Source organism: Lipophrys pholis (assembly GCF_963383615.2).
Source record: "Lipophrys pholis genome assembly, chromosome: 17".
Classification (NCBI taxonomy): domain Eukaryota; kingdom Metazoa; phylum Chordata; class Actinopteri; order Blenniiformes; family Blenniidae; genus Lipophrys; species Lipophrys pholis.
The window spans coordinates 20210256-20354434 of NC_137643.1; the positions used below are offsets into that span (position 1 = coordinate 20210256).

The 144179-nt window shown below is 43.4% G+C and overlaps 6 protein-coding genes across 9 annotated transcripts in view; 3 read left to right on the forward strand and 3 right to left on the reverse strand.

The window, feature by feature from the left end:
• Positions 1 to 5184, reverse strand: part of LOC308122964 (NACHT, LRR and PYD domains-containing protein 12-like) — a gene marked incomplete at both ends in the record, with an annotated part of 12994 nt that extends 7810 nt beyond the window's left edge. The window contains 5 exons of the mRNA XM_080485147.1: positions 1 to 504; positions 628 to 830; positions 1001 to 1105; positions 1700 to 1774; positions 5138 to 5184. The exon at positions 1 to 504 is cut by the window's left edge and continues 1282 nt beyond it. Coding sequence (XP_080341273.1) covers positions 1 to 504; positions 628 to 830; positions 1001 to 1105; positions 1700 to 1774; positions 5138 to 5184 — 934 coding nt within the window. The remainder of the gene's footprint in view (positions 505 to 627; positions 831 to 1000; positions 1106 to 1699; positions 1775 to 5137) is intronic.
• A 17416-nt stretch (positions 5185 to 22600) lies between these two features.
• On the reverse strand, positions 22601 to 38822 carry LOC308123281 (homeobox-containing protein 1). 3 transcript variants are annotated; one of them, XM_080485692.1, is made up of 11 exons: positions 38615 to 38811; positions 35969 to 36181; positions 33408 to 33822; positions 33070 to 33155; positions 28862 to 28972; positions 26915 to 27145; positions 26410 to 26566; positions 24889 to 24971; positions 24278 to 24373; positions 24060 to 24178; positions 22601 to 22861 (listed from the first exon to the last, which is right to left on the reverse strand). In XM_080485692.1, exons 2-11 carry the CDS (start codon positions 36048 to 36050, stop codon positions 22730 to 22732), a joined length of 1512 nt encoding a protein of 503 aa, XP_080341818.1. In that variant the 5' UTR covers positions 36051 to 36181; positions 38615 to 38811; the 3' UTR covers positions 22601 to 22729. The 3 variants fall into 3 exon arrangements, with proteins under 3 accessions (XP_080341818.1, XP_080341819.1, XP_080341820.1); XM_080485693.1 differs by lacking the exon at positions 26915 to 27145 and having other exon boundaries at positions 38615 to 38822; XM_080485694.1 differs by lacking the exons at positions 26915 to 27145; positions 38615 to 38811 and having other exon boundaries at positions 35969 to 36270.
• A 2456-nt stretch (positions 38823 to 41278) lies between these two features.
• On the forward strand, positions 41279 to 42940 carry LOC308122965 (gap junction beta-4 protein-like; the record flags this gene model as incomplete). Its single annotated transcript, XM_080485148.1, has 2 exons — positions 41279 to 41814; positions 42658 to 42940. The coding sequence occupies 2 exons, from the start codon at positions 41279 to 41281 to the stop codon at positions 42938 to 42940; spliced, it is 819 nt and encodes a 272-aa protein (XP_080341274.1).
• Positions 42941 to 45999: 3059 nt separating this feature from the next.
• Positions 46000 to 46725, forward strand: LOC308122966 (gap junction beta-3 protein-like; the record flags this gene model as incomplete). The annotated part of the gene is made up of 1 exon (XM_080485149.1): positions 46000 to 46725. The coding sequence occupies one exon, from the start codon at positions 46000 to 46002 to the stop codon at positions 46723 to 46725; it is 726 nt and encodes a 241-aa protein (XP_080341275.1).
• Positions 46726 to 47761: 1036 nt separating this feature from the next.
• On the forward strand, positions 47762 to 61087 carry LOC308123340 (keratinocyte-associated protein 3-like). Of its 2 annotated transcripts, XM_080485771.1 has the most exons (6): positions 47762 to 47852; positions 48817 to 49013; positions 51378 to 51437; positions 56368 to 56559; positions 59333 to 59479; positions 59963 to 61087. In XM_080485771.1, exons 1-6 carry the CDS (start codon positions 47840 to 47842, stop codon positions 60356 to 60358), a joined length of 1005 nt encoding a protein of 334 aa, XP_080341897.1. In that variant the 5' UTR covers positions 47762 to 47839; the 3' UTR covers positions 60359 to 61087. The 2 variants fall into 2 exon arrangements, with proteins under 2 accessions (XP_080341897.1, XP_080341898.1); XM_080485772.1 differs by lacking the exon at positions 51378 to 51437.
• A 1604-nt stretch (positions 61088 to 62691) lies between these two features.
• LOC308122391 (hippocalcin-like protein 1) lies at positions 62692 to 108615 on the reverse strand. Its single transcript, XM_080484171.1, has 5 exons — positions 108122 to 108615; positions 76983 to 77154; positions 73356 to 73637; positions 67626 to 67731; positions 62692 to 65842 (listed from the first exon to the last, which is right to left on the reverse strand). Exons 2-5 carry the CDS (start codon positions 77076 to 77078, stop codon positions 65745 to 65747), a joined length of 582 nt encoding a protein of 193 aa, XP_080340297.1. The 5' UTR covers positions 77079 to 77154; positions 108122 to 108615; the 3' UTR covers positions 62692 to 65744.
• Positions 108616 to 144179: the final 35564 nt, after the last annotated feature.

Sequence of the window (144179 nt, forward strand, 5' to 3'; positions counted from 1 at the left end):
GCAACCTACAGACGGCCAGCTCCTCTGCCGTCACCTTCTGTAACGCTGGATGGAAAACTTGGAGCAGCATGAGAAGACTGTACGGCTGCTCTCTGATCAGGTTCAGCTCCCTGAAGGAGAGCACCACCAGCACACTGACGTCCTGGTTCTCCAGGCCCTCGGCCCAGTCCAGAGTGAACTTGTGGACCGAGAAGGTTTTCCCACTGCCGGCCACGCCGCTGGTCAGAACCACTCGGATGTGTCTGTGCTGCTCAGCTGAGGCTCTGAAGATGTCCTGACACCTGATGGCAGTGTCATGGTGGCTCCCCTTCCTGGAAGCTGTCTCCAGCTGCATCAGCTCTGGTTCCCTCCGAAGCTCCTCACTGTGTCCCTCTGTGATGTGGAGCTCAGTGTAGATCCTGTTGAGGAGGGTTCCTCCTCCTGGTTCATCACTTCCTTCACTCACACGTTCGCACCTGCTCCTCAGACTCTTCTTATGTTCCTCTAGAACCTTCTGCAGACCATCTGCTCAAAGAAAACAACAACAACAATCAGACTGACCACAAACAACCAGCTTCCGCGTCTCTACAATACAACAAGTCCAGCGAAGACAGACGAGTCCCTCAGCAGACACGTGTCCATTCTTACTCTGTGCAGCTCTGCTTCTGGATCTTTCTGCACACTGAGGACAGCAGGAGGCTCCTGATGAAGAACCCTGGTCCCACTGTGAGCTTCTGCACTGTCTGCAGACCTGGTGTCCACAGCTCCACCAGACTAAATCCTTCAGGACGTCCCGACACCGAGGAGAGCTGGACAGCTGCTGCACCTCATCATCACTCCTCTTCCTCTTTCTGTGGACACAAAGCAACATTTACTCTGAGCAACACAACACAAAGCAAATACACCAAGGTCCAGCTTCAACTCTCACACTGCTTCAAAATACTGGAAGTGAATCTTAAAGTGAACACAACTTCCTTCACTCTGGTCTTTGAGCAAATAAAAGGAAAACAAAGTTTCTTACTTTGTGGCTGAAGGTGCAGGTTCACCACTGAAGTTTGGTGGACGTTCTTTAGACCAGTCACTCTTCAAAGACAACGTGCTGGATCCTGAAGACCCTGCTGAGTGTCTATACACAAACACACACACACACACACACACACACACACACACACACACACACACACACACACACACACACCATGAGGAGAATCCCAGCCTTTACCTAGATGTGTGATGATACTGAATCAATCAGGACTCTGGTTCCTAGAGAAGGAAGCAGCGAGCCGCTTTCAGAGGACTTGGTGTAACAATAAACCAGTTGGAAGATTCATGGATTAGTCACAGTGAGACACTTCATGCTGTGTCAGCAGGTTTTACATCTTATCATGGAGACGTGCAGCAGTGAGGTAACATCTCTCCCGGATCCTCTCCCTGTATAGACTGCCAGCAGTCAGCCAGTCTGGGACGGAGCCTCTCTCGGCAACCAGCCTGCCGCAAACTGCCAGCTGAGCTCCACATCAGCTCAGTCACAGTGAGACACTTCTTCACACTGGCATTGAATCACAAGGTGGCGTGTTCAATGTACTTTGCCAGCTTTCTCAAATGTATATCAAACATCACAGAGTATCACCATTCTTAAGCTTATATCACATTAAACAGTTTAAACTGATCAATTAGCAGATCCATTCTAAATACGCACTGGAATTGATGAATTTCTTACTTTATGTCTGAAGGTCCAGGTTCAGCACGGAACGTTATTGGAAGATCTTTGGACCGATTACTCTTCAGCGACAACCTGAGAGTGAAATGAGAAGATTCGGAAACTGTGGACAGTTTTAAAGGTTCACCAAGTTCATCAGAATCCCAGCGGTTTTAAAGAGATGAATCAAGACAGAGGTCACACCCACACGGCCCAATAAGGAGTTTCACACCAGGGCCCAGTTGTTCCAAACTCGGTTATCGTTTAAGGATAGGTTGTACCGTGGACGTAACTTTGATATAAGTCAATTTGATAGTTTTATTATGATAGTTTTATAGACGAGATAAAAAACACTGCGCTGCCGTCCACCACAATGTCATTTTTGGGAAAGGAAATGCTGAAGACACGATGTGGAGGAACTGAGACTTGAAAGTGGGCGGAGCCTTGGGCGGAGAGGCATCAGGGACGCTAAATGATAATGATAATGGCTTGCATTTCTATCGCACTTTTATCAAGGTGTCTCAAAGCGCATTCACACCAGACCCACTGACAGAGGCGTGGTTGCCATTTCACGTCAACGGCCCCCGGGAGGAAATGTGGGTAAAGTGCCTTGCCCAGGGACACAACGACAATGACTTGGACAGAACCGCCAACCCTCCGGTTATTGGACGACCGACTCTACTGCTAAGCCATGATCGCCCCAGATCGCTAAACAGTGACATTAACCTCACTGTTAACTTTGACGGCGAAGTTAGTTGACGGGATGACTAACCATGGTTTAAACAACACATATTTAACAGTCGGTCAGCTTATGGCGAGTTAAGGATGTAACCGGCGTTTAGGGCTTAACCAGTGGTTAAAATATCCGAGTTTTGAACAATTGCTTAAAAATGTGCGGAATGAAAACTTTATCAGCAAAATCATCAAAGGTTGTGATACTGGTCGTAGGTAGAAAGTGCACCACAGCAGCTCCATCAAGACGCTTGACATCAACTGAGTCATGAGCCCTTTGGCTGATGGGACCCAGCATGTTCAGCAGATCCAATTTCTTCCCACAGTTTACCACCATCAGAGATAGAAGGGGGAAATAGATGGTTCTCATGGCTGAACAATGTGCTCATATCACTTTCCCTATGTTGAATTACAATGCAGTGATGAGAGAATGAGGCAACATCATTCTTCAGTAAGGATATCTTTTCGACTTGTTCGGTCTTGACTTTTGATCTTGGACAGCGGAACAGAGGGAAAGAATTCTTCTTTATGAGCTTCTGAATGGAGCAGTCACATCTTTGCAGTACTTTGTACTAGGGATGTCCCGATCACACGTTTTTGCCGATTTTTCAGAACTGAGTATCGGCCGATATCGATACTTTCCCGATCCGATACTTACATTGCTATTGCAAAGATACTCAATAGTCTATTTTGGGTGCATCTAAGATGTCTGAAGCTAAAAGCACTATTGGCAGATGCTTTGTTTCGCTAGAGATTATTGTAAAACTCACTTATTGAATCAGAATTCTTCTCAGAATGACTCAAGAACTTATTTAAACTTTATTCAGTCATAACAACAACAAAAAACAACCAATTACACTCTGCAGTCTTGTATCTCTCATTTATGTTAACTTAAACAACTTCACCTGGATTTTGTGGCAAATAAATCACTATTAACATGGCTCAACACAAGGCTTCAGGGCATGTAGTACACATGCCACGCCTTTAGGGGTGCTGTGACTCACCACCACAACATACCACTTAGAAATTTAGAAGTAGACTCCTGCAGAAAAAAACACATAAACCACTATATATAAGTCTAGTTTTATAGATCTATGGCCCTGCTCCGCCTGCTTTCTAGTTTCTGCAGCTCGGCCGGAGCCTGTAGTCCGTGATTGTTGTGTTATTAGGTGAAGTTGCGAAAGTCAGTTTAGGGCAGGTCGCAAACGGGGCCCGCTTTCCGGCAGCTGACGTGAAACTTTTTTTTTATTTATTTTTTTTATTTAGATCGGCGGGGGGATCGGCTGGATTTGCTGATTCCCGATCACTCACAAATCACCAATATCGGCCCCAATCCGATCGGTAGACATTGGATCGGGACATCCCTACTTTGTACATCCCGCTCTCATTTATTTTGTAGCCCTTTTCTAATTTTTGCTTGCTACACTTGACATAGTAAGATTTGTGCCATGCACCCTGATTTATGACAAGTCCTTCTGCTGTCATTTCATCTCCAAAGTGCAGAACCACTGGCAAAGCCTCGAGCTCTCTGAATTCCTTGATGCTCTCCAAGAAGGGACTGTACGGTTCTGACTTGTCTCTGCCGCCATGTGCCTTGAGTGGACATTTCAGAGGCTTTGCAGATTTTTGTTGACAAATAAGACATAACTTCGAGTCCATCTTTTTTGTATATCTGAAAGTGCATTAAATTGCACTTAATCGATGAAGAGTGTTTGCACATTTAATAAAACCAACTCATTTAATAAGATTGACATTTCAAGATATGAAGATACACTTTGATAGGTGACAAATTACTGTTTCTCTGGATAGTTCAGCTCCCCCAAGGGTTGTTGTAGTCTTCATATAGGCAACAACATCCACTTTATATGAATACAGCTACAACGGATGGCTTGGAATTCAAACTATTTGGCTTACCTTCGAATGGGCAACTGTGTTTACAAGATACGGGACAGTGATGCCATGTGATTGTGTCCTAATTCACTTCACTGTGTCGCATCCTTCCACGTGTTTCATGTTCTTGTAGAGTAGATCATTTTCTGTGCACCACAAGGTGTTTGTCACAACCCCGACAGGATGAGCGGACTGTGACCTGGATTGATGACCTCTGACTCAGCAGAGTCAGGACTTCTCATTTGCACTTAAGTTTGCACCACAACTTTGAATCATCTGCTAAGAGCACTGCTGCTGTTACTTTTCAATTATGTTGTGAAATGTTGAGTGAAACAAAGAGAAAAACTAATACCAAAGACAATCTGAAATTTGAATTATCAAACTGGAAAAATGATGAAACTTTTGCTAACTTAATTTGTAACCGTATGCAACAATTCTCCATCTGGAACCTTTCTAAAATCTGTTGATGTATTCTTCACCCCCGGAAATGTATATTTTGACACAGAGATCATGACAATACACGGCTTGGAGGTCAATTTATGGATAGATTAAGATTTTTGTTGGTGGCCATTTTGAAATCCAATATGGCGGCCATAGCCTATTAGGGGGAGGTGGTTCCTATCAAAAATCAATAGTTGGGACCGAGGCCAGTATGTAAAAATAAAAAAATTGGTGCTTTTGTCCAGCATGTCCACATCCAGCTGCTTAATCTGCCTGACTAGTACATTCAAAGAGCTTCCAGACATGACATTTGATCCGTCACTGCATCTTTTCTTCCGTTTGGTGTTTTGGTGGATTTTGTACGTGGACTCTGCAGGAGCAGCTGATGTCTCTTACCTGTCCACATTCTCTGTGCTGAGCTCCTCTTCATCCACATCAGACATGTTGAGTCAGACTGAGAGAGAAAGTAGCAACAAGAATCCTCACAAACCTGTCCAACACACACACACACACACACACACACACACACACACACACACACACACACACACACACACACACACACACACACACACACACACACACACACACACACACACACACACACACACACCACAGTGGATTTCATTTCTCATTTAATCACTGCACAGCAGCACAGAACTACCAGTAATGCCACTGTATTACCAGTGGGGGAGTCAGAGAGCAAAATGTATGTAAAATTCTGAGAAAATTGCTTATCCTGGGAACAAAATCTTTGAATAAGCTATTTCTGAGGTATCAGGGAGGCACTAGGAAATGCTCGTGACAGGAATATGATGAGAACTAGAAAAAAATGTTCTTGCTTCGAGAAGTTGTTCCCACTTAGTAGTATTTAAAAGAAGTCAACCACTCACGCATGAGGAGGAAGTAGAGAGGAAGGAGAACTCAGCCAACTGTTAGCAAAACTTCAAATAGATTTTATTTTGAAACGCAACAACATTGTAAAAATATTAGTCTTACTTAATGTCATATTAAAAAGTATATTCGGAATCCAAACATACATTATTTGAATTAACTTCGAACAAGTTTTTTTTTTAGCTTTTTAGGAGAGTTCATGGAGATGTGCTTCGTGCTTTTATTTTGAAATCAGATAGCGGCCATATACTATATTTATGTATGTTGACAGCAGCAGAAGGCTTCACTTGACCAATGCATTTTTGAAACTCAGGGTGGGGTACAACCAGGCAGTAACGAGCCCAAATATGCAACGACATGAAGAAAAGCAGCCTGAAACCTTCACAGAACCAAAGACAAACAATCACATCAACTTACCAGAAAAGGATAAAACCGATTTTAACAATTATAAGTACTTAGGTTTGATACTTTCACTATCATAATGACTCATCGGCTCTCAGTGAGAAAATATAGATAAAGCAAACCAAACATGTAAAAATCAGAGCGAATGTGCAACATAAAGCATGAAATCAATCACATCCGTCTCGTTTAAGTGACAGTAAAATGCGCGTGACGCAATAAGACGTTGAGGCTCATTAAAACTCACTTATTTCTTGTTCCTCCTGTCGAGTCACGATGGTGCGGAGATCCGTGGGGGACAGCAAATATTTTGTAGTGAAAACGGTGGTTTATACATCACGTGACGCAGGACATTATTTTTTTTTTTTGTATAAAAAGTGGGAGACGCAGTTCTCCGGAGCGCACAGACACACTGGGAGCGGTCCTGGAAGGGTTGCCAGGTCTGACGCAAAATCAAGCCACAGCTCACAACAGACGCACACAGTTTGTTATGTGTGTCCATGATTCCTGAGTGAGTCATCATTTAACCCTTTGTAATGCACTGTGATCACTTTTTAAATGTTTTTCAATACTCATAAGTTTAGAACAATCTGAAAATAAAATTATCCCCCCATGTCTTTAAAAATCCTCCACAGTCCTGTCTCTTCCTCATCATCGCTGAAAACTTCGGACCTGGCAAACCTGTGGTCTCGTGTCAACACATCGTGTGTGTGTCGATTATATTTATTATTAAAAAATAAATACATTTATTTAATTCATTCATGTGTTAAAAAAACAAAGCATATCCATCCATCCATCCACAAAGAAAAAGTCAAACATACTTAAAAGAAATAATAAATTGTGACTGTCATAGAAATACATGCAGGGGCGACTGGTCATTAGGGGCGGGGCTAATAATCAGTGTGTGGGGACTCTACTTCCTGGTTGTTGGTCTCCTCTTGCTGCTTCAGGCTGTTTCCCCCTGATCCACGCCCATGGTGCATTAGTGTCACTCGCCCCTCCCTCACCATGCAGTGTGTATTGCATTAGTGTCGCTCGCCCCACTCTCACCATGTAGTGTGTATTGCATTAGTGTCGCTCGCCCCTCTCTCACCATGCAGTGTGTATTACATTAGTGTCGCTCGCCCCTCTCTCACCATGCAGTGTGTATTGCATTAGTGTCGCTCACCCCTCCCTCACCATGCAGTGTGTATTGCATTAGTGTCGCTCGCCCCACTCTCACCATGTAGTGTGTATTGCATTAGTGTCGCTCGCCCCTCTCTCACCATGCAGTGCGTATTGCGTTAGTGTCGCTCACCCCTCCCTCACCATGCAGTGCGTATTGCATTAGTGTCGCTCGCCCCTCTCTCACCATGCACTGTGTATTGCATTAGCATCGCTCGCCCCTCCCTCACCATGCAGTGTGTATTACATTAATGTTGCTCGCCCCTCCCTCACCATGCAGTGTGTATTGCATTAGCGTCGCTCGCCCCTCCCCCACCATGCAGTGTGTATTGCATTAGTGTCGCTCGCCCCTCCCTCACCATGCAGTGTGTATTGCATTAGCATCGCTCGCCCCTCCCTCACCATGCAGTGTGTATTACATTAATGTTGCTCGCCCCTCCCTCACCATGTAGTGTGTATTGCATTAGTGTCGCTCGCCCCTCTCTCACCATGCAGTGCGTATTGCGTTAGTGTCGCTCACCCCTCCCTCACCATGCAGTGCGTATTGCATTAGTGTCGCTCGCCCCTCTCTCACCATGCACTGTGTATTGCATTAGCATCGCTCGCCCCTCCCTCACCATGCAGTGTGTATTACATTAATGTTGCTCGCCCCTCCCTCACCATGCAGTGTGTATTGCATTAGCGTCGCTCGCCCCTCCCCCACCATGCAGTGTGTATTGCATTAGTGTCGCTCGCCCCTCCCTCACCATGCAGTGTGTATTGCATTAGCATCGCTCGCCCCTCCCTCACCATGCAGTGTGTATTACATTAATGTTGCTCGCCCCTCCCTCACCATGCAGTGTGTATTGCATTAGCGTCGCTCGCCCCTCCCCCACCATGCAGTGTGTATTGCATTAGTGTCGCTCGCCCCTCCCTCACCATGCAGTGTGTATTGCATTAGTGTCGCTCGCCCCTCCCTCACCATGCACTGTGTATTGCATTAGTGTCGCTCGCCCCTCCCTCACCATGCAGTGTGTATTGCAGGCAGTGTTTATGCTCATGCTGTGGCTGTACGTTCCTTCTGATCATGTGATTGTCATGCCGAGTGGGCCTCGCAGCCCCGAGTCCCACCAACAAGGTCATTTGGAAGCTGGGAGCTGATTGGCTGGCGCTGATTTAGGCTCTGCTTCACTGAGACAGAGCGAGTCATCACAAATGCCGACTTGTGAGCAGCGAGAGCGAACAAACAGTTAAGAATCAAAATGAATTATTGACTAGTTTGAAACTCTCACTTTATAAATGAACTTTATTGACTAAAGTGCTTTTCACAGATAAAGATCACAAAGTGTTCTACATAAAACGGGAGCAATAAAAACAAAACGTAAGCGTTTCATAAAATACATCGTGAAAGTAGAAAAGCCCTTCAACCAAAGGCTTTCTGAATTTAAAAAAAAAAAAGAAGTGTTTTTTTTTTTAAAAGAGTAGGTGGAGTCCAGCGTGTGGAGGGACAGGGGCAAGTCGTTCCATAGTGGAGGGGCTACAGCCTGAAAGGAAAGCCACTTGTTACTGCAGGAATTTAAAGGTACCCGGCGGTACACTGAGTGAGGTGATGAGCAAGAGCTTGTGAGAATCTAAAATATGTTTATTTACCCGGTGGTCTCGGGGGAGGATCCATGAAACGTCACCCGAACAAATGAACATAAAATAAAAAAGGACAATAAATATTAAATGAAAGTAAATAAGTTAACATAGATTAGTACAAGTTCAATAATGACATTGCGAAGAACAAATAGAAAATGATAATGAAAGCTGAAAAGATTATTTTTTTATAAAAAAAAGAACTATAATATTGAAACAAGTGAATAAATCAACACAAGATAATCAGAAAACCAGCTAAACTAAATCCAAGTTGGGAGAAGAACCCAGATTAAAACTATCAAACACCAACTGCGATCCTCAATTAGAACCAAAGTCAAACTAGAGACAAAAAAAGTCGAACAATATAACCTTTTAAATTCTAATCCAACAACGGAATCTTCCATATATGTACATTTTACTGGTTCCATTTATTTTTTTACTTCGAAGTCATGAAAATATTTCACCACTTCCAATTCTACTGCCATAACTCTCACGACAGAAAGGTGAAGAATTGTTTGAAATCTTTGATGGTGATGAACTTTTAACGTTTTCATTTGTGAAGTTTAGACCCCAACTGATGAAACCGAGTCTGTTAAACCGTTTCGACAAACAAAGACGACTCGACCAATAGAAATGCTCCGTTTCAGGCCAGGCGTACCCGGCAAAGTTTCAAGTGAAAACGCAGCGTTCTTGTTTACGCAGCAATATTTTGAGAATGATGTAATAAGCACGCCGGGCCACTAGTCGGTGCTGTTGGTTTGCTCTTGGCAGCACAGTGCTACGACTCACCGAAAGAGAGCAACGCCATGTGGCACCATATAGTCTACCTGTCGTTTCAAGCACACAATTTACCCGGTCGGGGTGTTATTTAACTCCAACTGGGAAATTAGTGGTGCTATAACTATAATAATCTATAAGAACGTATTTACTATGTAAAATACATCCACCCCCATATTCTGTACATGTCCACACTTATAGGCACCGTGTGCATATTTTTCTATTATATTGTATTTTTAATCTGCTTTTTTTTTTTTAGTTCCTGCTATGTGTGCTTCTTTCTCTGTACTATCCTGCTGTACCACTGCAAATTTCTCCACATGCGAGATAAATAAAGGGATATCTTATCTTATCTTATCTTAATAGGTCTTGTCTCACCCGCCTCTATGTCGCGGCTGAGCTCGTGCCTCTGAGAGGGAACATCACCAAACATGGAGCCATAAGAATGAATCAAACCCGGCCGGATCAGAATCAGAACAAGTTGGAAAGCAACACGTTTTGTAATGCAACTGAATTTTCGAACTTTCCCTGGAGCCAAAACCACCGCGAAGCGCTCCTCCGCAAGGCGGTGCTGAACTGGACAGCTCCTGCACGTCCGCACTCAAACTGAGCGGCAGCGTTCAGCACCAGAGCCACTGGACAGCTCCTGCACGTCCGCACTCAAACTGAGCGGCGGCGTTCAGCACCAGAGCCACTGGACAGCTCCCGAGGCTCCGCCAACACGTCATCCTGGCCTGAGCCGCTCCAGCCATGTGACCAACTCGCGCTCACGGTGCGTTCAGGCGACACAACAGAACCGTCATCACCAAACCTTAACATTGCATCAATAAAACAACTGCAGAGATGCTATAGTATTTTTATTTATTAATTTTTTTTCTTTATCAATCACAGTTCCCAGAGAAGGAAGCAGGAAGCTGCTTTCAGAGGACTCGGTGTGACAATAAACTGGCTGGAGGATTCATGGCTCAGTCACATGTTATCGAGACGTGTAACAGTGAGGTAACACCTCTCCCGGCTCTTTTAGTGTCTGTAGTTCCAATGGTGGAGCTCGACGTTGGAGCTGCAGGTTTGGATCGGATGTGTCCAGTGCACTGGTTATGTTGGTGTCCGAATCAATGGACTTCTACAAGCACGTGTTACATTAAAGTCTCTCCGTTCTTACTATATCATCATGTTGTGGTCGCAGGTTCAAAAGAACAGTGGCGACACGGGGAACAAACAGAAAAACATCAACACATCGGACAACATCCCAAAATTTAAAGACGTATATTGTGTTGTTTTTTTTCAATGTTTATCAGGATATAATTAAAATCAGATGAAATCTCAGAAGAGTGGATCCAGAATCAAAAACATTTGTTTCCAGTAAACCTGGCTTTCAGTGGGGGTTGAATCATTTTACGTGCAGCTGAAATTATATTGAATTACAACATGCAAACTGCCGTGTGAGCCAAGAAACTAACACACACACACACACACACACACACACACACACACACACACACACACACACACACACACACACACACACACACACACACACACACACACACACACACACACACACACACACACACACACACACACACACACACACACACACACACACACACACACACACACACAGCAGAGTTGCTGAGAGGTGTAAAAGCGGTCTAAGCTGTTGATCCTGTTTGCCGCTTTAAAGAAAAATGTTTCCAGGAAGTCGCCCTTTTCAATCTCCTGCTCCGGAGGAAGCCGGCGGAGATGCGGCGCCTTATCTGCGGCGGGGCAGAGTGGCGCTCTCCGGAGCTCGGCGCAGTCAGGTGCTTCATCTCGTGCGCCCTCTGCCAGTAAGCCTAAACCCCCCCTGTGGAGCGGCGGGAACGCCAAATCCAGCGGGGGGGAAGGTGTGCGAGAGTCGACCGGGAGGTTAAACTCCACAAACGGCAGGAAAACGCGACACGGCGAGTCCAAGAAGGACGACATATCTAGAGATCAGGCCGGGGGTTTGGTCTCGATGAGGCGTCTGACGACACAGTTTTGTTGTCAAAGCTTCGCCGTGTGACTCGACAGGAACAAACACGGTTCCACTGACATGAGGGAATGAACTGCAGAAAGCAGCGGCTGCTGTGAAAGCCGGTCGGTCTGCAGCCCAGGCTTCTTCTGCAAGGCCCAATGTGATCGGTGATTTTTTTATTTTGGGAACTAAAACATACTGTTTTGTAGGATTTCAAGGTCAGTGATTTTTGCATAAACCAGGACAGGATTGAAAACACAAGTACCGACTGAGGCCCCATTTACACTCACAGGCCCAACTATAGAACGCAACTTTTTCACAACGGTACCAAAGGTGGAACTTTTCGAGAAGAAGAATCTTACTTTGTTAAAAGTCCTTGGGGATATTTCTTCACTGAGAACATGCAAACTCCACACAAAAAAGCCCTACGCTGTATTTGAACCCACAGCCTTCTCGCTGTGAGGCGAGAGTTCAAACCACTGCACCACTGTCTTCACAGAAAATAAACTTTTCTGATATGCTGCCAAGGCGTATGCGCTCCGCTTCTGTGGTAAACAATTCTAGATGTAGATGGACAACAACAACAACAACGTTTTCCTCCAGAGTGTCATGACTCCCAGTCCAGATTCTCATGGTACTTGGTAGTTTTATTTTGACAGGTCACCATAATAACAATCCAACTAGGTAGCTTTATTTTGACGGTCACCATAACAACAATTCAACTTGGTAGTTTTATTTTGACAGTCACCATAATAACAATCCAACTTGGTGGTCTGTCCATTAGAATGTCCGTGTTCGCACACTGTTAATGTTTATAGCGTGTTGTTCATGTGTCTGTGGTTTCATTACAGACACAAGCAACGGCACCCACTAGTGGTCCACCATGAAAACTACATTGTTTTCAGTATTTCATCCATTTCTATGTAAATAGATATCGAAACGTTGCCATCTAAACGCCAACCTTTTCTAAAATGAAAATGCTAAACTGATGCCTTTCCACTTGAAACAGTGACGTTTACGCGACAACAAATACGAGTGTATCCGCAGAACTTTCTTCACTCTACAGGGGGTCCGTTTACCGACACCGGTGGTCAGATTCACTGTATCCGTGAAGTTTTTAGCCCGGCTCCCAAACGTGGAAAGATTCTTTCACGGTCGCGATTTCTTATTGCAGAGGCTGCTGGAGGCGACGGTTGCTGCGCATGTCACCTCCTTGGTAAATATTTCCTTCTGCTCATGCGCCTGCGAACAAACATGGCCGACCCGTAGTGGTTTGACTCGCGGTTCATATTCTAGTTTTATCGTCCATATCAGTAGTTTTAGAGATGAGACTCTCCCCCGATAGCATCCGATTCCTCATCAGTCCACACGACTGTCGGTTCTCTGGATTCGGTTCACGTTTATAGCGTTTTGTTCTGTGCACACACGTCTGTGTGGTTACTTTACAAAAAACAGAGACGGCGCCCTCCTGTGGCCCGGCAGACTAACGACATCGTTGTCAGTTTGGAAACGTAACACTTTTTTTTGTTTAACAGATCAGGTGTTGTCACGTGAAACGTTGTCGTGTAAACCGGCGCCCAAGAAGCGACGGAAGCTTTGCGCCTTCACTTGAGATCGTTGGCCCGCGGCTGAGTGGGGGAAACACGGCGAAGCGCTGTTAGCAGAGGGAGCGCTCCTAATCAGATGAAACAAAGTTTATAAATAAGCGTGTCGCAGTCGTCCGCGGCGCGTTTGAACCGCTGACGGCTGCGGTTTCAGAAACCAGAGGTTGCCTTTCTTTCAACATGAAAGCTTCCTTTTGATAGAAACAGCAAAGTGCAGAGGAAAAGTTAAAGAGGATGGAGAGGAAGAGAGAAAGAAGTAGCTCGCGAAGAGGAGAATCCTCTGAAGAGGGACTGTTTTTCTTTTTGTTTGTTTGTTGTATGTGGACGCACTTATGTTCATTTGAGAGGTTGCTGCTGAGAGAAACTCTGAATTATGGAACGAATAAGTCAAGGCGAGGAGTGAAGGAAGAAGTGGTGTGTGTGTGTGTGGGGGGGGGGGGGGGGGGGGGGGGGGGGGGGGGATGGTGAGATTGCGACAAGTCCTTTGTGGAAATCCTTATCTGGGTGGGAGAGAGGGGGACCGAGGCCCTGACAGATTCAGGGCACGGCGTGTCAGTGTGTACTTTCAAGTGTGTGTGTGTGTGTGTGTGTGTGTGTGTTTTCACTGTGCGAAATGGGGCAGAGTACAAAAGGTACTCATCCACTCCCGTGTCAGCCCTTCAAGGGCAAATGACCGACTTGACAATAGCCGGCGTCTTCGTTGAGCATGCTTCAGGAAAGGGAAATCAGGAACCAGCTGAATTTTCACTGCGGCGTTCACAGGAATCCAGCAGACGGAAGGTAACCTTTCCTTTCCTTTCCTGCCTCTATCGCCTCCTTCCCACTTTATTTCTCACCTCCTTTCTTTTCCGCCGCACAAAAGGACGCCTCGCTAAACGGCGAGCCTCGCGATGAGACAGGATTTAATCGGACGAGAAGGCGAGGGTTGCTGTTTAATAGGCCGCCAAAGGGTGGAGGAATAAACATTGGGGCTCTTTCTTTGAACAAAACGCTTTGCAGCGGCCCACGCCGCCTCCTACGTTCGCCATCAGCACGTAACTCTTTACTGTCCGCGGATACCGAGCGAAAAAAAACACCGGCAAAATTGAATGCCGCACTCTTTTCGTGCCACTTTTTGTCACCAAGTGCAACTAATGCAGTGTTGTAAAGTACCACGGAGGTGTTGCTTCAGTCGACAACGAATGAATCAGCTTAAATCAAAACAAAAGTCAACATGAAGTGAAACAATGAAACCCAGAACAGTCAGCCGAAACGATGGCGTGATTTCTTACGTGTTTGTTTTTCATTCTGTCTTGGAATTAAGGTTTACCCTCGTTCTCTCTCCTCCAATCCCCCATTTATACGACGCCTTTTTTTTTTTTTTTTTACGAAAACGCATCCTTTGTTTTTTTTTTTTAACATTTTCAGTTCAGAAAAGTTTGCAAGACGGTTGTGAAAACGATGTAGTTCCCATGATGGGCCACTAGGCGGTGTTTGTTTGTTTGTTTTTGTAATGAAACCACAAACGCATGCGGAGAATAACACGCTATAAACTTTAACACTGGAGAGAACGCAGACGTTCTCGTGGACAGACGACCCAAGTTGGATTGCTATAACGGCGACTGTCAAAATAAAAGTACCAAGTCCAGGAGGAACATGGACTGGAAGTCGTGACACTCTGGAGGAAGTATTTACTACAACCGTGATGCGCCTGTGGAGTGGCAGACATTTAGAAAAGTTTTCCCTTCTTTCATGGAGATGGAGCATTTTTTTTGAAAAGTTGTGTTTCCCCCGGTTTCCATGGAAACAGATCATTTTTTAATAAAGTTCCGCGTTGGGAGCTGTTTTCAAAAACTTGTGTTTTTCCAGTGGCGCCCGAGCACCGTTGCGGTGTATACGGAAACCCAAAAAGCAATAAAAGTTTTCTGCTTTCACTTAAACGAGGCTTTTGATAAAGATCCAACGGAGAAAAGGCTGATGGAGGTCGGTTGAACGAATCTGAGTCAGTTTTGTATCGTCAGCTCATTCTGGTCTGGAATTGCGTCGGGGATACGCTTTGGCACGTTTCTTGGAACGGACAATTCAACAATGTTTTCCCTGTAAAAAGAAAAAAAGTTCTTGTGGTGTTTTGTCATCTGCATTTGCGCGGCCAATGAGTTTTCTGCAATGACGCAACTTAGTGAAAGCAGAGCGAAAACCAAAAAAACTTCACACAGACTTTGTTTCTCTTTTTTTTTTTTTTTTGTTTAAGCTGAATCCCTCCAGACGCATGAGGTCTTTATAAGTCCTGGACTTCAGCTGTGTGGTTGTTGAGGCGGTGGTTCAGCCAGGAAGACCGTCTGCGGTCGTAGTTAAAGCCTCAACAAAGTAAAGAAACGTTCAATTTTCAAAGAGTTCGAAAAATACAAAATAAAAGAAACAATGGGTAACAACGTTAAGTTCTTCTCGCCGGCAACAAAGTGGCAAAGCATCCCTCCTAATAGGAGGTAATTCAGTTTCAAACTACGGTCTGCAGTGCCGATGGGAATACTAATACTAATAATACATTTTATTTATGATGCACTTTACGTACGAACAATCTCAAAGTGCTACAGGAAATATGTAAAAGAATAGTAACAAAAAACATTCAAATTAAGAGAAAACTTTTTTAAAATAGTTTTTTTTTTTTAAACAGCTGTAGTTTGTGCGGCCCTCAGGGAGGGGGCTCCAGACAGAACAGTTATTGCAAATTATTCACCTAATGCCACCCCCCCCCCCCCCCCCGGTTCCAAAAAGCTTTAAGGCCTCGTTTACACGACGACGCTCTCCACTAATCATGGAAATCTTTCGTTGCGATTCGCGGGTTCAATGACGCTACAACGATGACGCTACAACGATGACGCTACAAAGAAGACGCGCACCTCGTTGAAGACGGCGCCCAAGGTGGAACTTTTTGAAAACACTACAACTCCGTCTCCACGGAACCTTGACAAAATGCAACTTTTTGGAAATACTCCTACTCCGTCTCCTTGAAAAGTGCGGGGGGAAACACAACTTTTTGAAAACGCTCCATCTCCATGGAAACTGGTGGAAACGCAGCTACTCCACATACTCACTAGGACTATAGTAAGATATTCGTGAATTATAGTAATTATGGTAATTAATGATAATTTTATTTTTTTATCATGAGCAGGTCAATGTGCATGAGTGTGTGTGTGTGTGTGTGGGGGGGGGTATGAGTAATATTTGTAATGTGTGATAAGGCGCTTTATTTTAGGGATAAACATAGTGGTGTTTTTTTTTTAACAAATGTACTGTTTTTTAATGTATGTTTTCTCGTGCGTCTCACATGTATTATAGTACTTATGTATATTGGTTCTGCTGCGTGGTTTCATTACAACAACAAACAACGGCCCCCACTAGTGGCCCGGCGTGATAACTACATTGTTTTTCGTGACAAACTTTGCTGTTCCCGTGTGAACGGACATCATTTTCCAAATGTTGCCATGGAAACATAAAACTTCCCTGAGACACGACCTGAAAAACGATGCGTTTTGACGTGAAACGTTGCGTGAACGGGGCCTGAATAAGCCTCGTTGGGACGAAAACACCCGGCCAGAGTGAAAACACACACAGGATGCATGAACAGTATTCCTGTTTGTAACCCGCAGTAAAAAAAATAAAAATAAAATTTTACATGCCTGCTCCTGCAGATGGTTCCGCCTGTACAGCAACATCATTTTCCACCAGACAACAAGGAAAGACAAACCAATCAGACTTGCAAATTTCCTGGTGTGATTTCTGGCGCCTGCCGACACCTTTCATATCCTGCGAATGCAGTTTGGAGGGGGCGAGAGGGAATCTGAATCTGCGATGATCTTTTTGCGGCATGTATAAGTCAAACGAGAGATCAACATCAACACCTTCTCAGTAGAATAAAAAAAATAAATAAAAAAACAACCAGGAAGGCTTTTTGAGCTGTTGGCAGTGCCCATGAATTTACTGTGGACAATGTCTCCCTCATGTGGTCACCTGAAGAATTAACAGCTGTTCAATGAAGAATACCGACTTATGCGTCTAATGTACAACGAAATTTATCACCTTTTTTTTTTTAACCCATTCATGAGGAACAGTATTCAAATCATCACAGAAAATTAAGCTTCAACAGAAGAACGGACAAAATTAGAGCTGAACGCATCTCTTATTGTGAAAAACTGGCAAATATAAGTTTGAAACTGCAAACTGGAGCGGCAGGTGCTGGTCAGAGGTTTACAAGGTTGGGGAAATCAACTGAAACTGGGTTCAGATGGAGCAGGTGGAGCAGGTGGAGATCTATTTGTGAGATCTCGTTCTTTCATCCTTTCACTTAACTGGTGTTTTAAACAGATAAAAACACCTTCACATTTTCCCATATATATATATATATATATATATGGGAAAATGTGAAGGTGTTTTTATCTGTTTAAAACACCAGTTAAGTGAAAGGATGAAAGAACGAGATCTCACAAATAGATCTCCATAAATCACTTTTAAAGCATTAACTGACAAAATAGTCTTAATAACTTTTGAATTCATACTTTAAGGTTTTTATTTGTGGTGGCGCGGAGGAAACGTGATGAAAATGTTGATATTTTAATATTATATTAATATCTCCACTCAGTTCTCAGTGTTTGGGTTTTTTTTTGTTGGGGGGGGGGGGGGGGGGTGAGTTGGAGCCCCCTGCTGGCCGCTTTTGAACCACACGCCTTATATTTGACACCAACGATTCTAGACTGAGCCATAATGCACATTTTTGTGGTCTTTCCAAAGTAAAAGCAGGAGCGCATTTCAAAAAAATCTGAAGAGCTACTGCAGTCTTGTGTGCCTTTTAGGTTTTTTTTTTTTTTTTGAGGTTGTGAATTTTCAAACAAGAGGACCTTTCAGCGCTTTGTAAACACTCTGGGTGAGACGTTTCCCGCCGGGAAATTTCCTCGAGCTATTTGAAGACGTAGAGAACAAGTTTATTCAGGACGACCCTGAAAGAACTCGTACTACTTTCCATTTGCCTCCGAGCTTCACATTTCAAGCTTTCTTTGTGTTGGAGACTAAAAAGAAAGAAAAAGAAAAAAAAAAGAACTTCAGGCGAGCGTTTCTGAACTGGCGGCGGCTTTTTAGCAACATCAACACAACTGTTCTATTGACGGCGCAGCTATTTTAAAGACGAGCCACTCTGCTGCAGCGTGGCGATAAAATCTTCCCGTGAATGAATTGTGACGTCATGTTTTTATTTCTAGAACAATCCCGTTGGACATATTTGGACTGGGAATTCCAAGCCCTGTAAAATCCAGATTTCACTTTAAATAAGATGTTTTATGGACTTTAGTGAACAGAAACGTTTGACCCTTTGAAACTGAGACAATTTCTGGACTTGACCTGGAAAAAAAGAAAATAGTTTTTTGTATTTGCGCTTGAAGGGTCGGAGTACTCGTGTTCGAACAGTGATTGACGAAACTTCTCCAAGCGGCGTTTTGGCGATTCGGCTGGTCGGTGGAGTTTAAGTTTTGGTGAAAATGGTTTGTAGATTCAAATATAGCAAAATGGTTTATAGATTCTAATAGTGGAGCGTCGACACACAAGAGGCTCCCAGCTGGTCGACCAAACAGCTAAACTTAAACATTTCAAAGAAAAGACTGGTAAACAATATAAAGTATATAATATATAACTGGCCTCAAAGCCATGTTGTCACACCCAGAATGCATCAGTGATAGGAGAAATTTTACTAAAAGTGGCTTCATGTTGGGATTAACGGAATTTCCAGACTATAAACTGCTACGTTTCACACGGTTTGAACCCTGCAGCTCCTTTTTGGATTTTTCCGGTTTAACAAGCTTCATGCAGCAGATACATGGGTGATGCGTTCAGGTGCATCACGTAACTCCGGCCTTTTTCTCTTTTAAATTGGTGGGTGTGGCTTATATTCAGTTACGCTCAATCCAAAAACCCCGGAAAGTACGGTATAGTCCATTTTTGGTAGTAACTTATAGGTGTAGTGAAAAATACACATCTTCATTGCGCAGTGGCTGTAGAATAGAAATACTGTTAAGTTTATATTTAAAGGTTATCGTGTCACTATTTGACCGGTTCAGCCAAAGATGAATATTAGGTGACCTGAAAAGTCTTTAGCAACCTTGTCCTAGAAGGATAGATGCTCCTGTAAAACTCGAGTGTCTCGTTGGAATATTTCCATTAGTACATGTATATTTTCGGCATTTTACTCCGGATGCCAGGATGGACGGCAACACAATCTGACCATCAGCGAGACAAACTAACAACACAAGAAGACAAAGCTTCTTGCTGAGAACTTTTGCAGCACGGCAGGTTTGAAGAAGTATTTCTTGAAACCATTCAACAGGTCATGTCCTCGGATGTTGGGCGATTGATGAGCGACACTTTACCAGATACAGAATTCCCACCTCGTTGAAAATCAAGGGAAAACGACATTATTTTTCCATTTTTGTTTCAGTAAGGTTTTGCGTTGAATCGAAAAAAAAACCCAACAATGTCTGTTTAAACAGAAATGATGTAGCTACTGTGTAGGGCCACTAGAGGGTGCTGTTTTGCAAACATTTACAGGAGCGAGTTCAGACATTCATGAACGGACCAAGTTCTCCCAGGAGAAAAGTCACCGGCAGTCATGATCTCTTACGATAAATTAAAAAGCGAAAAGGAAAAAATAAAAAAAATCCCTTTCTGATGATTCAAAGAACAAAATCCTTCCACCAGCTCAACACTTCAGTTGCCATTTCAACACTTTAAATCTCTCAAAAGAAAAATGGAGACGCAGTCCACAGCTTGTGTACACTTTTATTATGGTTTTCCCTTGTCGGATAGAAGCGGAGAGGAGCAGAATAACCAGAGAACTTTGAGGTGAGTATACATTAGCAACGCAGGGCGGAGCCCCCCCTGCTGTCAGAAATGCTACATTACACTGTCCGTATCATAAACAGTCACAAAAACCGGCCGCCGTGGAAAGGGTTTCCGACCGTCACATTCATGACACAGTTATCGTGAGGTAAGCGGGAGTTGGCTAGTGTTGTACTGCGCAAATAAAAGGTCTATTACGCACCGATCATCTGGAGCAGCGCGACCGTGGAATCCTGGAGCTTCTTCACTACCTTGGCATAGCTTTGGCATTAGGAGGTAACGATGTGGCGCCCGCCCTGACGGCGGCGTTTGAGAACTTTGTTCATCACATGAACGTCGAGGAGGTAACTCCCGCGGCCTCGGGCCACCGAGTACAAGCGACTAAGGTTCTGCCTGCTATTCATAGTTCAACAAGTAACAGTGTCTATAGGCTGCTAAGTTACCTTGAAGGAAAGACGGTATATATTTATCTGATGGCTTATGTACACGTTGAGGTCCGGAAGGAGGTACAGTCGTTGACGGCCCCCCCGCTTTGACAGTCCGTTTACATCTGGCGTTAAAGTGCGTCCCCACAGTCCCCCGGTGGGACGTGAAGGCTTCGTCGAGCTCTTTCAACATCCTGCGTTTTGTTTCCCACGAGGAAGGGAAGGATGGAAGACGGTCGACCGGCGCTAGGCTGCCATCCGGCCGAACCACCGAGCAAATTGTAAAAATTTTAAAGAAAACATTGAATTTGTATTTTTTTAAACAAATTTCTCAAAACCCGAGCCGAGACTCCGATAACGCCGTCATTAAAGCTAGCTACCTCATTGCTAGCAAACTAGTTTGTATCAAAACACCTGCAGGAGCCACCATTTTGTTTATCCGCGCTTTAGACTGGCCATAGGTGCAGTTCCTACGTTAGCCCACCAGGTGGTGCACGGACCAGTGTGAATAAAGGAAGTGAAGCTGCAGGTTAATGAGGACGGAGTGTGTGAAAGTTGTTAGACGGTCGGAGCGGAACGTCGGGTCCGATGCAAAGTTTATCGTGTTGTTTTGCTGAATAGACGATAAAAACGCCGACAGGGAAAACGGAAAAATAATAAACGACTCGGTGCAAACATTAGATGTTTCTCCATTTGTTTGTTGGAAAACGAGTCAAACACACGACATTTGTTATTTTGCATCAGAGGGTTTCATTAAAATTGACTTCATGTTGAAATTGTCGTCATTTTCTATGGTAGCCGTTTCAAACACGTCGTACATTGTGCGACACGACAAAGACAAACTTTGAAGTTTGAATTTAAAAGGTCATCGTGGCACTATTTTACCGGCCCGGTCCAAACAAGACGATATCGGAATGCTTGCGGCTCCTGGACTAAAATGTTTGTTTACATTCGTCACAAACGGGATAATGACCTTTTTAGATCTGGATGAACGGACAGAAACAACCAGAGAGAATCTGGCGCTGGCGCCATTACCGCCTTAAAAATCTAAAGTGCAACTTTTATGTGAGGGAAATCAAGCTCCCGATAGCGTTTGTAAAAACCCTGGTGGTTGAACCTTGAAACTGCAGACTGTGAGGACGACGCGCTTTAAAGCCAGGTGTAAATCCACCGCGGGGGGGCGATTAGAGTGAGATTCACTTTCAGTCACACAAACTCACATAAGCTTTAGCTTATTCCCATATTTAGAAATGGTGCTTGAGGCATTAGAGCCCACATATTTCTGATCACATTCCTTTTTAGCGTTCTTTCAAACGATTTGAAAAAAAAAAAATTAAAAATTAAAAAATAAAAAACCGTATAGCTTTAGTGGCTGAGATCAGAGACGATGGTAGATTACAAACGATGAAGAAACAGCAGCAGGAAGTAGAACAGAGAGGATTATATAGTCAGAGGCTTGTTTGGCGAATATAAAAAGGTATAAATAACAGATTCTGTTTTGGTTTTAACACCGTTACGATGAGGAAGAAACGAAGTGCACATAAAGACACGGGGAGAATCCTGGTGCGACTCCTCGCAGTCGTTAATCCGTGATTTCTCTTTTTTTTGGGGGGGTGGGGTGGAGGGGGGTGGATTACCTGAGATTCCGGTCGTCCCTCAGGGCTTTTACAGATCCTGCGGCCTCCGTTGATCCATCGACTGATTTCATCAATCGACTGACTTGAGGTTGGAGTCTTACGAAACCAGAGATCCGCCACTTGTTTTGTTCTTTTTTTTTTAAATCCCGTCACCCAGACACACCTGACCTGCAGGTTTCGGCACATTCAGTCACACAGACGCCCTTTTGGAAAACGAAACGACGAAGCGAAAAGAAGGCATGGAAGCAAAGGAAGCAGGAAACGCGTAGCTTCGAAGGGGCGAGGTATCGTTTACATAATCCTCCCTCGAAAAAGGAACTCAGGCTTTGTAATACCATCTTGGAATGCACTATATAATGATATATATATTTATATATATATACTGTATATTGCCGTTAATATAAGCGGGATTACGGTTGATAAATAGAGCGGCCTCTTTACCACCTGAGGCCCTCGGCGAACTTCAGCGCCGTCCTCCCGTTGATGTTTGGGGGCGTCGCAGCTTTTGAAAAGCCTCACACGGAGCGGGGGGCTTTTCTTTTTTTTTTTCTCTCTCTCTCTTTTTTCTATTTCATTAGAATAAAAGCTCAACTGGACCGACCGAGCTCCGCCGGTCACTCTTCGTCCGCCGTCTCCCGTTTCGTGAGGTCGTCTTTCTGTTCGGGGGCCTGAGGGGCGGGGCTCGGCGGCGGCGCCATCTCGGACGGATCCTGCTGGTCAGCGGTCCGCTGGGGCGGCGCGTCTTCCTGTTGGGAAAGACGAGTGTTAGAAACGCAGCAGGATCTCACTGGTCACAAAGAATTCATTCGTTCATTTTTGCTCCTGCTGGGCTAAAAAAAAAAAAAAAAAAAAAGCACAGCAGCGACTCGGTAACGTTTTCAGAAACACTTTCAGAAAAGTCTTCCATGGTAGCGTTGTGAAAACGATGCTCGTTTCCATGGAAACGGCAGAGAAGCTGAAAACGATGTAGTTCGGATGCAATGAAACCACACGCCTGCTCATAGGGAACGATAAGCTGGAAAGATTAACGACGGCGAGGTCACACCAAGTTGGATTGTTATTACAGCGACTGTCCACAAGGGACGGGAACTTCCACATTTCAAGCGTGACGAAACGGGACCAATTTTCGGTACTTTTGCGTGTGTTAATGTGGTAATAAATGTTCATTTGTTTCATAATAAAATATACATTTTTCAATATAACATTTATTTCTCAATATATAAACTGTGACAAACATCAAAACAACCTCTAACTGCTCATATTGTAACGTCGCAGTTATTTCACAAAAGAACCACCGAGTGCTAAACCAGGAGTTTCCTCAGGTGAGATGTTTTCCCGCCGCCGGCGTCGCACTACCAACACTGAAGACGTCATCACACACTGTGTGCTGCGACGCTGCGTTCAAGTCCAGATCGGAAGACCGCCGACCCGTCCACTCTCACAGTCACAAGATGCGTTGAGGTACCGTTTGATTTTATGTGACTCGGTAGTCCCGACGGAATTCGGTCCCCAACCATACTGTCAAAATAAAAGTACCAAGTCCAGGAGAATTGGACTGAAGAGTCGTGACAGTGTCCATCAACGACTTGGAGCACCTTTGTCATTTAAACGGAGCGTTCTTTAGAAAAGTGCACGAAGGTGACAATCTCTGAGGAGTTTTATTGACAATCAAAATTGTTTTAAAAATCATTTCACTTCATTTAAAACCCTGAAGGAAACGAGCGGCAAAGTCACTAAAACAGACATCGTTTTCAAAAAGATCTCCGCGCAAACACGAAGCTTTTCTGAAATGGAAGCGTAGAAATGATGCGTTTTCACTTGAACGGTTGCGTAAACGGAGGGAGTATTTTCCAACATCGACAAAAGCCGCTTTGTCCGCCAAACAAAAGAAAAGCTGCTTTTCCGGCGGAGGGCCCACAGGCGCCCCCTGCAGGTTGCACTTACTTGCTCCGAGAATCGATGATTCACCTGATCTGCAAACTCCTGCATTTCGCCCTCCTCGCCGTTGGAGTGGCAGCTCGGACTCGGCACCTCGATCCCGTGGCTCTCCAGAATGGCAGCTTCTGGTTGTGTTGCAGTTAAAGACGCAGTTGCGTGTGAAACGTTCACCTGAGAGCGGCGGCGGGCGAACCGCCGGCCGTCGTCTTGTGACGGGGACTCACCTATATTCGCTCTCCTCTTCATCTCCTTCCGGCGGTTGGCGAACCAGTTATAGACCTTCAGCGCCGTCACGCGTTCAAACTCGGACAGTTTGCAGCCTGAGGGACAAAACGACATGTTAATGTGTTAAAAAACCAACATTAGACATTGTTTAATCGTTTTTATTTATTTGTTCATCGCTTGTTGCTCGTATTTTATTCATTTATACAAATTTGGTACTGCCGCTGTTCAGCAGAAACGCTAAACTGAAAGTCCCCCCCCCCCCAAAAAAATTTGCAAACTACTACAAAATAAAATCAAGAACTTAAGGTACATAATACTTTGGCAAATTCTTAGGGTGTTGGACGTTATGCCATCTTTTTCTCTCAACATGTTTTGTTTTGTTGGTTATCTGTCCACTAGAATGTCCCTGTTCTCCCATTGTTGACGTTTTGAGTGTTTTGTTCTCTGTGCACGTGTGTCTGTGATTTTCTTTTACAAAACCCACCAACAGCAGGTTTTTAACATTTCCGTGTATCGTTTTCGAAACGTCGCCGCGCAAATTATTTTTTTTTTTTAAACATGAACCCAAAGACAAAGAAAAACTGCAAATAGCGAGAGCGCGGGGATGTACCTGGCTTCTGGATGACGGAGTTGCAGGCGTTGGCGATCTCCTCCCGCTTCGCCTCGTCGGGATACTGATTCTCCATGAAGAAACTGCGCGGGGCACACACACACACACACACACACACCGAGTGAAATCACAGCGGCGCTGCATTTAATATCGTGCGACAGCGCAGCGCTGGCGGCGCCCCCTCGTTTTACACCTCATCAACTTTTTACTCTTCGTGTTGAACCGAGACGAAGTCGAGGACCGCATTTATTTATAAAGTCGTTCAGATCAACGGCTGCATCACGACGGATCCTTCCGCCTTTGCAAGCCGTTTTGTTTTGCTTATAAGCATGAAGATTTTTAGGGTGGAACAAGGTGGAGATCCCAGTCGCCGCCGTTTCCTCATCTTTCCCCTCTGAATCGCCGTTTACTGACGTCTTGCCATTTTTTTTTTTTTTTTCATCCCCCTAAAGGTGAAAAAGAGTCGTCATCTTGCATTACAAAAGACAGAGGGATCAATTTCCCAAAGCCCCACACACACACACACACACACACTTCACCTCTACTGTACCGTCCTTGGGTGTAAACTAGCTCGTGAGGATCAGCACTGCAGTAGAATTGCGTAATCCGCGGGGCCACTTGCTGGTGAGTGTGGTCCTCTTACTACGAGTGCCCAGACTGCACCCGACACTTACAGCAATCGTGTAATAGACGAATCAATGCTCTCGGAGTGGGGAAGACTGGGTCTCTGTCTGGGTTACTGACAACTGTGAATAACGGAGACCAATGAAGCTTTGGCGAATTGGACAAGAAGAAGAAAAAAAATCCAGACGTGTCATTCAAGGGGGATTAACCAATCAAGCTCTGAGGTTGCTGCCGCGGGTAGTAATGGGTTAAGACCTACAGCGGCGCTGCATTCCAGCTACGGCGATTAAAATGCCGACTTGTGCCAACGTGCGAGACCCCAGAAGAATTCGAGAAGCGCCGTGCAGACCGCGGGCGAGTTCATGATCTGCTCTTTTTATAGTTCAATGCAACACCTTCAACGGGTGTCTGACCGACGACAAACATCCCAGCGTTGATTTTAAACTAGCGTGTTCACGGTTTGTGGCGAGCGGCGATCCTGTGGGACCGAAGGGTGGAGCTATTGTTTCCCCGACAAACTCACCGTACCCATCGAAGAAGATTTATTGAAATGCAGTAGCTTGTGTTTCCTAGTTAGTCCCAGGAGGATACGGACCGGGAGTCACGACACTCTGGAGGAAAACACTGTTGTCATCGTCCAGCTACATCGCAGAAGAACTATTTTCTATGGCGGAGGGACACATGAGCAGCAGTGTTTCAGAACAGTCATGTGTTCTGCCATTTCCACCTCGACGGAGAGTTCCACCTTGAGAGTCGTTCTTAAAAAGTGGCGTTTTGAAAGGGCTCTGAGTGCCGTAACCAGTGCGTCACCAAAAAAAACCAAATAAATAAATAAAACACCACTTCCTCCCATTTGGCTCCACGTGGCCTGAAGGGAGGATTAAAATCTGAACTCACCTCTCCATGATTGATTGGCACTCCTTCCTCCAGGTGAACCTGCTTCCTCTGCGGAGCCTCAGCGGGCCGCCCACTATCCCCGTTCTGTCGCCCGCCATGATCCCGGCCCTCCAGTCGGGCTCCTCCTTCACCAGGGAGCGCATCGACAGCGTGGCGCCTGATCGGGAGGCGACAAAGATACCGCATCGATACCGATCCAACGACAGTTGCGCCTACTGAAGCTGATAACGACTCATTTAATCAATCTTTTACGGCCGCGTTGTGATCAGAGATGTGGAGCATTTTGATATTTAACAAACAAATTGACAGAAACCCTTAAAAAAAAACAAAAAAAAAACGACAAGATTCTTCTACTGCGACAAAGCCCACATTATGCTGAAAGAGCCAACGAAACCAGCGAAAAGTAGAACAAGTACTGGAGACGATACCCTCTCAGCCATTTGAGAGTTGAAATGGCCGCCGCAGACGCTCGGCTCGTCTCCACCGGCGGCGGGGCAAGATTTACCTGGCTGGGCGTGGGCGGCGGCCGCGGCGGCGGTGTACCACGGCAGCAGGTGCATCAGCAGCTCTCTCTGCCTGCTCCAGGACGGGTTGGGGTTGAGGTTGGTGTTGGGGTTGGGGAGGATGTTGGGGAGGCTGCCGCCGCCGCTCGCCCCTGCTACCACCGCGTCTCTGTCCCCGCCCCTCGCCCGGGCCAAGGGGCTCACGCTGTGCTGGCTTTCACTCCACCTCAGCCCTTCAGTCGGGACAAAACCAATAGTCAGGCGGCGCCACGGCTGCAGACCGATCGCGCTTTTTACATCCGAGTTTGTGCGACACACTCCTGTAGACCTGCTGGGGTTTTTTTCTTCTTTTCTAAGAAATGTCTTCATCTTTGCCAATTTGTGCGACTGCTTCTCTGGGGATCCCTGACGGGGCAGGTCCACAGGAGCCGATGGAAGAAGCAAAGCGCCGTGGCCACTTTGGATCGGAAAACATGGCGGGAGAATTGTTAGTATCGCCGTCAACAGCCAGTTTGTTAGCCATGGAGGAATGAAAACCAGCACCAGAGGACCTCCGGCAGCAGCTAAAGCAAAGCTTGAATAGGGAGGAGGGGGGCGGGGGGGTGGGGGGTAGTCGGACAGGATTGTGACAGAGGGAGAGAGCGGCGATGGCGGCTGGTCCATCAGACGCCCGTTTTATCTCATGCAAGAAAACACCATTTCTGACACGAGGGTCGTCACGGTTTGAAGAGAATCACTGAGCTGCTCACGTCTCGAGCAGCTCCTCATTTTTTATTATTATTTTTTTTTTGATCAAACGTCTCTTCTTCCGAGGACGCAGAGAGGACATCTCCGCCCCGCGCAGGCAAACCGCACTCACGCCGCTAAAGTTTCATTTCCTAACCAGAAGCCTTAACGCCATTGATTAGAATCTCCTGTAACGGGACTGCCTCCGTCCTCCGTCCTCCGTCTTTGCTCTGAAATTTATAGATTGGACTGGCGTCCTTGTCCGACCCCGCTGCGAGTTAGCGTGAGGAGTTAGGTGCAGCTTCACCATGCGGGAGGGAGAGGAGGGATCAAGAGAAGAGGGATGGGGATGGGAGTGGGCAAGCAGTGGTTCACAGTTAAACACAAGACATACTCTCCCCCTTCAGCACCAGCCTCCTCCCATCTAATCTCTACTCTGTCATCGTTAACCCCACATTCGACCCGCGGCTGCTGATCTGCCCTTTCGCCTAATTATTCCCTCCGCACCGAACATCAGCCATTTACATCCTTTGCTCCGTGCCAGACAGTTTCCCTCCTCCTACGCCGGGTGAACACGAAAGGTTAAAAAAACAAACCAAAAAAAACTCATGCAGTTCAGAAACAATTTAAAAAGCAAAGTCGATATTTATTCTTAGAGGTAAAAAAAAAATAAAAAAAAATAAACTATGATGATCGCTGATTCTCCGAGAGCTTGGCCAGATGGAAATGTGAAACTGAGGTGTCATAATAAAACAAGAAAAAAACTAAAACAAAAAACCTCATGCACTTCAGAAAAAGATCGAAAATCAAAGTCCAGGTTTTCGTTTTTCCACTGAGAAATTCATTCTTTAATTTTTTTCTTTTTACAAAGTGGAAACGTCCGTCCACCGACATGCCGGCACATCTGCATCGCGGGCGGTTTAATGAAACGATTCAGAAACACGGTTCGGTTATCATCAGTATTAGACTTTGCAGAGGCAGAGCAGCCTGCAGCTCTACGACGCCAACGTTTGAAGTACGGAGGCAAATGAGGGACGGACAGACGTCGCTACTTTGAATTAAAAAAAAAATATCTCAACTTTAATTTTTCAACAGTTTTTTCTGAAGCACATGAGTTTTTGTTTTTTTTAACCTCCAAGCTTTTCTTGTCTTCAGAGGCCCTAATACTCTCCGTAGGTGTGAAGCGTCGCTGGGACGCTGGACGCCGCTGCTCGCCGCCTCACCTGGGTTGTTCCTCTCCAGCAGGTACCAGCGGTAGAAGGCTCTGCGCTTGGAGTCGCTCATCTCCAGGCCCTGCTGCAGCAGCCACTGCGAGATGTAGCTCTGGCTGATGCCTGCGTGCGGGAGGGAGGGAGGGAGGGAGGGAGGACATGTTTGCTTCAGACACGGTACAGCAGAACGCGCCCATTGATTGACGCCGCGATCCAGCACCGGGACGAAAATAAATAAATAAAATAAACTCCTGTTAAGCTAATGAAGCCGCCCGAAAAAACAGGGATACTTGAATTAAAGAGGTGTGATTTAGCGGGGAACATCTTGGAGAGGAGCGACAGGAACTGGCCGGTGTTGGTGGAGCGCGGCCCTCCTCTCTTAGTGCCTTCCCGATAAAAACATAAATATTAACTAGCGCATTGTCACATCTGTTATCGGCGCCAGTCCATTAGCGCGCCGTGTTTGGAAAACACGTCAGGCGGAGGGGCGTTAATTCCCCATTACTCAGGGAGTAAAAGGGTTGTGCCGCGCTGCCATCTGCGAATGTCAAGTCGCCACGTTGGCGTGAGAGCGTTCGTCTGCCAGCGGAGCTTCATGAATCATTTCAGTTCATTTTCTTTGGAGGAGGAAACCACCCGTCAGCTTCTCGCTGCTCTTTTAGGACCGTTTCCTATGACCTCCATCTTGGTTTGTAGTTGAACGTGTCGCCGCGGCGCAGCAGGTTACTGGGTAGTTATCGATTTTATTGGGAAACGGGGCAACTACACTGACCTGAGCGTAGCAGCAGGGGTATCAACCACTGAAGCCAAAGTTCTACTCCATCGGCACAGGATACGCTAAAGTTATGCGTTGTCATGACGGCCCTCGACTACGTCATGGGACCACAAGGGCTGTGATTGGTCCGTTACTACATGATCAAACCACGAGGGCTGTGGTTGGTCCGTTCTACATGATCAAACCACGAGGGCTGTGATTGGTACGATTCTACATTATCAAACCATGAGGGCTGTGGTTGGTCCGTTCTACATTATCAAACCACGAGGGCTGTGATTGGTCCGTTCTACTACATGATCAAACCACGAGGGCTGTGATTGGTCGGCTCATGTGCGTCTGCCGTTGAGTTAAAATTTGCAGCGTCACCGTCAAACTTTGTGCCAAATTGCCCGTTAGGAATAGAAAATAGACACTACGAATGAGTGTCGACGACTGATTCTTCTACGCCCCCTAGAGTTATGGTGGTGAACTACTCCTTGGCTCATATAACCTGAATGCAGAACTTCCAGAGTGAAGAGATGGTGTAAAGGCTACACACTGCAGTTTATATAAAGTAGACGCAGCAAAATATATCAGCCTTTACAAGAGTATCCAGTATCTTCTCACAAACTACATAAATCAGGAGGTTTTTTTTTTTAATTTTCAAGTGTGGGAGGACGGTCCCGCCCCCTCTATTACACACCATGCTGTGTCTCAGAGTAGGTAATAATTGACTGGTACACAGCATGGTACAGACTGGATGGACTTCCTGATGTTTGTCATATTATAATATATCTGTCTGAGGGCTGCTGGGGCCAATAAAATCTACCTCTTGCTTTTAATTCTAAACATCGGGGAAGCTTTTATACATTCTTAGCAACTGTTCGGCTTCAGTTTGATCATTTCAATTATTCGCCATTAAACTTGATTGGGAGGCGAAGTGAATATTCACTAGTTTCAGGCCCCATTTAAGTGAATAATGCATTGTTGTTTTTTGCATTTTCATTTCAGACGAGACGTTCTGAAAACCCAAAACGCTCCACCCTGGGAGGTTTTCCGACGACCTTGGCTTTTCGTTTCTGCAACTGACGGGAGGAAGTGATGCGAGGCCAAGTTATCAAGAGGAAGTGGAAGAAAGGCTGCGCCTCACAGAATAATTCCTGCAACTGGCTGATGCTGCGCAACGCTGAAACTCCAGCAGTGTTCACAACTGCCGTGGCTTCCTGGTCCAGACAGAAGCTGAGAAAAAAATAAATAAAAAAAAGAACTATCTTGCCTGAACTGAATTTCTACTGTAAAGTTAAACTAACTCACCTGAAACTTCCACAACTGCAACACTAACTCGTGTAGAATTATGCCTATTTTTTTTTTTAAACAAAACGCAGCCAGGAGCTCCCCCATTAGGCACATCAATCACTCAGAGGACTTGGCAAATCTGAACTCCATCGTCGCCGCGTTCACACTCCCATCTGACTTTAATCGTTTTCAACGTGCCAAAGAAAACTTTGTTTCTCACACTTGATCTGCTTACAGCAAACAGTCCGGCAGCAAAACCTGAAACAGAATCCTGAGAGTTTCCTTCAGCTTCTTAGTCCATCTCTTTAAATCTGAAAACGTCTTTGAGTTGAGTTTTACGTGAGCGGCTGGTTCAGAAACAAACTCTGTCATATCGGTATTTCCACACCTTCGAGGGCGAATACCGTGGTGTACTGTGTACAAGTTACTGCATCTTTAGAAGTGTTTTTTTTTGTTCTCTGGTTCCAGTGAAGACTAAATCTTTCATCACATCCATTTCCCTTAATATTCTGTCACAATATGTTTCGCAGTGGAATTTTTTTTAATCAGTTTTGTAGCTTTAGAGTTGTTGGAAATGTTTAAAGCCAATTTTCATTAACAGTTTTTTGTTGGGTTTTTTTAACGGCACACATGGTGAACTGCCATTATACAGTGATTCTACTGCACAGTTTTTAATTTTTATCATAAAACCCTCAAATTAATTTTTTTATTCAATTCAGGTGTTTGTTTTAATTTCATTTAAATGACATTCTATTTTTATAAAGCAATTATTTAAAGGTTTTATTCAAATTTGATTTCAGTTTCATTCTATTTAAAAGGTTTTCACACTTATTTTATTATTTTTTTCATGAAAATAGAATGTAAAATACTTTATTGATCCCAGAAGGAAATTCTTTTGTCGCTCCACACCGAATATAATAGAATAAATGCAATAGAATGATGAAATATCAAATAAGTCAGGATCAAAATAATCTGTGAGACTATTTATTGTGATTTATTCAGATATTCTTATACAACTGGAATCATTTGTGTCGTTTCAGCTTCAATCGGTGTCCAGTCTGTAGTTTCAACTTTGCAAGATTTATTGATTTATTTTATCATAAAATCTGAACCTTTTCAGCAACGAACGAGAAGCGCGACAAATTTAGAAAAATCACATTTTCCAGAGCATTTTCATTTAACCTTCACACGACCATGAGTGAAACAAAACGCAGCACATGAGTTATGGGTTGAAGGCCAGATTAAAACCTGATTTAATCTTTAGTGGGTCAGAACGACGACGTTTTCAAGCAAAAGGAGAATGAATGCTTCACTGAAAAGTTAATATTTAATCAATAATATCCTTTCTCCTGGGACTTGGTAGCTTTACAGTTGAAAGTCACCTGGAATACCAATCCACCCTCGACGAATCGTTAATGTTTTATAACGTGTTGCCCTCGGCACCAATTAGTGGCCTGTCATGCTTACTACGTGGTTTTCGGCATTTCTGTGTAAACGAGACAAAATGTTTCGAAACTCTTAAGTTGCAGAACATCAATATATATAGTACAGAGAGACATAATCAGTCTTTCTTTTTTTTACATTGTGTCTGCTACTCCTGTTAAAACACTACAGCTTCAATAAGTACAGAAAAGTACGAGTTCATTTAGTAGAAAAACACCAAATCAACTTATTCTTCATTATTTTCACAGCTTACAATGTTACGTGTACGTTTGTGTGCAAAGTTCCATCAGCAAAGACGGCACAGAACTATGAATGTTGAAAATAGTTTAAAATGTATTTAATCTGGAAAGAGATCCTGGGTTTGTAACAAATCATTTTATCTTGTTTTTTTTCAGCTTATTTACACACCAATCGTTTTCAAAAGGACGCTTAACTCTAAAAGGGATTTAAATTCTTTTTTTTTTTTTGCTAAAATCGGGAAAAGAATTGCTAAAATCATAAGAAATTAAAAAAAATTGCAAAAAACCACCTAAAAAAAATGTAAATCCTAAAATGGCTCTCTAATAGGAGGAGTCAAAATTGTTAAAAAAAAATAAAAACGCTGGAAAAGTGTAAAATGCTAAAATCAAGTCCAAAAACAGCTGAAAATGTACTGAAAGGTTTCTCATCTTCAATAGTAATTAAAACTTCATAAATGCGACGTAAATAACAAAAACTGTCTCCGTACCTGTAACTTGTCCCACGATTGCCTGCGAGATCCGCCGGTTGTTCAGGAACGTTTTGATCTCCTCCTTCACCAGGTTGCTGTCTCTCCTGGAAAAAAAAAAAAAAGAAAAGTAAGCAGTCCCACCTCGTCGTCACACGCAGCGCCCCCTGCAGGGTGGTTAACGACCCCGCTCGCCGCTGCTTCTCTTTTTCCGCGGCGTCCCCGAACGCCTGACCTGAATTAACTGTGGGAGGATTCTGGAGGATAAGCGGCGGCTCTGGGGACGTCTGCCGCCATTATGGGACGTTCTAATCGTCTCTCCTCACTAATTCACCCTCATCCATTCACGCCGTTCTCACCTCATGTACTCCTCCACCTTCTCCTCCAGGTCCCACTCCTCCTCGCCCATCATGTCGTAGCTGAAGGAGCGCTGCACGGCCACGCTGGGCGGGTAGAGCGGCGGCGGCGAAGCCTCGTAGCTGTTGCTGGGCGACAGCGCCGCCCCGTCCAGACCCGAGGTCTGCGTGGTGGCGGAGGCGAGGGAGAGCGAGGAGGTGGAGGACGAGGACGAGGACGGGGCGGCGGCGGTGGCGGCGGGCGCGGTGGCGGACGGCGGCGGGTGGGGCTCGCGGGGCTCCGGGTCCAGCCTCTCCAGGGACTCCAGGGCGTGGATGATCTGCGGCTTGGTCATGCCCGAGAGGCGCAGGCGCTGCAGGAGGTCGATCTGCTCGATGGTGTAGCGCGGCTCCGCCTCGCAGCGCTCCATCCTGGCGTCTGCGCAGAGCGGGCGGAAGGGATTAAATGTTGGAAATGCCCCATTTATACGCCGCGGGTTCATTTCTCGCCGGCACCACAACACTTTAAGCAAAAGTGTTACCAAGACACGCGCTGCTAAATTTATCCGCGCGCGGGAACAAACTTAAATTTAGAGGCATGGTGGCGGCTTTTTCAGAACCTGCAGACAAACTGATGGAGAATGAAAGGATTATTAATAGATTAAAAAGACCGATAATAAAAAAAGACTTTCAAATGCTGCGCTTCCACTTTCATCTGGGAACCCGACTGCGACGATAACAACTAACTGGGAGTTTAAAACCAAAAAAAAAACACTAGGATGGGTTTATAGACGTGCACTTAGGAAAAGACTGCATTCTCCTCTGAAGAGCCCCTGGGTCACTCAAAACGTTGGCAACCTTTCAAACGCTTGGCACGGACACTTGGGGCTAACCTTGCTCTATTTGCTCAGGGTGGAATTAAAAGTAAGATCAGCCTGGCAGACGTAACCTGACATCAGGTGCCTCCGATCCATCCATTGATTAACTCCTGCAGGTCTGCAGCGAGCCGCAACGCCACTCGCACCAAGCGCTTTCCCCGCGGGAGTCGCTCTCGCCATGACGCGCCACCGGTTACGTCAAGCTAACTTGTCTCGCGACAGACTCAAGGTGCTTTTCCACGAGTAACTACTCAGCCCTTCTCGACTCGGCCTCGGTTGTTTTCTATTGCAATATAGTAGGACATATATTTTTAGATGTTTATTGATAATATTACAAAATGTGACTTATTACGATCGTGCTTCACCGTCTGGTGTTTCGGTTTCACTGGCGCCCCTGTTAACTGGTGACCTGCCACCAGCCGTTAGCAGCAGCTGATGTTAAAATAAGACAAACAAATGATACTTTAATGAAAATGCGATTAAACAGCGTTCGCCAGGAAGAGCTTTGGGTTTTGGTCAGGTTTTTAACATCAGCTGTGAAAAGGGGATGCTGGAAGAAGCCGGTCACTAGTTAACAGAGATACCAGTTAATCTGAAACACCGTGGAGCTCCTGAATCCGCAGGTCGCCATTTCTGAGCGTCTATTTCTGTTTGGGAGCATTTTCGTTGTAATCAGTGTTAAAAAAAAAAAAAAAAGGACACTTCCCTGACTCATCTGTGTCGTGACGCACCGGCCAATCAACGGCTGCCGTCTGCCGACGCCACATTGTCTACTCGCCTTGGAACCACAGCTGTGCAGGTTCCCACGAAAGTACCTGGTAGTGGTGCTCACACGTAGTGTAAAAGTCAATAGCGAGTACTGTTCAGTCGAGTACGGAACTATTCGGAATTAGTGGAAAAGCGTCAATATGCTCTGTTCACACGTCGATTTCAAGTGAAGACGCAAAACTTCTGTTGTGCATTTTGGTCCGTTTCCATGACAACGGTGTTCGGAGCCACTGAAAAGGCAACTTTTTGAAAACAACCGGGCTGCGTTGCCGTGTAGACAGTAGAAAATCTGCACAAGGAGATGAACAAAAACAACGTCATCCTCCGTGGTGTCATGACTCCAAGTCAATGATCTCCTGGGACTTGGTAGTTTTATTTTGACAGTCACCGTAATAACTTGGTCGTCTGCCTGTATGAATATCTGTGGACTCGCCATTGTTAATGTTTGTAGCGTAACGTTCTCAAACAACCAATGGCGCCAACTCAAAAACTGCTTTCAGTGTTCCGTTTTCAGAACGTTACCATGTAAACACAAAACTTTCCTGAAACAAAAACACAATAAAAGGTCCAAAACCAGCTGCAGTCGCCCAGCAGCGGATAAAGTCTTCACAGCGAACAAAATGATCCAAAACATTTCTCATTGAGGGAAATCAAGAATCTAAGAATCGTCTGTGACCTTGAAGAATTAAAAAATCTGCACGCTTGTATGTTTTAGTCCTCTTTAACCAGGACAGGTGAGATTCGGCTGGAGTTACAAAACATCATTACAAAAAAAAAAAAAAAGTCCCAACCAACAGGAATCAAGTGCCTTTAAAAGTTCACGGTTTAACCGGATAAACAAGACAAAGTGAACTTGTTCGGTTCTTGCCGGTCCGCTGATCATGGAGGGGGGATGAGTGGGGGGGAGGAAGTGAACCGCTGTGTCCGCGGTTCTCTTACCTGACGGCGGGGGCGACATGGACAGGCGCCCCGGGAGTGGCTCGGTGCGCGGGGTCGCGGCGGGGACACACCACTGCCGCATGGCCCGGCGGCGGAGTTCAGCTCGGCGGATGCCTCTACCTCTACCGGGCGTTGGGAGGAGGGGGGGGTCGGACCGGGGGGTCGGGGAGGCTCGCAGCGGCGGGTCACGGTCAATCCGCCTCCGGTAACATGCTGGCGGACACACGGGAGCTGGTGAGTCGCGGTGCTAACGGAAGCTAACAGCTGCCCCGGAGCTCCGCGTCGAGAGCCGCTCTGCTGTCCCGTTAGCGCCGAGACACCGGCCGGAAGCACGCCTGCAGACTGTCACAATAAAACCACCTCTGGCACTTTGACAACACTCAACCAAAACTTTGAAAAGAAAGAAAGCTTTTTAAATCATATATCATTAGTAAGTATAAGAAAGAAGAGCAGCAATTTTACCAAGGACAGCAATAACATAAAATATATCCATACTTAATCAACATAATAAAAAGGTATCTATTGTGATTGATAATATTAATTTTAAATATTGCCTCACTATATTTTGTATTTAAAATGTAATTGATGAAATTTAAATAGTATATTATTGATATCAATATTGGCTATCGACTGGTTTAATGGCACTATATTGGGACATAAGGACCTACCTAATAATAAATATAAGGTCAAATTAATATTGATTTCATCAGGTTTTAATTCTTCATCATGCAGTGGATAGGGCTCTCGCGTTACAGAAAGATGGTTGTGGGTTCAAATACTGAGTGCAGTTTGCAGCATTAGGTTATATATGGCACGGGGCCCCACAGCCAAAAAACATGCATGTGAGATTAATTGGTGACCCTAAATTGCCCTCAGATGTGAAGGTGAGTGTGTGTGGGTGTCCTGTGATAGACTGGAGACCTATCCAGGTGTATCCTGCCCTCCACAATAGTTAGCTGGGATGAGCTCCAGTGCCCTTTGACCCTGAGCAGGCTAAAGCAGCATCGAAAATGAATGCCTGGACGGATGGATGGACTGTATGACCTTAGATCAGCGGTCTCCAACCTCGGTCCTCGAGAGCCCCTGTCCTACATGTTTTAGTTCTCACCCTGCTTCAGCACACCTGAATCTAATGATGATGTCATCACCAAGGTTGTGAAAAAACCCAATAACGAGCATTTCATTGCAATCAGGTGTGTTGCAACTGAAACGAGAGCTCAAACATGCAGGACCGGGGCTCTTGTGGACCGAGGTTGGAGACCTCTGCCTTAGATCAACAGGATGTTTCTATGTACTGCATGCTAAATTCAAATCCACTCTGCTTTATCCTGTGCAGTGTCAGGGTGCTGGAGCAAATCCCAGCTACTTATACACGAGGGCAGGATACACCCTGGACAGGTCACCAGTCCATCATAGGACAAATACAGAGAGACAGACAACCACACACACAATCACATTCACATGTCGAGGCAATTTAAGGCCAATTCATATTCCATAAGAAGAAGAAGAAAGTTCGGCAGTTCCAGTTTGCGCATGACTATCAGTCATATTTAAATCATATTTAGCTTGTAACCTCACTACTGCACGAGTGCCGCAGCTTGTTAAAATGTCAGAGTGCAGGCTTACGTGATGCACCTGAACACATCACGAACAGCTGTCAGCTCCTGTAGTTAAAACCGGACCAACATTGCACTCGGACAAAAACTCTCTTTTATTACTGAAACAGTTCAGAGAAATGTATTTCTGAAAGCACTGGAGGCCAGAAATAAACTGTTCAGTGGAAAAGTTAAAACGCGGCTTCACAGACACAGTGTGGCTGCTGTGAGGGGGCGTGGCCCACGAGTTCGACAGCTTCTCATTGGAGTATGAACAGTTTGATGTCACTGATGAATTTTCTTCATGTTCTCAGTAGTCAAAAAAGGGAGTATGCAGGGGCCTTCAGAGTCACCAAGTAACCTCACATGCATGTTTTTGGACTGGGGGAGGAACCCGGAGTACCCTGAAGATTTCTGCACCATGTGGTAACAAAATGCAAACCCAACACCCAATATATTATAAGTATATTGACGCGAGAGCGTTGACCACTGCACCGGTGTGCCTATATTCTTCCAATACAACATGCACAACATATTAAAATGGTTTAAACAATCATTAGACTTAAAATGAATACCTGTGTTGAACATATTAAAAGATCTAGATTCTAACTCACCTTACAATGTTACTCTGTAGCAAGACTGGCGTTTATTCTGAAGGACACCGGAAACGACTCCATTAAATTCGCTTACTTTGACGGAACAGTCTGTCTTTTTCTCGGCTAACAACTTTGAACAAAAACTTAGTGAAACGTCACGTTGACAGCAGTTAATGGGAGCTGCGGTACAAAGGAAATCCACGATTCAGAGCGGAAACGAGCAAACTTATGCTTTTTGCTAACGAGTTAGCAGGATTTGAGGCTAAGGTAACCGCTGTTTCGGATTGACCGGTTCCCGTCTTAACTGGTGACCGACTTCCTCTGGCGTCTGGAACGAACAGAGCAGACGGACAGGCGCTAACGCAAGTCGGCCACCAGTTAAGAGGGGGACCAGTTAGACCGAAACAGCGGTGGCTAAAAGTAGCGCGTTGTCCCAGCCGAGGAGCGTCTCTTACCTCCCGGAGGGGGTGAAAGTGTGGACGGTGGGGTGGGCGCGGTGTCGGTTCCACCTCACCCCGGGAAGGGGCTCCTCTCTGCCGGGGAAGCTAACGAGTCGAGGAGGGCGCGCGGTGCGGGGCCATGCTGTCTTTCGGGGAATGTCTTATGCAGATGTTTGGAGTGTGTCTCAGTTTGTGACCCCCGCTCACCCGACAAACCTGTCAAGTTAACCACAGAAACATCGCTTCCGTTTAAAAAGAAATAAATATATAAGCTAGCTGCACGAAGGATAACTGTGAAAAGAAATGCAGCATCTATTATGCTCAGAAATTAGACAGGCAACATCAACTCCACATGAGTGATTTTTACAAGCATTGATGATTTTTTTTTTTCCCCTCAATGAAAAATACTGACTCCTTTCATTTTGGTGAACCAGACAGGAAATGTCAAACATCAGCAGGGCTGTCTGCAAGATAGTGTAACTGCAGCACAAAATGAGGTGAAACAAATATTAATTTTAATTAATATTTTTACTTAACAGGGGAATGCAGCTAGTTTGATTCCGACTTGAAGCTAAATAATATTAGTGTTGCAGTACTCTTGATTTGGTCTCCGCGCCTTAATTTTATTTTAACTTGAACTTGTACTCATCTCTGCAATTTTGTACTCCAGCTTGATGCGCCGGTCTGAATAGTACTGCGTCAGTGTTCTCTTGGTTTTACGCAGACCTCTCACGCTCCACCGCTGCAGACGCGGGCGCAACTTTTACCTAAGTAGTCTCAGAAGTGAATAGCAACTGCCGGGTTATCTAATAGAGACAAATCTGATTATCTGGCTTCAGACAGACAAGCACGGCGAATATTTAAACCACATTAGACAGTCTGTGGTCGAAACCCAAAGGAATACTTGATTTCTTGGCCGGTGTGGTTGTCTACCTTCCCAGTCATGGTATCATCGTCCATTGTATAGACTAAAGGCTGGCCGGCCGGCCGGCCTCCTTCCTGGTGTGGGTCGATTCATCAGCAGGGCCTTCAGGCGGAACCAGCACACTGAGGGCGTATAATGGAGAGTGAAATGATTGTAACACATGATGCTCCCCTCTATGTGGAGGTGATTTTTCACATACCTGCTCAATCTGTGACATCTAGGAGGCAGTTTGCTTAAACTGATGAATGTAAAGAATCTTTTTCACAGACTTCAGGAAGATGGGTTTTTGGATCTGCAACCTACAATACTTATTACTTCTCTAACAAATCAGCTAATGTCAGTTTTACTGACTCTACCACCCACTAGATTTATAAATTCTGACGTTAAATGAAAAAAAAGATAGTTAATGTGTCCACTTGTTGTGAACCTGAAATAAGGGCATGCTCTACTTCTACTCATGGGTATTTTATTTTTTAAATAGAAATTCTCATAATCAATAAAATAAAGTTCTAAATACTCAGCCTTGATCTGCAATTTGATTACTGCAATATGAGTGGTTTTATCCACATATCAAAAAGTTTTTTTTTTGTTTTGTTTTGTTTTTAAACTGTGCATCAGTATTTCTCAGATATTCCTAAAGACTTGGACCCACGTTTACACAACTACAGTTTCAAGAAAAAATGCAAAACTGTCATTGCTTTTTAGGTTTCTGTTTACGTGACAACGGCGCTCACATTTTGTGAACGCCTTCCATGGTGAAACTTTTCGGAAAATTCTCCGTCGTCATGAAAACGGGCGAAAACGACACTTTTTTGAAACGCTGTGGCTCAGTGTCCGTGTAGACGGCGAAAATGTTGCTGCTGCGCATACCTAGTTAGTAGTTCTTCTGCACATCGGCGAGTGACTGTGGGTTAACAATAATGGTGGAAACCAGAGTGTCGTGACTCGTGAATCCCAGCCCATGTTCTCCTGGGAGTCGGTATTTTTATAGTGCAGTCACTCGCGATCCAACTTTATCTGTCCATATAAATGTCCCTGTACTCGTCATAGTCAGTGTTTAAAGCGTGTTTTTCTCTGTGAGCATGTGTGCGTTGGTTTCATTACAAAAACCAACCAATAGCGCCAACTTGTGGCCTGTCATGCCACTACATTGTTTTTAGCTTTTCCGTGTAAACGGACATTGTGTACTCACAGTCAAATACAAACTGTGACATGATTTTAGTGACCAACCACCAAAGTCTCTGAGATATTTGTCATATTTTTCTTAACGATATATCTTCAGAAAGTTCACACACTGACTGTAATACATTTCATTACACAGACAGACAGTATGTCAGCGTAACTTGTAACTTTTGCTGGCAGAAGCAAATAACCAAGATCCAATAATCAACACAGGCTATAATGCTACCAACATCTTAATGCAATTGTCCGGGTCAAATCTTTTTGAAATATCTCTGAATGGGGCTGTAGTCAAGTTGAATAGTATCTATCAATGACTCGTTTTCACTTTGTTACTCAAAGTGTTTGCTATCAATATTTCGCAGTCAGTCAGTGAGTGCTAAAGAATGAGTCTCTGTTTGCTTTGTGTGGTATCCTCCCTCCCCTCTAACTCGGGCACCCGAAAGGTAGCAACGTTAAAAGAGCCTTGGTGCTTGACACGCCCAGTTTAGAAAGCATCTGAGCGGCAGCAGCAGCAGCGTGTGGGCAACATTCTCCAGGATATTCCAAAAGAGGTCCAGTCCTGAAACCACGACATGAACTGGGCCTTCCTGGAGGGCCTCCTCAGTGGGGTGAACAAGTATTCCACGGCGTTCGGTCGCGTCTGGCTCGCCATCGTGTTCATCTTCAGACTCTTGGTGTTTTTGGTGGCCTGCGAAAAGGTCTGGGGCGACGAGCAAAAGGACTTCGACTGCAACACTCGCCAGCCCGGCTGCCATAACGTCTGCTACGACTACTACTACCCGGTCTCCTACACGCGACTCTGGGCCATCCAGCTGATCTTCGTCACCTGCCCGTCGCTCCTCGTCACCCTCCACGTGTCCTACAGGAAGGACCGGGAGCGCAAGCACCGGCTGAAGCACGGGGAGGGCTGCGTTCCTCTGTACGACGACACGGGGAAGAAACGGGGGGGTCTCTGGTGGACCTACTTCCTCAGCCTGCTGTTCAAGATGGCGGTGGATGGTGTTTTCGTCTTCCTGCTGTTCTACATCTACGAGGCCACCTTCTTCCCGCCAGTGGTGAAATGCAGAGAAGAGCCTTGTCCCAATGTGGTGGACTGCTACATTGCAAGGTAAGAGATATAGTCAAGGGGTGCGTCCTAATAGTCCCTCCTATCTCCTTTCCTATCCACTTTTCCTTAACACCTGAAGTAGTTAAGTGGCGGCCATGATAAGAAGCGTTGGTTCTTAAGCTAAGGAAAGGAGGCTCAATGCTTCCTTTATAACCTCCTTTAGCCGAGGAAACACTGATGCATCCTTTACCAAAGGAGACCAGATCACGCTGCCCCACAATTCCTCGCTTCGACAACATTTAAAGGGACCCGCTCATCCGAGCGTTCAGGGAAACTCAGGATGACTGAAAAGGGAGCAGATCATGTAAGTTACCAAAGCAATAATCTGCCTTGAACAACTTGAAATAATCTAAAACACAGATCCCAACTAGGAATGTTAGTGGATGTTGTAAAACAAAGACAGTAAAGTTTTTGTGCAGCCGTTTCTCCGTTTGATTGGTTATTTATTCACCAGGCAGCCGTTTCACTTTGGTTCCTCTTTTCCTTTGATTTACATTCAAACCTTGTGATATTTGAGATTATATCAATGGTTAGAGTCACAGAAGAAAGTTGAAGAAATTTGCTTTTTGTCGTCCATTTTCAGAAATCTGTTGTTTTTTTCACCACAGCAGACGTCACTAACCTGCGCCGCCATCAGATTATTATTATTACGCCACCTAGTGGAAGTGCAGTCTGATTGTCAAAACAGCGTGATCGCCTTTCCACTAACTCCTTTAGGAAGCCTCCTAACTCCTTTCCTTTACCCCGTGACGTCATCCATGGAAGCACCCCTGGTCTAAATGTGGAAATATCCGGGAGTCACTGTCTTATATTAAACATTTTTGTTTCCTTCGTGTTTCTCAGACCCACGGAGAAGAGAATATTCACCGTCTTCATGGTGGCGACCAGCTTCGTGTGCATCGTCCTCACGCTTTGCGAAGTCTTCTACTTGTGTGGGAAGAGGTTCTGGGAGAGCTGCAGAAGAGGCGACTCTCCTCGCTTTGTTAGGGAAAACTCCTTCTTGATGACCACAACCAACATGAGTGAGAAAGGAACCAACAAGGAAGTCGCGCTGGAAAAGGCTAAAGTCTGTGACAATGACCTTCTACAAAGTTCAGCTCCAGCGTACAGCGTCGTCGTCTCGTAGGAGACAGAGATTACTTTGCGGTCAGAGAATTCCAACAATAATCTGCAAAGTCGTAGAAAACGCTGTTTACAAAAGGGAACGTGCTCGCTGTGACACTTTTAATAAAGATTTGATCTAAGAGGGGTGACGTTGCTTTCTTTTCTTTCGTTCAAGGATCTGAGGTGAGGACAAAATGAATAAAGACGTATAATTTCAAAAATATACAACATGTTTATATAACTCTATAAGGTTTTCTTGACCATTTTGCAGACTGTGGAGAAGCATCAAGTGTAATGAACCAATGGAAACCTTGACAGTGAACTATAACAGTGATGAAGAAAAGCACAAAGACCAGAATAAATCCCACGCCTACATTAAGACAACACTCACCCTGCATTCCTCCTATATCATAATAACAGTGATTGAGTGTGTCGAATCAAACCAAACTTGATTAATATAGCGGTTTTTGTACAATAAATTTAAAAAAACATAACAGAAACCACCTTTTCTTGTCCATATACATGCGTTAAAAAGTACAAACTAACTGAAACACAGTACGAATGAAACACAAGGCTGAATATTATTATGAAAGAGAAAATAATGAAATTCTACAGCAGTTAAAAGGAAACATTTAATTAAAAACCTTATTAAAGAGGAAGGTCTTGAGCCTACTTTTAAAAACATGAACCTTCTCTGCAACCTCATCAGAGGTTCTTATATTAACGGCGATTACAGGACCTGGGGGTTCACGGTGGTTCATAAGATTAAAGGGAAGACAAGAAGGCGCAAGATCATTACGCCTTTTAAAAACCATTGACATAACTTTAAAATCAATCTCAAATGACACAGGGAGCCAATGCAATGCCTTTTAAACCGGTGTAATGTAACACCCCGCTTTCTGGTCCTCGTCAACACACAAGCAGCTGAGTTCTGGAGAAGCTGAAGGTGTGTCCCCTGATGACATCAGCAAGGGGAAGCACGGACAAATTAAAAAGGATTGGGTCTGACATTGAGCATGGCAGTGTCTTGATACAGTCCTAACTGTAAGCTTTAGTAAATAGAAAATCTGGCCTTAAAAGTAGAGACTGTGTCAGCTTCCCCGGCTGAAACTGGGAGCTGCTTTCACATGAGGGCAGCCTGAAAGCTGAAAGCTCCGCCTCCCATTCTACTCGGATATAAAGTTGGATCTAATACAATCCATTTAGTTCCTGAAGTGCAGACCTGTCAAGAACAGTATCAGAAAACTGAAGTGTACCAATGAGGCGGTGGCTGCAGCACATTCTTACCTGAGTGAATGAATAAGCAATATCTCTTCTTATCTATTTCTCCATATCTCCTTTAGGCTTAATGATGCTTCCACCAGCCCACAAAGGACATCTCCACATCACAGTTGCACAATGTAACTGATAAGAAACGTGGTAATCAGAGTAGACAAACACATTAAAAAGCAATGTATTCAAGTCTATGTTAGCCTATCACCTTTACTAATCCAGACAAACTCCTTGGTAAATTCCTCGGTCCATCAACTTGAATGCGGTTGTTTTCTTCGTTCTTGTTGTTTTCATCATATTGATATCACAATTAGGTATTTTCTACATTTCTGTGCCTTAAACCTCTGAAACATGTTTCAGGTTCAGTCTAGTCTTTCAAAAGCTTCCATTTTTATCAAAGTTCCCACTTTGGTGTCTGGGAGTTGGTATGATTTAGGTGGGAGTGGTCGTGTCCAACAGAATTCGGTTTCACTGTAATGTTTTAGAAAATCATAGATTCGGGAAAAAAAACAACCTTGTTTCCCACTGGTCTTGGTGGTGTTTAGTTGTAGTTTTTCAATTCCACAAACTGCCTGGTTGGTACATAACTGTCAACATTTACACACAAATCAGTCAATCAATTAAATTAATTAATTTATAATCATTCAAAATATTCAATATGCATGAAGCCCTTTACAACATTCAAGGTGACCAAAGGGCTTTTCAGTAAAATGAGTAAGAAAGGAATTAAAAAAGAGAAGAGTAAAAACATACACTATATCAACAATAAAATAAAATAAAATAAAATAAAATAAAATAAAATGTCACCACATTACCGAGCCAGTCTGAATTAATACGATTTGCGCCTGGATTTAAAGATGCCAAAGTCGGTAATGGTGCAGTCTCAATAATCACAGGTTTTGATTAACAAAGCTGCAGGTTGAGGATCTAACACTGGACAATAGATGCAAGCAAATTCCAGTCAAATGTAGATTTGTATCTGATCATGATCACCATGTTTAATCTGTAACTCCATAAACTATATGACATAGTATCATGGCCTAAGTACTAATCACATACAGATTATATTACTTGTATGAGAACATTTCTATAAAATTGACACAAAATGATCTAAAACTCACCTTCAAAATCTGCTTAAACAAAATGAATTATATTACAGCATTTTCTTTGTTTAATAGAATTCAGTATCTCCCGAATAAGGATCCAGTTGTTGGTTTTGTTTTGTTTAAATCTCTGAACTTCTTCCACCAACAGCAAGATTTTAGATAATAAGACCATGAATTATGAATTCCTTTATGATCTCCACTGATACATAAATTCCTTGAGGATTATTCTTTTCAGGAGACCTTTTCCCTGCTTTGGTTTACCTGAATTATAACTATTTCCAATAAGAAAGTGTTTTTTCATACGTAAGTCATATGTAAAGAAAACTTTTGAGAGGCTGTTAAAAGTGGCCACACCTCCAGATTCCAGTTGATTCTTTCGCCCAGCCAATGGGTTGGGGTTAAGGCAGAGAAAAGGCTGAACAAATATAACTGATGAACCAGAGTACGTCTGTTTCCAAGATCAGGATGGACTGAGTGGAAGAGCAGGTAAGTTTTTTTGACATTTCTTGGAATTGTTTATGTTTGGCCAATTATTGAATGAAGGTAGAAAATATCGCTTTATTCAACTGTTTGGTCTGGTTTGTTTATCTAAACTGAATGATTGCATAACTCTACTTCTCATTGTGTTCTTGCTCAGCAGCTTTCACAGTCCGAGATTAAAAAAAAAATTATAAAAAAAAAAGACTGAATCCAAGACAAAGTCATGGATTGGAACTTCCTGCAGGGTCTCCTCAGCGGAGTCAATAAGTACTCCACTGCCTTCGGACGGATCTGGCTCACGGTGGTCTTCGTCTTCAGGGTGTTGGTCTTCGTCGTGGCAGCCGAGCGCGTCTGGAGCGACGACCAGGGACACTTCGAATGCAACACCCGCCAGCCCGGCTGCACCAACATCTGTTACGACTACTTCTTCCCCATCTCCCACATCCGCCTCTGGGCCCTCCAGCTCATCTTCGTCACCTGCCCTTCCCTCATGGTGGTGCTGCACGTGGCCTACAGGGAAGACAGGGAACGCAAGCACCGGGCAAAGCACGGCGGCGACGCTCGGCTTTACGACGACCCGGGCCAGAAGCACGGCGGCCTGTGGTGGACCTACCTGACCAGCCTCTTCGTGAAGACGGGCTGTGAGGTCACCTTCCTGTACCTGCTCCACTACGTCTACCACAGTTTCAGACTGCCCAGGAGGGTCCGGTGTGACGTCAGCCCCTGTCCAAACCTCGTGGACTGCTTCATATCCCGGCCCACCGAGAAAACCGTATTCACCTACTTCATGGTGGGGGCTTCGGTTCTGTGTATCATACTCAGCGGCTGTGAGATTCTCTATCTGATTGCTCGACGGGTCGTGAAGCTCAAGTACCGGGGCGCCGTCCGAACCGCTTTCAGAAAAACCGGGTCGGACTCTGGTGGCTGCAGATCCTCTCTTATGGCTTAATGAGCCTTAAATTAGTTTCATCTGAGGTTTTAGGCAGACGACACATCGTACAAATCAAGTGTCTTCATGGCCGTTATCAACAAGAGAAGAAATAATTACCGAGACACGTCTCAAGACATCACTGAATATCTGTGTCTACAATATAAGAGCTGTTTGATTGCAACTTTTGCCCCATCTGTATCAAATACTGAAATAACTTACGATTAAATAAATACTGGTAAATGTCTTGTGGTCATTGTCGATTATTGAAGGGAAAACCTGAAGCCTGCTTCTTCACTACCTTCAATTCTCCACTTGGTGGCAGCAATGTTATACCACTAAATGTTCAGAATCCTTCAGAAAACACTATTATTCCCCTAGCGTTTGACTATTTTGTGCCTGTTTCATTTTAAGCTATTAAAAATTGACCGTTGCTACCATTTTCAAATTGATTCGGCTGTTTTTTAAGTATTGTTTACCAATCTTACGGAGTTCTCTTTTTTTTCTGACTTTGTGAAATCCATGGTCTGCTGTAAAATATACTTTAGATAATTATACAACTTTGCATCCATTTTTTCAACACAAATTTTTGACGTGGTTAGGTTTTGCAGTGTTTTTCCCGTCCGTAAATCTCTTCATCATTCACATAGCCATTGATTTTCGATTAAAGCATGAAAGTTAACTAAAGATGCCTGAAAAAGTATGTGTGTGTGTGTGTGTGTGTATGTGGGGGGGCATATTTAAAGAGAAGACAGGGAGGTGCCTCCGTGTGCACCTGTCGTATTTGGGGATAAATAACATATTTACTTTCAAAATAAAAGCTCGCAATGCTTTTTTCATACAATTAATAACGGAAGGGATGTGAATGTGGAGTCATCAGGTTATTTCTACAACAATCGTGTGCCTAAATATCGTCTTTTGTGTGGTTATTGGGACAACTAAATGATACTTTCATAGCTGAATCCTCATATTGTCTTTTTATTGTGAAGGGGAAACCCCAGCAGGTGTCACAGTCTGTGTGTTTTGCTTGTTTGACAGGATTGTGGTGCTCAGTTGGAAGAGAGAGACAGATACTGACCGTCTGATTCCTCATGACCTGCTCCTGGCATCCAGGACGAATGGTGACCTGACAGAAATGGCCAGATCAGGTAACGAATCATGTCTGAGCAGAATTCCAGAACCTTTCACAGTGTCTGTGTTGGTGTGGGTGTGGTGAGACAGTCAGGACTTTCTTTTTTTTAGTGAAGACAGCTTTGGAATTGCTTTGTCAATCTCATGTCATATTTCTAATCGTCTGAGGAGAAATGTCTCATCAAACTGAGCCACACTGCCTTCAAAGTGCTGAATACTTCCTGCCAGGCATGATGGTTTTTTTATTTGATTTGATTGATCTCGACCTGCAACTGTGTTTTGATCATCTTCTACTGCAGCAGTCAAACCAGAAAGTCAGTTCTGCAGCTTTGTGTTGTAGGTCAAAGGGTTTCCCCCCCCCCTCCTCCACCCAGTTCATACACAGTCATGTGAGGTTAATTAATGGACCTGCTTCACTCATTCATTCATTCTACAACACATCCACTTCTTTAAAACATCTACACACAATTACCAATAATCACGAAACGGAAACGGGCTGTTTTCTGGTTTTTTTCTGACGAAATGAGTTATTTAGTGTTGTTGGTGAATATTTAATGGATGTGTTTCTTGTTATTCAAGCAGAAAAAGTGAAATTCCGGTTGCACCAGGTATTTTGTTTGACATATTCCAAGCAGGCTATCGTTTACCTTTTGACTCCTGGGATCTTATTCCACCTAGCCAACGCCCATCTTTCCTGAAGGGTCAGTTTGGCCCATTAGTCTTTGCAGTAAAGACTAATATATAAAATTGAAGATGGTGAAAAGAATGTACAAACTAGTCTAGTATTTTACTAGATGGAAGGAAGTTGTTCAACTTGCACCCGAGCTATGAGCCCAGCAGATGATCATTAACTCAGGTGACCTCTCTGCTGTGGGTTTGACCTGGCGTCCATGTCTCTGATCAATACTCCCGGGGGGGGGGGGGGGGTCTGTCTCCTCTTTCCTAACATGCTCCTCTGCTCTCTGTTCTCCTCTTCCTCAGGACTGTGTTGCGCCAGCCTTGAGGAACCCAAGGCCTTGATGAAGATGGGCCTCAGCGTGCTGCTGGTCGGTCATGTTAACTTCCTCCTGGCGGCGCTGGTGCATGGCGTTGTGCTCAGGCACATCAACCTCCACAAGCAGGCCCGGAGCTTGGAGTACGCCATCTCCAACGTGATCGCCCTCACGTCCGGCCTGCTGGTGAGCCATAGTGTTGGTGACTGAAATACACTGGATTGCTATTCTGGGTAACTCTTTACTCTAAGGCCCCGTCCACACGAGCCAAAACAACGTTTTTTTGTCCTTGGCGTCCACCCTCCAAAAAACCCCCATGGGGTTAGGGGAAGTGGGTAGGAAGGGAGATAGGAGGGACTATTCGGATGCACATGTTGACTCCTGCTGATAGACTTCCATATATAACTCTGAGTTCTATAGGTCTATGATCCTGCTCCTCCTCCTGCTAGTATCAGCTTCTGTAGCGCCACCTGGAGCATGTCGTCCGCCATTGTTGTGGTTATTAGGTGACATCGCGGACCGCGGTGGCGAGGACGGAGGCAATGAAATCATTCTTTTTCTACAGATGATCGTCTTTGCCGTCCACACCTCACAGCCGAGCCGGAGTTTTAGAATTTTCCCACTCTGTGACCCGTGTTTAAAAATTTTTTTTTTTTATAAATGAATATATATTTTGGCTCCTAAAACGGCGCTTCGTGTGGATGATCGGCCAAAAACGATGCGTTTACTTGAAACCGCGTTCTCATGTGAACGACCCCTCAAACTACCAAGTCCCGGGAGAATTAGCTCTGGGAACCATGACACTCTGGAGGCCGCCATGTTTGTTATTGTCCGTCTACTCATACATGAGCTTGTTTGTCTTGCCTTCGGGAGATTCGTGGTGCAGTCGGACAGATCGTTTCCAAATCTGAAAAACTCTGTCTATTCAGATCCATAACAGACTTAAATAAGTCCTTGAAGTGATGCGCTTCCTCTTTTCAGCTTCATCCTCACCATCCCTGAGAGTTTGATTTCTTAGGTTCTCGAAAATACTTAGTGTTTTCTCTTTATGCCTAAACTTACTGTGTTTTTAATGGTGACACGTAAGTATAATAATTCACACGGATCTCGTCTGCAGTCGATAAATTTATCAGAGTATTTATACAGACCGGAGAAATCCACCATTTTTTTATTTTATTTTTTTTACTGCAGCCCTCATCTCCCTCGTGTACCTGAGACTTCCGTTGGCTAATTTTGGCAATAAGCCGGCTGAAGACTGCTGAGACTTTCCAAATATTATTGAAGCAAATGGATCACACTAGGCTTTTAATGCTGAGAATATTTGCCCTGTGGATCACGGCTTCAGGAAGAGCAAAGAGTTCAGAGTTTCATGTTAAAACATAACATTTCCAGTATAATTTCCCCGAAGATAAATACTGGGATGGCAGTTGATTGACGTCAGGCCCGTGGAGGACAGAACATGTTTTACCTGAAAGATGTTTCCAGGTGACAGATTGTGTTTCAGAGATAAAGAACAGAATTGCAAGTGATGATTGGAGAGAATCGATCATATAAAATTCTACTCTAAATGCCTGTGACTCTGTACTCTGTGCTTGAGGTACTTTTTTCCTGAGACTCTGCCAGCTGGCTTTACAGTTTGTTCCGCCTAGTGAATCTTTCTCTTACATCTCGGGTCTCGTTTACACGACAACGTTTCATTTGAAAAAACGGATCATTTTTGTGTCTTCGTGACTGAAAAGTCTTTTTTTGGTTTACGCAGTAAGATTTAAAAAATAGATGTAGTTGGCATGTACGACCACAAGTTGGTGCTGTTAGTTGTTTTTGTAATGGCCGAGTCCGTGTTAACGGCGGAAAACACAACTTTAATGACAAAGTAGATGCCAATGGACAATAACAACAATGTTTTCCTCCAGAGTGTCTTGACTCCCAGTCCATATTCTCCCGGGACTTGATAGTTTTATTTTGAAAGTCGCCATAATAACAATCCAACTTGGTGGTCTGTCCACTAGAATGTCCGTGTTCTCCCATTGTTAATGTTTAGAGCTCGTTGTTCTCTGATGCATGTGTTTGTACTTTCATTACAAAAACAACCAACGGCACCCACAAGTGGCCCAACATGAAAACTACATCATTTCTAGTGTTTCTGTCATCTCCGTGTAAACAGACATCGTTTTCAAAACCTCGCTGTGTAAATGCAAAACGTTTATGAAACGAAAACGAAAAAAAATTATGTGTTTTCACAGGAAACGTCGTCCTGCCAACAGTCTGATCACTCCAAATACAAAACATGTACAAGTTCTGTTGAGTGATGGTTTAGTACCTTGGGAGTCACAAAAATAACACCAAGTACTTAAAGGCCTGTTCTGAAGTGTTTGTAGTGAAAACAGAGCCGCGGTGTTGACTGAAACCAAGTCTTGACATTTTCTCTTTGTAGCTCATGTTTCAGGACGACGGACGACATTTATTTAGTTGTTAAATCGTGATGTTTTTATTGAATCCTAATCTGGCGCCATAGCTCACGTTTCTTCTTCAATGTGTCTCCGTCTGCAGGGAGTGGTCGTTGGCATCCTGACGATTATCCTGTCGAAGAACAGGAGACGCAGAAACCTGGTTGGAATCTTTTCTGGTTTATTCTGATCCATGTTCTTTTTTATCAAATCCACGCTGACTGTGTCGAAAGTGTATTTAAATCAAAAAAGGTATAGAAAATACATTTAAATAACAAATGGAAACATGCACTTAACATCATTGAACTACTACTTTGCCCCCCCCCCCCCCCCCCCCCCCCCCCCCCTCCCCGAGTTCTTTTATTATAGCAAATGAACTGGTAACAGACCTAAACAACACTTTTACATAAACAGTTGATTAAACATAAAGCAGGTTATTGCAGGACTACTTAGACTACAAACTTAGTAGACTTAGTAGACTACAAAAAATACTTTTTGGTTTCTCTACAATCCTTAAATTCCCACTAAAAATGGAATGTAAGGCAGAAAATAAAAAAAGATATAAATAAATAAAAATGACCCACAAAATAATTATTAAGAATATTAAGGAAAAAATAATAATAATTAAAAGATATAGATAAGAGAGAAGAAGGGGTGATAAAGTTGGTGTTTGACATGAATTTCAATCTGCACTGATTTATCTTTATCTCCTGTCTGTTTCACACCGTATAGAAAAAAGGCCCCACATACTGAATCCAGCCGTTTGTCTCTCTGCGCTCTGCGGCTTCTCCTCTGTTTACTCAGTCGGCTGTCGAGCTGCTCAGACGGGACTGACGAGGCAAATCGGCCAACAGGCTGAGTAAACTAGGCTCGATGGAAGCCGCTCCCCAGCTCTCTTTTGTTAGTCGCAGCCGCGGCGAGGCGTGGCACAGCCAGACCCGAGTTCAGTCTCCTCTGTCGCCGCCTTCTTATCTCCATTCGAGGCGTGAATAACAACTTTCTTTTCTTTTCTTTTTTTTTCTTTCTTTTTTTTGCTCTGTTTAGCGGGAGCCGTTATCGCATGTGCCAGCGACCGCAGCGTCTAATCTTTCAGACAAATTGCTTTACTCTGCGCGGTCCTTACCGCTCAGTCATCTCCACAACATGATGGAGTCCTGAAACTTTGGCCTCACCTTCTGTCAGCTAATTAACGGATAGGTTTCTCCTCGGTGGTAGCCGATACAGTTGTTTCCATGGGGGACTCTGTTGTAGAGTGTTAATACCTGTTAATCTCCTTAAAAAGACCAGCAGCTCCACCTCTGTAATTTACCCTCATGTGGCAGCTTCGAACCCGCTCACCGTAGCTTCGAAAATTAAAGCAGTGTTGGGACAGCTTGCCGTAATGGTCGACTACCACCAGCTAGGACCGAACTAGTCGGGTAATTTAATTGGCAGGTTTTTTCTACAATTTTAAGTTCATGTAAATAACAGCAAAAACAGTCTAATCTGATCCAGATACAGTGGATGAACTTCTGTTGACTTTCAATAAATGGCAATGTATGATGTCTTTTAGTGCCACAAACATTGCCATATAATTTGCAGTTTAATACCTGGTCCTCTTATTGTATTTGCAATTTTGCAGGTTTGTTCCTTCATATAAAGTAAGTTCCTGAGCCTCACAGCTTAGACTTGAACTTCATTTTCTATCAGAATTAGTGGACAACTAAGGGTACCGACCGGTCGACATCAGTTGTCCTAACCCTAATAAACAGTATATGAACCCTTTAAAATACTCTTTAGATATGATCTGATTTCCATCTAAGCATCAACAAACAGAATTCTGTGCAGAGCTGCTTCAGCTCAGCCAGATTCTTAAGATATCTGCTTCTCCTTTCACAACAGTTCTGGACACTAATGGCTCAAACGTGCTTGACGTTAAAATATGCATACAGATGCGCTCAAAAGCCATCTGTTCCTACTCTGTGTTCATTTCATCCACATTTCTGTCAGTCGTCTTAAAGCTTACAGACCCGAACCGACGGAGCGGCTCCAGCAGTCACCGAGCTCGCGGAAGATTTTGAAGACGAAACACCTGCAGTGCTGATTTCGCTTCTCTTTCAATCCTCGTCCTGCCATCATAGCGGTGGTTGACTTTCTTCTTGTCGCTGAAAGAGATCTCTACTCGCATGTCAAACACTCAAATCCAACACACTGATTGTTGTATTTGGCGCCATAGAGGTAGAAGAGAAAAGTCTTAAACTATCGAGAAAGAGCTAATGTCTATCTGAAGAGTGGCGAACGCCCAAAGCGTTTGCGATGGATTTATCGCATGTAGATTTTTTTGAGATTCCTTTTTCTTCGGGATTGAAGAGACTGAAAATATCAAACACTTTAATAAGAAATCCATGTTGGACCTCAGGACTGGACGCTTCCGTCTCCAATGATTTGCTATTGGAGTAAATAACCCGAGGACTTATTCCCTCTTTCCACCAGTGCTTGAATGTCTTTTCTGTCGAGACGCGAACAAATCATTCCTATGGTGTTGGCTTGACGACGCCGATTAGCCTTAGGGTTAGCCTGGGTGGCTAAAGCACGTGTGTGTTCTGTTCTGACACGGAACGGGTAACAGGAACCTGTTGAGGTGGAGAACAACGGCCGTACAGAGTGTCGTCGTCTTCTTCTACATCTGAAAAAAAGAAGGTGTGCTGACGGGTTAAAAAAACACTTGTGAAGGAATTCCCCTCCTCCGTCTGGCATTAGCCAGACTAAGCATTAGCATTCTGTGTTTCCACAAAGGATTCTCTTTTGGGAGAATTCAAAGAATTTGGGGTATTCCACTCATCTCGCTTATTTGCATTTCATTGGCGAACGGAATCGAGGTACTGTGGGTCATGGCTCTACAGCCTGCAGCTCTGGAGCCACATGTGGCTCTTCAGCTCCTCGGTAGCGGCCGGCTGAAGCTTTCAGAAGATGGATCGTGAATAGAATTAGAATTTTCGTGTCACACTAATTTTCAAATATGATCTCGTCTCCACGACGGGACCGACTCCCGCTAAAACTGGACAAAATAGTAAAAAAAAATTACACATAAAATAAATGTGAGGAAATGGTCAAACTAAAATGAACAGAAATGCAATAATAGTGAGTTTTGGAGGAAAAAGAAAAAAAGGAATGGACCCGCTAAAACCTCTCCAACCAGTAGGAACTGCAGAGCAGCTATAAAACAAAAAAGCTAAAAATATAACAAATTACATCTAAATCATACTTCATGAATGCAAACTCTATTTTTGTATTTACAGCAATTTTTATTCTATTTTCAATTTTTTTTTTAAAGCTTTTTTCTTCAGTCCCTCTTAACTTGTTTTGTGGCTCCAGACAAATTTTACTTGGTGGAACATTTTTGAAAATGGCTCTTTTGGTCAGAAGCTTTGCAGGCCGCTGCAATGTGCAGTTTATAAATTGTCAGCCATTTCCTTCTTGCTGCAACGTGGACGAGAATGTCTGAAGGCAAATCCAGGCCTTGACGAACAGCAGCGCATTATTCTTTATTTGCATTTCAGTCCTATCCCATCTCTCAAAAATATGGTTTATACATCCACTCCCATACAATTATAATTTACTTCTATGTTGATGTTGAAGGGTTTTACACCACGGTGAGTTCATGTTTTGTCCAGTTCTTGAAAATACTCGTAATCATCGTGTCAGCCAAATTAACTTTATAAGCCACAGTCACCAAAAAAACCCTTATCTTTTATCATTCATATGTTTTGGAAAGGAGAAAAACCCATGAGGCGATATGACTGGGAGGATTTGCGTCTAATTTACATGAAAGTAGACCAGAACAAAACTGTTATAAAACGTCTTTAAATCCTAAATAAATCAGATTTGTCACCTCTCACAATATTCTCTCTAAGCACTGTCAACGCTTTGCACTCCAAGTCGTACATTTTTTATTGAATGGCAGATTTATGGTTTTATTCAGAATGAAAGGGATCCTTTACGATGGCTTCCGTAGGTTTTATCGATTTACATCAAACGTCTCTGTACTTATTGCTGTTTTAATCAGGTTCCTTTGGATTTGCTTCGTTTGCCTTTATTGCAAATTGCACCTTGAGCAAAGATCCACCGAAGTGTTTGCTGACGGCGCTGCGGCCCAGCGAACTCAGTCCCATGTCATTATTTAACGTCACACGCGTCGTCCGGGTGGCATTTGGTAGAAAGCGCCACGGCTTTTCCACTGACTTCAGTGTGTCGTGATTTTACAAATGGAGTAGTTATTACGAAATGCACATTAAATGATTAAATGCACTCGGTGGCACTTACAATCGGGTTTCACATGCAATCGGGTTTAATTTTGTCAAGAAATCAGAAATGGCTGGTAGAAATACTGGCTGGCTTGTAAATTTTAAAATCTACCAGCCACGATGGGAGCTGATCTAAAAAGTGAATCCTGATTTAGATCCTTCATTCTACCACCGCTGGCAGGACATGAGCAAAAGCAAATAATGACATATAAATCTAGTCCAATTGAATCGTAATTTTTTTCTCTCATTATTAAATGTGGAATCGGGTCTTCCGATGAATCGCAAAATTCATTACGTAATGCACCTAATTATAAAATGTTCTTAAGAAAAAAAAGTGGGACCCCCACATTTTGTATTAACTTTTGCAATTTGTAACAAGTTGATACAAAATAAGTTTATCCAAAAAATGCGTTCAAGAATTTTATTACAAAATGCTGCGTGACAACATAATGAGTTATAAATGTATTATTACATAATGCGGCGCTACAGGAGGTCCTAAGGCTCCTACCCTGACAAAACTTTTCCAAACTTGAGACTCCTGTGAAAGAGTCACTTGATTCTGTGATAAACTGTCTGAACGCTTCTCCAGCTGCGATCTGAAAGTTTGTTCTGCTCGCTCCGTTTCATAGCAAACATTGTGACTCGTCGCGGCACAAAACCAGAATCAAACCGCTGGATGATTCATCGTGACGCCATCGTTCTAACTCGTGCTGTGACGTGTTAAAATGTCTGCTGAGTCGGCGCCACGGACGTTCTCTGCCGTCCTTTTATTCGCTCACACTCAGTTTTTTCTTCCTTTCTCCTCCACAGACGTGGGCCGTGTTCGCGGTCAGCCTGCTGGCGGCCCTGATGGCGGCGGCCTCGGCGGTCGGCCTCTCCGTGTCCGTCATCAGGGCCATCGTCCACGGCGGGCGGAGCCTCCTGACGCACTGCCGCTTCCCCGACGCCGTCGGCTACTCCAGCGTCACCAACGAGTGCCCCTTCGACCCCACGCGCATCTACGTGAGTGTTGCTGTGGAGACGGAGGCTTGAACCGGCGACTTTTTCCTGGTGCAGCTGGCGCTTTGAACACCTGACTGCTAGAATCTGCGGTGGGGAGGGAAAGAAAACCGTCGGCCTCACGTCTGCGACATTTTGACATGACGCGCAGCTGGCGGTTCATCAGTCCGATGACCTTTTGTCTTAAGCTGGATTTGTTCCCGACACAAAGGGTTAATAGCAGAGCGGCCGGCGACCTTCAGCCCGGGGTCAGAGTTCACCTGCCAATGGCACAACGGCAGCATCTGACAGATGTACAAATCCCCGCAGCGGCTGCGTTTCCGTTCCTTCAATCACTTTCCTGCCACGGGGCACCAGTGGAACGGCGCCGATCGTCTCGTTCTTACTAAAGGAGACGACCGTCGCAAAGTCGTGTTTACAACACAACCCGTCATTTACCGGAGTGGAGAGCGGCTTTTGCAGTGTGTGCAAGGTCGTGGCTCATCTCGGCTGTAGATGTAAGAGTGTTCAAGTCAGAGTACTGTGCTGTATTGAACCCTATACCTGATACTGGTATCGGTACCAGTATCAATCCACAAAAACTGATACTGGCATTGGTATCAGTGCCGATATCTGATACTGGCATCGGTATCAGTGCCGATACCTGATACTTGTATCGCTACCCGTATCAATCGCCGCTACCTGATGCTGGTATCGGTACCAGTGTCAATCCCCGATACCTGATGCTGGTATCGGTACCCGTATCGACCTGAATCAGTGCTCCCCAATTTTAACCCAAAGAAAAGTATTTATGGAGCCATTTGCACTAATATGACCACATGGTTCCAACTGCGATATCCATTTCAAGGCGACAATAGAAAAAACAAACACAAGGCCAGTGTACCACTACATCAGATCCTCAACATTCCTGAAATTTCAGTTCTACCTCCAAACAATGTTGGCGATAAACATGATTCATCCGATTAATCAAAAACTAGGTCTCATCTCTGAAGTAACTAAGTTTGTGTTCGTCCCCCGGGGTGCTGTTCACGCCGGCCCCCCGTTCGCTGGGGACATCCGATTCGGTTGCACCTAAAAGCCCCCCCCCACAGTCGCTCTGAGGCAGTAATGATGGTTACACAAGGTTTATTTTCTGCTCTTGCTGCATATTTCATGATGATTTCCAGGGAAAACGCACCCGACTCGGAGCTGTAAACTTTTCCCTTTGTAGTCGGTGTACCTCGGCAACAGGCGGCTCGTCATCGCTCTATTCCCCCCGCACGCCCCCTCTTTGATACACGCTGTTCTGCATATTTTATTTCCAGTCCTCCTGTGGAACGCTTCTGGAGCCTTGCAGAGACACATGGACAAATAAAAGGGGTTTCCACACAGTGGTTGACAACCTTTTCCTTGAGGGAGCCGTTTTAAACCTCACCGACTGTACAGCTACAAAAACAGCTGAAGGAAACCCATAACACACGATATGTGAAAAATACACATTTCTTTGTTATGAATGAGTTTCTTTTCTCTGAGGATAAACTCTTTGGTTTTGGTGGTCCGGTGCCACTTCAGCTCAAACTTTATTTCCCAAGTTTTTCACCACAAAAGATGAATTCAGCTCTTATTTGAATAATAATAATAATAGATTTATATTGCACTTGACATTAATAATTCTCAAACTGCTTAGAAACTACAATATAGGCTCAAAGCAACTATCTACACTTAAAAATCAATAAAATTCAACAAGAGTCGCTTTAAATAAAAAAAAAATTGGAAATCCAGTTTGTGGGATTTTGCCTGTTCTATGAAGACATTCTATATATGTATTTCTCTTGGTGGAGTCTTTTTTTTTTTTTCTTTTACTTTTGTGTATATTGGAAACACTTATAAATAGCAAAAAAACCCAACATAAATAAACATTACTCTTAAAATGTTATCGCATTTAACCCGTCTGCAGTGCAGAATGACTCAAAATCCCTGAAAAGTCTCATTTTGGGACATTGTCAACATGTTAGTAGGTTTAAGTAGCTGGCTGGAAAAGGAGAAACATAAACACATTTAATGTGGATAAATGTTCGTTTTGTAAAAGAGAGAACGTTTGTTTTGTTAATCTGAAACTGTTTGATAAACACATTAATTGCTGATATATTCCCTTCTTTCACGAATGTTCTTGCTGCAAAATTAAACATTAATATAGATTAAAAATGAATGATGTTTAATTGTGATTTCTTGACAATAATAATAAAAAAGGTACATTTGATTTAGGCCTGAGCAATAAAACATCCTACTGGTTTAAAAAAAATAAAAATCCTAATTGAGCAGGAAAGCTTAATGTTATTCTGATGGCTTTTCTAATTAAGACATTTTGATGATTTATTACATAATGCACCAAATTATTACATTTTCTTAAAAAAAAAAAGTCAATAGAAGAGGACAAATGTAACAAGTTTTTACAAAATGCAAAAATGTTTATTAAAAAAATGCAGCAGATTACAACATGTGGTGTTATTACATAATGAGTTGAAAATATATTACATTATTACATATTGCACCGTTATTACATAGTGCTTCTCTACACACCTGCATTTTGTAATAACTGTGTAACAAGTTATTACAAAATGCAAACATTACGTAGTGGGTTCAAGAATTTTTGGGCAAAATGCGGCATTATTAAATAATGAGGTGAAATTGTATAACGTTATTACATATTGCACCGTTATTACATATATACTGGATATACTGGATACTGGACTTGTAGTCCAGTGTTTTCCTCTAACTCGCCTTCTCCCTCCTCCAGAGCACCACTCTGATCCTGTGGGTTCCGCTGATCGTCACTTGTCTCATCCAGTTGGTGTTTTCGGCTCGATGCTTCTCCACCTGCGTTTCCTTCCTGGGGCTGCCCTGCTGCCCCGACCGGGGCAGATCCACAGACTACAGCCGGGCGGTGAGATTGATTCAAACTCTGTTTGGGAGGTTGCAGTTTTTTGTTTTCTTACCTTCGCAATCGAATGTTGGGTGAGAAGGTTCTGTTTTTGTCTGCGTGTATTTATTTATTGGTATGTATGTATATATGCGTGTGTGTATGTACGTTGTCCCGCACAAACTGCTCACCCAAATTTCATGAAATCTTCAGCGATGATTTGTCATCATCCAAGGACCAATCACTTAGATTTTGGGACGTGAACAGCAAACCGTTTCCGAATATATCACAAAAAAACATAAAAGAAAATGTTCCCATACAAAGCGGATGAGAAAGGACACCAGCGTCTGTTGCCATGGAGACGCTCCCTACCTAGTTAGCATCAATATGAGCTAACGGCTATCATGCTGGTGATGCTAACTCGGGTCAGCGTTGACGAAAGTCTGTGCTCTGCCGAGTGTAGCTCTAGTTTTTTAATATCATGATGTCATTTCTCATGTCGTGTAGATCCATGTGGTGCAGGCGACGACGGAGGCCGCTCCGCCCCGCCATGCTCGGCGTACGAGAGGCCACGGGGAAACACCGCCGCGACGCGCCGAGCATCACCGACGCCTCAACGATCGTCCAACACGACACGCTCAGCCGACCACGAGCGACAACGAAACGCCCAGACGGGTCACTGCACCCCCGAGACGACACCGTCCCCCTCCTCCTCCTCAGCAGCATCGACCCCAAAAGCACCACAGTCTCCCTCCGCGAGAGAGGCAGCAGCTCCACCAGCCGCACGGGGACAGGTCGGCCAGAGACAGACAGGAAGCGAGGGCCGGCGGCCGCCAGGGGGCGCCAGAGCAACACCAGCTGCTGCAGCGCGGCGCCATTGAACGGTCCAGCTTCTGGATTTAGACACTTGAAGAAGAATTTGCCTTTCTTACCGTGGACTCGACGAACACGTCTTCCGACTTTCAGACTGTTTTTGTACGAGACGATAAGAAGAGCGAAACTTTTTTTTTTTAAACAAACAAATCGGTAAATCGTCACCTAGCTTCATTATACTTCATGTGACAAAAACGTGTTTTCGACTCTATGTGGTTTTTGCGAAGGGTATCGCAGCTTTCACATATTGTGAACAGACTCGTAAAGCATCTCTATTCTTCTGGGAAGATATTTCAAGATGTTGCCACAAAGCATTAAATGGTCACCTTCATGATTTTGGGGAGTTTGTTAAGCTATTGAAACCCAAAATATTATTGCGCAAGCTTTTTGTATTTGGTCGGATCGTATTTTAACTATTCCTGTTTGTAATTTTACGCTAAGCTAATAGCATGTCACAAAAATATCCACTCTATGTATTAAAGATCTACAATGACCTTTTATGGAAGTTATCCGAGGTAGCTCACATCTGATTACTTCGGTAACCATATTTCCTGTTATATTTTGCATAATTATCTATATTTTTAAGTGAATCGATGTAGTTTTGATAATATTGGACATTCTTTCAGGGATTCACTGTAACCCTGCCAAGTGTTTGTGCTGCCTGTTTGAACAACCAGGATTATTTGCTGTTACATGACATTTTAAGACTTTCCTATTTATTTCTTAAGTAAAATAAAGTTTTTGTTTTATTTAAAAGTATCTCTCTCGTGTGTTTCATGCCTCAACTCTGCCACATAAAGTATTTCGATGGTGTGAAGCTCGCGACGGCGCGTCACCCGACAGGTACGACTGGTTCCGCTGAAAAGGAAAAAAAAAAGATCCTGCCAGGTGTGTGTTTGTGTATTTGCGTGTGTGTTTGTGTGTTAATGAGGACCTGCGTGCGAACACGTGGCAAGGAATTCCTCGCACGGGCAGAAATGACAACACGGTCCACACGGGCAGGTTTGAAACACAGAAGGTATATTTCAGATTTCTCAGGTCCAAACGGAACGAACATGACGTCGTCGAGTGACGTTTTCATGCAACAGAAAAAACAGGAAGGAGAGCGAAGAGGGGGGAGGGGGTAGTGGGGTGTGGTTATCCAACACAAGATACCAGTTCATCAGAGGCAGTGAAAATAGAAAAGGATTAAACTGCAGTGGATTGGGGGGGTAGGGGTGGGGGGGGGGGGGGGGGGGGGGGAACTGCTGTTCCTTATCCTACCAGCAGGCGGCAGTGACGGTTAAGGATCCCAGATGCTCTTGTGCAAAATGTTTGGTTTCACTGTAGATCATCAAGGTCACATGGATGCAGCTCAGCCAGCACGACTCTCAACTTGTAAAGGGGTGCAGCGGTTAAAAAAAGAAAAAGGGGGGGGGGGAAATAATTGCTTGAAGAATGTATATATACAATATATATGACTAATTTATTTATTTATTAAAAGTTGATTAAGATTATCATCTAGCGGGATCAATCAAATGAGTTAAACTCTTCACTTAGCTAATACTTCAAAAGCAACATCACAAACGTCTTAAATGAGAAATTGTATTTGAAGGCAGCATCCGGACTGGTAGAGTCGTGCCATAATAATCTATACACTTAAACTTTAAAGATTTTCTTTGTTTCGGCGCAGAGATGTAAATTTCAATATTGTCCCCCAAAACCAAACAATTACAAGGACAATTACAAGAATCTCAACTTAAAGCACATTTAAAATATATTTTCTGGTGCAAAATTCGGTGAAAATGTCAAACAAACAGCTCTTGCATTATTACATTAACGGCAGCAAGCTTTCATGGCCGCATCGTCGAAATCTCCGCTGGGGCCTCAGTGTTGTGTTGTGTCTGCTACGCTGAAGAAATGTGTTTGAAAAGAATCACTGCTTTACCATCAGCTTGGTGGTTTGGCCGGATTGGAGCCTCTTGTGGGCCGGTTTTTGGCCCCCGGGGCCTCATGTTTGACTCTGAACACGAGCCAATGTGTTTGTGCATCTTTCTAATTTTACCATCACTTTTGAAACAAACCAGAGACGAATTATTGTCGTTCTATAAAAAGCTCAACTCCCCCGAGATCACATCTCTGGTTTGGATTGTTGTAACTCTCTCACTACAGAGCCTGGATGCTGGTAAATACATTTTGAGTTTGAGTTTTTGCTGGAGGCAGATCTATTCAGCACCCAGACACTTTTTATGTAGCGGGCAAACGTGCATATATTGAGTCCATTTTTGGCTTTATGACCTCCTTTGTGAGTCATTTGGAGAAATGTATGCTTCCAAGCTTTTTTCCACACAGCTGTTGAAATATTGGCTTTTTTTTTTTTTTTTGCTGATGGTTGATTCATGCTACACCTTTCCAATGCGGTGACTTTGCTGCTCTGTTCATTCTTCCTATCCCTCCCATCTGAAGCCATGTTGTTAACCTAATGTCAGTTTGAAGCTGATTATTCATTTTGTGTGTCAAACATGAGGCCCATGGGCCAAAACGGGCTCATAAGAGGCTTCACTGTATTTTGCACCAGAAGGTTTAATCAAAATTGCCTTCATGTTAAGACTTTAGTCATTTTCGGGTAGTAATTGTTTGTTTTATATGAAAATATCCAACATTTTCACCATGTATACACAAAAAAAAACACTTAAAAGTTTGAATTTAAAGGTTAATATGGCACTATTCTACTACAGATCCATACTGTAGCAGTGTTTTCACTTGATTTGGTAATTTAGCTGCATATTACTTTACTTTGAGAGCCTGCTCCTCCTTTAATATTTAGTTCTAATACCTACATTGAGCTATGGACTGGCGACGTGGCCGAGGTTTACCCTGCCCTCGTCTATAGTCAGCTGGGATTGGCTCCAGCGATAAAGCGGTATAGAAGCTGGATGGATGGACCTTTATTGGCACAGTATGAACAAATCAATGCCCTTTTATAAAAATCAGCAATCTGAATGGTCCATTAAGTATTACTCAACATTAATGGAGCCTTCAGAGATGGGCCTGAGCATTATTCCACCAACAGCTGGTTGGGCTGTTTGGATTTCCACAAAAGTCGCACTATAATGTTTTTTTTTTTTTTTTCCAGCCAGTCACGTAGGGGAAAACTGGCAGCTGTGAGATGCAGAATCGTCCACAGCTTTTCTTGCATTTTCTCCAAGATGGGACTGAATTATTCCCATCCAAGCGTCGTCAAGGTCTTTTTGAAGACAAAAAGGCAAGACTGATATTGGAGCATTGTGCTAAAGGGAAAAGCAGCAATAACACAACCAGGAAGAGGAAATGTTTCGTTATAAGCAAGACTATAAACAGCTGCTCGTCGGAATCACAGACTGAGGCCCTGAACTACTTCCTCCTCTTCCCAAATTGGGAATGTGTGGGCGGAGCCAGTCCAGCTCACGCAGACACAGCAGATTCTGAATGCAGCTCCTATGATCCAATATTCAAATGGAAGAAAATCAAGGAAAAGCAAGAAACTTTGAATACAAAGTTTCTGGACCAACAAGACCGACTCCTTGTAGACGTTGGAAACTCTGCTACTGCCCTTCACATATTCACGGGTGGATGGACAATAACAACAATGGCGGCCCTCAGAGGAAGTGCTGCTCACTCTCTCTCAATTTAAAGCTGCACTCGTGATCCGACAACAAGGGGGGCGCTGAGAGCGGTGCTGGCCGCGCTGCAAACAAGTGTCAGTATTTCAGGCTTTGGTTTGTTTATTCATGTTTCCATACAGCGAAGACAGTCTTTTAATACCTCCACAGCACAGACGTCCGATACTGAATTCGATAGGAGAGATTGTATTTTTTCCACAATATCTAACATTCTTTGTGCTCCGATTCCAAACGAGAGCAAAGAGAAGCAGTGACCCGATGCATTAATTCGCCCCGGAAACCTCAAGGGAAAAAAAAAACCAACAAAATAAACCAAAACAACCGTCTGGACTCGCTGCTGTGTCATGAAACGTGTCCCTTCATCTAACTGCTCCGCAAGCAGACTAATCCAGGAGGTCAGCAAAGCTTTCAGCTGGAGGAGTGATGAACAAGCCCTTAGTGAGTTCTCTGTCTGTCAGAGGAAGAAAAAAAAACTAAAAGAGAGAGAGAGAGAGGAAGGAGAGGTAGGGCTGAACGGGGTGGGGGTTTGGGGTTTAACCAAGTCTGCCCATTCCAGTGCTGAGGACGCTGCCAAGCTACAAAAAAAAATTATACACAAATCAATTTTAAAAAAGATACCGCCGTGCGTAAACTTGTGGATTTCGTCTAGTTGGTAGGATCATGCAGTACAGTGACGAGTTTACGACTATCTTTACGTTTACTGCTTGCCTTTTTTTTTTTTCCCAAAGATTTTCAAAATACTTACAAAGTAAGAAAACAACACAACGTGGTAATACTGTCAAACGTTTTTAGCCTCAAGCATACAGCGAATATCCACATGCAACGCGTCTCGACCTGGAACGATATGTGCTACTGACACCGCCGATCGGACGCCCGACACGGGTCCGTCTTCGTTTTGCCATCAAGAGACCGACTCGAACTCATACTGTCTCTCTCTCTCTGTCACTGTAAACCGGACTAACGGTTCGAAGAGCAAAAACTGATAAATAAAACGACACGGAGGAGGAAAACTGTTATGTACAAATAACATAAAAAGTTGCATTGGAATTTAAAAAAACAACAAAAAGAAAACAAAATACCAGGAGCTACATATACATAAAAACCAGATGGGATCTTCGGCCTTCTTTTTCACAGCGAAAGATCATATACCGGTAAAATCCCACAAGCCCCGCCCCCGTTTTCCCATCGCCCAATCACATTCCGGACCAGCTACGCTACATAATACTGCCTTTCAGTGCCAGAGGTTGTGCGTCATATGTAACAACTGTACATGATTCTCATGATATACATCAACTAACAGTATGTACATGATACACGTGATACACACAAGTGTGTTTTAATCCTGCCAACAGAAAACAAACATAGTACAATCAAAATAAACAACAAAAAAATATAGACATTCGCGCTTTGTCCTGGAAGCGCTCAGCGACGATCCAGACAAAGAGAGAGAGAGAGAGAGAACGATAGATAAGTCGTGAAGACCCAAACATAAGCGTGTCCCTCTTTTTTTTTTTTCTTCCTTCAAATACAAAAGTAAAACATCTTTTTTTTTTTTTTTCCTCGTCGTCGTCCTCCGTCCTCGTACACGACAACAACGAAAAGAGATGACATGATAGACGAGAACCTTCATGCATTGATTGTGACTGTTTCAATAGCAACAGAGAGAAGGTGAGGAAGAAGAAGAAGAAGAAGAAGAAGAAGAAGAAGAAGAAGAAGAAGAAGAAGAAGAAGAAGAAGAAGAAAGTAAAAATGGAGGGAGGGGTTGCAAGGCGGGTTCAGAACTGGGAGGCGGAGCTTGGGTCGCACTGGAGTAGCCGGACAATGGAGGGGTCGCTTTTGGCACCTTTGATAAACTCCTCCAGGGATAATTTGCCTGCAAGACACGGAGAGAGAGAGAGAGAGAGAGAGAGAGAGAAATCATTTAGGCACAGGAGACATCTGTACGTTAATCCAAGGATTAATTCATTCATTGAGCGGATTTTATTTTGGAATGCTCCACATTGATTACAGTAAGATCCCCGCTGCTGTTACTGTAAATGTAACGGGATCCCTCAGCGGTTCCGGGTCAGCGACACCGGCGACAGAGGGATCGATCGTTCTCTTACCACAGATCGGACCTCGTGTTTCACCAGTACTCCTCGCACACCAAGCGCCGATCTGACCTGAGAATGTTTATGGTTTTCCTCTCAAAGACGGTCACAACAGTAACGTTGATATAAGAGAATCTTTGGCAGCACCTTCAGGAACTGACCAAAAGTGGCTTTGTAACCAAAACTATTTCCTGATCGATGTTTCCACTGATATTTTCCTCTTTGTCATTTAACTGTGTCTTATAGTTGGAGCAGATTTGTCAGCAGCACAATCAGGCTTCCCAATCCGCCGCCAAGCAGGCCCAGACATCTGGCTAGATGGGCGGCCATTAAATCCATTGTCGTGTTCCTTAAAGCAATTTTCCATTTCGCTTCATGACACGTCGAATTATAGTCCAGCAAGCAGCCATTAGTGGACGGCTGACCACTGTCGTGATGGGACGCTCGCCTCAAGAGAGGCTGTGACACTTTCAGGCATGATTGGTACAGTAGAATCCAAAATGTGCCAAGAGCAGACACCCCCACATCCACCCACCACACTCCAGTACAGCAGTAGCAGCAGTTTGGACTACTGCCATGAGAAAGGTTGAGTTCATGGATTCATGCTGTTGCTGCCAAATTTTGAGTCGACCATCTGCAACTCTGGCTGGTGGCAAGATAAAAAAAAAATCTATTGATCAGAGTGCAAGTCATTCGATAGAGTGAAGAAAAAACGTCCAAAAAGAATGTGTTATGTTGAATAAAACCTTTTTTCTACGATTGCTTTGGTGGCCAGGGGTGTCAGACATGTTTTATTTCAGGGGCCACAAACAACCCGACTGTGGCATTATAATCTTCAAATTTAAACTCGTTGTGGCGCCAGGTATAAGGCCCCTTTTACAATGTTTCAAGTGTTTTCGTTTCAGAAAAGTTTCACGCTTACCCAGAAACAGTAGAGACTGATGTAGTTAGCATGACAGGCCACTAGTGGGTACTGTTGCGTGCATGGGCACAGGGAACAATTTGCTATAAGCGTGAACACTGACATTAATATAAATATAACATAAAATGCTGTGAGAAAGACCTCCCATAACCGTTGCGTTTTGGTTTGCAGTGACATCATGGCTTTGAGGCTAATGCTATGCTACCGCATAGCATTAACTAGCTTTCATGGCAGCATCATATAGCTGGGATCTCAGTGTAGTGTCAATAATCTTTGGAAGCCTGTGTCAAAAAGTCGATGGCTTCCTTAAATTTAAAAAAAAAAATATCTTACTTGTTTCTCTCCTGGGCCAGATCGGAGCCTCTTCAGGCCGTTTTTTTGCTCGCGGGCCTTATGTTTTGACACCCCGACCTCAGAGGAAGATCCATAGTGCGTTATTATTTTGTATTGTGTAAAGAGCTCTAATAATAGACGTTATGAAATCAAAGCTGACATATGCCATTTGAAATTCTTTGCAAATCTCTTGTTCCCAATTAAATGACCTCATTTCCAAGATTATCTTCAATCAAGTGAATACCCCCCCACCCCCAGCCCACACCCCACCCCACCCCACAGCCTCCCTCCATGCCATTTCCTCCACTCACCGTCATTATTGAGGTCCATTTGTCTGAAGATCTTATCCGTCCGCTTCTCCGGCGTGGATTCATCCTCTGGCATCTTCATCACGGAAGACACCATCTTGTAGATGGCCTGCGAGACAGAGAGGGGGAGAGTGAGTGAGCGAGGTGGAAGGGGGAGGGCAGAGAGGGCGGCTGGCTGGGCGTGTGGGTGGGTGGTTGGCGGCGGAAAAGATAAGTGAATTCAAACCAGCAGGGACCCATTAAGGAGCATCAGCGGGAGGGAAGTAAGACACAAGTGAAGTGAAGAATAAAGTCACGGCTTCTCTTGAGATACTGACAGACGGCCTTTCTAAAAGTCCACATGATTCACTGACATTCTCTTCCTTCTGACGCCGGGAGCTGCTCCGCTCGCAGAGCTTCAACGCAGGGTACGAGTGCCTATAGAATCCACGCCGTCGTGCCGCAGTGTCACGGATCGACGAGGGAGAGCGAAGGGGGGCTCGTGAGCCAAGCTCACGCAGTATCGATCTTCTTTATCGGTGGGACGACGCAAGCGTCCCCGAGTCCCCCGGTGGCATTAAATTAACCTCTGCCAGTGAGCGCCGAGCAGCGCACGGTATCAGCTGGCCTCGGGCGTAGATCTAAAATCAGCTTACGTGCCCATTAAAGCCTCCTCCGCTGGGAGTGTAGGGTGTAAAAACTGACAGTAGATCGGTGTCACGGTGGCGCTATCGGGAGGAGGAAGGAAGCTCGCAGGAAATACGGCCCATTTCGCTGCCTGTAAAACATTATCGCTGAGTTCATAACTTCTCCCCGTGACAGTGGAGATAAAGTCACAACGGAAGACGTTACAAACAAATACCAGACAGTTTGTTTGTGAGCAGGTGGATAAACACAAAGATGGATTGTGCGGATTGTGTAACTTCAGTAATCCATTATCCATCATCCATATCGCTGTATTCAAGTCGAGCTGCGTCAGTATGTGGTGCTGTATATGTCGTTTCTCCTGTTACTTTGAGATTCTGACTCCGTCTCTGATTTCAGGTTCTTTGATCCTTCCCCTCCTGCGTCTGATTGCTGCCCAGTGTTTCACCTGAATGTGCGATCGTCGTCACCTGGTGGCTGTGGTTTATGTTGTGTGTTCTGGCCGTTGGTTTATTTGTGTTTGGCTTTCCAGTGCCTCAGCAATAATTTCCTGATCTGGTCTTTTGGATATTTGGTTCTTGTTTTTTTTTTTTTTTTTTGGGCCGGATTAAAAATGAGCTTCTGTTTCACTTATGACAACGTCTAACATTTTGAGTTCTTCTCTGACAAAACACTACGGACAAAGTCAGGGTACAATCTGAACACCAGTCCATCACAGGACAAATTAGCATAATTAAAAAATAATTGCTAAATGACACCAGACGAAGACTTCACAAAAAAAATTGTCTTGATTGCCCCCTAGTGGCTTAATCCTCGATAGCACATTAACCTCACTGTGTTGGATCGGAATTGAGTACAACACTTAAACTAAATGAGTCTTGCATGTTCTTTCTGTACTAGCTTGAGTTTTCTCTGGCTCGTAAAAAAAAAAAAAAAAAAGTCTCGCAATCCGAAGAAAATCATGTTTGGTTGACTTGTGATTCTAAGTCCCGAAGGTGAGAAAATGGAAAACTTTCGTTGCGTACTCTGTCTCTCACCCAATGTTAATTGGGACTTTTCACGAACTTCTGTGTATTCAATATAGATAAAGCATGTATAGAGGATAGAGATGCTGAGAAATTCGGTTTTATTTGGTATTGGAACCAAACTTTACCAGCTCCACCTGAGGAAACTAGTTTCCCCTCATCAAAGAAAAATGATGGTACTTTCACTCATCAGCCATTTGGTGGCAGTGTTGCAATATAGCATCAGACATTTCTTTCCAGAGAAAACCTAATTCAAACAGAAAATCAAGCCAAACAACTCTCCTGTTTAACACGTCTGGCAAACAACAAACTGAATTTTATAAAGACACAAATGAGAAAATCTTGTTTCTGGGTATTGGCACATCTTAATTCAATCATTATATTCTTAGCTTCCTAGTACACACTGCAATGTACACTTAAAAAAAAGTCTTGTTTGAGTTTGGAATAAGGAGTATTTATGGTAAATGATAAAGTGATGAGGCCTATTACCAATATGTCTGATGTTTATAGGTTATCGTTTGCAAATATGATTGAATATGAATATTTTTACATCCATTGCACACCTACCGACAATAAAGTGTCACAGTAAGAATTCTTACTGTATATTGTGATAATTTCTAGACTAAACGAACGCCTTTGAGAGATGGGATCATTAGAAAATTTAAATTAGGATGCATTTTTGTCAGATTCAATTCCAGTCGGGCCTCAAGAATGGATATAAAACCCCCATCTGATTGAAAATATCTGATTCTACGGTTAAACAGTGGTTCCTTTGGAGAATTCAGACGAGGGCATGTAGGGTCAAGGTGTGGACTGTTGGCCAGATAATGTGTTGTAAAGCAAACCTGAGCTCCTTAGTCACGGCAATCTCTGTCTCACTCGCGTCAGACAATAAGACAATGGTCTCCACTCCCTCCTCTCGTCTCCTGTCTCCCCTAACCTCATTGAGCCTGGGGATAATCCCAGTATTCTGCACACTCAGGGATAAACTCCGGTTAAATTTAACTTGTTAATCCATGAGAACCCAAAGAGAGACACATACACACAAACAAACCATACAGCACGACTGAGCAGCCAATATCTCAGCACTGGAGTTACTCGACTGGTTCCAGGATTACAAACGACACTAATGTAGCTCTGTACCCAACAGCTCTCAAGCAATTTGCTGCATGTGCCAATAACGCTCTCAGGACATTAACTATGTCTTTCAGAGGCTTTGACTATCTCTACTTAAGCCTCCATCGACATATACTTATATCAAAGTATTACCCTACATACATTAGGTGAGGACTTATCACTCGTTTATAAGCGCTCTGGCCATTCTTGAGCGAGGAGAAGCATTATGAGGGTAAAACTACAGCGCCAGCAGTCTGCAAGTTCAGGGAAATTTGTGGGTCCGACTGAAATAAAGCGGTAATGGAAATGGTTTTGGTGAGACTTAAATGATTGTATAGGGTGTTATCGTGTCAGATTGGCTTCGGTTGGTAGTAATGTAATGTAGTAATGTAAGTAGACACGTTGCCATCCAAACAAGAAGTTGCCATTAAACTTCAATGGGACTCAACTGAAGTATGAAAGCAGCACAAACCAAATATGCTAAAGGGCCTCGTTTACACGACTACTAAACCTGTTAAAGTGGCTTAAATAATGAAGTTGCTAGAATTTTGTTTTTATCAAATCATTAAAATGCATGAAGGGAATGCTTTCTTTGCGTTTTGGGTGTCCGTTTATACGGCAATGGCGCTCAGAGACACTGAAAACGCAAGTTTATGAAAATGGCTCTCTTGCTCAAACTTTTCTGTCTCTGTCTCCATGGAAACCAGGGAACACACAAGGCTTTTGAGACTGTTACTACATGCACACCACGACCAGAGTAAATAGTTCTGCACATTCTCAGTAGATGGACAATAACAAACATGGCCTCCAGAGTGTCATGGCTCCCAGTTAATGTTTCTAGGGTATTGCTTCTCTGCACGTGTGTGTGTGTGTGTTTCATTATGAAAGCAAACAACAGCTCCCACTAGTGGATTGTTATGCTAACTGCATCGCTTTTAGCATTTCTCCCGTTTCCGTGGAAACAGACATCGATTTCGAAATGGTTCTTGTCCAAATGCAAAACATTTCTGAAGCGAAAATGCAAAAACGATGCGTTTCCGCTTGAAACATTGTGTAAATGTAAATATGGGTCCTCAGTCTGTGGCAGCCAGTCGGTGTTGTTATTTTTGGTTTGGCATTAGAAAAATTTCAGCTTCAAGAAAGAGAAAGAGGTAAACCCTAAAGATTCTCTTCCTTCTGAAGTTTCAAGTGCAGAAGTAAAGTCCATACAATGGGTGTCAAATCCGTCATTAATGAGATGGAACTAGACTGAAATCTATGAATTTGATGTATTCACTGCTTTTGCTCGTAATACTCAGAAAAACATCTAATTTGACAATGGAGCAGCTTTTTTTTTTATGTAGGACTCTGCAACCTGCTTCATCTAAATATTCTTATGGGAGCTCGAGCCTAGAAAAATCTAAACACATGTCAGACCATGAAGCAGTGTCACTAATTGCACTACGGTGTCACCTTAATAATGCCAGACAGCCTTAATATCCACACAACATGGCCGCCCCCTCTCAATATGCTGCTGGCACTTTCAGGATGGCCGTCTCTCCTGGACCTTTGACACTGGACCAGAACGGTTCCAGCACTTACTCTGTCACTGCTTCATGATTTGCCACTTCTTGGACTCCTTGATGTTCCAATTTTATTATCTGGCCATTAACCATTTGGCATTTATCAAAGACACTGGATTCATTTGCCTGCAGCACACAGGCTATGAAATAGTTTTTAGTGTATAATATCCAGACTAAAATCCTCAATCATCAAAATCACCGTACATGATGTATGTAATATTGACTTTAATACATTTAAGAGCAAATAAATGTCAATTCCGGTGGTTCAAAGTAAAAGAAAAGATTCATGAAAAATATATTGTTTATATTTACTGAACTTAAGACAGAAGACTGAGGACGAATGAGAGAAAGCGATGCAGAGCAACATCATTAAAACATCAAGAGATAATATATCGTCAATGTCATCCATCTGTTTGACCACACAATGATTCACACATTCAAACTCTAATGGTGACTGCTGGCATGCGAGGCTTCACACCGCAGACGGGAGCAACCTGAGGTCCCGGGTCTTACCCAAGGAGAGAACAGTCATGACGAGATCAGGGATTAAACCACCAACCTACAGATTAGAAGAACCAAACTACCAGTTGAGTCACAACCGACCCTGAACTGCATTGGTTCAGCTGTCCTCCAATGGTCTTGAATATAGTTGTAATAATAGGACTGAAATCTACCGTTTAGGTGTCTGTTTACAGAGCCACTGACGACGCAACTTTTTGAAAAATGGTCCATCTCCGTGGAAATGCTTTCTGACATGCTGCGACTGCGCACGCAAAACCACGGTACGAGTTGACGGACAATGACAACGATGTCGTTGGAGTGTAAATGAAGAACTTTTCTGAAAAGAAAAATCCATGAAATAATGCGTTTTTGCTTTGTCATGCAAACGTGACCTGAGTCTGCCTGTGGTGTGTGAATTCTTGATTACTAATATGCTATAACACAGTTAGTCTCATCTCTACTCCTTCACCCTATCTCTGTTTCCTGCCTTGTTATATTGCTTATTCCATTATTACTACATTCACTGTAATTCTGATATGGCCTTAACAGATGCGTTTGGACAAGCTAATCCGCATCTATGGGGCTTGATAAAAACTGAAAAATGCCTTTTTATCTGGCAGGACAACTCAACCTATGAGACCTTTCAAGGTCGGAATAAACAAATCGTAATAAAGGGCACCACCGTGTTGTGCGACTGTGGGAGGAAACCGGAGTATACTTAAATATATAAATCACACTAAATGGTTAAACATTCTGATCTTTTGGACCTTTGCTTCAAGAAAACTGGAGCTCTGAATGTTTTATTTGAATACCCGTGCCCTAAACAAATATCCCAGAAAAGAAGCTTAAGGGGAACCTGAGGCACCATGCCTCAACAGAACCAAACAACAGCTTCCTCCGCCCACCTGTACGATCTCCAGCATCTCGTCACGGCTGATGTAACCGTTTCCGTCCAGGTCGTACATGCTGAAGGCCCACTTCAGTTTCTGCTCCAGCTTCCCCCGCGACGTCACGCTCAGGGCGATGATGAACTCCCGGAAATCTATCGTCCCGTCACCGTTGGTGTCGAACGTTCGGAAGACGTGCTCGGCGAACTTCGAGGCGTCGCCGTAGGGGAAGAAATTGGCGTAGATCTTCTTGAACTCCTCCACGTTCAAGGTTCCACTGGGGCAATCCTTCAAGAAGCCCTGCGTCACACAAGTGGGAAAACAAGTGTGTTGGCTAAATGCAGACTTGACGACAGCGTGTAAAGAGTAACGAGCAGAATGGGAAGTGGTATTGGTGGATCTCTAATGCTGGCATTTCCACATTCTGATGCCACCAAAGGGTTTAATCCTCCTCCACCAATGACTGAAGTTAATGTCAATGTTTTTATATCCACAGTACGTCGAAGTCATGCATTAAGGCTTCATAGAAATCCAGCACCGTGGTGATTCTACAGACTGGATCAACCACAGAGCAGGTAAAACATCCCCAGTCATGGTCAAATACTTTGACTTTAATAAATGTGGCGTTCAAACCAAATGTATTTAGAGTAAAGGCAGCCCCAGACCACAGAACCCATTGACCATATTGACTAGAGACAAGTGCAGGTCTTTAAATAATCCCTGAAATGGCCGTCAGTCCATCACAAACACAGAGAGACGGACAATCACACGCTAACAACCAAGAATCAGATTTCTGGAAGAAAATTTCTGTCCATTAAACATTCCATTCGTGTATCTCTTCATTTAGGCCTTTTGAAAAGAAGCTTATGGTCTTAGACCGACGAAAGCAAAGGCTATCTTCTTTTGATAAAGCTCTTGTGTTTGAGAAGAAAAGCGAAGGCAAAAGTCACATCGGTCTCGGCCTATGTTCAGCGGAGAGAAAAACTGTATTTTACAAAGACCTTTAAGGGAGAGGCAGCGAGGCGACAAAGTCATTGTCCCAGTTGGAAGACTGGAATTGCTTTTTGAACGCCGTTAAAAAAAAAAAAAAAAAAAATCATCAAAGGTGAAGTTGGAAATTCAACGTGGCCGTGATATTAATAAAAGTGTTTGCGACCTCCAGTGTCTGCGACTTTCGCCGCGAACGTCATGGTGTTAGGCTTTTACTGTCCTCTTCCCAAAACATTAAAAAACATCTTATCTCTCCGACACTCATGTTACAACGAGGTCATTTTGTTGAGGTTTGACGTGGAAGGACCTTTAAGTTTTGACGCCGTGCTGAGTTTTTGGTTTGCTTTCTACCACCGAGCCTCGTGTAGAAGCATGTAGAAGCAAGGAGAACAAGACAGTAGATGTATTAAAGGATTGCACCTTTCTAAACACAAGCACAACCTTTGCGTGACGCCAAGCAAAAGGCTGATCTGTTGACGATGCGTACGGAGGATCGTGTTCAAGATCTGCGAGAAGTCTTTTTGCGAATCGACGGATTTAAGCACAATGTGATTTACAAGATTTGAAAAAAAAAAAGGTTTGCGTTGCTTGTGTTTGCACCTGTTTTTAACTCGTGAGAAAAGATGGAACCGACTGACTCGGGCCCCGTTTGCACGACAACGTTCCAAGTGAAAAGGCATCGTTTTTCGCATTTCCGTTTTTCAGTAAAGTCTCACGTTTACGAAGCTACGCTTTGAGCACAAAATGTCCGACAATTGCGACAACTATTCCGTCAACAAGGAATAATCAGGATCTACATAATGATTAGATGACATGGGATGCCACACCACTCACAACTATGGTTCTAAAACCCTGAACTCCCACACATTGGTGCCGATTTATACTTTTGGCTGTGGGCCAATTTCAAAAAGTTGCATTCCAAATGGCTTGGGGCACCGTCGTCGTGGAAACCGACTCCCAAAACACAACAAAAGTTTTCCATTTTCACTGGAAAACACTGTCGCGTGAACGTCCTTGTTGCTCTTGTTATTTTTCCCACAGCTTTGATTTTGTCTCACGTCCAATCACAAGAAAATAAACGCTTCACGCAGATCGTCCTTGTGCCACCGGGGCCAAGAGTACACGGTGAATACTTCTCTTTGTCAAACACGCTGCGCACTACCGGGCGTCCGGGAGCCGTTAATCTGCCGAGAGTCGTGACGACTGTTGGTGTGAAGAGACCTGGAGTCAAACGGTCAGACGGGTGTCGGACGCAACATGTACGGTTCTTATTCGGGACAGCTGGCACAGCTGTTCCATAGGTCTAATCCACGCAAAGCTGCACGGCCGCCATGTGTACAAGATGAGATAGTTCACGCGGTCGGGCCAGAGCCGAGCTCCATATTGCCCGGGGGCTAATCCGGTTGCCCCACTTGGACGAAATGGCTCTGCGTGTTGATGGACGGCTGCCGGTGGAAAATATGCTCACATTCAGAGCTGCTGATGGTGTTTTTGCTCACCGCACAGGCTTTTCTCCTGGGCCTGGTCTGTTCTGGGACACAGTGACCCCAGAGAAAGTTTGTAAAAAAAAACAACCTGTTTACTATTGTCCCTCAAAATCCCATCGAAAGTCAAAATGCTTGCTATGACACAGTATTGCTCTGTTCTTACATTGCTAATAAAACAAACTGATAAAGGAGGATATATGGAAATCAGGAATTTGAAATTACTACGGGTGTGGTTTCATTACAAAAACAAACTTCAGCACCCACAAGTGGCTCAACATGAAAAGTTAATAATTTTCAGTATTTCTGCCATTTCCATGTAAGCGGACCTTGATTTTATAACATTGCTGAGTAAATGCTAAACTTTTCTGAAACAAAGGCACAAAGATGATGACTTCTCCTTCCAAACTTTGTGTGAACTGGGACTAAGTCGTGTTCTGGTTAAAGCTCCAGGTCAAAACCAGCCAAAACTCTCATAATCCTCTAAACAGTAAAATATAATATAATAATATACAATATAAATAATGGAATCGCACTGTGCTTCTATTTCCCCTTCTAAACCGAGGCCATCATCAAGAGGGGTTTTTCTATTGGACCTGCGCAAGATAGAAAAAAGCTTCATCAATCCAGTGGATGGTTTCAGTCTGGCTCATAAATCGGATAACGGATAAGACATTTGTACTGGACCTAATAATCTTTACAAAAAAATCCTCTTGTTCATGTTTTCATCACAGCAACTGTTGCTAAAGTGTGTTCTTTTCAGGACACAGTTACACAAATCCATAACTTCCCTACGAATGCATGGAATGTGTAAGCACAGGCAGAATAAACAAACCACCTCACTGGAATGTGTTGGCTTGTTTTTCTTACAGTAGGAGGAATTAAATTCAACCGCTTGTTGTGCATATTAAACAATACGCGAACGCCAGACTGGATCAAAGCTACATTAGTATTAACAGAAAAAGTGCCACTCAAGCCAAATCGTACCTCTTGGTTATAGTTAGAGCAAACAGAGTGTTAATATTGGAGCAGAAGTAAATAAGATTAAGGTGAATTAAAGCATAATTACTGATTAATCTCTCCAAAGTGCAGTGGTGTGTGATTACAAGGTACAATGATGTGATGAAAAGCCGTTTTTCATGCTGTTCAGCGTCAGCGGTCCAGTCTGTACCTTGTACCACTCCTGCAGCTCGTGGTCGGAGAACTCGGTGTTCTCCCGGAGGTCCTGCAGCATCTCCGGCCGCAGCTTGCTGTTCTGTTTCCCCATGGCGAAGCGACGGGACTCTCAGGTTTCCTGTACGGCGACGGCGACTACGGCACGAGCCAGGCCGCGTTCTCCACACCTGTCAGTGAGGAAAGAGAAAACCTGGAGGTCAGCGAGTTAGGATGACTAACAGGGAGCGAAATGCAAACAGCAGAGTTTTATATATATATTCATTCATTCATTCATTCATTCATATATATATATATATATATATATATATATATATATATATATATATATGCATGTAGCCTAGGAATGAGACTGAGGCCCTGTTTACACAATGTTTTAAGTGGTAACACAACGTTTTTTGCCTTTTCATTGTAGAAAAGTTTCACATGTACACGACAACGTCCTGAAAAAAACAACAATATCCCTTTTCACAATGGTGCACATGCACGGTAGCAGCGTTTCCGCCATTTACTCATTATCAGGCCCGAGCATTTCCACAAACAATCGTTTTTGCCCGTCTACACGGCGACGGAGCCCGAGTGTTTTCGAAAAGTTCCGTTGTCGTGGAAACCGACACCCAAAACGCAGAAAGCAGGCCTTAAATCAAAGTACCTACAGCTACAAGTAGAAAGAAAGACCCTCCAAAGATGGAGAACGTTTCATCCACTACGAAACCATAAAAAGATAGAAGAAATAAATTTTCTTCCCCAAACCAAATCACAAGAACAAACATGCAACGACCCTTTGTGTGACAAAGTCAAAACGGCCACACGACTTTGTCCATCCATGCAAAATGTTTCCTGCTTTTTTTTTTTTTCTTTTGTTTCGCCCAGTGTAATCAAAACTGGTACTGCTCTCACAATCCTTTTTGACACGAGATGTTATGCAACTCTGCAAGTCCTTAAAATGCTGCATCACAGGGGCAGAAACATTAAATAATCCCGAGCGCACATGGGTGACGTCAAGCACTAGCCCACTGATCACATTTTTAAGGGTTTATCTGGCCAGCCTTGTGTGTGTGTGTGTGCGTGCGTGCGTGCGTGCGTGCGTGCGTGCGTGTGTGCGTGCGTGCGTGCGTGCGTGCGTGCGTGTGTGTGTGTGTGTCTGTGTGTGTGTGTGTGTGTGTGTGTGTGTGTGGGTGTGTCAAATCAGCCTTGCGGTGCTGTATGCTCGCATCCCCTAATCTTCCTTTAGCTCAACCTGCCGGACAAAATGCGATTTCAGGCATTCAGCTGTGCAATGAAACTGTGTTTACAAAACAGGATTATTAATCTGTGTTTACGCGTAAAAATTTTATTTAATGAATTCATTTAGCCATTATGGACTTACGGCATTTTGAATTTTGGGGGAAGTAAATAATGGATTATAGTTCATGTTCTGGATTAGCAACACAGGGTGAAAGGTTTTAACATTTTAATTTAATGGTCGAGAATAGAAATTCTATGGTCACGGAACTAGATGGATTTACTGTCAAACCTAATTTTGGCTTCATACAAAGAATCATAAATGCTTTGGTTCTTAATGATACAACATTTTAGGAAAATTAAGAAAATATGTCAGTAAGTGAGTAAGCTGAGATGTTACTTCAAGCCTGCCCAATCTTGCACTACTAGGGAGTACCACGAGAGGGTGTGTTAAGGTTTGTAGTATTCTTTCTGCAATATGTGCAAATACTAAAAGATGGTCGCACATAAATGGCTGAAGATCTCAGTAACTACAACCTAAAAACTAGGAGCTCACCACCACCGCTTCCTTTTAATCAAATAGACCTAAAATTATCAATTAATTCTGATTAATTATCTCTGATGGGGCTGCATGACATCAGCAAATCCTGATCATATAGATTAGCAATAGATATGAACACTAACGCCGATGATATCAATGCCGTTATGCTTTGAGATCTGTTTTTCAAAATAATAGCACAAACATTTTCCAGATATCTTGAAACGCTGCGCGTGAACGCACAGTGCAGTGAATAGTTTGCTGCAGTTCATTCAGTATTCCGTGGTTTATTGTGCATGTTGATATCTTGATACTGGTACATGTGTTATATATTGTGCAGTGTTACTTTGTGACATAATAAAATGTCTGTCAGGGAGTTTCTAGTTATTCTACTTTATCTTGCCGCTGCTTCCCGAGCAGCTTCGAGTGAATAAAACACAATCAACAACACGCTTTTTAACTTTGCATCCCAATCCTCTCGACGACTAATTAGCCTGACTTCAGTCATCAAAGTGTGTGTGTGTGTGTGTGTGTGTGTGTGTGTGTGTGTGTGTGTGTGTGTGTGTGTGTGAGAGCGGGTAATTTTAATGGCAGCTTCATTGTGAAACTCTCTGATCTCCAGCTTGTCCAGATTACTCTGGAAACGTAGGAGGTGAGTCCGACTGACAAACGGGAGAAGAAACGCTTGTTCGTTTCCAACGAGTCGAGACGTAGGCTGTCCAGCGAGGTGGACGTCGTGGGCGTCACGGGCGTTTATCACTGCCCGGCGACAGCTCTGCAGTGAGAAACCCCTCCGCCCCGACCCACCTCACCTTCTCTCTCCACGGCTAATGAAATAAGACTCATCCTGAAGTTATTAGAGTAAACGCTTGTAACACTGACAGTAATGCTTGCAGCCAAATTCCCAGGCCACTGGACGATGGAAGTGTAGTCATCCATTATGATTTTGTCTTTTCTGTTTGGGGACTGCTGAGACTCGCCCGCATGGCAGATTAGGACAAAAAAAAAAAAAGAAAAAAAGAAAAGATCCATTCTGCACCTGGCTTAGTGAGAGAAAGGTTATACTGCGCCCAGGTTTACTCAAAATCTACAAACAGATAAAAAAATGATCCTAGCACTCATTTTCAGTACGATTATTATTATATATAGTGCCACAAAAGCAATATTGGTTAGATCTACCAACTCATTCAATCATCCAGAACTCCAGATTCATTTAAAACTGCGATGTGCAATTTTTCAACACATTTACCAAAATCTCTGAAACAATTGTCACATGTACAATTTTTTTTATTTATTTGTAATTCCTAAGCAGAGAGATCATACAGTCCAGTTTTCATATCAAATCCAAAATCATTCAAATATTACACATCTATATAGTATATCATCTATAATATCTTTCAATAGTCCAAGACATGTTTTAATGATATTGATCTTTCAGCTATTGCTCTGCCCTTCATTTTCATATACTTTCTAATCAACTATGTACATTTCTGAATGATAAGCAAAAGCAAACAGATAAACTAAAAACAAAACAAACAAACAAACAACTCAGCCTGTCAATCTCACTCATCTATTTATAAGAGTATACTCAAAGCACAATCTATTTGGTAATGCTGTAAAGTCAAAATTTCATAGAAGGGAAATTAAAGCAAACCTGGTCTCTGTGGATCAACATATACGACTCATTTTTTCCAACATGTACAATTCAAAAGACAGAAAACATACTCTCAAATACTTCTGTATTGCGTCTCGCTGCAGGTACCTGTATTGACGTCGGCATAATGTTCTATCCTGAAGTACCAAATTGTGCCACAAGGTGGTATATTGAGTAGATGTAACATGTAGTCCAAAGACCTTGGTTAATATCCGGGAGACGAAAAGCAGCTTCCATTGGAAGACGTCATACAAAATATGAGGAAATCTGTCTCATCCGGTGGAATCACGTCAGCATTGCGCGCATCCTCTAAATTTGGTGCTAATGTTGCGAGACGGCACAAAAATCACAATAAAAGCCATTAATTTTTTTAAACCGCTCGCTAATAACAAAGTAAACTGGAAAATCGTTCATCACCAACATAACAGCAACAAAAGTGGTTACATTATACCCTATGATATAACATACACTAAGTCAAATAAAAAAAAACTTTTAAACCATTAGTACACACCTATGTGTATCGATACACTTCGACCAATCTGTTATTAACAAAAGGCAGCCTTTTTTTTTTTTTTGTTCGTTTGTTTTTTTAATGAATGGTTTCTTTGACCCGGTTGGCGAACATCGCTCGTACGGCTCCGCTGTTCTCACAGACAGATGTGGCATCTCCAGCGTGTCTGTGAATGTTTTTTTTTCCAGCTGACGGACAAATTAGAGCCGTGTGTCTGGCTGCCCGAGCTCAGAATCTGCACTGAGAAACTACCGATGCATTGAAAGAGATGTCACTGAGGCATGTGAGGCGGCTGTCTGAGGCTCAGTACCAGATAAGATGATGGGTCGCATATTATATATTACACTGTTTTTCAATGACTTCACATATCAGAGGTCCAACAAAGTTTGTATTCAAAGTGTTTTTTTTTCCAAAATTCCAACCTTGAATGAAAGTCCCTCGAGTCAGTCCTGCAGACTGTTTCTTAAGCTTCGGGACTTAAAGTGTTTTCACGGTTTATTAAGTAACAGTCACCTATAGAGAGGCCAACTTGGACACTGCTAGATTGTTTTTCATCACAAAATCGAATGAGTTTTTAACCGCACACGCGATCGTACTGGACGGAAATAAATCAAACGAGCCGTGTCTGCAGTGCTGCGTTTTTCAAATCAATTTGCGGGCCTCTATAAACAGGCACTGGTCTTTCGGTCCAGCGGGCTGTGAATGGACTCACCGCTGTGACTTAGACGAGTGTTTCGAAAACACACGTCACTCAACCGACGCACCGGAACGAGCGCACGCACGCACACACTTTGTAGTACCTGCGGAAATTAATGATCGCCTCCCACTCTGTTCAATTGTCGGTGTGAGAGCGCGGCCACAAAGTAAACAGTGCGTACGTCAGTCTGCCGTGTTGGTGGGCTGGAGGTCCGGGGGCGTAATGGAAGGAAGCTTTAAGAGGTCGAGATTCAACTGCTGAAACAAAGACGTTTTTCAGACCTAAATATAGCTGCTGAGAGACACGCAGCTGAGATATTTCATCAAAAGCAAATGATGAATATTTTAAACACTGAGTGTTTTGTGTGTCTAATATGGGGTTTCGACCTTTCTTTGTTTTGCAACCACAACAATCCGGTGATCAGGAGATCTTCGCCCCTCTTTCTATCTCTGAACCATAAACGGCAGAAAGTCTCCGCCCCAGTCTGTTTCTGCAGGTTTCTTCTCCTTACAGGAGAGTTTTTAACTTCACACCGTTGAGTCTTTGAAAGTCTGTAATTTACAGTCGAAAGGTAACAAAAGGTGTTTGCAGAAGACGAAGCCACGGCGGCCTTCGGCTGCCTCCATCAGCCCTTCACTGACAGGCCGCGGCCGTCCGTCACCAACGACTCTCCGCTCAGACCGAACATCTGAAAGTGACAGACAGACGTTGCCGGTTCCTGTAACCACACAACCTTTCCTCTTCTAACACGCTGACCCTTTCACGCCACTCTCAGGGGACGTTATTACGCGTACGACCCTGAGACGGCGGAGGGAGGAGAGGAAGAAGAAAGGATGGGAGGACAAAGGCAGGCTTGTTTGAGAGGAAAGGCAGCCGTCGTTACAGCCGAGTGCCTCTGAAACTACCGAGAAAAAAAAAACCAAACCAAAAAGCTTCTTCTCTAATTTCTGCTCAAGCCTTAAAATGTCACATCACCACACATGGTGCAAAGACTTTGGACAGCTCTGTTCCCTAATTGCAAAAAAAAAAAAAGAAGAAGCGTCAGTATAAATTTCAAACCTGTAAGCCAAAGAAAGTTTTTTATCCTTTTTATATTTTCCCATCTGGCACATCTGAAGTTTGAACGTCTTTCACCTTGTAGCTTGATCAGTAAACCCTCATCAATGATATTTCCCCTTCATGTTACACACTAAATACACACATCAGCAGGTTTAGGTAGATTTGTGCACAAAGTATTTAGCCAGTACACAGTGATGTATTCCAGGGTATACATGGCTATATGGTGTCGAAACACTTATTTATCATTCAGCATCGTCGGCTGACGAGCCAATCAGAGGCCGGAGGAGGGCGGGTCACGACCACAAACGTCGCGAAATGAGAAATTATCCCAAAATGCTATGGAACAGTTTCCACTAAATATAGTCGTTTTACATGCCACTTTTGCTAAAAAAAAAAAAAAAGATAAAAGTATACCGACTTCTCCCTATCGTATTGCAACTGCATAACCAAATGTCTGATGTTTTTGTCTTTTTTAATTCTAGGAAAAAAAAGGGTCAATCGAGTTATTGTCAAATTGTACCAAAGGTCATGATTTGTTGAATTAAAACAGAATCCCTACTTCTACCAGAATCTATAGTTTCTAACATAACATCTCGAACTTTATGTGGATTCCATATTAGAAACCCTGAGGCATTTACTTTTTTTATTAATGTGCAGCAGTCAACATATTTCGTCTTGGTGCAACTTATGAGGACAATTGTAATATAGTTACCTTGGACTGTTCATGTGAATGCTGAGGTTTGTCTGCGGGGACCCTCAGGTCTCCAACTCAAACGCAATAACAAGACGCCAGAAGGCGAGAACTTTATGATAAAATCCTCCAGGATTGAATCCGAATTTATTTTCCATTTAAGCCGCCACCGCTGATATTTTTCACCAGCAATATAATTGGACTTTTTTATTTTTATAAATCCATTTAATAACCTTCAGAAGAACCTGGTGGCACATCAGCAGACACTAAAAGTAATTTAGTTCTTTCAGTTGTGTGAGCTCCTCCTTAAGGAGGATTGAAGCCGGTTTTCATGGCAGGTTTTTACAGACTCTTCCTCCCACTCTGAGCCTGGGATGAATTCTCTGGGTGCCCGTGCGAAATAAACCATATTAAAAGCATATTGACGAACCGTGGTCAGGGAGGCCTCGCCATTATCAGAGAAGCAGAGGACACAAGATGCCCAATATCAGGTTTTTAATAAAGAAAAAGCCTGTTCCAGTAAATCTCGCCAGGTTTAGCAATAAACTGAAGGGAGAAGGCAGCGATTGAGATGGAGAGTCGAAAACATGAAGAGAGGCAGGAGGAAAATGAAATAGAGGAGCCCAGAGAGTTGGAGAAAATTTAAGTCCAAAGTCCAATTAGATATTTTTAGCAGTGAAAAAAAGGATCATTTTTGGTTTATTCACGTTTATATGGCAACGTGCTGAAGATGATGTAGCTATCACGCCAGGCCACGAGGTGGTGCTGTTTTGTGGTTTTTGTAATGAAAGCAAACACGAGAGCACAAAACGCTATAAAAATTAACAAAGGAGAGTAAGATAAGAAATAAGATATACTTTGATTGTCCTCGTGAGGATATTTTCTCCTGCTCTCGGTGGAGCTGCAGTTTGCAGGAGTATCAGAACAGAATGAGAAAATAATGCATGCGTGTATTTATTCATTTATTTGTTTGTAGGGGCATTTTTGGTAAAAGTTGGTAAAATACATACGTACAAACTGGGTGAGAGAGGCACCTCATGGAGGAGATCAAAGGAGATCAGCGTCTGTTGCCATGGAGACGCTCCCTGCTCAGTGAATCACACAGTGATGTAGCTACCCGACCTACCTAGTTAGCATCGATACGAGCTAACAGCTAACATGCTAGTGGTGCTAACTCGGATTCCGTAAACAAATGTGGCCTTGGCGAAGATCTGCGCTCTACCGAGTGTAGTTCTATAGAACGAGCTGTTATATCACAGATATGGAATTAATGCACCATGTAAGTTATTGTTGGTTGTTTAGCAGCTTGAAAATTAAAAACTGCAGCGATCGACGGCGCCCCAGGTCGTGAACGTGTTGCGAAGCACGCGGACATTCCAAGACACAACAAGTTAGATAGTTAATCCAGTGACTGCCAACTACAAAACCACCAACTCTCAGGAGAACATGGACCGGGAGCCATGACACTCTGGACGCTGCCATCATTGCTATTGTCCATCTACCCGCACATGTGCAGAAGAACTGTTTACGTCGACCGTGGTGCGCGTTCGCAGCGTTTTTTTCGCCATCCACACGGTGATGAAGCCCGAGCGTTCTCAGGAATTTCGCGTTTTCTCTTGAAAACGTTCTTAGGGCGCGCTCTCTTTCTCAGCTGGTTAATGTGCTCTAAAGACGAGATAAATGGCGCCCTCATATCGCCTGCCAGCAGCCCCGTCATTAGGGAGAGTAAAGGATGAAGGGGGGGGGGGTTAGAGGGGAAGAAAATATGGACGGCGGAGGGGAGGGGGTGTTGAAGTGGTTTGCTGCACTAGAAGAAAACACACGGATCACTGGTGCCGTGTGAAAAAAAAGCGACAGATCAAACAAACTGACGGGCACCATCGATTTTTTTTTTTTTCTCTCTCCTCCTTCACTCAAGTGTTTTCAGCCTGCCGTCTCCCACTGCTTCTTCTCAAAGAGCAGCAATCTGAGAGGCCACCTGAGACGGTGGGCAGTTTATACTTCTTTTTTTCTTTTTTATCTTGTACTACTTCTCTTTTATTTTCAATGTTTTTCATTTTAGGCCTCACAATTTCCTGTAATTTTCAAAAAACAATTCACCTTTATATTCTCTCTCTCTCTCTCTCTCTCTCTCTCTCTCTCTCTCTCTCTCTCTCTCTCTCTGAGCTTCCTACCTGTCGACTTGCTGTTTGCCTGTGAGGCACTTAGAGAGAAACTGTAGCCTTCTATTGTCAGTATTCTACTGTGTCTCCGGCACACATAGATATAGGAATATAGGGTAGTGGAGAAGTATATAAAAAAAATCGACATAACATCTACAGCAGACCAAGAAGACACTCTGTTCCCTTTCTTTTTTAAGGTTCCTTCTTTTAAATGGAGAGTTGCTGTGTTTGGTTTCACTGTAATGTTTTCACAATTCGGGAGATATGAAAAGCGCTGAGCAACCTTTCATATATGTGATTTGTGGGCTGCAAATTGGAGAAGCTACTGCTGTAGGTGGCCGTGGCAAAGTGGGCTTTTCAAGAACGGTCTAATCTCCAGGCTAAAAACAGCAAATGAAGGTAAAACAGTTAGGAGAGCCTGGATTGCTAAAAATAAATGGATAAAATAGCCAAAAAGGACTCAATAAATGAATTTCAACTTCAAGTTATTTTATTTTCCCAAAACCTCATATTCACTATTATCCATGTCTTGGTATGCCTTATGCACGGTTCACATTTTGCTTCCTGCTTTTTTTGGAGATTCTGGCTCTGCTTTCTGGCTCCATGATTTCCCCTCCTCAAGTCTGATTGCTGCCCTGACGCGCTTCACCTGTGCCTGAGTGAGTGATTGTCTCCGTCTGATGGCGTTGGTATAAATTGGGCGTCTCCAGTGTGTTCTGGTTGTTGTTTGTGTCTCGGTCTGGGTCAGTCTAAGTTCCTGTTTTATCTCCAGGACTTTGTTATTTTGGTCATTTGGAGATTGTGGGTTTTTTCGGAGACACCTATTGAGGTGTCTTGCATCTTGAGTTCACCTCTGAGCCAAATGTAACGAGCTGGAACACTGATATTGACCCTAAGGTCAAATTTCCACAAAGTTTTCAAGTGAAAACAGAAAACCTGTGTTCCGTTTTCAAGGTCCGTTTACATTCCAATGATGCTCGGAGCCACTGAGAACTCAACTTTTCCAAAACGCTCCAACTCCGTCTCTACGTGCACAGCGGAAACACTGCCACTGCACATGCACACTACAGCCGTAGTAAATAGTTCTGCACGTGCGCAATTAGATGGACGGTAACAACAATGGCGGCCTCCGGAGCGTCATGACTCTAGACATATAAGCTCTAGATCTGTCAATGAGCTCTGGCTTCTGGTAGTGGAAAAACATTAAGGAGCATGACCAGATAGTGAAGTTGGCCGAACAAATCGCTTCTAAAAGAGTAATTTTATCACATTTTAGGCATACGTACTTAAAAAAATAATTTGTAAAACTTTCCTTTAGGTACCCATGAAAACATTTGTTCATTGTAGGGTTTTATATTGAAGCATGATGAAGTTATTGTCAGATCATTGGCAAAATAAATAAACACACTTTTCCATAAACTCTCCATTTGTCTTTGAGTGCCCAGAAAATAGCGCGATAATAGTTTGATGTAGCATTATTAAAATTAAAGCTGCATGTAGCGTTGAACACGGGACTCTGACTGAGACTGTCACCTGAATAGTGGACAGACGTGGCAACGTTTTAAAAGTTAAATGAAGTCTAAAGCCAACCTGTAGTGGTTGGAGGAGTTTAAAGGTCAGTTGAAGGGTTTTCAAATCCACTTCAACGTTACCTTGATTGGGATTGGCTAAACCCCCGATGACACTATATAGGGTTTGAATTCTGATTGGCTGGTTGGAGCAACACACTTTTTAAAAACTGAAACAAGCCAGGGAGAGAGAGGACAGACTTTCTTCACTTCTGGGGCGTCATTCCAGGTCTGGGGACGATTATTACTGTTGGGAAAACTATTAGAAATTGAATTTTGCATGATAAGAGCCCTTTAAAAATAATGATACTGGCACATCCCTGACCTAAACCCGACAGTTTAAGGTTTTGTTTTGGTTTCTAACTCATCTCATCTTTGTGGGATTTTGGCTTCTGTTTGTGGTACAGTTTAGTGGTTTATAAACAACATTATATAGACTGAATTGACATAACTCAATGATTGGATTTCAAAAAGCAAAACATAAACGTCAAAGCATTGGCACAGAGTCCTTGCAGAGTACTTTACTCACAGTAGCTCTCTTTCCCGCCTTCGTTGAATTGGTTTGTCACATAAAGAGGTGCTGATCAATCTGAATCACCTCATCAAGTTTTGAAATGTACGTGTTTCCCATCTCAAAAATAAGTAGGCACAGAGGAGAGCAGGGAGACAGGAGGCGGGATTGATGAAGACGCGGTGATTTATCGAGAGGAAGGGCATTAATGAAGTGGTTAAAAATAAGAATGAGGCCTGGTCCTCGGTGTGGAGCGCCGCTCTACCGCGGAGAGAGTTTTCAGAGCATGTCCAAATCAAGATAATGACTCGCCGCCAACGAGGGAGCAGGAGTATGACGCACGCCTGCTCACACAGGCCCTTTTAGACAATATGATACAGCAAACATCTTCATGATTTAGGGGACATGAAAAAATAAGAGTGACAGACACATAAGTAATGAGGACTTGTTTTTCTCTTCAGCTAAGGCAGGTGATCGGCACAAAAACAAGTTGTTGGCTTAAATTAAAATAGCGGCACGCCCTCTATCAGGTGTCTGTGGTTTCATTACAAAAATAACCACCAGCTCCCACTAGTGGCCCAAGATGAAAACTGCATTGTTTCTGTGTAAACGGACATCGCCTTCAAAATGCTGGCATCTAAAGACGAAACTTTTCTGAAACGAAAATGCCCCACAAACAATATGCGTTTTCACTTTGTGCAAACAGGGCTTGAGTTTCAGAGTCTCCCTGAAACATCAAATATCCAAAAGTACCTCGTTGGAAACAAATCAATGGAAATTTTGACACATATTTAGGGGGGAAAAAATACTTGCTATGATCAAATCAATGTGTGTTCAATATAGTGATGTTTTTCATACAACATTGAACAAAACATTAAAACCTTTGCACGAATCACACATTTTTAGGGAATGGTGGTTGATTTGGGAGTGATAGATTATTTCTATTCCATTCTAATGAATAATAAACAAATTAAAAACTGTATCTGGGAACAAGTACTCCTAAATGATACCTGCCATGGTGGATCTTCTCTCTATACACAGTATCATGTTAATGCATCCCAATACTCCTCTTCTGGAATATTCTTAATTAAACAGAGCTAGTGAAGTTGCATGACGATTATTATGAACACATTCTGTAGATTAGATCTGGTTACAAACATGTTTTGCTGGAAACAGTGGATAGTTTGGGTGATGGTATCCATCCATCCATCCATCCTTCCATCCATCCGCAGAGAGAACAACAGTCATACGCACTCACATTAACAAGTCCAGAGCAATTCAGAAAGATAAATCTACCTCAAACGTATGTATTTGGACTGCGGGAGGAAACTTGACAACACAGAGAAAACCAACATCCACAATATGGGAACATACCAACAGATATTCCTGGCAGCGGTGAGGCGGGAGTGTTTACCTCAACCTCAGCGTGCGGCTGACCCTCAAATCAAGGATTCTGAATCTTTCTGTTCTACGGTCAGAATAAGGAAGCTGTGAAACAAGACACAAAACTATAAAACCAAATTTGTCTCGCTTTCGGTCGTTTTCATGGAGGCAGTAGAAACTCAACTTTAATCGTGACTGACAGCAGGGGGCGTGGCCAATCTGTCAAGGGGGACACATCGGCCACGCCTCGATAACGCCAGCTGATATAAAGACAAGACATCCACCACCATCGCGTCACGTTTCTGATGAAGATGGGGGAACGCCGTCGAAATGCGTCAAAGACGTTGTACAAACAAACTTGCCCGACAAGAAAAAAAGCAAAAAATACTTAATGAAGTGAATTCAAGTATCTTTTTCTTTAAGTATATGCTTATTTTGCTTTGTGTTTACAGAAAGCTGAACTGTCGACGCTGAAAACGTTGTTTGGATAATTTAAAGTTTGATTCTATGAGGTGCTAACTGGATATTCTTATGCTATCCGGTTTCTTTTTATGTCACTTCTTACTGTTTTTTACGCCATGATTCAATTTATTGCCTCTGGTTCTTCCCTCGATAACAAGGATGAAGGTCAGTGAGGTTTGTGTCCTCATGGATTTAAAGGATGACCTCCAAAGGTACCGTGCCTAATACACTCCAGTGTTGTCCCAGAGAGCGAGTGTCTGGACCACAGAGCCCAAAGTGGCTTCACTTTGCACAAAACCTACTTTTACCTAACTTGATGGAAGTTTTTGAAGAGAGATTCACTTCCCGTGTCAAAGGGGTGAAGGTCACAACTGATGAAGCCTTTTGAATGAGAAGTGAGACGTTTAATACAGTAATCAAGCCCAAACGCCTTTGTGAGGCAGCTGGATACGTGACTGACTGTTTAAACACACATATTGTAAATACACACACCCTGCCCCAGAATCGTGTCGTCCCCAAAGTTATTTTCTCCACCTCATGCTTTCCCATGAACAAGAGTTGCTTGAACGGTGGTCACTTTGTAAAACCAGAAAACCGATTTTAAAAGTGCTAAAAACCCAAACCAACTGAATAATGACGGCGAGACGTTTGTCAAAAAAAACAAAAAAAAAACAGGATTTAATAGTCAAGTAATACAAATGAACAAAAGAAGACAGGAAGTCAGACTGCTATGGAGGAGGGCGACCTCATTTACGGTACATCTGTCATGAAGTCGATGCTATTTCCATCTGGGTCACAAGGGCAGGAGATAATCCAGGAGGCAACGTTTCAATTAGGTGCCTGAAAACGCAACGCAACCGCCAGCACTTTGACGCCCCGTTCAAAGTGAAAACCCACCGTATTTTCTGTGTTTTCGTTTCAGAGAAGTGTCACGTCTTCACTGCAACATTTTGGAAATTACGTCCGTTTGCATGGGAATGGCATAGAATTGTGTAGTTTCCATGTTGGGCCACAAGTGGGTGCTGTTTTTGTAACGAAACCACACATACAAGTGCACCTGAAAATGTTTGTATAGTCTGCATCCGATATTAATGAGGCAAACTTGTGAAGGCATTAAAAAGAGCCTTTGTGGCATCATAAAAATATAAAATTTTCCTAAAAATGTAAGCGAGTCAAATTATTTCTCCTGCATAGCATGACGGTGTCTCTCTTGTTGTTTACATGTGGGATCATAGGAGCTGCATTCAGAATCTGCTGTGTCTGTGAGAGCTGGACTGGCTCCGCCCACACATGCCCATCTTGGGAAGAGGAGGAAGTACTTCCTCTCGTGGTGCCATGTGCCAGAGCAGGGCTGCCTGATTGTGGGAGGAATGAAAGGGAGGGCCTACCTTGATTGGGATTGGCTGAACCCCCGATGACACTATATATGGTTTGATTTCTGATTGGCTCCAGTAGAAAGTGAAATTTGCATAATATGACCACTTTATTAATGTTGCTAAAATGTAATATTATGAACGCAATAATAATAATATAGAATTCTGATTGGAGGAATCTTATCTGCTTTTTTTTTGTTCCTGCTAAAATGACAACACAGTTCACACCAATGGGCCATGCATGTTAAAAAGGTTGTGGGGATCGGGGAGCGCGATTGTACGGCGCTGCCCAAAAATCCAAATACTCTGTAAAGAAATTCAGGAAGTCATTCAACACTTCCCACTGAAATGTATAACACTTTAGTGATTAACCCGAAGGATTGACAGGACACGATAGACATCTGCTGAAAATACTAACTGCTGCAGCAAAAAAAAACTGGTAAATGGTTCCAAAAAGATGCACCTACACTAGATAATTGGATTAAAGTTATCAAGGAGATTCATGAGAAGGAAAGACTGACCTTCTTACGACTCGTGCAAAAGGAGTTGTACGTTGCAAAATGGACTAAATAAGAGATATATTTTAAAATTTGGGATCACCCCCCTCGCTCCCTCATCCCGCACATACATATATTACCTGTGTACAATAATAAAACTCAAAATGCTGCGCAAAAAAAAAAACCTTTACCCAAGTTCCTTAAGAATGTTCATTATATGGAGATATAGTGGAAAACAATGCCTGGCGACTGAGACGACAAAGCCATTATATAGTATTCATATAGCCCCTGCAGCGCATGCTCATGAAATATTTACATTCAGGAAGCTCGTCTTCACTGAGGGAAAATTGACTATAACGCATTTATCAGAGACGCTGACTTGTGTGCGAGACGTCACGGAACACAAACGCTAATCACAGTGGACACCTGCATGAGGTAACGTCAAACTCACCCCGGGAAGTCAGACGTGGTTGACATGATGTCCTGCTGCGTTCAGATGTGTGCCGCGGCAACATGATGCCAACACTTGTTTGTGCCTCTTGGGATCCTTCAATTCACACTGTTTACATTACGCAGTATCATGGATACATCACGCAGTATCATGGATACAAATGACAGTAACAGAGCAACTTTTGACTAGCGAGAATGCGCCGGTAGCTAATGCAGGCTATTTTGATGTTTGAAGTGAAAATGCATTATTTTTGTCAGTTTTAGTTTGAGAAAAGTTCGCCTCATTTGAGAAACCACAGTCCAATACCATTGTCAATAGGTCAGGATTTTACTATTTAAAGGTTTTTGTGCGTTTCGACTAAGTTTCCCCCGGAGCTTGAAGAAGAACAGGCCACTGTTTTTACAAAATTTAGACCTGTTTACACAACATGTCGAGTGAAAATGCATCGTTTTTGTGTGTTTTCTTTTGAGAAAAGTTTTGTGTTTTACACAAAAGTGTAGAAAAACATGAAAACATCAGAAAACTGTAGTTTTCATGTAAGGCTACTGGTGGATGCTGTTTTTTATATTATGTGTAATTTATTATATAAAAATGTATTTATATTATAATTGATGTTTATAAATATCATATATAATTATATATTTTACTATATAATATTATATACATATGTATATTTTATAGTATAATATATATTCTAACACATTATTTACATTATAATATATTTGTTATGTGTATATGTTGTTCATACATTTGTTTATATAATTGTTGTTTCATCCATTATAAACATTAACAGTGGTGACATTCGTATGGACAGATGAAGAAGTTAGATCGCTATTATCGTTGGCTCTCAGAAGTATTAACCGATGTACTCATTTAAGCAGATCCTCAAAACACAATGAAAGTTTCCAGTGTTTACTTGAAAGCGTTGTCGTGTAAATCGGCTGACGGATGGGCTGATGGGTGTGAAATATATTTGACGGAGGAAGGAAGCGAGACGAGATTTCGCAGGCATACTGATCAGGTCAGCTCTGCGTCTTTCGCAGCGGAGGAACGCCATTCGACTGGCTCGCCAACTGCTGCAGCTCGCCATGTGTTTGTGTGGGAAGGGCCGGGTTCGAGCAGCATGTCTGCAGAGTCGACGACATCAAGAGAGGCAGCACAGCGTTCTGATCACACCGTATGCGAGGTGAAGAGACAATACGGGAGGGACGTGTTTGCGAGGTTCGCTTTCATTGAGAGGGGGAGGATGAGGCGGAAGGCAAAGCAGGCGATTGCTATAAAAGAGAGATTACACGAAACCAGAGGAACCCTGATGGATAATTAACGCTACTTTTCCATCTTCCGCCCGCCCTCCCTTCCTCTCCGTCTGCTTTCGTCTCGGTATCTGCTCGCTGCAGCGCCATGACCTTTATCGAGTGTGTAATTCTAGCGCGGGGCCTGAGCATAATAATATATGAAAATCCATAAGTGTCTGCTGCGCACGTCGCAAACTGCAGACGGGGGGGTTGAGTTGCTGACAGGCGGCGACCGAGTCTGCCGGATCAGGGACCACGCTCCCGTGAGGGGCTGGGGTCGGTTCTTCAGCTTGACCTCAGCCATTGAGCCAGGCACGTTGAATATTTCACAACAGCGATCCCCAGGAAAGTTTGACCAACTTGCATGAATGTTCCAAGAAAGATCGGTTACTCGGCTTGTTAACCCCGACCGCTGCCGTCCCATATAGTGCCGTTAGTGCAATTCACATTTCTACCACAAGTTGACTGAGTGGACAGTTGAACCATACATACAATTTGGTATAATTTAAGTTTTCAGCATCGAAAAGATGCTTGTCATGTGATTCATGCAAGGCGGAGCTTGACAATGCAGCCAGAAGCAAAAATGCTTTAATATATAGTATAAATACAGTATATCAAGCCAGCCTTAAATCTCTGTAGAGCACTAGTACATTCATGATTTAGAAATTGAAAAATCTGTGATGTTGATTGTGATTTAATGATATATTAAGTGGAAATTAGCTCCCTAATGTGCCTCTTAGAAATGATCAAATCTGTTGAACATAATTAAGATCAACAAAATCGCTTCTACCTTATTGACTTCCACCATTCAACCATTAAATGTTTCAACTGTCTGAGCTGCGACTCATGAGAACAACAAGCTGTTTGTCGATTGCACTTTAAAGAAATGCCAAACAAAGGGTTAACTCGTATTTCTGTCATAACCTTGTCATTTCCAAGTTGCACAGATGGAAGTCTTAAGGAGCTTTATGTGAAAGATCAACTTGTCTCCCCGCGGCGCTTTCTTCTATCCCCAAGAAAATCAATGGCGACATTTGTCGGTTTGAGAAAAGCCAATTTACTCCCAATATGGGGGTAAAACCAGACACCAACACTCCCCACAAAAAAAGGTATTTGTGAGATTGTGACCCTACACAGATCTACAGCATCCATAGCTTCTCCTCAGGGGTCACAGGAGCAGCTATTCCTGTGGCGGCGAATCCTGATCGAGTTCTATGCTTAGCTGCAATCGATCCGCCGACACACAACACCCATCTTCCCCACGCTCTCACTTACTTCTTCTCCCTCTCCGCCCTCCTCCATCCCTCTACCAACCCCTCCAACCTGTTTTCAGTGTCACTTTGTCATTTTTTTTTAGCCCTTGTTCTCTGCTAAAAGCTTTGGGTCCGGTTCGCTCGCTGCCCAGGCTCCCCTATTATCGCTCTTAAAAAAAAAAAAAAAAAAAAACTCCGCCCCCTCTGGCTTTAGTGACCCGGAGGTTGAATTAAACGACGGGTCCAGTTGCGGCGTCCTCATTTAGCTGCCTGGCAGCGTGGCCAAACCGCCAGAGGAGCAACCAGGCTGAAACCTCTGAACATTCCACAACTCTGAGTAGAATGAGGAGCCAACATGTGTAAATTCTCATTAAAGCCACGTTTCAAGAGAAAACGCATCGTTTCAGAAACGTTTAATGTAGTTAGCCTGTTGGGCCACAAGTTGGCGCTGCTTGGTGTTTTTGTAATGAGACCACACACAATAAACATTAACAATGAAAGAACACAGATATTCTAGTTGACTGACCACCAAGCTGGATTGTTATTACGGTGACTGTCAAAATAAAACCACCTAGTTGGATCGTTATTACGGTGACTGTCAAAATAAACCACCAAGTTGGATTGTTATTACGGTGACTGTCAAAATAAAACCACCAAGTTGGATCGTTATTATGGTGACTGTCAAAATAAAACCACCAAGTTGGATCGTTATTATGGTGACTGTCAGAATAAAACCACCTAGTTGGATTGTTATTACAGTGACTGTCAAAATAAAACCATCAAGTTCCAGGAGAATATGGACTGGGAGTCGTGACACCACGGAGGCCGCCATGTTTGTTGTTGTCCATCTATTTGAACATGTGCAGCAGAACTATTTACCACGGCCACGGTGTGCAGTGGTAGACGCAGCGTTTCAACAAGGAGGCGCCCCCCCCCCCCCCCCCGAGCGTTTCCGGAAAGTTGCGTTTTCACCTGTCCACACGACACCGGAGCCCGAGCAATTGCGGAACATTCCTCCTTGGGAGCCGTTTCCAAAAAGTTGCGTTTTCAGTAACTCCAAGCAGCGTCGTTACGTAAACAAAACACCCAAAGCACTTGAAATCCATGAATCTGACGCAAATACTGGAAAACGCGGGTACGAACCTGCACGCGTCAGGAGAGAAACCTAATTCTTCTGATGTCCATTCAGTCGCCCTGACAGTCGGGGGAAGGTTGCGGTTTGCTGGGTTGTGGCGTCCGGTGTAAGTGATATCGTGAGCCCAAGTTAAATAGGACCGCTCTCCTTTCAACCCGCCGGCGGTGTCACGTCACCTGGGGAGTGAGCCGTCCCTCAGGCACCCCGCACCTAAAGGGTTACTTCACTTTTCTTTTCTTTTTTCTCCCGCCGCTCTCTTGCAGGACGTGACACACGCTTCCACCGCGACGGGGATTTAAATAATTCTCCCAGCGTCAAACTGTCTCTGTTCCTCATTCACGTATTCAGGTCAAGGATGGTTCTGTCACGAGAAATCAATAGGGAAAGAAAAGAAAGAGACAAAAAAAAAAAATAGACAGCCATGTGGGGATCGGAGGATCACCTGGTTTGGTGAGCGGCACCACTTCCTTTGCCGCAGCCAAGATAAGTTCACCTTCCGCACACGACACCCGGTCCCAAAGACAGTGGAGCCTCACCAGTGACGACAGTCAGAGAGACAGAAACTCACAACAGCCGTGCTTGATGGATTATGAAATTAGCTCAAATAAGATTTGTCTATAAAAAAAAACCAACTTCTTATTTTGCACACAATATACATATTTTCATACTCTAACTTGTTTCAAATATGACAAATTTTCTTTAAATTTCAAGGTTGTGTCGATGTTTTTACACACAGATCATATCAGCAAAAACATGTTGATTCATGTATATTGAAAATGAAAGAATGCAACTTTATAAGAGATTAAACCAGATTTATTTATTTTTTTATTATTGTTTTTCCAGCTTTTGATTTCCTTTATTTTAAACGCGAATTTTAATAATTTCAAACCCAGTTTCTCTCCTCTGCCTGATGTGTTGCATGTTCGAATGTTTGCTGTTGTTAACACAAGTTAACGGTTAGTAATAATAAGAAAAAACATTGTAATTTTAATTTCTTTTTTCTGAGAATTGAAGACCAAATTGCCGTAATAGTGACATCAGGCAGGAGGGACGTCGGCAGAATAACGCGAGGGCCCTCAAAGCCAAACGGAAACCATAAAGAGACATAAAGAAGAGACGGATAAAGAACCAGGGTGCAAAGTGAAGTGTGCCGAGACAAAACAAAGAGAGAAAGCGTGACAGTTAAAGAGACGTAAAGCTGAGAGAAACAATGGTGAACGCTGCGATCATGTGGTGCTGATGAGTGTCAGGGGTGTCAGAGGCAGATGGGAGAGGCATGAGCGTCAGTCTTCTCCAGCTGCTCGCTGGCACATGCTGTGACGTCAAGGTTACGATCCCCCCCACCCCTCCTTTCTCACTCCCTTCCCTTCCCGTTTACCGCATTCGTCCTCGCCATGCACTGTGTGACATGGGCTCATCCCCCCCCCCCTCCCCTCCACCACCAGATTTTTCTAATGCCGCTGTTAAAACAAAAACAGAGAAAACACCCAAACGACTCAAGACGAAATCTTTGTTTTACAGTTATACCAGACTAACTCAACATTTTCGTACATGGAGAGTTGGAGGCGATATAAAATCAGCATAACTTCCAATGACAGAGGGAGTCTGGGTTTCAAGAAAAGTACACCAGAAACCGGCTCCACATTAAAGATGAGTCATTTTTAGATTTTTCTGTGCTGCTGAGAGAAAAAAAAGAGTCAAACTTTCTAAAAATACCACATCATCCCCTCCCCTGCTTGCGCCGTGACTTTGGTCAGGGAGGCAGAACGCCGACTCAGCGAGAATTTCCCCTTCACTGGTGTCCAGCGCTGGAGGCCCGTGAGCCGCGTGATGGAGATATATCCCACAATGCATTGGGCATGACGCGCTCGGCGCGGCGAAGGGGTGCGGGGCTCGCCCCGAGCTCGGATGGGAAAAAGATCACACGTTCAGACAACTTGCTCGTCTCCGTCCGCCCGCAGCCGCACTGCCGCCTCGCGTCCAGCGGGCTGCGCTGTGAAGTTCACACGGCGCTCCCCGGTTCTCCACCGCGGCGCCGCCGGGGAGCGCGACTCCCTGGCAACCTCGAGGTGATAAGAAGTCCTGCAGCTGTGTGACATCAAACTCTGCTGCTTATTCAAGCCGGATTCAGTCTGTTCATCAAATATTAGAATTCAAGGGGAGATGATGATCTTAATACATAATTCAGTACTACGTGCGTCACGGTATTTCCATCTGACATGAGCAACAATTGAATGTGTTTTGAAGCATTGGATTAATAATCCTTGATTAACCTTGTTTAGTTACCCAGAGTAAACAACCAGAATCCGTTTTCCGTTTTTGGTCTCATTTATACAACATTTACAATAATAATAATAATAATAATAAATGTGGGATAAACATTTGATATTTAAGGTGAACACTGAAAATGCGACTTTCCGACTCTGTCTCCATGGAAACAGGAAAACACAACTTTTCTGAACCACTGTTGGTGGCACTGGCAGTGGTGGAACTGCTGCCACTGGTCAACCAAACCACGGCTGTAGTAAATAGTTCTTCTGCACATGCAAGGAGATGGACAGTAACCACAAGAGTGTAATGACACCCGGTCCATGTTCTCCTGGGACTTTAGAGTCACAGTAATAACAATCCAACTCGGGCCTCTGTCCATATGAATGTCCGTGTTTCACCATTATTACTATTTATTACAAAAACAACCAACAGCGCCAACTCCTGTCCCTACTTGCGAACTGCATCGTTTTTTTAGCGTTTTCTGTGGAAAAGGACGTCGTTTTTAAAACGTTGAGGTGTAAACGCAAAACTTTTCTGAAACGAAAACCCGACAAAATGCATTTCCCCTTAAAGTTGTCATGACAACCATCATAAAAGAAGAAAATGTGATTTTTTTCTTTTTTAAATTTGTATGGCTGCTACATCGTATTTTATCATCACAATATGGCAAAAACTCTTAAGTCAAGACTTTCCACATGTGGAGCGTTTGATTGAAATTGTTTCTCCCCGTGTTCATGGAGACAGAGTTGGGAGCCGAAACCCTTTCGAAAAGTTGCGTTTTCAGTGGCTGCGCTGTGTAAACGCAACCCCAAATTCATGTTGGGGGGGGGGGGGGGGGGGGAGTGACTTGGCCAGGTGAGTAATTCACACTACGATTTGTCAAAGAATTTTGACAACTCGTGAATCGTCTCCGCTGAAGTAAATAATCGTCGCCCAGCTCAGAAATCCACGACGATCCGCTGTCGGCATGCAAACGTTTCCCGGAGTTAATTGAATGAGTCGGCTCGCGGGGAGTCCTCGTCCCGCTTTCGCTCCTCTTGAGCTCCACATTGAAAACTCAGGCGCTGATCCAACGGCTGAGGAGTCAGAAGAAGAATGAACGCTGCTGAGAAGAGCTGCTAAAGGCCATGAAGTCTGAAATGCCAGCGCCAAGCTGGTTGATAAATGGATGGACAGAAAAAAATAGAAACAAAAAAGACAGGGTGGCCGGTTGTGCAAACTTCAACGTCTCTGCCAGAACTACAGGAAGACCGACGTCTGTCATATCAGCCGTTTTCCTCGGCGGCCACCAATCGGCTGCGGCGCCGTCGACTATTTCACGCCTCGCGGCTGAGAAACAGCAGCAGCATTAATTCATCGCTCATTTATTTGACCGGCACTTCATCAGCCGGTGAGAACGAGGAACACGAGGGTCGGGAGGAGTCGATGAATCTTCCGCGAACGGAACGCCACCCGAGTCAGGAGGAGACGGAGGAGACGGAGGAGACGATCCCGCTGTGGCCCGACGGGAGGGAATGCGGTCTGCACTATAGTCCAGACATTTCCTGTTTACATTTCCGTGTCATCAATTACATGACCAATGAACAACTAGGAAGTTTTTAACTGAGATAAATACGCAACAAAAAAGAAGTTATTTTTAATCTAATAAATATATCTAATATAAATAAATAATACACTTTATTTATTTATTTATTTATGTGTGAAAATAGAACGCTGATACAAGCCAGGCTGGCTATGTCGTCCAGTCGGACTGCATATAGTCATTTTGTTTGATATTTGCTGTTTGCTTTATTTTCAATGGGGAGGATGAATTGTGATAAAGGCCTCAGGGCTTTCTGCTCCTTTTCATTCACGAATCCACAAACTTTTGTTCCGCAAACGTTATATTGCATAGTTGTGGTGATTGAATCTACGCAACAGAAGAATACTCCTTTTTCTTTTTCTTTTTTTTTTTTGTTATCAGCTCCACAAAATTGAGCTTGAAAAAAAAAATAAAAAGGTTGCGATGTGATTGCACCAGCAGCAGGAGAAATGAGTCTGCAGTCATTACTGCTGCTTGTAAATGCCTCCGAGCCAGCCGGCGCCAGATCGATTTAGCTATTTCTGATTGGCCGCATGTTATTGCCCCGAGAGCCCGAGGGGTGGGGTGGGGGGGCTGCTCGGGTCGGGGAATTGGAGCCTAATCTTTGAGAGTTAGAATCCGTATCCGTGACGTGTGACGTAAGAGACGCGTCGAAATGGAGAGGTTGACAAACCCTTGAGGTGGGTGGGGAGGTGGTGGAGTCAGGGGAAGATGCAAATATATGTTTGTTAGTTCGGATTAGATTGTCCAGGGTAAAAAAAAAAAAAAAAAAAAAAAAAAGACTTATTAGGCTTTCAAGCGAGCCAGATGAAAGGAACGAGCTGAGGGGGAGAGAAAAGGCACTTAGAACAAGTGAAAGGCTGCAAAGGAAATATCCTCGTGGGCAAAGAGGCGATCCGGCTGCTTTGAGATAAGATCTCTGAGGAGGCGCCGCGTTCTCCACCACACCTTATCGGCCTGGAGCGGCCCCCATCCCGCCCCTCCTCCCCTCCCCCGCTCGGCTTCATTAGCCAAACCGCATGCCGGGCTCCGGGAGTAATTGGCTGCCCTTTCAGACTCCTAATGGCTCCAGGAGAGGAAAGGAGAGTGATAAAATGGGGAGGGGTTTAATGTAATTTATTAGAAATGTCCAAAAGTGGACATTTGATGTGTGATGTCTTTCACAACTTCAGACCCTGTAGCGCCGCATTATGTTGCAATATGTGATAATGTAATAAAGGTTCAACTCATTATGTAATAACCTGCCTCATTCTGCAATAACTTGTTGCATATTGCAACAGTTATTACAAAACACGGGTTAAACGATTAAATGCACTCGGTGGCACGAACAATCTGGTTTCATTTACAATCTGGTTTCATTTGTTAGAAAACGGAAATGTCCGGCGGAAATACTGATTGGATTGTAACTATAAAAATCGACCAGCCACAACGGCAGGTGATCTAAAAAGTTCAACCTGCTTTTAGAGCCCTGTGTTCTACCGTCGCTATGTTACCAGGACATGAGCAAAAAGCAAAGAATGACTCATAATTCTAGTCCAAATGAATCTTAATTTGTTCTCAATATTCAACATAGAACCATGCATACGGATAAACGACACAATTCATTACATAATGTATCAAATTATTACATTTCCTAAAGTGGAACACCCACATTTTCTAATAACTGTTGCAATATGTAAAAAGTTATTAATTTATTACATATTGACTGTTACATAATGCAGCACTACAGACCCCGTTTATACGACAACATTTCAAGCGGTAAGGCATCACTTCAATAACGTTTTGCGTTTTAAACAGTAATGTTTTGAAAACGATGTCCGTTTACGTGAAACCGGCAGAAACGCTGAAAATTATGTCGTTTTCGCGTAGGGCCACCAGTGGGTGCTGTTGGTTGTTTTTGAAGTGGAACCACACACGTGCACAGACAATACGCTATGAACACTAACAATGGCGAGTCGGAGCGTTTTGGGAAAGCTGCATCTTCAGAGGCTCCGAGCACAAAATTTAGGATATAGTTCTAATCCAAACAAAGATTGCAGCATGCCGTAGTGAATCGTTGTGCCCGTGCACGAGAAGGATTCATTCATAACAGCGAATGTGCCGTGTGCTCTTTAGTCTTGTATTTAATTGCACTTTTTCCAACAAATTGTACATTTACTACAACGTCATCGCTTTCAGGGTTTCAGCTGTTTACATGTAAACAGACATTGTTGTCAATACGTTGCCGTGTAAACGCAAAACTTAACTGACACCGAAAACGATGTGTTTCCACTCATAAAAACGAGGCCTAAATATTGAGGTTTGGAGCTGTTTTGTTTAAATATGTCATATTTCGAACTATTTTGAAAGAATTAGTTTTGACTTTAAGCATTCCAGCATGCTAAATGCTAACAGCCTATTTAAAGAAAGGAGTCGGAGCATTTTTAAAAATGTTCCACCTTGGGGGCGGTTTTCACAAACATTTGTTTTCAGTGACTCCGAGCATCGTTGTCACATAAACAGACACCCAAAACACTGCAAAAGTTTTCAGTTTTCACTTGTCGTGTAAACGGGGCCTAAACATACAAGTTATTAGTTATTTTCTTTAACTGTGTCATATTTTAAAGTCACTTTATAGGATTTGTTTTGACTTTTAGCATTCCAGCATGCTAATGGCGGTCATTAGGTTGCTTCATCTTTAAAAAAACAACAAAACAGCAATATCCAATATCTAACTTGATGCAAACACTCATCGCTCTAATGGTTTATGAGAAAGCTGTTATGTGGTATTTGTGAAGTAAAATGCATCAAAACTCATCAACCTTGAATGGATCCATTTTCATTTCTCCTGCCCATCACTGTGTTATATCGGCAAACCGCTAATCTGTTTTGAACCGAGCCCTGCAGTCTGTCTCTTTGGTAGGCTTAACTCTGTCTTGTCCAGGAAGAATTGCTCTCACACAACATTCAGTCAGCTCAGATCAATGCCACTGCTGGAAAACGTACACAAACCTTTCAAGGAGCGACTGCAAAGTGGCGACGGAATCCCAAAAATCTGGAAACCAAACCGTGTCCACAAGAAAACCGTCCCTCCGATCCGCCAGCCCCGCATGTGTGCGGCTTGATGAATTACTGACCTGCGCTCACGTGCACAGGACAGGAACCGTAATGCAAAGTGACTTTCAGGCGGCGCATTACATATTCCATGGCTGTGCATGGTCGGGGGCATCGCGTCAAGAATTTCTAGCGGCGTCGCATGAGACCAAGGTCACCTGTACGAGAACGGCTGCATCTTGACTATTAACTCCAGGAGAAAGAAATCCATCGCGTGCGCAGGAGAGACGTGTCCGATAACCAGTGAAGAGAGTGCGTCACGAGACGATTGATCTCGCCGTCAACGGAAACGTATCTCCACAGTCATTTGTCAGGTACTTCAAGGTTAAGAGCCTTTGATGCATAGAGTCGTAACACTTGCTGTGTGTTCATACAAGTCTCATTATGAGGATGTGGAAATGCCGTCTAAACAAGACTCCGTCGGACAAACTCCGTCTCCATGTAGAGTCACCCGGAATATCAATCCAACTTAGTCGTCTGTCCACTAGAATGACCGTCTTCTTCCATTGTCTGTGTGTGTGGTTTCTTTACAAAAATAAACAACGCCCCCTAGTGGCCCAATATGAAAACTACATAATTTCTGATGTAAACGGACATCGTTTTCAAAACGTTTGCGTACAAATGCAAAACAACAGTAGCATGACTTACTTGTCTTACGCTAACTACAACGTTTTCGAAACGTTACTTTTCTGAAACGATGTCGTATAATCGCTGATTTGAAATTAATACCTTATTTGGCATTGTTAAGATTAGAGTGCGAAGCCATCGAATGCATTATGTTCACATCATGTCAACGAGTCGGAGGTTTGAAGATAAAATGACGGCCAGAGTGACAACGATCACAATGAGTAGTACAATGTCGCGCAATAGTCAGACGTTATTATTTAAGCAATGACGGAAGGATTTTTGTCTTTTTCGTGTGTTGCTGACTTGGATTTGTCACAATGCCAATGGTGATGGTTGAGGATTTGGTCAAGGTAAGGCAAAGACATAGATGGATTAAGTCTAAAACAACACCACCGTCAAAACAGCAACAGTAACCAGGCCACACAACATTTTACATATGTTAAAGGGTTTAAAGATCTCCTATTATCCAACTTTTCAATACTTCTACAAGGTCATTTTGGTCCAGAAATCTTGTATTCAAAATTTCGAGCTTTTGCTTGATTTTCCTCCATTTGAATATTGTATCATAGGAGCTGCATTCAGAATCTGCTGTGTCTGTGTGAGCTGGACTGGCTCCGCCCACACATGCCCATCTTGGGAAGAGGATGAAGTACTTCCTCTCGTGGTGCCATGTGCCAGAGCGGAGCTGCCTGCTTATGGGAGGAGTCAAAGGGAGGGCCTACCTTGATTAGGATTGACTAAACCCCCGATGACACTATATAGGGTTTGATTTCTGATTGGCTGGTTGGAGCAACACACTTTTTAAAAACTGAAACAAGCGAGGGAGAGAGAGGACAGACTTTCTTCACTTCTGGGGCATCAGTCCAGGTCTGGGGACGATTATTACTGTTGGAAAACCTTTAGAGAGTCAATTTTTCATATGTTTTGGGTTCGAATTTTGCCCTCAGCTGCAACGGTTAATGCCCGGGTTGCTGGCTCGAAAACACGACACGTCACTGAGTTCCCCCCTACAAGTAAAGCTGCGTGTGCGTGTGCGTGTGTGTGTGCAGGCAACCTTGTGTGAGAGATGAGTGCTCCAGTGCACATTTATCTTCTTATGTAACCACTAGACAAGCATGAGCACATACAGGCCGCCTGCTGCCTCTACCTACCAAAACTCCAGCGTTTTCCCCTCGGATGGAGCGGAGCAGGTTTCCTCAGGACACCCACTATAGACCTTCTTGTTCGGGCCGCGCCTCCACATCCTCGTTAACCTGCGGGTCGGGCTCATTTGCGGCCGCATCATCCACCTACCGGCATCACCCGTTTCACTCCCGTCTGCCCTTATATGACAGCTGACCGTAATGACCTGCGACTCCCAGAAAAAAAAAAAAAACAGAATACCGGATGACTTCCAGAGGTGACGCCAAGCCCGACAGGAACTTGTTAAATGTGGGCGGATTATAACAGGAGGCAAACGACAGCTGGGTGGCATTCAGGGGAGATAACACAGAGGCAACCGGTGTAGCCAGAGTCAGATACGAGCTGGCTTGTTATCTCAAGGAAAAAGCACGGCGGAGATCCCGGACACCTCTGTGACAGATGATAATTTAAGATGGCATGTTCCATAGCCCCAAGAGCCACCGGGCTCCCTGCCTCTTATTTAATTTATCTAGCTGTTGCTGTTGCCGATCAGACGCTCGTATCTCCAATAAGGATGGAATGACATGTTTTACGTGACACGGGAGACAGCAGCTGGAAAAGGGTGTGGATTTTTTCACTGACGGGCTGTTTAGGACGTCATATCAGTAATCTATCGCTGTGCAGCTACCGGAAGACTCGAGAGAGTCACACAATATACGGTTTACCATTATTGCAATGTCGAAGTGCACTACAACGGCAATAAACGCATATCAACATATCTGGCCAATCAGATGAGAGCCTTACTACGCTAGATAAACACCCACTTGGGCCCAATCACAACAAAGAGTGCAACATGATCTGAAAAAACTCATTTCCAAGTTAGAACACTATAACATCTTTGATAATTATCACAAATAATTTGGTTATCACAGTAGATAGAGCCTTCATTTAAATATCCAGGTGATATTATAGAATGAGAATGGGACTTCTTCACAATTCTTGAGCAGTTTCTGACTGGAACGGCTGATTTAACAGCCGATTGTATTGAAATGGGGAAAATCTTCTGCACATAACTACAAAACTGCAAACAGCAATTTACTAAGTTAATTGAAAATCTGAAAAATCTTGAGGATTACAGTTAATGAAATGAGTTTTTTGGGGTTTGATTACCGAGTTTACTGATGCATTGATCACAGATTTAATGCAGAGGTTCTTTTTAAACCAAAACATACCAATATTGTACCATAGCTGTGATTAGTGGTCAATCAACTATAACAGTTCAGTATTTCAGTTCTTTTAGTGCAGGGGAGTCAAACATGAGGTCAATACTGGCTTCAATCCGGCCAAACCGCCAAGCAAATTGTAAAAATTCCAAAGAAAACTTTTTTATTTGAAAGAAACTTCTTAAGAAGCACACAACGAAGCACTGAGATGTGAGATTCAGTGATCCTGCAACGAACGATAGCAAACTGGCATTAGCCTCAAAGTCATGCTATCAGGGTGAGTTTGTGAAAACACCCATAATGCAACAGCTTCAGGAGAGGTTTTTGGGAGATTTCACTCTATTTTTGTATTAAAATTGGCTTAATGTTGAGATTGTAGTCATTTTTTTTTTTTGTGGCGATTGTTTCATCTTCTATACTCTGTGCAGACAAAACTTCCACGTTTAAAACCCAAAACGGCAACGCCTTCTTTATGACTGACAGTCCCTATATGGCTGGGCTGTCGTTTAATCCCATTAAGACGTTGAGATGAAGCGCTGCATCCCCCCCCCCATAAACAAAAGTCATTTCAAACCATGCCACCATGAGTAAAAGACATAAATCCCCCACAAAGAACTGAAGACAAACGACTGTTCCATCACCAATATAAACCAACAAACGCTGCCTTTTTTTTTCTTGATCACGACCAACGGACGTTGCTTTGATGCACACAGAAATACTGCAGTTTTTTTTTTGTAGCAAGCACACAACTGAAGTGGCTCTCGCCACTGTAAAACAAAGCATTATAACCTGGACGATAAGAGCCAAAACACAAGCTGTAGCGGAATCGGCTCACGACAACGCCTTAAAGTACCACGGCTTGGTGTCAATACTGGGAGGGATTTTCAGTGAATTCATAACTAACTGAAAAGTGGGGAAGTTACCAAACGATACATGTGAACACTGTCAAAATAGAAACACTCAATAGGGGGATTGCTTATCAATATATGGCTATCAAGGTGCATAAAGTAGCATGATTTCCATATGTGGATGAGTGTCTTTTCTGTCAACAATAATCATTTTTTATTGATTTTACCACTATCTCATCTGACTTAAAGTGGTAACTGACATATTCACTGTTTTCCGTTATCAAGGAAATCAAACCCTTTCTGTTCGTCTTTCCAAGGTCTTATCTACATGAATGCTCCACAGTAACCCAACAAGGAATCTTAAAAAAAAAAACAACAAAGAAAAGGTGACAGCCACAAGAAGTGTCCATACATCAGTGGCTCTTTTATCAGCGGGACGAGACAAAGCGACAGCCCTGTTGTTTTCTAAAAGACATTGATGTGACTTGCTATTGGACGACCAACTGAAATCAGCTTTTTAACCACAATTCCTTGATTTTGAAAAGTCAGTTGAACGTACTGAGTTACTCAACGAAGTCTAGCAGATGGGGTGTGACTGAGAAATCTCCGATCAAGTGAAAATTACAGTTATTATTGCCTTTATTACATAAATAATGGCCCCATTTGTCACCTTATTAGCGATTAATACATGTGTCTAGGACGTTGGATAGCAGAGTGAGTAATTGTTACCTCACAGAATTGGTGTTTCACAGTGGGAAGGAAATACGGTTAATGACAAAATATAGTTTTTATTTACTGGATTCAGAATGTAATCCTAATTTTCAGAGAGAGACTGGGATGCAGAGAAACAAAAATGGCTTTTAATTAAGAGATCATTCTCATCAGTAGTGCAAATTTTTCCTTTTGCCCCACTGGGAGAAGTAGCTGCCGACTTCTGTTCTTGAGGAATAGTTGACACAGCAGTAGCTGAAGGTCTTGGAAGATAAATTTCTTTCGTTGAAAAGATGCAGCAGATTGTCCTCACGTTAGCAGAGTAAATACCAAGGAAAGCGAAAATGCGAAACTTTCCTTGCGTTCTGGGTGTCTGCGTGTTTACATGACAACGGTGCTCAGCGCCAATGAAAATGCAACTTTTTGAAAACACTCCCGACTCTCCGCAACTTTTCGATATGCTTCTGCCGTGCATGTGCACCACAGCCTAGTAAATTCCTCTGCAACACGACTCCCAGTCCATATTCTCCTGGGACTTGGTCATTTTAGAATTGAGATTCACCCGGAATAACAATCCAACTTGGTTGTCTGTCCATATGAATGTCCGTGTTCTTCCACTGTTAATGTTTCGGGCGTATTGTTCTCTGTACGCGTGTGTGCTTGGTTTCATTACAAAAGCCAAACAACAGCACCCACTAGTGGCCCAACATGAAAACATCATCGTTTCCGATGTAAACGGGCATCGCTTTCAAAATCGTGAAAACGTGGAACGACAACGCAAAAGTGATGTGTTTTCCCTGGAAATGTTGCGTAAAGGGACTCAACACTGCCACCTCGTGTACAACAGCAGCCCCACTTATTGTGCCTCTTTAAAGCACAAATCCTTGATGTAGTTTCTAGTCCAGAATTAAAACCTTATAAATTGGTGTGTGATGTTTGGATCCAGTCATGAAGCTGAGACAGGAGTAAAGAGCTCAGGCAGCAGCCTCTTGTCCCACATTGGGATCATTCATAAAAGAATAAACATGGCTGTCCTGCCGCTGCCGCTGTGATTGCATTATGTGTCTCCGCTCAGTTTGCTCCCACTGATGTTTATTAAACTGAGCACAAAGGTGTGAGGAATGAAGCTGAGGACCAACAAGCAGCGAGGAATAAACAGCAATCTACACACAATGCAGGCAGATGCGTTTTCTTACCCGGGTAGAAGAGGAGGATGAGGAGGAGAAGAGGAAGAAGAAGAGGAGGAGGAGTATTATCCCTGCTGTGGATCAGCGGGAGCCGGTGCGCTGGACGGCCGGGGAGAGATGCGGGGATGCCGCGGCTGCTGACGCGCTCTGGACTGGCTTCGCTCCGGAGCTTGATCGCTGCTGCAGCTTCTTAACGCATCCACACGCGCACACATCCACACACATCCAGAGCCACTCACACACACACACACTCGCGCGCGCGCACACGCGCACGCACTACTCCAGCTGAGTGACTGACTGTGAAAGGGAAGTGTCCCCTGGCTACAGCAGCCGAGCCCCGCAGACCATGTCACCGTGCAGGCGGGAGGCAGCAGTGATGGTGCTGCGGTGCGTTATGGCTGCTGCTGCGGCTGCGGCTGCGGCTGCTTCTCTCTCCTCCACAGGCCGGGACGGGACAGCAGCGAGCCGGAGACACTGTGGCAGAGTGGAGAGCGTGTGCGCCGGTGGAGTGGATTTTAAACCGGGGGGGATGGTGTCGTTAGGATTACGTGGTAGGGGTTTAATTAGATAGCGCTGAGCCCATTGGCACCGATGTTGCGCACAGCCCTCCTCCTCTCTCTCTCTCTCTCTCTCTCTCTCTCTCTCTCTCTCTCTCTCTCTCTCTCCTCTGCAAAATAAATAAATGTGTGTCAGTGATTCCGCAAAGCACTGCACAGTTTCAAGGCACTGCACAACAGCACCTATCACTGCAAAACCGCCACACACCGAGCAAAAGCGCTCTGTGCAACGCACTGCACAAACAAACGCACTGCAACATATTGTAAAACTGCATCCTGAAATGCATTGCACTGCACAAAACACTGCAACACACTGTGCAAAGCACAGTGCAAGGCAGTGCAACACATTGCTTTGCACTGTACATACGTACTACGCAAACTTACTACACAAACACTACAATGCAGTCCGCAACGCAATGCACTGAAACCATGCAACAAACTGCAACACACTGTAAATCTGGGTGATGCACTGTACAAACACACGTCACTGCACTATGCAAGGCACAGAAACCACGGTAAAGCCAAGCCCAAGGCTCCAAAAATCAGTCTCCAGGAACATCTACATATCTAATGGTGCTCCCATGTGACCAGAATTAATCTACTTTAATTTGCTACAAATTCTCCCACAGCAGCTCCTCATAACCATCTTACAGTTTCACCAAAGTCCCACAATAACGGCAATCCATGCAAATCAAAGAGTTTAGAGGGACACCTATTTTGAGTCCTTCTTCCATTTCCGATGCTCTTTAAACGCATTTATTATCTTCATGATTGGAAAAAGGAAACATGCATAAAGCAGGATCTTTATTGGCTCATTCAAGCCACATCATATTTAAACAATGGCAAAAAATGAAAAAATACAAATCTTAAACTGCAGCCAGTGTCTATTGAAGCCCATCAGTTTGTGTATATTGTCATGTCACACAACAAGTCAGACCCCTTCATGAGGGAAAGTGAGAAACTTTCCAGAGATGGTGAAACGCAGCCAGATGTCTGCTCCGCAAACAAAAATAGTCACCGGAGATCACTGGTGTCCCCGAAACCCGCTGGTGACTCATCCTTCTGAGCTCTGCCTATATTATCACATGGGTACGCATAGATGTGTGTCACCTCGTTTCACACCTCCATCTTCGCCGGCTTCCAGCGCTCCTCTCACTCTGCCAGACATGACATTGTGTGGGCTCGGTGTTACAAATGAGGCACAATACGCGTTCAGTATGAGAGCGTACAGTTTTCCTATAAACAGATTCGTAAAGGTGTATTTTTTTCTGGCAAAGTGTGAACGCAGCTTCCTGAGAAGCTGCTGTTGAATTTCATTAAATCGATTTGTGACACTTGTAGGGACGTGGATTCAGAAAAATGCTGTGCATATTTCCATTTGAATGTTTTTTTTTTCCTTTGGAAAACTAACTGGATGAAAACAGGCAATGAATTGGTGCGCCTCTGTTAAAGCGCAATACAACAAATGGAATGTTTTATAAACCTCCTCCTTACTTTGAAGCAAGGGTCCGTAGTCACCCAATAAGACTGGTCTGGTTTGTGAATGCAACATTGACAAAAAAACTCTACATGAGTTCAGAACCAACCTTCTCCCTGAAATAATCCCATTGGTTTGTCCAGTGAGAAACAAGAAAACTGCACCTGATGGTAATGTTTGTCTTTTTTCTGATTATGAACCTGCATTGCAACTGTAAGTTCTTCTGGAGCGGACAACGATATTTTAGCAAACATAGCACATCCCACATCAAGAGTTAGAGATAATATGTAAAAGAGCTTGTGAATCGAGGAGTATTCACTGATTGTTTCAACTCACCATCCGGAGGAAGACATCAAGGTGACTTGTCGACGCAGTTATCCAACCGACGGCTACCTTGAAAGTAGTCACTGCTCGTTTGTCGTACTGACCTTTCAAGTAAGGCAACACAGTTTAGTGGCTGTGGATGTCATGATCTCAACATTGAAAAGGAATCAAGAGATAAACTACAAACACAAAGGTTGATTTCAATGACTGGATGAAACAAAACATCCATCTTAAACCTTGCTGATCTTTTCCTGCTGAAACAGACTGAGGTACATCTATGACTTATAGAAACCTCAACAGGCGTTTAGTGTCGTTAAAGTGGCTCCATCCAAACCAGTTCCTCTATGAAGAGTGAAACTTCACACCCTGTTGCGGAAAGTCACTCCTTTCAATTCTACTTTTATCTTTTTGATCGTTTCACCAGAAATCCTGACCAAATATGAAGTGAACTGAAGAATACGCAGAGTCGAAGTCTTTCCTTAACCTCCGCCACCGATCACAGCTGGAAACATTCCACAGACTGAAGCGACTGGCAGGGGAAAGATTATCTGACAGGTTGAGCATCGCAACTGTGTCATTATCATACTGAGCCTCCGTTATTCTTAGCAAGGTTCTATTAGCATCAATTAGATGCAGCATAAAACCTGTAATCAGGTAAGAGAAACGGTATATATAGACCGATGGATGATCAACTGAGAAGGTAGATACCCACGTCACCGGGCATGTGAAGAAACCACGCGTTTTGTAAAAAAACAAAAAACGACCAAGTCCCAGGAGGATATGGACTGGGAGTCATGAGAGACCCCCATTGTTTCTATTGTCCATCAGGAGAACTGTTTACCACGGCCGTGGCACTTCGATCAAATGTTTTCAAAAAGTTCCACCTTGGGAACCGTTTTCAAAAGTTGCATTTGCAGTGGCTCCGAGCTCCGTTCTACCTGCAGCATCTTGCGTCCTCCTCTGAGCCAAACACAACCACTTTTAATAACTTTTAATAACTTTTAGAACCTTTGTGGAGGAGAAGTATATGCTGATAATATCAGATGTTATTACTTCTTTTGTCTTTATCACACCTTCTTCAAGTTCCGCTTAGTGTAAAAATTTGTGTTTTGATAACCCAATTTTTGTGGATATTAACATACTGTTGAACAAACGGTACTCTGTCTAGAACAGCCGGATTCCCACGTGAACTATATAGCCAAAAGTATTTGCTCAGCTGTCAAACTCGGTGAATTTAGGTGTTACGATATATTCCATGGCCACAGGTGTATAAAATCAAGTACCTACGCTTGCTGACTTCATAGAACAGTCAAAGTTATTAACTGCAAATGGTGGATCAGCATCATATTAAATCCATATTGTTTAAGAATGGAATCTTACTAAAGTTCATATGAGTGCGATGGGAGACGAGCAAATACTTTTGGCAATATGATTCAGATACCATGTTGTTACCCGTCTGCTTGTACACACACACACACACACACACACACACACACACACACACTTAGAATCTGAGTCAGACATCACAGAGTTTCCAGACATCAGTGATGATGTGTGGCCTCGTACCTCCTGTCAAACACACACACACACACACACACGCACGCACGCACACATACATACACACTGGGTGTGTTTACCGTCGGACCCAGACATCAGCACTACCTTGTCACACCTGATCGAGCCACAGAAAGCTGTGGGGAGGTTTTTCATTAACTCCAAAGGTTGGAAGATGACTCAGAGTCGCTGGCCTCTCTGGACTAACTCGGGCTCCGTGTCGAAGGGACAGCTGGCCTGCGTACAACAAATCAACGACGACATATTCCTAAAATCAGCAGGCAGGTACTCGCCGCAGAGGCAATTTCCGGAGACAGCCTGTGCCGTCGCGGATCTCGACCGATGGATCTCAGAGCGCTTCGGTCTCATCATCAGCCACGGTAGCGTGAGATGATCGTGTCTCATTAGCCTTTAGTCATCGGGGCACAGCGGATCCTGTTGACGTGGACAGTGTGTGCTCCCTGTTCACCACCAACGCTCACGCTGTGCGATGAAACCTTCATACGGCGCAGCTCCAGACTGAGGCCAGAAGAGAAACGAGCTACTTTACAGTGCAATCAGATCCTCACGCTCAATTTGCCACAACTTTAAAATAGCGGCGAGACTGTGAACACAAGGTGGAGACGCGCACGAACCAAAAGCCAAAAGTCGAGTGTTTGATTAAAAGGAATAATTTAGAGACGAGTGCTTTTGCCAGGATATCACACGCTGGCATATAAATGAAGAGAAGCGACGGAATCACAGCAGGGTTTGGACAAATCAAATGTAGAATGAGGTGCAACTGGGGGACGACAGGAGTGGAATTACGATGTTCCGCGCTCAGCGTGCGCTTCAGGTTTTGCATAAAATTAAAGTGTATTCAAGTGTGTTCGAAGTCTCTAGCCAGGTATGGTTCCACTGTTTCTCAGTAAAGAGAAAATACAATGATTGTTTGTTTGTTTTTTTTTACTTTGTTGAAGTAGAAATCACCAAAAAATTTACTATTTTGTCAACTTGTCATTTCTCTTTCCGTCACAGGGTTGACAAGAGACAAAGACAGAAGAAAAGTGAACTTGCCCTGTAACCTCGCCGGGTTTTATGTGGAAGTTACGATCTCCACTTTTGCTTGTGGCTCTGAAATATTAGTCGTCTGACTGTGCTGTGTGTTGATAAATCACACCGGGGAGATAAATGCTTCCAATGGGCTGCCCCCTTTTTAAAAAAAACGAAGAAAGAAATCAGCTCCTGGCTGTGTGCCGCAGTGCAATAATTCTCAACTCACCTCCCTGAACGAGTCAAATGCGATGCAGGGTTTTCATGTACGAACCCTTCCGATACATTCACGCCACAGTGAAGTCATCGTAACGGGCACACGGCTGCCTCCCCTTCAGAAAACACTCACCCTGCGAGCAAAGTTTCACCAATATTCTGTGGTTTGCACTCCTTCTTGACCCGTCAGGGCGTTTCCTTGGTGCTTTTCAGAAAAAGGAACAGTGGTTTCTCTAATATGGTTGCAGTTTTAGTTGAACGTTTTCAAGTGAAAACATATTGGTTTTTTGCCTTTTACTTTCAGAAAAATTGCCTATTTACGCGGAGACGTTTTGTGGTGTCCGTTTAACGGCAGAAATGCTGACGGGGCGTTTTCGAAAAGTTGCGTTTTGCCCCATTTCCCCGAGTGTTTTCAAAAAGTTCTACCTTGGGAGCCGTTTTTAAAAAATTTGTATTTTCAGTGGCTTTGAGCACCATCGCCATGTAAACAGACACCCGGAATGCAATCTACTCGGTGCATATTCAAGTGAGATATTCTTCTCAACATTTCTATTCATATGAACATAAGCTGAATTAAAGAGAACTTACTGAGTCAATAACACTGGGATGACAGCTGGATGTCTGGAGACGGCAATGTTTTTATGAATTTGTTAAAATTGTTTGTAATTATCAAAGATGGTTTTTCATTGATCCATGAATCTCCACCAATATTGACTTCTGGGAGTCTCTAAAATGTGAATTCTATACTGTCTTGAGCAGCTGCCAGTTGAGTGAATCGATTGAAGAATGCTTTTCCAACAGTAATATTTGAATGGAAAGGAAAGTATTTTATGAAATGAACAAAAAGACAAAACTATCATGTGTAAAGGAGGGCTTGGTGGGTGCGATCATAAATCCCACTGCACGATATTCTCACCTTTTGTTATAAAGCTTTCAGAGGTAAATCACCCAGTTTAATTCAAATTTGGAGTTTATTGACATTTCTTTCAGTGTGTTCGCACACTTCTGCCCATCCTGTATTTAAACCCTTTGCAATGTGGAGTTTATGCCGACGGTGGATCATTTCTACATTTAGTATGTGAAACGGTAGTGATCTGTTGGGTGTTGTAGGAGTTTTCTTGGCTGCATCAGGCAAAAGACAGAGTGAATCCCGGGGCTGGAAACTCAAACCTCTGGCAGGATGATCAGGGAAGTGTGGATGATGGAGACCCGGAGAGCTGTGTGTTTAAGGCCTGATAAGAGTGTATGTGTGATCATGCATGCGTTCTCCAGCTCAGGGTGGGGGATTAGTGTGGAGCTCCCCTTCTTGTCTGGCCTCTTCACCCTTTGACCCGAAGTAGAGGAGGTGCGGTCACTGTGATATAGATCTGTTTCTTTAAAGCATGGTTCCCGTGTGCCACCCACACCTTCGCCGCCTCTGACCTCTCGGACGCAAGCAAACATCTGACTCAGCGTTTGCTTATTTCATTAGTCGTTCGTAACTCTGACTGTGTCTCTCTGTCCTGTGAATGAGAACGCTGATGTGATTAAATAACAACCCCCCCTCCATCCATCTCTCTCCCCTTTTGTCTTTTGTGTACCGTTGGCACTTTCTCCACTCGGAGACAGGGTTCCATGCTGTTGTTGCACTTTCCCCGGGTCTTGCGTAACACTGCAGCGGTCGCGTTGCGTTGCGTCCTCCGCCTCCTTTTCCCCAGGCGGGATGGTCACTGTGGGAAACGGCGGCCCAGAAAACTGACCTTCATTAGGATATTCTAGAAAGACTTCCCTTGCTGCGCCTGGAGCTCCGCCTCTACTCACAGGAGAACATCGGAGAAGACCTGATTGACCTTCGCCAAAGTAGGCTAAAGCGCTACGATCCACTTCAGAGAAAAATGCTCACTTTTAAAGAACACGATGCGGTGATGGGAGTGGTTCAGTTTGCAGTTCTCGATTGCCTCATCGAGAAGCAAAGATGTTTAATTTACAGGAAGAAATGCAGGAAGAAATGCAAGGGGATTCATTAAACCAGTTATATCACATTTTATTTCAACAGTACAAAATACATGACGGTCATCTTAAAAACATGAAAACATAAAAACTCCACATGAGCAAGCAGAGGAGACGGTAAAAAGGACAGACGTCCTTTTATTAGGAAGAAACCTGCAGAACCAGAGTCGGAGACTTTCTGCTTCTTCTGTTGGGTTTAGAGAATAGCAGTGTGTTAGCAGAAGGCTAACGGCAGCGTCAGCCCTGACCGACGGCTCATAGCGGAGCTCCGGTGTGTCGATGGCGGAGTAAATATCTTATTTCCTCAGGAGCTCTTCGATCCCAAAATGTAATGGATTGATCCTTGATGATGACAAATCATCCCTGAAGATTTCACACAAACCAGGTTAATAGTTTTTTTGCGAAAAGTTGAAAACGTACATACGTACAAACCAACCAACAAACAAATAAATAAATAAATAAATAAATAGATGCACACAGTCAAAAACAAAGCCTTGGTGTCTCAATTCAGGCCTCGTCCACACGGGCCCAAATTATATTTTTATCTCCCTGTCTTTCTTAAAAACGTTTCCCGTCCACACAGGAAACATTTGGGTCCACGAGACACCATGAAAACTACTCAAAATGATGTACACATGCCGGGCCCTACAGGTGACGCTGCCACAGAAATACACCAGGAATGGAGAAGAAGACACAGAGCATGCAAAAACAGAGAAATCAACAAATCTAATATCTGGCTTTAGTAAAAGCGAGGAGCATCAGCAGCTTCTGCAGATCAACCTGGAGCAAGTCGTCCGCCATTGTTCGGAGAGAGAGAGAGAGAGAGAGAGAGACACACACAAATGTTAGCAGCATATATTACTCAAAGGTAGAGCATAAGAAAGAAAGGAAAGACGCTCAGTGTGGGTTTGCCTGCTGTTTAAACCTCCAGCAGCTTCACTAGAAGATGCTCCAGGGTGTAAGTTTGATCAAACAGAAAAGTCTCCAGCCTAACCTTACAAGTAGAGCTGAACTCTAGAATCAACAGGAAGCCAAACCAGGCATCCTGTGACCCAAAAAAATTGGAATAAATTTCCTTTTCCTCATGAAAGATCCACGTTACCATCATGTGGTGGATTTTTTTTTTTGTATTGAGGAGAACCGTTCCACGCTGGTCTGACACTGGAGAGAGCGACTATATGTATAAGAGACATGCAAAGACTGATGAATTGCAGAAAAGTGGACTCGCTTCATCTTCGGGGGTTTCTGAAGAATACAAGGCTGGAAAAACAAGGCGTAAGAAAGAACAGAGCAAAGAAATCCTCCGGGGGCTGGATTCTCATCTTTTATGCAGCCAGATCAGAGGCTCCAGTTGCTGCTGAGCGCTCAAAACTCCCACATCTCACAACTAAACCTTGGCAGGTGAGCTGAATGTGGCACTGAGGTGCCGAATGGGCTATTTTCTGGCTAATATGGGAAAAGCAGGGTTAACGGTGACGCCCGCATGAGCAGGACAGATGGGCAGAGAGAGTTTTAAGCTTCAAACAGATGGTGTGCAGAAATCCAAGGGGGATTTACACACGGCCCACACCGCTCAGCACAGCGGCAGATTTTAACAGTGGAGTCTGGGTGCTGAACCGCCACCCTTCACCAATATAGAACACTATAGGCGTGCAATGAAATGAAAATTATTATGAAGAAGAGTGAGGAGGAGCGGGAGTACAGCTTCAGAACAGAATGGGAGAACGTTTATACAGCAAACCTACAACAAATCTCCTCACTTACCAGAACTTTAGCTGGTGCAGAAGCAGGAGGCAACGATCGCCTCACCCCAACTATTCTGAAATAGCTCCACTCAAAATGAGTTTTTGTTGGAACTTCTGAGAAACTTTATTTTTCTAAGGTCCACTTTCCCACAATTTTTCAAGTGAAAACTTTTTCATCTTTTTCCTTTCCGAAAGGTTTTGTCTTGCAAAGTTTTGACAGAAACACTGAAAACAATGTAGTTGGCATGGAAGGCCACTAGTGGGTGCTGTTGGTTGGTTTTGTAATGAAACCACAGACATGCGTGCAGAGAACCAATACGCTATGAACATTAACCACACGGACATTTGTATACAGGAAAGACGACCAAGTTCAATTGTTATTACAGTGACTGTCAAAATAAAAGTAGCAAGTCCCTGGAGAATATGGAGTCATGACACTGAAAAGTTGTCCACCTACTCGAACACATGCAGAATAATTATTTACTACAGCTGTGGTGGAATGCACAGTGGCAGCATTTCAGAAAAGTTTCTTTTTCTCCTGTTTATAGAGGGACGAAGTAGGAGCATTTTGGAAAAGTTCCACATTGGGTTCTCGTTATAAAAAGTTGGCTCCGACACCTAAAACACACTTGGTAAATGAAGCCTAAAATGCTCTTTTATAGATAATTTTCCAGCTGTTTTAATATCCGTATCACTTGCTTTTACGTATTGTCATTAAATTCATCATGAGCTGACAAAGACGTGTCCTATCGTCTGTTGTGTTATTAAGATTTAGTTGAGGACAAGATATGTAATTTTGTGCTTTTAAGGCCACATAACAATGTCCAGGGAGTCTCACCCATAGTCAGAGTTGGAAAAAGTTGGGGAAAAAAACCCCAGGCCGTTGTTTACAGTGTTGTCAGATCTGCCTTGCTGATATCCAAAATCCATTTATCTTCTTGGGATCTCGTCTTTTTTTTTAAACCCTGAAAAGGTTTCTTGACACCACTTTGACGAGTTTTCCAGAACGTGACGCTCCAGGCCTCCCGAAGTCGTGTTGTGTGTGTGAATATAAAAACCCTCCCACAGTGTGTCACAGGCGGAGCAAAATAAACAAATAAAAAATTCTATTGCATGAGGTTAAATGCACTTTTCTATGTTTTGTAAGTGATCAGAGTCCAACACAAATCCTCATCAGAGTGTAACCCAATAGTTTCCCTGACAGCAGAAAGGAAACAAGTCCTCGGCGGGATGAGGACACAGAATCACATTACTCCAGTGCTTGACCCCTTTCACCGTCTCCCGCTTGAACGTTTGTACTGAATCTATAATTCTAATTCTCCATTGAGGACGATTAACTCCTGATTCATTGGCCTGATAGTTTGGAGTGGAAATTAAAGTTCATGAAAGGAGGCTTGCTGGTCACTCCAAGGTTCACCACTGTTGACAAAGAGACGTTAAGCTTCTGGTTTCGGAGCGCCGATGCTGTAAAACCAAAATACACATCGACACATTGGAGATTCTCTATGTGGGCTGTTGGAGGAAAGAAAGAAAGAGTCTGGGTTGGGGGAGGGGGGGGATTTCACAGAGTCGAGGGGCTGAAGCTTTGTCTCCTTTGAAGTCTTTGAAAGTGGATTTGCACGTTTCAAAAGAAACCAGAGTCAAACATTATCCAGGTCACTTTACGTGGCAATGATTTCATGAAGAAAAGCTCAACTTTCCCAGTGTTTTGGGTGTCTTGTTCCCACGACAACGGGTGACACTAAGAACGCAACTTTTTGGAAAAAGATTCTCGAGCTCCATTGCCATTGCCATCCTCGCTTGCGGAACGTTGCCGCGTGAAACTTTTCTGAAACGAAAACGGTACCTTTTCACTCGAAACATTGTCGTGCAAATGGTTAATTATGCCTTTACTTTGTTTCTAAGTAGCTTCTCTCTTCGTCTCTTCAGGGAAACCGGCTTTTGCTAAATAATTCAGACTTGTTTTGACAGGATTCTGTGCTGCAATAACCTACTTGCCTGAAGAGAAGAAAGAGAAACTACACAAACAAAAATTTTGGAATCTGAGGGATTCCGTAAAAATCTGCCTTTTGCTTTTCTGTTGAACAGTTGTAGTGTTGAGTGTTGGTGAGAGTCGATCTGTCCAACAGTCTTTGGCTTCACGTTGACATTTCAGGGATCAGAAACCTGGACTAACCAACGCCCTCTACAGGCCAATTGGCTTTATTGCTAAATGCCATTCCCTAAAGATCCAGCAGAATTTGGAGTATTGGGCTGCGAGGAACTTAGAATGAAATGTTCCGGGATTGACAAACCCCCTCCAGCTTTCCCCGACAGTTTATCTCTCATGAGAGACGAAGTTCCTCGACCGCAGCTCCTCAGCAGGTGAGTACCCATGAGTAGGAGAAACCATCCTATCATTCACTCCCTTTATTTATTAATTTTTTTTTACCTCAGTTTGCTACTAGCCAGGTCAAAGATCTTTCCATGTGCTTTTCTATACCGACGTTATACTACAAAGACTTACTGAAGTGCCGAGGCCTTGAATTAGTTGTTCTTATGAGTATGACATTAACCTAATGCGCTTCATCTTTATTCAAGGCTGTGTGAAGTAGCAATAAATCTGCTCTCGGAATATGTGACAGCACAGAATAACCACTGTGTTGAAGATTTAAAAAAAAGAGCTCTTTCATAAATTGTGGCTCTCTAATGACGCTAAACACCAAGAGGAGAAAGTCCACAAATGCCCACAGCTACGTTCTCACCTATGACGTCATAGATGCACGAGGCCTTCCAGTCATTTCATTGGTATTTTGTGTCGGTCTCATTGACGCTTACAGATATGGGCTAACGGAGCAGTACCTTTAGTAACCAGGAGGGGGCATTTATATTACTTGCCTATAGCCCCTGGATGGATGGATGATGGAGAGATGAATGGATAGATATTTAAGCTTTTATATTCATCATGTTGGCTAATCCTACAACAGTCTTTCAAGTAGAAGCCATCATGAGCCTTCTTTTTTTTTTTTTCTGAACAGGAAATCCTTTGATTCCCAACAAGTTCAGGTTCCACATACAGTCCTTCTTCATCTTGACTGCCAAATACTGCCAAAGTAACCTTTAAATTAAAACTTTGAAGTTTTTTGTTGTTGTGGCTTAATGCACAAGTGGTAGAAAAAAAAAAATAATAATTTTTTTCACAAAACCAAACAATTAGAGAAAATGACTACAATCTCAACATGAAACCGATTTTAATAATGCACTCTGGTACACAATACAGTGAAATGTACAAAAAAAACTTCTCCTAAAACTGTTTTATTATGTATGTTTTCACCAACTTACCCTGACAGCTTGGCTTTGAGGCTAGTTTGAAGGAAATGACGTATAGTTATGAGACATTTCACAAATCTGCCAACTAAATTGTTACTAAACATTTTTTTTTCCACCATTATGTTTGTAAAGGTGTAAAGTTGATTTTTACACTGGAATTTTCATCCTGTCACAAGCTCAGCCATTTGGGGGTTTCAATGCCTTGCTCAGTGGCAGACACTGGTGATCTGTCGGCACTGGGATTTGAACCGGTGAGATTTTAGTCACAAGCTTGTTTTTCCCAACCCCTCAGGCCGACACTGCCCCAATTCTTTTCTATTCTAAACCTTTTCTAGAGCAGTAGTTTCTAAACTGTGTTGGGCTTTCTATCAAATCGCACACGCACGCTCACGCACACGTGTCGTGGTTCGCGTCGCTGCTGATGTCCAATAGAATTCCTAAACTGCCGAACACTGTTCATAATAGATAGTCGGTCAATCATCGTGGTTATTGAAGACATCTTCAGTGAATTCCCTTCGTCTGCAGCTCTCACACACTCAGGTTGGAATCATGATTAAGAAATTACCTTAACTATCAGCAAAGTTTAAATGTCTCCTCGATACTTTGAGGAACAATAGAAGAAAATCCACACGCGAAACACGTTCAAAGAGATTTAATGACTGCTTTCTACTTTTTCAAAGCAGAACTACCCCCAGGCTCGATCGATGAAAAAGCTTTACCTGGAACATCTGAAGGTTTTCCATTCAATTTGATTACGGTGGCCGAAGTTGATTGTTTTCGATCAGTGAAGCAAAAAACAAGTAGAACTGTGCAAAGTTTCAGGAATTTTGAGGGTTGGGGTAAAGGGTCATGCTCAGGGGCCCACAGTGGTGACACGTCAGCTGCAAATTACCAATTTCTGCTTTAACCACTAGTCTGCTTCTTTAACCCCTGGTCTGCTTCTTTAACTTCTAGTCTGCTTCTCTAATATCCAGTCTGCTTCTTTAGTCTGCTTCTCTAGCCTCTAGTCTGCTTCTCTAACCTCTAGTCTGCTTCTCTTGTCTGCCTCTTTAACATCTAGTCTGCTTCTAGAGCCTCTAGTCTACTTCTTTAACCTCTAGTTTGCTTCTTTAACCTTGAGGCTGCTTCTTTAACCTCTAGTCTGCTTCTCTAATATTTAGTCTGCTTCTCTAGTCTGCTTCTCTAGCCTCTAGTCTGCTTCTCTAATCTCTAGTCTGCTTCTTTAAACTCGAGGCCACCACTGGACGAGCGATGTTAAAGTTTCAGTTTGAAAAACTGAAGGAAACATAGAGGCTAAACCCATCACACTTCAGCTCACCCGCAGAGATCAGTGTTGCCACAGTTACCTTGAAAGAGTAATCTGATTACTAGTTACTCCTTTAAAAGTAACTGTTACTTTACTGATTACTTGTTTTTAAAAGTTACTATGTTAGATTACAAGTTACTTTTTATTTTCTTTCAGCAGCTGCCAACGACGCCCACCTACCATCTCAACATAAGAATAACAACCTACTTTCCCAAAAAGGGGCGGGGCTTCCTGCTAATCTAGCTTCTTTCTCAGGAAAATGACCAATGTTGTGTCACGTCTCTGCAGCTGTGTTTTTGTTGGAATGTTAAGGTTTACAGATGATGTTTTTTTGGTTCTGATTCTTTTGTTTTACCTGAACGCATCGTTAGGGCGAGGTGGCCTGTGATTGGCTGAGAGTGGAGAAGGGAGGCGGGTCAGGTGAGCGTGAGGAGACTGATGTAATCTGATTACCGGTTTCTAAATAGTAACGCATTACATTACCCGATACTGAAAAAAAGTGGCCATATGAGAGCTTCGCGTTACCAGCATCACTGCTGGAGATGCTATAATGTGTGTTTCAACACTGCAGCGAATGACCGACAACTTTAACACAAATATACTATGAATAAAAATAAGTAAAAAAAAAAAATTATTCTACTTAACGATTAAAAAAAAAACCTGAGCTCCGTATTGTTGTAACTATGATGGCTTGAGTAGGTCGGCGAAAAGCTTGGATGGAAATTAATCATCCAGCTTCTGAAATGAGCTGAATTCTGTCAAAAGCTGCATCACTGCCAGAAGCGCAAACAAAGACCAAACAGTGAAGAAGAAAACTGAGAAGAAGCCCAACGAGCCGGGAAGTACTGGTGGAGTTTTTTGCCAACACATATGTCATCCGCCCTCGCCCACCAATCCGCCGCTCACTGGGCCAATTCGGGCCATCGGTTAATTTAGCCGAGGGATGTTCTTTTCTCCCGTTTGACGGAACGTGTTACATTTTTGCTCTCGACCACTTCCTACACTCACCCCCACCCGCACTGCTACAACACCTCCAGCTGAGCTTCTCTGCGTCTTGTCCAGAAAAACACTTTCACTTTCTCCTCTTCTGAGAGAAACCCTCAGGATTTCTTTTCCTTTTTTCTTTTTTTCACTGTTTGCGTGTTTGTGCCCCGCAGGCATCGCGATCAAACTTTTTTACAATCCCATTAAAGTGCTGGAGTCTGTTTTTTTTCCCCTCACCCAGTGTCATTGCTCAGCAATAGAAGTCAAAAACTACACAGACACTCCAGCTTCTGCATCCAGGTTATAGACAGTCTCACTGTTGCTAGGAAACAGCTTGAAGTCCACTTTTATTCCCGCTAAACTCCACTGCCGCCGGGAAACAAACCACCTGACTGTACATTACCCGACAGTCAGTATTCCGTCGTGACAGGCGGTGATGCGGCGACGGAGCGTTTTTCCACCGTTCCCTCCGAGCCGAGCTCCGTGACAGGTGGAAAGTCCCTGAATGGAGCCGGACAGGTAACTGGATATTCGTCTTTTCAGGAAATATAATGGGCAGCGGCAGTGTCCTGCTTTTCACCTGCCTGCGCCGCACAGACACGAGCTCTGCAGGGAGCCAGCCCCGCACCCACCGGTTGGTCCATCGTTGTGTCTACAAAAAAAAAATAGCTAAAATTTTTTTAAAAATACTGAATTGGACCAAGTCTTCAGTCCAAAAAGCCCACTTTTTTTAGTGGGCTTTTTTTAAAATAAGATTTTCAAAAGGTTCTCCCCCACCCCACTCTAACTGCCCCCTTTCCATGAAGACGTGCCATTTTCAAAAGGTATTTAGAGGTTATTATGCTGCATTTTAACCAGTTATACTGGATAAAATTGGCCTGTATGGAGCCAATATTTCTCCTCCCCATTAAATCATCTGTAAAAAAAGTCTGTCGAGGTCTGAAACTGATTCGAGGAAAGTAACTATATCTGAATATTCAAATGATTACTCATTAGAAAAACTTTATAAAGTAAAGACATCTTCCATTACCTCCTATATTTAAACAGAAACTATTATAACAGATCTATACAGACAGACGTTTTGTAAAAAACTAGACTAACGTCAATTCATACATCATTTCCATTATTTCCATTGTAACAGTAAATCTCATCTAACTTCACTGTGGACACATTATGCTTCACATCACATTGAGCTCTGAATGCAAAACCACCATTGGATTCAATCTCAGGGAACCGACTGACAAATTATTTATTGGCCTTTATGTTTTATTCAGCTCGCCCTCACACTCTCGGCAGCTTATTATCTGTCAGATGAAACATCAGCTACAGTTATCATGATATATGATTATGATTAAAGCTTCTCAGCTCCCTTCTGGTATAAGAGTGTGGAGATAAAGAAAAGGCTTCATTAGTTATTAAAAAAAAAAAAGGGTGGGGGGGGGGAATCAATAATACAAATTGAGTGGGGCCATTTGAATTAAAGTCCAATCTTCAGAACTATGTGAGTGAAAAACTGTTGCTTCTCTGAATTAATTTTTATTTTTTTTATGAAGTCAAGATCATGGTATGATTTAGAGGCTAATTCTCACTTATGATAAAGCAGGTTTTTAGGGTTCCCCTGTTTCTTTACATAGACCACGTTTACACGTCCCTGGGTTTTTACAAAAACTCATATTTTCCCCAACACGTTTAAAGAATAAATCTTCATTGGCACGGACCTGCATATTCAGAGCTGCTATGAGCATGCCAAACCTGTAGGGGGCAGTGTAACGAGAAGCATCAAGCCATTATAGCCAATCAGAATCCTGGACACAAACAGCACATCACTAATTGTGATGTAAATATCCACCTCAACCTCCTTTAGATGCAACCGGAGACATAGTGTTGATCTAGATTTCCAGTGTGTTCAGGAATCATCGTTTCTGTTGAGTCGTAGCTGCGATTATGTGTAAATGCGCAGCCAAAATGCAAAGAAATATCAGTTTTTACTCAGATGGCCTAAACATGGCCTTTAACTGTAGCAGCCTGCAAAGTGAACCAATATTTCTTTACAACTTGGAAAATCCGTCTCCATCCGTCTGTGGACTCCTTTTAAGAGTGAGCCGACTACCACACATCGAACGCTCACGTTACAATAATATTATACAATTATTAGGTGGTAGATTGGATGGTCTTCTGATGCTCAAGAGTTGGTTTTCCATGTCAGAGCATCTTTTGGGTAGCCAGTGAACCCGAAGCTACCAATATTTTATGGCGGCCATCGATGTTGGTGTGTGTTGGAGTGAATCTGTGAAATAATAGATGCGACTGAACAGTAAAAGATATACTACATACCATTTACGCTTTGAAGTGTATCTTCCTATATGACATACGGATTACATGTAATATCATTGTGTCCTTCTCCTATGTGATCATATAATATGCAGTGTTTCAAACTCAGACCAAGGGTTGAAGTTCCACCTCGTTATGATGGGGGGGCCTCTGAGCAAAGATCAATGTTTTGTGCTGATTCTGACGTTTTGATTATTATCGTATCTGTTGTTATGCACCAAATGTGGAACTCACATGTTTGCCGTTTCTTAAACGGTATATAAAGCCAGCCTGAACTTTGATACGAGGAGAAAGCTTATTCGAAGCCAGCTTCTCCCGCAGACCTATTCCACCGGTCTGTGGTTTTCCTGATGCTGTTCAACATTAAACATCTTTAATTCAAACAAAGAAGCACCGTCGAAGCAGTTCTTTTTCAAGCCTTTCATCTCAGCTGATTTCCCACAGCTTCAACACAAAATCTGTTCATCGCTCCAAAGTGATACTATTGACTAGATCTGGCTGTTTGTGCAGTAAAACACCCTCAAAGCAAAACAAATTAAGTGCCTCGGCTCTTGTGATAGATCCGCTTGAACAGGATCGAGAAATCAAAGCCGAGGTCGACAGAATAATACCGTTCAAGGCAAAACTGTGGGAAATCACTCGCTGTTGCCGGTGCCGACGCCACAGTTTATGACAGCAGACAAGCGAGCCGCACTCAGAATCTTAATTTAGACCAGAGAAGAAGGTTTTTCCTCGGCCGAGACTCACCCCTGTCCGCTTGTCACCGCAGTGCCATCCTGATGCAACAGTGGAAATAAATCAGCGGTCTGCTGAAGGAACCAGGCGTCCATGCTGCTGTGAATCCTCAGAAAAGTAACATAAATCTAACTGACGTGCACGCCAACATACATCATCTCTCTGATGAATTACAAGGTTTTTAGGGAAAATGAAAAAGTCAAAGTCCATATATGAAGCTACCAATTGAGCGTTGGTGTCAGATTAAAACGTACCCGCTGACTTTAAGTTTTCCATTCTTGTTATTCGGACAGTCGATGACAATAACACATTTATCTTTGAATTGAATTTATTTATAAAACGATTTGCCTCAAAGGTTTAATTGATTGATTTATTTTTTTTGGCAGTTGATGTTTCCGTGGGAAATAAATCATCTGCAAGCAGGGAGTGTTTTTAATTGAAAAAAAACAGAAAAATGAATAAAGAAAGCTTTGTTAGGGTCACATCGTATGGAGTACTAAACATGCCAAAATTAAATATATAAATACACCATTAAACAATTACTGAAATGTGTCATTAATTCAGTAAAATGTATTTAAAATGCATTTAATTCCATATCTAATTAATTAATGACATTAATATTTCTTGGTCTATTTATGTATTTACTCTTGGCACGTTTTGTCCTCCATATTGTCGACAACTGATCCTTGAGGCTCGACCCAAGCAGCTCACTCACTGACGCCGTCACCATTCTCCAGGAACGACCAACAAAATCTGTACATCTGACACCTGAGGATCTATAGTCCTGTTTATAGAATAAAATAACGTTCTGGCCACCGTTGCGCCACTTTGGTCCCGTCTCCGTGTAGACAGTAGAAAAACTGTGCATGTGCACCATGGCCGTGGTTCCAGCTTGGTCGTCTGTCCATACGAATGTCCGCGTTCTCGCCATTGTTCTTGTTTATAGTGTGATGTTCTCTGTGTCCATTTGTGTGTGGTTTCATTACAGACGCAACCAACCGCGCCCACTAGTGGTCCCACGTGCCAACTACATCGCTTTCAGCATTTTTTGCCCTTTCTGTGGAAATCATTTTCCAAATGTTGTCTCATTACAAGCAAAACCTTTTTTTTAAACAAAAATGTTTTTAAAGACCCCTACACACTGTGCGATGTTCAGTCGTCGAAAGAATTGTGGGAGAATCGTGGCGATATTTTCAGTCTTGGTTCTACGTCGGTAAAATTCAGACAGTATCAGATATTTGTGGCGATGGCAGCTGCTGCAACTTGTTGGTCACGTTTACATGGAGTGGATTTCATTGGAAAATAAAAGACCATAACAGTAACAACGGGATTGTTAAAATCACACGGTCTGCAGGAGGCCTCGGTTTCCCCCTTTTAATTTGTGTAATCATTACAAGGATTGTGTAAGATTCTTATATCGAAGGTCCAGACTTGAGGAATGTGTCCTGTCTGGTTTCCAGAGGCGTATTTTTGCCAAAGCAGACTCTGGTAATGACAGTGAGGAAGTGGGACTTGGCCGACCGGATGATTTGTCAGGAGGAAACCAGGTTTTCCCTCCACGGCGGGCGGCTGTGTGGCAGCTAATCCTGCTGAGGTTGATATCGCTTGTGTCCAGATAGAGGGATTATACAGCAGAGCTATTTCCCAGAGAGGAATTGGGGAGATTTCTCTCTTTCTTTTTGAAATCTCAAAGATAATCACACCTCGAAAGTATTTCACACATCTTCTATCAAAAAAACCCTCAGAAAACTCTGTATTGAGTCGTGACTGTGAGAAACACTATTAAAAAAAAAAAAATGGAGCTTGAGAAGCAATTAAGAGGAGCAGTGAATAAGTAATGCCCAGTGGGCTGCATGAGAATCTAAAAAGCCTTTGCCGACTCCTGTTGCAGTGATGCATGACTCTCTGGGTCTCCCAGACGTTCCAGTCCAGACTGAGAAGGCTAGTTTTAATTCGCCTCCCCTTAATGCTTTGACTGTAAAGCTTCCCCTTAATCTCCTATGGCCTGTGAGCAGAGGATGTTCTCACCTGTAAGAGCAACGCGGGTGGAGTTAATGACTTTGGAGGAGAGGGCAGACGGCTGCGACCGAGCCGATGACGGCGAATGACGGCTTCTGACACTCAAAACATGTTGAGCCAATCATTCTGGTAGGATTCTTCTTTAATTGTGGTTCTCTGTGCCGCATTTTCTTGATTGTTAATCATAAAGCTGCGTCTGCACCCTCCGAGGCGATACCTCCTCCGGGGCTTAACGATCTCTCCATCCTCACAGCGATCTGCGGGTCGGAACCAAAGGATTTAAGATTTCCAGAGGTTTCACGGTTCTCGGGTCAAAAGTGTCTGAAGCTCGTTTCCTGCTAACGAAGCGGCGCGGCGCCGCAGCGTCTTTGTTTTCAAGATGAAGAGCATCGCCTCTCAGATGAAGGTGAGCGGAGGATTGTTCGGAGAGCCGAGTGTTCGCCGGTGGAGCTCGTCAGCCCGCCCTTTCGACCCCGTCATGATGAAATCCCCGGTTTTAAACGAGGCTTCACACCGTGAAGCACTTAGCATTATTCCTTCGAAAGTATTTCTGTCACCGAAGAGGAGATTGACCATCCAAACTTGTCAAGCACCATCCGTCCGTCCGTCCAGCCATCCGTCCGGAGTTGGAGACTTTCTGTAAGACCAGACTCTTTGAAAAGACCTGTTTTTGATATACGTGTGGTTAAAACAATTGAATCACCTTTGCTTTCCACCTTTGCACCACACCATGCTGCCTGTTACGATTTCATTAAGCAGTTTCACCCCCCCCCCCCGCTGCTATTTTCTCCCTTCCAGGAAAGAAAAAAGCGTGACAGCTCGGGCCTACTCACCACTCCATGGGCCGACGTGCTGTTATACAACTACATGTGCTGGGAATACTTGGTTGGCTTGGTACCAGGTCTTTAGGCGTGAGACCACAGTAACAGGGCAGACTGGAGTTAGCATGCAGTTAGCATATTAGCTTCAGTGCTCAGGAGACACAATACATGAACTTCTTCTATGAGAGTTTATTTGAAATATAATCTACATTTAATTTAGGCACTCTCATCAATATATTCCAGATCTTAACTCACAGCAGTTATATGAAGAAGCTACTAATATCAAAATATACCAATAAATATCATGTTTACATATTTTTAAGTGAAAACGGAAAGCTTTTGTTGTGTTTGTTTACACGACGATGGTAGTCACAGCTACTGAAGATCGAACTTTTCGAACAAACTTTTCGAAATCGCTCTATCCCAGTGCAAACGCTGCTGCTGCGCGGGTTGTAGTGAATCGTTGTATGCATGCTCGAGAAGGATCAATTCATAACAATGAATGCGGTGTTCAGTTTTTGAATTTTTAGCGACTCTCCAGCAAAAGGGCAAATTTCCCACATCATCATCTACGATAAAAACAGCATCCACGAGTGGCCTCACATGACAAATTACACGTATTCCATGTAAAACGGACATCTTTTTCACAAAGTTGCCGTGTCAAAGTGAAACGCGAAGTCGATGCGTTTCCACTTCAAATGTTGTCGTGTACTCGTATCACAGCCAGTAAAGTTAATGCATAAAAAAGACAAAGTGACAGTAAACAGCCACATACTGCACGCACTATGTATGTACTTCACCACCATCACTAATTCATGAGGAGAACTGTGATGTGATGAGTGGTATTTGATACAGCTGTTGCTCACCAGCAGGCTTTGACAGCCCCAACAATTGTACGGGAGGAGAGGATTCAACCTGGCTAAACGCCCAGGGCTAGTTAATAGCATCCAGTGGAGAATACATCAAGGCTTCCCTGTGGTTATGCAACACTCACACGGGCGTCTCACTGCGAGCGCTCACATTTAAAGTGGTTCCATAAACCAGAAGTGCAATTTGTTTCTCCCTTTCCTCAAAGATGACATTAACATTTATTCAATATCTTTTTTTACGAAACATGAAAAATCCAGTTTTCCTGCAAAATAAGTATTCTGTCACTTTTAAATACAGCTCGCCAATGACTCAACATTGCTATTTCTTTCTCCCCAAATCAGTGAAAGCTTGACATTCCTGGAATTCTTCAGCCTTTTGCATTTCAATAACAGAGCTGCAACTCAACTAGGTCAGTAAGTAAACAAAAAAAAAAAAAAAGCTGAACGATTATCAGGGCTGATTTAAGTGATTTATATTGATCAGCAGTCAGCACATTGATCCAAATGACCAAGCGGATTTTGCTGAGCGCTAATTCTGCTGTACTATACCATTGTGACATCCAACCTGTAGCAGCATGAGCAACACAGTGGGTAAACTGTCAACAAAGAGGTGCAAAAAGAGACAAAATCCCATTCATCCTTACAGAAAAATGACTAAATTAATCTTTAAATTAAGACTGATAGCACAGAGACACAGCCTGAACACAACGACTGCTACGTTTTGTCCTGAGCCCATGAAGTGGTGTGGTAATACTTCAAAAATAGAAAGTAAAAATAGTCCAGTGGCCACATGCAATATCTGTAGTACATGGAAGCATCAAGTCTAGGATAGCAGCCAACTTAAACGACCAAGATATCCAAAATGAGCCCAGGGCAACACATTGGAATGGAGTTTGTCGTGATTTCAAAACAGTGGAATCAACAAATGTTCATGGTCTGACTCTTGTTCTGCAGAAAGTCTCCGCCCCTGAGCCTGGTTCTGCAGGTTTCTGCAGCACATGAATGTTGATAAATTTATGATATATTGTGCAGTCCAATTTACTTCTATTAAAGACTTCCTTGCAATTTGCTGGTTCATCCTGCTGGATGGATCAATTTCATTGCATTCATTTATTTAAAAGGGACCGTGTACAATTTAAACATAAATGTTGCCATTTGAGGCACCGTACCAGATTTAGCCGGAGGTGGCAAGTAAACGACAATCCATACATAAAGACATTCACAGGACAATGTTTAACACACAGAGACATCAACCAGACAAGACAACATTAAAAATACTAAAATAAGGCCAGTGCTGGACCAAAGACAAACATGGCATTGATCAGTGAGTGCAGTGCTGGCTGCTTTTCAGATGTTTCATCATCTCAGTTTTAAAGCCCTTGATGGTGGAACATGTCCTTATAGTGTCGGGCAGCTTGTTCCACTGTGTCGTGGCCTTCACTGCAAAAGCTGACTGTCCAAAAGTGGAACAGCGGAATGGGTAGTGCAGTCGTGCAAAGAAGCATCTCTGGTTGATCTTATGGAATTTATAGAGCGCTGGTAGACAAAGTTTTGTAAATCTATGGGCCATAAGATTGACACCCCTGACATAATCAATACAAAGCAACCTGTATGACCAAATTTAATATCTTATCATGGGGTTTTAAGTGTGTTCCACTTCTAATGGTGCAACTTTGATATCCCACAACTGTGGTAATCGTCAACAACAACGACAACGACTGAAAATAACGGTGAATATCTGAGCCATCTCTGCATTTTTTTTCTATATTAAAATGTCCAACATGGTCTCTGGGCGTTTGTACTGCACTCACTGAAAGTATGATTGCTGCACTAAATCAATAACTTGAATCTCCGGCAGATTGGCAGGGACCTCGGCCTCATCACGAAGCTCCCACCGACCGCCCGGACTCATCACAGCGAGCTGAGGTGAGGCAGGCGGAGAAAACAGAAAAATACAAGTTAAATTAGTAATGTGGTCTGCGCCCGGCGGCGTGAGGATGGAGGGGTCGTGTAATATTGATGAGCTGAGTGCAGCGGGAGTGACTCATCTCGAGCTGTGGATGAAGAACGAGAGCATCAAGTCATGACTTTTATTTTCCTCCCTTTTTCATCCTGAAGCTTCAAATGGTGCTCACGCACCTCTGATCATCTGGAGACTAAAAGGGAATCCGAAGCGTGAGCATGCTGCGGCTCTGTTCAAAGGACTGGAATCTAAATCATTTCAATGATCGTATTCAAACGGTTAGTAATTATTTTCCGTGAGGCCTCATTTACATGAAGCCCGAAAGAAAACATGGTTCGGGGCGTTTCGGAAAAGTTTTGCGTTTCCACGGACACCTTTTTAAAACAAGTTCCAGAGTTGGGGCCATGAAATGTGATGAAACGCTGACAATTGGTGATACGAAAAATGGCGCTTTTCCACCTGCTCCTACTCAGCCTTACTCGCCTCGCCTTACGACCGTGGCGTGGGCGGAGTCATCGGAGCTTTCCCCCGTCGTGCACCGATGTGATGCGGACCAAACACACATTGGATGTCAGCTAAACTAATAAATTAAATCGTATATATATATTTTTATATATTTATATATTTATTAATAATGGGTGGACTGACTGCTTTACATGATGGCCGCCTCCATTGGAGTGTGAATGTGATTAACAGTGTGAATGAAATCCATTTACTAAAGAAAATGTCTTGTAATAGATCTGCTCTGGAAAGTTGTGACTTCCTCTGAAGCTGTTTTACATCACGTTACTTATTATTGTGCTCTCCATGTTTTCCCGACCAATTCCATTCAGAACAATAATTCATTAAAAGTTCCAAAGGCTCTTAAGTGAAATGCACCTCATGAGACTGCTTGGAGAAGTCTTCAGAACTGTCAACAAAAGTAGAGAGCATTGTTTTGGACTGGTCACAGAGATTTTTCACCTTTGCCAGACCGCCAGAAATAAACATGAACCAAAGCTAGAACCCGATGAACCTCTGCAGAGATTACAGCACTGACCATTATAGCAGAATGTTTTTTTCTCACATGGCCCCTTCAATCAGCCTGCAGGAAAGGAATTCATTCTCTCAGTGAGCCTTGATGATGACTAGCAGGTTTGGGCCACGTTATCTGCTGTCAATCAGAAGTGTCCACATGTCAAACTGCCAGGATGAAATCCTAAGTGTATCCTAACATTTGAAACTAATATGGCAGCCTGTGAGTCACACTGAGAATCTTCTGCTGGACTCATTATTTTGTCCAAGCACGAGGGCGAGCTCATCGAGAGAGAGTACTATCACACTTTGTTCCAAATTGAGTGGAGGACACAAATGGTTGAGAATGATTACAAATGATTGCCAGATTTTTGGCACAGTTTTCTGGATCACAAAATTGTCCATGAGATGGGCTTCAACTTACTGCGAAGTGAATGCATCGTTGAGGCTTCAAATTAATCATATTATTTATTTGGTGAGCGCTGTTGCCAGGCTACAAAGTGGGCCAACACACAGTTCCCAAGCACACTGGCCCATATCAACAAAAAAATTATATTGAAATGAATGATGGTTGATCACTTTGAGTTGCACATCTCTGCATAAAGAACTCACGGGAACACATTACTACCTGCTTTTATATTTTGTTATAGCGAGCACAGTCATTCCAAAAAACTCCATGTGTATGCTTATATGGCTCGTTCAACTAGAAAATTATTGGTCTGCTGGATCTCTGACAGTAGATCTGAATGTTTTGGGTCTAAAAATGTACATGCAAAAGCTGAAAATGGCGTGCACCCAAACAAAATTGCGATCGGTAAAACCGTGCGTACGCACATCTACACGCACTTTTCACACAGTCCACCTGTGAGGTTGTGCAGACCTCGCCCTCAACACGCCCAGTCGAGGAAAAGGACTTTTACGGAGAGTGAAATAGTAATGGGGGGTGGAGGCCAGGGAAATTATATTATTTGGTGGTCGCAGCAGTGTCTTCACTAATAAAAGAAAAACAAGCGATCGGCAGCACATCCTCATCGCTGTAAATAGTGTGAGAGTCACAGAGAGAGCTGTGACTGCAGAGGTGGAGAAGAACAGTCTGATCTGAAGGTGGAGGCCAGAGGAGAATGACATCATGGGGGGGGCAGCACCTGAGTATAAACAGCCCTCATGGTTGTGGCGGCCAGCGCGTGTCAGAGTGTCGGAGAGGGAAGGAGACATTTTGGTGGAGACACAGCAGACTGCTAAAGTTCTGTTTTATCTGTTTATTAAATGTATAAATTAAATATTTGAACAGGGACTTGTGAAAAGTGACAGTGCAGCGCATCCACGGTGCAGTATTGTCACCGCGCTAATTATATGCTTACTCTGAAATTAGATTAATTGTTACACACCTCGTCACAATTGATAATCAATCAGTTCTATCCACCGCTCTGTATCATTTGAAGGCGAAAGTTTGACATATGAACATGGTGCTGCTGATCGAGTAGTAATGTTCCACTAAAGAAACATCTATACTACTGCAACTTGGCTGTTTACTTGATGTATGAGATGAATCTGGCTTCATTTCTCCGCCGCCAGTTTTCCTGTCTCCAAAATGTGCCTGCGCAAGGTTCAAAGTTGGCGTACTGGTACGCACATTCTCCCGCAAAGGTTATTATATTAGATCGCAATTTTTGCATGGGAAGTGGCGTACTCATCTTTCAGGACCCGTTTTGTGCGAAAGCAGCCTTTAGAAATGAGGCCCCCGATCCCTCTGCAGGGAAGGGATTTCGATCTACGGAGAATCTTTACCTCCTACCTGAACCTGGGTTTCAAACACGACCCCCTACCAAAACCAGGCTTAAGATCTTTACCTCATTCTCCCTACCCAAACTAGGGTTTAGATCTCTACCCCCCACCTTCACCACTTCCCCAAATCAAGCTTTGAATCCCTACCCCCTACCTTTACCACCTACCCGCCCCAGGGTTTGAATCCTAACACCCCTTTTACTACTTTCCCAAAGTAGGGCTTCGATACCTTCCTTCTATACCAGAACTAATGATTGAATCCCTCGCAAGAATCTATCTCTCTGTCCTGTCCTTTTCTGTCCTTCTATCCTCTAAACCCAACTGGAACAGTGAGAAGTCTCCACCTCTGAGTCTGGTTCGGCAGGTTTCTTCCTGTCATGGTTTTAGGCAGAAATCAGTGTTTTGGGTGTCCATCCCAAAAATCAGGGTGTCCAACATTGTATATTAGCTTTCAGGCTAATTTAGCTGCACTGCCCAGACGCTAAGTCTCTTACTTGGTTGGACGAGGGTGATCGGTACCGCGGTCACACAGTTTGAATTTTGTAGACGGAAGTTCCCAGTCGGTTCGACCAATGAGTGGTTGGATGCGTGCATCTGATGTGACACTGCATTAACAGCTGAGTTCCTATTGGTTCCAAACCTGGGGGTTGAGGCCCTCCTCGGGTCGCTGTCTACCCCTTGCTGTTTTATGGCCTGTTGTCTCTCTTCATAGTGTGTCCCCCTCTGGGGGAGAGGAACTGCATGAAGATGTAGGTTGGCCCCAACACACCCCACTCCAAACTTCCGTACATGTACTTGTTTATAATCAGACAAGTAGTGATGGTCATAATACGCACTTTTTAGAGGCTTTAAGCAACACGTCCGGTATTTTTTCGGCCGTCTTTTCCGAAGATTCACCGTCAAAATGACAGCAGGACGGCCGGCTGTTTAAAACCATGCTTCCTGTTAAAAGGGAGTTTTTCCTTTCGACCGTCTCTGGTTGCTCATGTGGAATTGTTGGTTTTTCTCTGTAAAAGCTCCTGTTATATTTGGTGCAATAGAAATAAATTTTAACTGAATTGCTGCCAGCACTGAAACACTTCAAGGAGCAAAAAGGCCAAGACCATAAAATCATAATGGTCGGGATAATTAGCGTCAGTCATCAACGTTTGTCAACATCCATTTGTCTCCTGTCACTTGGTGCTGGTTCCCCTGCTGCAGCCTTGCCCGGCGGCGGCCGACAGAAATGGCCAATGCGCCGTAACATGGTAATGAGGTGAGGATCCAGCACTTCAGGATCCATGACGGGGGCCTCCAGAGGCTGCAGCTCGTTAACTAAGAGTGCGAACGGCGAACCAGATATCTATGAGAGGAATAACGAAAGATCAAATCCAGAAACAATGCAAGGAACGGTAAGTCTATAAAGGCTGGAGAAGTTCTCATCCGTCTGTAGTCGACGTGCAGCCCATGTTCCCTTTGTGACTTGCTGTCGTGTAAAACAACATGAATTATAAATTTTTAGGGGAAAGCTCATCACTCATGCCGCGATCTGTTTTGTGGCTATTACACTGTGCTCATACCACTGAAATCGTATATCGAGGAGTGAAGAGTGAAACCTGAATGAGCCTGTGCCAAATTTTAGACACCATTTCTTTCTTTTCGTTTTTTTTTAATAATTAACTGTTTGGGTCATTAACCGTCACCGTCGTGGTCTTGTTGTTTCAGGTTCTGTTTGTTTTTCTCTCATCGATCTTCACGTTTCCTTGTGCAGTTCCTGTTTTAGTTTAATGTGTTTATTCTTTCAGTTTTCCACAATTTTATAGATATAGTGTCTCTTACAACATAGACATCTTAATGTACTTTGATCGAGGAAAAAAATCATCTAGTTCACATGAGGAGGCATAATTGATGGTGGAAAGAATAAAACAGTCATCGGACATTTCATGGAGGAACGTTGTGATGCTTTTTATGCTCATGACATTTTTTGTTCTTTAATTAAAGCGTGATCATTTTAGCCTGATTTTCTACAGAGATTAAGGTTTTGGAATAGTTTTTATTGAGGTGGGTGATATTTTTTTTCTTATGTTTGTCCTGGAAAGTCGAAAAGTCAGATCTGGCAACCCTGGTCATAGTCTTTCACTGTTTCTAAAAATGACAACAGAACGTCATAATGGAGCGTAGACAGGTAACTTCTGTTCTTTTCTTCAAAATAATTGAGAGAGTCATCCAGTCTTTTTTCTACTTGAGCACCAACCACTCAAAATATTTCTATGATGTGTGAAATTTGGACATCAGGGTTTTGTGGATTCTCAGGCCCTTTTTGAAACGACATTTCGAGTGAAAATGCATTGTTTCAGCATTTTCACTTCAGAAAAGTTTAATGTTTACATGGAAACGTTTTGAAAATGTTACTGTGGGGGTAATGCTGAAAACTATGTAGGTTAGCATCTTGGGCCACTAGTGGATGCTGTTGGTTGTTTTTGATGTGAAACCACACACATGCAGAGAATAATCCGCTATAAACATTAACATGGACATTCATATGAACAGATGACAAAGTTGGATTGTGATTACAGTGACTTTCCGTTATACGAAGTCCCAAGAGAATATGTACAGGGAGTCATGGCACGATGGAGGAAAATGTTGCTGTTGTCCATCTACTCATGCATGAGCAGGACTATTTACTACGGCCGCATGCTCCAGCGCAGCAGCAGCTTAGCAGAAAAGTAGCGTTTTTTTCACGTCTACATGGAATCTCAGCATTTTCATAAAGTTGCATATTCAGCAGCCGTTTCCACGTAGAGGGACCGTTTTTCAAAAACATCCACCGTGTGAGGCAATTTCAAAAAGGTGCATTTTCAGTTGCTCCGACATCCAAAACACAATGGAAGTTTTGTGTTTTTTCACTTGAACGCAGCCTCAAGGTCTCACAATATGCTGACGACTTCACAGAATTCAGTTCAAAGTCCAAAGGAAGAAGAATGAAGTTAAACCCTAAGTCCTAAAAGAGCATCTGGCTTTTTCACTCACTGAAATTGTTGACATTTTTCACTCTAATTTATTCATAAATTTTGATGGCTCAAATCTTGCGTGAGTCCCTACATTTTGAGGTAAACGGTTTAGAGAAACAATCCCTCGCTGCCCAGCTGGTCCCAGTGAATTTGGTGGAGGATGAGTTGTCATCCTCTTTCCACATTTCTAGTCCTTCAAGCTTTAATACAAGTTGTCTCAAAGGCTTGAACCTTCACTTTAAACCCCGGACACGGCAGATAGCCTTAATGCAGCCTTGAAAACAAAACAAAACAAAAGAAAAAACCCCACAATGTGCTGTTTTTCAATGTGCTCTTGAGAAAGGTACCGGGACCTTGAAGTAATAACTGTCCTGGAGGCAGTTATTCTTAGATAAGCCTCTTCTCACGACACATTTACTTTTTGTTCTCATTTCTCCACCCGACTCCCTGGCTTTCAATAAAATAGTCCTATCAGTGGGAACACATCGAGTTATTTTGATTAAAAACTGCCGCAACAGACACAAGTCAGAGAGCAATCACTTTCGGAGAGAGCTTCATGCTTTCTACACGACCAGAAGGGATTCCTTTTCTTGTTTCATTCTCATTAGCATAATTCGCCTGTCGCACACATTCGGGGAAAGGTTGCACAGCTGCGTCCCACAATAGCAACTCATTAGCACCGTTGAGGAGAGTCTTAAAGTTACTCTACCAGGGAAAAAAAAATCTTTCAAAGATACTTCCCATAAAAGGTCTCACTTCTTCAAGGAGAATAGCGATAATATCAAAATTTGACCTGTTAGTGTGGATCATGAGCCAGGAGTCTCTTGATGAGTTTTCCTCATTCAGGAATCGCGTCTCGTTTGGTGGATCCATCCGTCTGCTGGCAACATTTTCCCTCCGCGCTTTAACCGATGTTGAAGTACGTTTCCGAAGACAAACAACTCACATGTGAGGACTTGTCTCGACCTGTTTTAGGAAGCACTCTTTTGAAGTTTCTTGTAAATTTGTAAGAAATGTTGAGATGAAAATTATCTTAAAGAACTCTTCCTTCGAGGCCTGTAATTATGGATGAAATGGTGAGTTCATGAATACTTGGAACTTGGAACTTCCCAGTGGGAACGTGGAAAGCTTTGGAGAACTCAGAGAAGCAGGTTCTAAGGGAACAAGGTGACACTCATGGGTTTCTTCATGATGCACTTTTGCAACACATCATTATCTTGGCCTGGATAGTTTGCAAAATGCTGAGAAATAAATTAAAAGTCTTGATATTTCAGTTTTTCTGGAGAATTTGTCCAGGACTGATTCATGATCTGTTATTGTCATGACTTCCCTAACTGGTAATATTCTGAGTTACCTGTTGGGGAAGTTGTAGAAACTGGTAAAGGTAATTGTGGTTGTATCTGTGTTTTAGGTCATCAAACGTTTATTTCTGAGAGTAAATGTTTGATTTTCAGGTGGGGAGGTGTTATGACCCACAATATGTCTCTTTCGCTCCTTGTTATTTAAGAACCTGTGCTGCTGATCTTCTTCCTTTATGTGTTTTTAAGACTGTTTTTGTTAATGATGTTTCTCCATTTCATGCTTGCTGATTTTATCATGATGTAAAGCGTCTTTGAGTGTTTTTTAAAAGTGCTATATAAGTATAATTACATTTATTATTATTATTCTTGGGTGTGGGAAGAGCGGGGGGGGGCCCAAATCCTGTTTCGTCCAGGGGACGTATTGTTAATATACATACATCTAAAAACTTTGTCATATTTTAGGCTGATTTCACACATTTCAAGTGAAAAACGCACAATATTTTTGCGGTTTCGCTTCAAGAAAGTTTTGGGTTTACGCAGCAAAGTTTTGAAAACGATGTCCGTTTACATGGAAATGGCAGAAACGCTGAAAATGCATGTCGGGCAACGAGCTCATGCTGTTGGTTGTTTTTCTAATGAGGCCACACACACACAGAATAATACGCTATAAACATTAACCAGGGCAAGTAGATGGACATTCATATGGACAAACGATGAAGTTGGATTGTTATAACGATGACTCTAAACAAGAACTACCAAGTCCCAGGAGAACATGGACTGGGAGTCATGACTCTCTGGAGGAAGCGTCGTCATTGTCCATCTACTCGCGCAACTATTCACTACAGTCGTGGTGTCCATGCGTGGTAGCAGCATTTAAAATAAGTTGCGTTTTCTCAAATTTGAAATGGTAGCGTTTTCGTCAAACTCCACATTTTCTAAAAGTTGCGTCTTCAGTGGCTGCGAGCATCATTCTGCAGGTCAACGGACAACCAAGATGCAATTCCATTTTTCATTACAAACATTGCACAAACAAGACCTACAACTGCCTGCACAACACTTTTGGTCGCGAGCTTTTGGCGCTGCCATTAAATGTACTCAGCCCTCTGCTGTGTGGCGAACGTGACGCATCAATTATAGAGATGCAGTAAAGCACACTTTGCCTGAGCGTGCTCCCGAGTGGCACCATTAAAGATGAACATTTCCCCGGCTTCCTTGGCTTGCGACATCAATTAGTTACCAATTCTACATACTCCTCTTCAAAGTTTGAGTTCTGAGCAAGGTTACCAGGAGTCGCTGTCCAGAATATGCGAGTGGAAACACGTGGGCTCGTCTCGGCGGTAATTGGAGTTTTCTAATTATTCAATTTCTCTGCAGACTTCACACGGAGCGATCTGATCTCTTACCTTTAATCTTCTTAACTCTCTCCTGACTAAGTTCTGATGTCGCGCAATGATGTTTCAATCACGTTTTTTTCAGTGCTACCGTGAATTTTAAATGTTGGTCCTTTACTTTTCACACGATACTTCACTATGTCACTTTAAAGAGGAGATTTACAGTTTGTTTAACTTAAGATATGAGACATTTGGGGGCATTTTGAGATAGTTTGTGGACACTTTAAGCAGCTAACTGTGACGGATGACTCTGTCACACTCAGATTTACAACAGAAGTGCTCAAATTTGCCGTCCAATTACCGACTTGCACACTGCAGCTTGATATACTGCAGATATACTGCAGTTACATACCTGAAATTACAATCGTCTACACACACATAAGTGATGTACATATTATAACACATTAGTTTCAGCTCGGAAATACAGCCTTGCCATGGTGTTCTTATGGTGCTCTCATGGTGTTATTTTCTCTTATAGTTCCATTGTAGGCTTTTATAATGTCCATTTATTCACTATAACAGAAAAGATTTACAAACTACATCATCAGGTCATTTGTAAATCTTTTAGGCCCTGTTTACGTGACGTTTTCAAGTAAAAATGCTAATCTTTTGCTGCGTTTTGGATGTTCAAGCTCGCTGTGTATTACGAAAGGCTCCAGTTCGCTGTTAATGAGTCTATCAGTCATACTTTAATCATATTTAGCATGTAGCATCGCTGGTGTTTGAGCCAGACATTTTTTGGCATGTAGCATCAATGCTGTGTGAGCCCCAAAATGCTTTAGCATTTAGCATGTAGTCTCGCTGGTGTGTGAGCCCAGATGCTGGTGTTGGTATTAGTGTGTTCCTAAAATGATGTTATGAGAATTTCCCTCTGGGATTTATAAAGTATTTCTATTCTATTTAATTCATATAACTCTTTTGCAGTCGAATGAAGTTATTTCTTCCTCTCATAATAGGGCAGTGCATCGTTTTGTTTTTCACCTCCTTAGCTCTTCTCCTTGTGTTTCCCCTGCTGAGGCACCCGGCGCTCCTCTTCCTCTCCTCCCTCCTCACCGTCATCCCGCTTTAATAAACCACCCCATCAGACATCCCCCCCACCCCCGCGCATCTTGTGTCATGACTGCAACTGTCTGTTTATCACTTTTTCTGCATGTTCATCCACGTATCCTCCGTGTCTTTTCAGCTCCTCTCAGACACCATTGATTAGACATAATCTGATTCTTTGTCCATCAGGGGAAGCAGCCTTTTCCCCTACAGCCTCTATTATGTATTCTTTATATAAACAGACATATTAGGAGTCATTTCTATAGTTTCACAGTCATAAATTCAATGGAGGAATTGTTCTTGAGACAGTATGTGTTTCTTCATTGGCCTCAACACACACACACACACACACACACACACACACACACACACACACACACACACACACACACACACACACACACACACACACACACACACACACACACACACACACACACACACACACACACACACACACACACACACACACAGAGGCTTAAGGTCATAGCCCTGCTCTATTGTACTGACTCTGGATGCTTATTTTGCCCTTTATCTGATTGCTCATTCAGTTCTTTAAACATGGAATAAAATGTTGGTTTTTTGGTTTGTTAGTTGTTTTTTTTTTGTGATGAACAGCTTGAAAAACACACGTTCATGGACACGGCATGCACCAATATTGACACCAGTGTCTGCACATCCCTAGTACACGCTAACAGAAAAACCCCCAGAGGATTTTGGACCTTTTACAAAAGTCAAGGATGAGCAGAATAAGAATTCAAATTGGATGCTAGTAGCTTCAATATATACATTTTAAAGCTACTGATTGAGCCATCCACTGAGACACTGAGAATCAACGCATGGTGATGAGATGTCAACGAGTCACTAGAAAAGAAACTGATAAAGTGTAAATCTACTTTGAATATCCTCCTCGCTGCGCTCTGACAGACATCTGGGTATCTCTGGATACTACCTGAGAATAATTCCTCCTGTATCTCTCTCAGGAACCTGTGAGGACACCTACCCTTTCCAACAGATGAGGCCCAGATCTGAAGTGGATACCAGCAGGGGGATATTTTAATGATTTAATATGCATTGGCCCAATTAGCTTGTGCACCGCAATAATTATCGCACACACACATTTTTATGCGGCTGGAAATCGGGACATCCCACAGCGCTGCCCTGACAACCCAAAAGGATTGTGGGATTTATTTTTAAGCTGGAGGAGGTCAAATGCTTCCGATTTTTTCTCTCTGCACATTAATTAGTTGGAATTTGCTCGCGTAAAGGATGTGATGTGACAGATGAGTGGTCTGATAGCTAATTCCTCTGATCTTACCTCCGGGGATGGGGACGGGGGGGGGGTCACGTTGTTAGAAAGCAAAACACAGTTTGTTTCCAACATGTGATTATCATAATCAGCTTGTGCTCATGCTCCGTGTCTTTCTTTGGTTTGTGCTTTGTATTTCATTATTTGAATATGACGGTGGGATCTGAGTGAACGATGGTAATGATGGTAAGATGGAAACAAGAGGTTTTGTATAGACTGTGAATCACCTTGATGCTCAGCCAAAGAAGCAGGTCCTGGAACAATTACATACTTCAGATATCATAATGTCTTTTTTTTTTTTTTTTTTTATAAACATATTTTGGGTATCGATTTTAGTTTCATCACCTACAAAATGTTCTCACATTACAGATGTTTCATGACAAATAAGTGCATTTTTATGTCCTACCCATTAGTTGTGAAGTGTTCCACATTTTATGTGGTTGGTGCAGCAAACCATTACGGATGACGATTATGAGCATTGGCAATATCCATTAGTGTGAAAACGTCCTCATTGAGCTGACAATCAATACATTATGGCCAAAGTTACCGAAAGAAAAGATGGTGGCTTCGGTTATGATGCAAAACAACAGAGCAAATCTTACTGCATTTGAAAATCTCCACACAAACAGAAGGGCTGCAGCCAAGAGGGGCATGAATCACATCAACATCAGCTTCTAACACTTAACGGGGGAGATGTGGGTCAGACATAGAGCCGAGTGTGGCGGGGGGGGGAAGAGCTGTAGCTTTCCCCGGCTCCTCTTTCTGACTGTAGCATCCTGAGTACAAAGTATCTGTGGTGGTAGTATTGGTATGTTCACGGTGTTAGGATTGGTAGTTTTGTTGAAGTTGGCAATGTTTGTTTCGGCTGTGGCAGCCATGTTTTAGTAATTAGCTATAGAAGTTAGCGTCAGTGTTGTGATTACTAAAAACTCACAAAGGGAGCTGTGGTTTATTGAAGATGGCAGAGTTTCTTCGGGCTGTAGTAGCTTGAAGTTAAGGCGATATCACATATATTGTCTGGCTAAAGATATTAGCGTTAGCATCACCGATACTGGAGCCACTGAAAGGACAACGTTTTGAAAAATGGCTCCCAAAATGGAACTTTTTCAGAATCACTCCAACTGTCTGCATGTAGATGGCGGCAAACGCAACTTATCTTGTTTACACGGCAACATTTTGAAAAATGATGTCCCTTACATGGCAATGGCAGAAGCTCTGAATATGATGTAGTTAGCATGTCAGGCTATTAGTTGGTGCTCTTGGTTGTTTTTGTAATGAAACCACACACGCAGAACGATACGCTATAAACATTAACAATTGACATGCTATGGAACAGACAACCAAGATAAATTGTTATTACAGTGGCTGTCAAAATACAACTACCAAGTCCCAGGAGAATATGGACTGGGAGTCATGGCACTCTGTAGGTAAACATTGTTGTTATTGTCCATCTACTCACACATTTACGGAAGAACTGTTGTTGTTTGAACAGAGCCAAAACGCAACAAACGTTTTGTGTACTCACCTGAAAACACCGTCACGTAATTGTGTTCTTTTGGAGCACCGGCTCCTTATGTTTGTTGAAATTGGATTAAATTTAAAAAAAAAACTACAACAGAAACTTTTGATGGCATCTCTTCCCAAGTCTTCCTTCATCCAGTTTTTGGTTAAGTTTACAAACAGTAAACAGCTTCTGTGACAACAAGCAGTTCAGTATAAGATAACCTGTGAGATTGTGGAAGAGGAGGATGGTGTTCGTCAGAGGGTAGTGGTGGTGATGGTGGTGGTGGTGGCGGGGGGGCATACATGCAAGAGGTGGGAATGGAGTGATGGAGGGGGAAATGTCTGCGTGAGTCAGAGCAAACATGACAGGACGGAGTCGGAGGCAACGACGAGACTGGCTGACTGGCCTTTGGCATCTCACACGCTTTAATTAAAATAGATTGGCTATGGAGGGAGAGGGGAGGAAGGAGGGGGAGGCGGGGTGTCGCCATGGAAACCA

Excerpts from the sequence above, each read along its gene's own strand:
- LOC308122391 (XM_080484171.1), bottom strand. The coding sequence starts at position 77,078 with ATGGGGAAACAGAACAGCAAGCTGCGGCCGGAGATGCTGCAGGACCTC. Across the intron at positions 73,638-76,982 it reads AGCTGCAGGAGTGGTACAAG|GGCTTCTTGAAGGATTGCCC; the intron begins GTACAGACTGGA and ends TGTGTGACGCAG. Across the intron at positions 65,843-67,625 it reads AATGGACCTCAATAATGACG|GCAAATTATCCCTGGAGGAG; the intron begins GTGAGTGGAGGA and ends CGTGTCTTGCAG.
- LOC308123281 (XM_080485692.1), bottom strand. The coding sequence starts at position 36,050 with ATGCGGCAGTGGTGTGTCCCCGCCGCGACCCCGCGCACCGAGCCACTC. Across the intron at positions 33,823-35,968 it reads CATGTCGCCCCCGCCGTCAG|ACGCCAGGATGGAGCGCTGC; the intron begins GTAAGAGAACCG and ends CGCTCTGCGCAG. Across the intron at positions 24,374-24,888 it reads CTCCGTCATCCAGAAGCCAG|GCTGCAAACTGTCCGAGTTT; the intron begins GTACATCCCCGC and ends TTTGTCCCTCAG.
- LOC308123340 (XM_080485771.1), top strand. Across the intron at positions 49,014-51,377 it reads CCCTCACGTCCGGCCTGCTG|GGAGTGGTCGTTGGCATCCT; the intron begins GTGAGCCATAGT and ends CTCCGTCTGCAG. Across the intron at positions 51,438-56,367 it reads ACAGGAGACGCAGAAACCTG|ACGTGGGCCGTGTTCGCGGT; the intron begins GTTGGAATCTTT and ends TCTCCTCCACAG.